The sequence below is a fragment of the Acomys russatus genome, chromosome 28 (genome assembly GCF_903995435.1).
Source record: "Acomys russatus chromosome 28, mAcoRus1.1, whole genome shotgun sequence".
Lineage (NCBI taxonomy): Eukaryota > Metazoa > Chordata > Mammalia > Rodentia > Muridae > Acomys > Acomys russatus.
In genome coordinates this window covers 36,611,639-36,735,947 of record NC_067164.1, presented here as the reverse complement: position 1 = coordinate 36,735,947, position 124,309 = coordinate 36,611,639, and the positions used below count along the sequence as shown (strand labels likewise).

General features: G+C 51.7%; 7 protein-coding genes, 1 long non-coding RNA gene and 1 other non-coding gene across 18 annotated transcripts; 5 read left to right on the top strand and 4 right to left on the bottom strand.

Annotated features, from left to right (window-relative positions):
- Positions 1–8,970: 8,970 nt before the first annotated feature.
- Myl6b (myosin light chain 6B) lies at positions 8,971–13,840 on the top strand. The gene is made up of 7 exons (XM_051170680.1): positions 8,971–9,193; positions 10,413–10,630; positions 11,156–11,183; positions 11,396–11,539; positions 12,997–13,170; positions 13,433–13,510; positions 13,606–13,840. The coding sequence occupies exons 2-7, from the start codon at positions 10,415–10,417 to the stop codon at positions 13,632–13,634; spliced, it is 669 nt and encodes a 222-aa protein (XP_051026637.1). The 5' UTR covers positions 8,971–9,193; positions 10,413–10,414; the 3' UTR covers positions 13,635–13,840.
- Positions 12,590–13,709, bottom strand: LOC127210909 (uncharacterized). Its single transcript, XR_007833341.1, has 3 exons — positions 13,563–13,709; positions 12,979–13,188; positions 12,590–12,883 (listed from the first exon to the last, which is right to left on the bottom strand). It is a non-coding gene; the product is annotated as an uncharacterized LOC127210909 (long non-coding RNA).
- A 211-nt stretch (positions 13,841–14,051) lies between the features above and the next one.
- Myl6 (myosin light chain 6) lies at positions 14,052–17,034 on the top strand. 2 transcript variants are annotated; one of them, XM_051170684.1, is made up of 6 exons: positions 14,052–14,190; positions 14,432–14,459; positions 15,233–15,376; positions 15,622–15,873; positions 16,150–16,194; positions 16,872–17,034. In XM_051170684.1, exons 1-5 carry the CDS (start codon positions 14,188–14,190, stop codon positions 16,176–16,178), a joined length of 456 nt encoding a protein of 151 aa, XP_051026641.1. In that variant the 5' UTR covers positions 14,052–14,187; the 3' UTR covers positions 16,179–16,194; positions 16,872–17,034. The 2 variants fall into 2 exon arrangements, with proteins under 2 accessions (XP_051026641.1, XP_051026642.1); XM_051170685.1 differs by lacking the exon at positions 16,150–16,194.
- A 1,537-nt stretch (positions 17,035–18,571) lies between these two features.
- Smarcc2 (SWI/SNF related, matrix associated, actin dependent regulator of chromatin subfamily c member 2) lies at positions 18,572–51,507 on the bottom strand. 6 transcript variants are annotated; one of them, XM_051170660.1, is made up of 30 exons: positions 51,349–51,497; positions 49,397–49,516; positions 47,978–48,063; positions 47,111–47,192; positions 46,927–47,019; positions 45,515–45,584; positions 45,231–45,300; positions 39,885–39,960; positions 39,610–39,741; positions 39,396–39,511; positions 38,967–39,091; positions 33,502–33,561; positions 33,326–33,363; positions 32,964–33,094; positions 32,534–32,605; positions 27,251–27,364; positions 26,806–26,959; positions 26,049–26,141; positions 25,482–25,601; positions 25,330–25,392; positions 24,722–24,980; positions 24,331–24,492; positions 24,015–24,079; positions 23,256–23,391; positions 23,011–23,174; positions 22,100–22,234; positions 20,372–20,762; positions 19,996–20,079; positions 19,654–19,719; positions 18,572–19,145 (listed from the first exon to the last, which is right to left on the bottom strand). In XM_051170660.1, exons 1-30 carry the CDS (start codon positions 51,457–51,459, stop codon positions 19,069–19,071), a joined length of 3,465 nt encoding a protein of 1,154 aa, XP_051026617.1. In that variant the 5' UTR covers positions 51,460–51,497; the 3' UTR covers positions 18,572–19,068. The 6 variants fall into 6 exon arrangements, with proteins under 6 accessions (XP_051026617.1, XP_051026615.1, XP_051026619.1 ...); XM_051170658.1 differs by having other exon boundaries at positions 19,654–20,079; positions 51,349–51,507; XM_051170662.1 differs by lacking the exon at positions 19,654–19,719 and having other exon boundaries at positions 51,349–51,507.
- Positions 51,508–52,245: 738 nt separating this feature from the next.
- On the top strand, positions 52,246–52,327 carry Trnas-cga (transfer RNA serine (anticodon CGA)). Its single transcript has one exon. It is a non-coding gene; the product is annotated as a tRNA-Ser (tRNA).
- Positions 52,328–68,250: 15,923 nt separating this feature from the next.
- Positions 68,251–87,694, bottom strand: Rnf41 (ring finger protein 41). Of its 2 annotated transcripts, none has more exons than XM_051170410.1 (7): positions 87,612–87,694; positions 82,703–82,884; positions 74,268–74,380; positions 70,565–70,836; positions 69,567–69,702; positions 69,183–69,286; positions 68,251–68,631 (listed from the first exon to the last, which is right to left on the bottom strand). In XM_051170410.1, the coding sequence occupies exons 3-7, from the start codon at positions 74,355–74,357 to the stop codon at positions 68,280–68,282; spliced, it is 954 nt and encodes a 317-aa protein (XP_051026367.1). In that variant the 5' UTR covers positions 74,358–74,380; positions 82,703–82,884; positions 87,612–87,694; the 3' UTR covers positions 68,251–68,279. The 2 variants fall into 2 exon arrangements, with proteins under 2 accessions (XP_051026367.1, XP_051026366.1); XM_051170409.1 differs by lacking the exon at positions 87,612–87,694 and adding an exon at positions 86,634–86,772.
- A 1,121-nt stretch (positions 87,695–88,815) lies between these two features.
- Positions 88,816–97,841, top strand: Nabp2 (nucleic acid binding protein 2). The gene is made up of 7 exons (XM_051170405.1): positions 88,816–89,069; positions 89,246–89,347; positions 89,757–89,895; positions 89,998–90,069; positions 90,206–90,287; positions 90,377–90,440; positions 97,427–97,841. Exons 2-7 carry the CDS (start codon positions 89,269–89,271, stop codon positions 97,624–97,626), a joined length of 636 nt encoding a protein of 211 aa, XP_051026362.1. The 5' UTR covers positions 88,816–89,069; positions 89,246–89,268; the 3' UTR covers positions 97,627–97,841.
- Positions 97,842–98,062: 221 nt separating this feature from the next.
- Slc39a5 (solute carrier family 39 member 5) lies at positions 98,063–103,500 on the top strand. 3 transcript variants are annotated; one of them, XM_051170401.1, is made up of 12 exons: positions 98,090–98,164; positions 98,800–98,890; positions 99,163–99,509; positions 99,846–100,029; positions 100,754–100,916; positions 101,042–101,211; positions 101,449–101,589; positions 101,957–102,050; positions 102,223–102,381; positions 102,510–102,590; positions 102,722–102,912; positions 103,242–103,500. In XM_051170401.1, the coding sequence occupies exons 3-12, from the start codon at positions 99,226–99,228 to the stop codon at positions 103,383–103,385; spliced, it is 1,611 nt and encodes a 536-aa protein (XP_051026358.1). In that variant the 5' UTR covers positions 98,090–98,164; positions 98,800–98,890; positions 99,163–99,225; the 3' UTR covers positions 103,386–103,500. The 3 variants fall into 3 exon arrangements, with proteins under 3 accessions (XP_051026359.1, XP_051026358.1, XP_051026360.1); XM_051170402.1 differs by lacking the exon at positions 98,800–98,890 and having other exon boundaries at positions 98,063–98,164; XM_051170403.1 differs by lacking the exon at positions 98,090–98,164 and having other exon boundaries at positions 98,821–98,855.
- Positions 103,501–107,414: 3,914 nt separating this feature from the next.
- On the bottom strand, positions 107,415–121,619 carry Ankrd52 (ankyrin repeat domain 52). Its single transcript, XM_051170422.1, has 28 exons — positions 121,535–121,619; positions 121,131–121,214; positions 120,639–120,717; positions 120,368–120,438; positions 119,053–119,253; positions 118,161–118,248; positions 117,571–117,713; positions 117,115–117,327; positions 116,873–116,951; positions 116,525–116,639; positions 116,286–116,368; positions 116,093–116,210; positions 115,873–115,941; positions 115,296–115,436; positions 115,137–115,217; positions 112,902–113,013; positions 112,654–112,725; positions 112,035–112,236; positions 111,765–111,852; positions 111,523–111,640; positions 110,579–110,798; positions 110,354–110,441; positions 110,168–110,251; positions 109,945–110,090; positions 109,695–109,777; positions 109,429–109,511; positions 109,155–109,246; positions 107,415–108,930 (listed from the first exon to the last, which is right to left on the bottom strand). Exons 1-28 carry the CDS (start codon positions 121,559–121,561, stop codon positions 108,680–108,682), a joined length of 3,231 nt encoding a protein of 1,076 aa, XP_051026379.1. The 5' UTR covers positions 121,562–121,619; the 3' UTR covers positions 107,415–108,679.
- Between the last annotated feature and the right edge of the window lie 2,690 nt (positions 121,620–124,309).

Sequence of the window (124,309 nt, the reverse complement as noted above, 5' to 3'; positions counted from 1 at the left end):
AGGACAGCCGGGGCTGTGCAGAGAGACCCTTACAGAAGAGCCAGGTTTGGTTTGCTTTCCAGCACCTACCCGGTGGCTCACAACAGTCTAACTCCAGTTCCAAGGGTAACATACATGCAGGCTTACATAAAGTAAACCTAAAAATAAACAACCATCATTAAACAGCACATGGGAGGCCAGGCATGGTGGTGCACAGAGAAATCCTGTCTCAAAAAAACCAAATAAACAAAAAAGCATACACGGGCCGGAGCCGCACACTTGTGGTAGCTCACACTCGGGATCTGACAACCTCTGCTGGCCTGAGGGCGGCGGGCACACAAGCAGGGCAAGGCAACGGGTAAAGGCACTTGCCACACAGTCTTTTTTTTTTTTTTTTTTTTTTTTGCCACACAGTCTTGATGGCTCGAGTTTAATCCCTTGTCTTATATAAAGACAAAGAAGTTATGACCTCCGCTCACATACCAACACAAAGGTCACGCTCACACACACATCATGTGCATACACAAACAATTTGGGGGGAGGGCTTTTTTTTGAAACAGGGTCTCCTGGCTGGCCTGGAATTCACAGGGATCCACTTCAGAAGGTCCCTGAGGAGCTCCAGCCAGAGGCCAGCCAAGGCTATACAGTGGGCCCCTGTCGCAAAAACCCAATTAAGGAAAAAAACAAAAAAGAGCTGAGGCAGAGGCAGGCGAATCACTGTGAGTTCGAGGCCAGCCTGGTCTACAGAGCGAGTTCCAGGACAGCCAGAGCTGTTACACAGAGAAACCTTGTCTTATAAAAAACAAAACAAAAAACCCCAAAAAGGCATTTATGAATTATCTGGAGCCCAGCGAACCATTCCTTTCTCTCACAACACCTACTTAGATCTTTACCGTTTCTATAGAGGGCTCTATCTCCTGCTCTTCTTTAGCAAGTCAACTCCCCTCACCAGTTTCAGGGTGAAAACGTAGCTTAATGCATGGCAGTGCTTGCATCCCTCAGGCCTCTGTGTCCCTCCCTGATGACACTAGTTGTAGTGTCATATCCGTCCTTGACTTGGCCAGGTATCCATTCATTCTACAACCATTTCAGGACCTCCTGTGACCAGGTGACCTGGCTCTGCTTGGTGCTGGATAGTGAGTGAGTGTGCGTGAGTGTGCATGTGTGCATGTGTGAGTGTGAATGAGTGTGTGTGAGAGTGTGTATGTGTGTGAGGTGAGTGTGTGAGTGTGTACGAATGTGTGAGTGAGTGTGTGTACGTGTGGGTGGGTGTGAATGTGTGTGAGGGTGAGTTGTGAGTGAGTGTGTGTTGGAAGAGGGCATAAAAGACAAATCTGCAGGCTTTGGGCGTGGCTGTACAGAAACGTGCGCAGTACAGGAAGTAAGTGTTTGAAGCAGGGCTGCGCTCCCTTTGTGGGCTGCTGGAAGGAATGTGTCTCCTAAGGCAGTGTGCTGGGCCAGAGCTCGGTCTCCGGTCTCTACCCACCACCTATCTTTATCAAAGCACACGAAAGCTTAAAAACTGGGCATGGGGCTCACGCGGTGACTCAGCACTCGGGGGCTAAGGCACAGGACTGTCACACTGTGAGTACAGAGGGGGCTGCACAGGGAGTTCCAGGACAGCCTCGGGTACAGAGTAAGATCTTGACCCTCAAAACCAGCCAACCAACAAAAAGCCTGGTGTGGTGGCAAAGACTGTGACCTCGCACTTGGGAGGTGAAGGCAGGAAGATCAGCAGTTCAAGGTCATCCTGATATACATAGCCAGTTCCAAGCCAGCCATGTCTGAGATCAAAACAAACATAAAATACTTGCAGGCTAAATTCAGAATATGGAAGGATTTCAAACAGGGAGATGACATAAGGAGAAGTTCGTTTTGGTGTGGGTGGCAAATGGCTCATCCATTAAAGCGACTTGCCAGCAAGCTTGACAACCTGATTTGAGACCCAGAATCGACATGGCAGAAAGAGGTCACAAGTTGCCTTTTGACCTTAGCACCCACTCACCTACACACACACACACACAACACACACACCCCTACACACACCCCAGTCTGAAATGATTACTATTTATTAAAGCCCAGACTACCTCTGTGTGGTACTTTGTGCTGTGATTTCCAGTGGGTTAAAAAAAACTGCAATATCTCCAAGCTCTAGCACTAACCTGGAGCAGCAAACTGTAAGTTTGCTGGCACACAAGGATCCTAGGGGATTTTTTTTTTTTTTTTTTAATGGAAGAACAGCTCATTCTTTGTAGAAAGAAAACTACAAAGAGGAAGCAAGCTTTACTTATTAAAACCAACTTTTCTATTTATATCTTGCATCACACACAGGTCTATAAAAATGACCTAGGAAATACGGGTTCTTCAGTATCCCTTTCGTTAACTTTTTTTTTTTTTTTTTTGAGACAGGGTTTCTCTGTGAAGCCTTAGCTGTCCTCGACTCACTTTGTAGAGCAGGCTGGCCTCGAACTCACAGCAATCCGTCTGCCTCTGCCTCCCAAGTGCTGGGATTAAAGGCATGCGCCACCACTGCCTGGCCAACTCTTTTTTTTTTTTTTTGGTTTTTCGAGACAGGGTTTCTCTGTGTAGCCTTGGCTGTCCTGGACTCACTCTGTAGACCAGGCTGGCCTTGAACTCACAGCGATCCACCTGCCTCTGCCTCCGGAGTGCTGGGATGAAAGGCGTGCGCCACCACGCCCGGCCAGCCTGGCCAACTCTTAAAAAAGAAAAAGGTGTATTCATTTATTTATTAATTTATTATGTGTAGTGCTCTGCCTGCATGTACACCTGCAAGCCAGAAGAGGGCATCAGATCACATTACAGATGGTTGTGAGCCACCATGTGGTTGCTGGGAATTGAACTCAGGACCTCTGGAAGAGCAGCCAGTGCTCTTAACTGCTGATCCATCTCTCTAGCAGCCACCCCATCCCCCACATTTTTTTTCTTTTTTTCAGTTTTTTTTTTGAGAAAGGGTTTCTCTGTGTAGCCTTGACTGTCCTGGACTCGCTTTGTAGATCAGGCTGGCTTCGAAGTCACAGCAATTCACCTGCCTCTGCCTCCCAAGCGCTGGAATTAAAGGCGTGCGCCACCATGCCCGACTTATTAACCCTTTTTATTGTTGGTTACCTGTTTATTGTCTTAGGGTTTTTATTGCTGTGACAACAGCCCAAAGCAAGTTGGGAGGGAAATGGTTTACTTTGCTTATACTTCCAGGTAGTGTCCACTGAGGGAAGTCAGGACAGGAACTCAAGCAGGAGAGGAAGCAGAAAGCGGGAGCTGATGCAGAGGCCATGGAGGGTGCTGCTAACAGCTGGCTCAGCATGCTTGCTTATAGCACCCAGGAGCACCAATCCAGGGGTGGCAACATCTTCCGTATGCTGGGCCCTCCAACCTCAATCACTAAGAAAATGTTCAACAGCCAGGTCTCACAGGGAGGCATTTTCTCAGTTGAGGTTGCCATTTCTTGCTTTCTTTTAAAAATTTTTATTTCTTTATATTTCATGTGCATTGGTGTTTTGCCTGCATGTTTGTCTGTGTGAGGGTATCACATCTCTTGGAACTGGAGTTACAGACAATTGTGAGCTGCCATGTGGGGGCTGGGACTTGAGCCCAGGGCCTTTGGACGAGCAGCTAGTGTTCTTAACGACTGAGCCATCTCTCCAGCCCATGGGTGGCCATTTTTCAAATGACTCTAGCCTGTGTTACGGTGACATCAGACTACCAAGGATAACTGACCCCTTGTCACCTTGACACACAAACACATCACTATTAAGCCACAACCTTTCCCTTCTTGTTCATTCTCAAGACACACCAATATCAACAATACAATATAAAACACTCTACAATTTAAAAGTCCAACAGACTTTAAAAATTCATACAATAGGGCTGGAGAGAAGGCTCAGTGGTTAAGAGCATTGGATAGAGCTGGGTGTGGTGGCGCACACCTTTAATCCCAGCACTTGGGAGGCAGAGGCAGGTGGATCTCTATGAGTTTGAGGCCAGCCTGGTCTACAAAGTGAGTACAGGACAGCCAGGGCTACACACAGAAACCCTGTCTTTAAAAAAAAAATCAGAGGCTGGGCGTGGTGGCGCATGCCTTTAATCCCAGCACTCGGGAGGCAGAGGCAGGCAGATCTCTGTGAGTTCGAGGCCAGCCTGGTCTACAAAGGGAGTCTAAGACAGCCAAGGCTACACAGAGAAACCCTGTCTCAAAAAAACAAACAAACAAACAAAGAACGGTTTTTTGGGCTGGAGAGATGGCTCAGTGGTTAAGAGCACTGCCTGCTCTTCCGAAGGACCCGGGTTCAATTCCCAGCACCCACATGGCAACTCATAACTGTCTGTAACTCCAAGATCTGACACCCTCACACCAATGTACATAGATTAAAGTTAAATAAAATATATTTAAAAAAAAACATCAAACAGTAAAAGTCCAAAGTCTCTTTAAAATATCAAAATCGCTCAACTGTGGTCTCAGGTAAAATAAAAACTGTTACTTTCTTACCTCAAGAGTAAAGAACCAGGTCACAGTTGTAATCTGAATAAAGCAAAACCACACTGCAAATGTGTAAGCAACGCAGCATCCAGAGTCTGGGACGCTCTCATGATCTTCTGGGCTCCTCCAAAGGGCCTGGGGTCACTCGCCCAGCTCTGCCCTCCGCAGTGCATTCAGCTTGGCTTCACTCCACCGTTGCTGTTCTTGGTGAGCATGCCTGGTCCTGGCATCTCCACGTGCTGGCGTCTCATGCTGCATCTGCGCTGCACTTTCACCACTAGCCTCCCCTGGTCTCTTTCAGGGGCCTCCAGCCTGCCACAGAGTCAAGCCTTGACTCTTTCGTAAGCATTATCAGCTGGGTCGCTCTGACACCAGCTGCTGCTGGAGGCGTGAGGTTCCGCCTTGGCTGCCTCTGGACAGAGTTCCTAAGAAATGCTTCCCAGGAGACTTCGCCTCAAGGAATCACAGCTGATTCTTTAGTCAGGCCCAGCTGGTCAGCATCCATGTCCCAGAAAAGCAAAGGTTTTACCTCAGTGGCTCTGTTAACCACAGCAGATTCCTCAGCTCCAGCTGAGCAGACACCAGGTTCCTCACACAAAAGGCATGGCTGAGTCTTTGCTTCCCTCAGACACTTCACACGTCAGGCCTCTGGGGTCTGCATGGCTCTCACTTCTGTATCTTCCAAGCTCCCACGGAACAGGACACTGAGCTCTCAACACTCGGAGCTTTGCCAGCCCAGAGATCAAATACCGCCACAATCCTCAACAAACAGACAGCAAAGCGCATGGTCGGTCAGGGCTGCTACAGCACAGCCCCTCAGTCAGTGAGAAGCCAGACCAGGAGCCTGGCAGCCCCTCCATGACAAGGGCAGAGGCCAAGGAGGGGGTGCTGCTTACTGGCTTGTTCCCATGGCTGGCTCAGCCTGGTTTCTTATAGTCCAGGGATGGCCCCACCCACAGAGGGCTGGGCCCTTCTCCATCAACCACTAATTAAGAAAATGTCCTACAGGCTTGCCTGCAGCCCTAGCTCATAGAAGGCATTTTCTCAATGTTCCCTCCTCTCAGATGACTCTAGCTTGTGTCAAGTCGACATAAAAACTAACCAGAGCTTGTATGTTATAGCCGAGTAGCTTGGTGTTTTATGGAAATCCTAACATTGGGACCAGGGGCTGGTCCTCTTTTGCCTACTTTGGGACCCTTTTCCTCCTACTGGACTGCCTCGGTCAGCCTTGATATGGTAGTGTGTGCCTAGTCTTACCGTAACTTGGTTTTGGCTTTTGGCTTTTTTGTTTTTCATTTTTTGTTTTTGAGACAAGGTTTCTCATGTGTTAGCTTTGGCTTTCTTGGACTCATTTTGTAGACCAGGCTGGCCTCGAACTCACAGCGATCCACTTGCCTCTGCCTCCCAAGTGCTGGGATTAAAGGCTGTGCCACCGCGCCCACCTTACTGTAACTTGTTTTTCTGTGTTTGGTTGATGTCCCTGGGGAGCCTGCTCCTTTCTGAGGTGAGGGGGGTGGATCTGGAGGACAAGGGATGTGTGGGGGATAGACTGGTAGGAGGGGATTGTTGACTCTGTTTCTTAGCAATTAAACTTTATTATGCAACTCAACTAGCTTAGAAGGAGATGGACGGGAAACTGCTGTTGGGATATAATATATGAGACAATTTAAAAAAAGAAAGAAAGTAGCCGGGCGTGGTGGCTCATGCCTATAATCCCAGCACTTGGAGGCAGAGGCAGGTGGATCGCTGTGAGTTCGAGGCCAGCCTGGTCTACAAAGCGGGTCCAGGACAGCCAAGGCTACACAGAGAGACCCTGTCTCGAAAAACCAAAAAAAAAAAAAAAAAAAAAAAGTAAAACAACAACAATGGAAGAAAAAAAAAATCTTAGCCAGCACACTTTGGTAACAATTATTTTGTTGACTTAGAAAATAAGTGTTCTGGTGCTGGAGGGATGGATCAAAGGCTAAGGGCGCCACCTGCTTTTCCAGAGATCCTGAGTTCAATTCCCAGCAACCACATGGTGGCTCACAATCATCTACGATGTTATCTGGTGCCCTCTTTTGCAGATAAAGCACTCATATACAATAAATAAAATAATCTTTAAAAAATTAAAATAAATAAATAAATCTTAAAAACAAAAAGCAAACAAACAAAAAATGAGTGTTCTCTCTACCTAAGCTCTTGTCCATCTCCACACATGAGCTAGTGTTTAAAAAACTAGTTGTAGACTGGGCAGTAGTGGTGCAAGCCTTTAGTCCCAGCACTTGACAGGTAGAAGCAGGTGGGTCTCTGAGTTTGAGGCCAGCATAGTCTACAGAGGGAGCTAAGCCTATGCAGAGAAAACCTGTGTCAAAAATAAGTAAAATAGGGCTGGAGAGATGGTTAAGAGCACTGGCTGCTCTTTCGGAGGACCTGGGTTCAATTCCCAGCACCCAGATGGCTGCTCAGAGCCATCTGTAACTCCAGTTCCAGGGGATCCAGCACCCACACACTGACATACAAGCAGTCCACATAAAATGAAATGAAAAGCAAAACAACAAAAAGTCACACTGGCTGGGCGGTGGTGGTGCACACCTTTAATCCCAGCACTCGGGAGGCAGAGGCAGGTGGAACGCTGTGAGTTTGAGGCCAGCCTGGTCTACAAAGCAAGTCCAGGACAGCCAGGACTACAGAGAGACCCTGCCTTGAAAAAGCCAAAACCAACCAACCAACCAACTAAAGCAAACCAAACCAAAGAATCACAGACAGACACACGTGCGTGTGAGCGCGCGCACACACACACACACACACACACACACACACACACACACACCAGGAAGCTAACTGTCCTGGACATGTTTGCGGCACTTACCCTCTGTTCTGCTTTACAAATGTTAACCTGTCTAACATGGGGGAGGAGGCTCAGCGGTCAACAGGACTAGGGTTCAGTTCCCAAAACCCACATGGCCATGTACAACCTTCTATAACTCCAGTTCCAAGGGATCCAGTGCAATCTGTCACCACCCCAAGCATCAGGCATGCACATGGTACGTACACAAACATGCAGGCAAACATTCACAGAAAAATAAAACCTTGGGCTGGGGATGGTGGTGCTAGCTTTTAATCCCCACATTTGGGGGCAGAGGCAGGTGGATCTCTGTGAGTTCCAGGCCAGCCTGATCTCAATAGTGAGTTCCAGGACAATCAGGGCTTTGTAGAGAGACCCTGACTCAATAAACAAACAAACAAACAAAAATCAAGCCTTAAAAACTGTTAATATGGTGGGAATGGGAAGATACAAGTGAGGGGAGTACAACTGGAATGTAATCTGAATAAATTATAATAAATTTAAATTTTTAAATGTTTATATAAGCTGGGTATGTGGTGCACACCTTTAATCCCAGCACTTGGGGAAGCAGAGGCAGGTGGATCTCTGCGAGTTTGAGGCCAACCTGGTCTACAAAGTGAGTCCAGGACAGCCAGGGCTACACAGAGAAACCCTGTCTCAGAAAAAAAAAAAAATGTTAATATGAGCTGGGCCTAGTGGCACACGCCTGTAATCCCAGCAGTCGGGGAGGCAGAGGCAGGCTGATCTCGTGAGTTCAAGACCAACCTGGTCTACACAGAGAAACCCTGTCTCGAAAAACAACAACAGTTCATATGTCTAATAATGACAGTTATTTTACTGGAGGACCAAATGAGAGCACAGGCAGGTCTGAGCCCAGACTCTTCTATCTCCTCCACAGAGAGGCCTGTCACTCCCTTTATCAGTGTCAGGAGCAGAGCCTCCAGGACGTTTCCTATTCATGTTATTCCTTTTCTTTCTGCTTTGAGACTGGGTCTCACGTAGCCGGGCTAGCCTTAATGAACTGCCTACGTGGCCAACGACATCGGATTCTTCCCACCTCCTTGGCAGGCAAGCATTGTACAACTGAGCTACATCCCCAGCACCTGGACAGACCTTTTTAGTCTTGGGGGGGGGGGGCGTTTCTGGCCACAAAGTTAGCTTGGGCTCCATTCTTCCTATGGTGCCGTCGGAAGTTTTCTACCCTGGGCTATTTCTGATCCGCTTGCTTGCACAAGCTCTAGTACGAGGCACTTGGCCAGAGCTATTTATTCCTTTGGTCCGGGACCCTTTGGTAAAGGCCAGGCAGCGAGGGCGAAAGCTCTGGCTGGGCCACGGTGCCTGAAAGGGCAGGGCTGCATTTCGAGGTGGGGAGGGGGCGGGGACCGCGGTGCGTGCACAGGCGCCCTCAGCAGAGCGGGGACCTGGGGCATACGACTAGGAGGAACTGTAAATCGTACCATTTACTTCAGTCGCCCGCTTCTAGGTCTGTCAGCTGAGATCAAATGTGAAAAAAAAAATTAAAAACTTTGCAGGTTACTGCTTCAAGCCACACAATTCTGCGAGCTCGGACCTTCGCTGCCAGAGGCAGCCCCGCCCCCAAGTACCAGGCCCTACCCCAGACCACGTCCCCTGCCCTGCGGGAGTCCGTGGGTCGGCAGCCGCATGGTCACGAGTGGGGACAGCTCAAGCCCTTTCCATTCCGGAACCGCCCCACACTTCAGAGCCTGACTCACTCACGGCCACCACGGACCGGAAGTCACCGTCGGAGAAAGGTTTTTCGTGAGCCAGAGGGCGAGCGCGGACTACGACTCCCAGAATACTCCGCAGTTAACTCTTTAGGGTCCGGAGCTGCCCTGAGGCCCCCAGGCCCCCTCTTTCTCTGACCCGGCAAGGTGAGTTTTGCAGGGCTGGGAGGGCTTTTTTCCTCTCTAGGGCTTAGGGGATGACAGAAACAAGTGTATTGTTTGCGGAAGGACTCCTTATCCGCCCCCCCAAAAAGGGGAAATTTTGTAATAAAAAGGTTCTGATGCGTTTTTACAAATGGGACACTGCATCATCATCCGCGAACCCCAGGGCCTAAGTGGAATGACCAGTCTCTCGGAATGCCACCTAAGTCTTCTTTCTCCAAGAGCGGAACCTCCTTCTAGCTCCCAAACATCACCCCTTCCCTTTGCCAGCGCTACCAGCAAGATTTGTCACTCAAAGTCAAATGAGGATTTTTCATTGTCCTCTCGGTTGGGGTGTGGGATGTGCGGACCTATGAACCCTGAAGGAGATCCTGTAACCTTTTGGATGATTGGAAGGCTCATTGTCTTCCAGAGCCGTGTGTGTGTGTGTGTGTGTGTGTGTGTGTGTGTGTGTGTGTGTGTGTGTGTGTGTGTGTCCCCAAGCTCATTAGACATCCTAGCCTTTTGTCTGACTTGAGTAACACTGCTTGTTGAAAAACATTCCTTCTTTGGACCTATGTGTGGCAGCTGTTAAAGCTAAACCTTTGTCTACACCCGAGCCCCTAATCAGCCCCACGTGTAGGGGGCAGCAGGCAAAGCTGTGTATGCTCCGGTTGCTGTGTATAGTTCCAGGTTGGGGGTCGGTAGTGGCTCAAGGACTGCATGTTCTATGTATAGAGGAGTGGGCAGAAGGCAATAGAGACCTCCGGCCCTCCCTTTTACAGTTTCCAGAACTGGTTTTAAAATTTCCCACTCGACACACTAGGCTCCTATCCTGGCCAGCCCCCGGCCATACCCCCGTGCCTTTCTATAGCTTGTACCTTCTACAGTCTATAGCTAATGCAGGTTTTTGTTTATTTTAGCTTCTTCCCTCTTCCCTTACCTTCTATCTCAAACGTCCTATCGTCACCCTGAAGGTTAACAGCCCCTATTCTGAGAAGCCCCTTGTGTCCCCCACCCTTAAAGGAAACAGTCCTATCCATCTTTAGGGGAGGAGTGACAGAGGGAAGAAAACTTTGAGGCAGGAGTTCTGGATCACAGGCGGCCAGGGGAGTGAGGGCAGATAGGCAGAACTCTCCCTCACTCTTGTCACAGCCAACTGGCTCCCTGCCCCTGCCCTTGCCCCCGCCCCTTGACATCCCAGACTCCCTGCCTATTTAAACAGAGATGGGTGCCCCCACCGGCACACTGTCCTCTGGCCCACCTGACATCATGCCTCCCAAGAAGGATGTTCCTGTGAAGAAACCAGCCGGGCCCTCCATCTCTAAGCCTGCTGCCAAGTCCACCACAGGAACCCCTCCAGCCAAGACCAAGGCTGAGCCAGCTGCCCCCCAGGCCCCTGCAAAATCCCAGGAGCCCCCTGTGGATCTCTCCAAAGTGGTGGTGAGTCCTGGGGACGTGCGAGGTTGGAAGGGGTCACTCAAGGATGCGATGCAGGCTTGGGGGGTCTGGGAATACCCGGAAAAGGTAGGGAATGAGTGAACAATGGAAGGTAGTTAGGGTTCCTAGGCAGAGTCCATTTCAAGGTGAAGGGAGAGAGCTGCTGTCTGTCCCCGGTTCCATGTTCAACTCAAAAGGCCACATCCCTGAACCCCAGGAGGGGAGACTTGTTAGACAATCACAGCTGGGGGCAGGGGTAAATTTAGCCTTTGTTCAGCCCCCAGTTATGTGAGGGATGCAGGACTGGGGTAGTGGAGGGAAGGGAACAGGTGGCTTGGGATTAGCCCTGTTCCCAGGAAACCCTCCCCCTGTAATTCCTCCTGGGATTCTCCCAAGGCCCAGCGCTGGGAAGGGGAGGCTGGGCTCCCAGCCTCATGCCTTTGGGCCCCTCCCCAGAAGAGGCTGCCAGTTGGTTGGTAGCTAGAGAACTCTGCCGTGTCTGCTCACCTGCTTTTTTCCCTTCTACAGATCGAGTTTAACAAGGACCAGCTGGAGGGTGAGAAGCCCATTTCCTAAGCCCTATTGTCCAATATCTTGGTCAGATTCTCTGTCCCAGCTACAGCCTTGACCTTGATGCCTCCCACGCACGCGCGTCCGTTTCCCTCCCTTTTCTGCCCAGCTCTAGCAGATTAATTCCCGAACTCCACCTCCCGTCCTTCTGAAGGCGATGGGGGTCCTTCATCACGTGGCCTCCTCTTTACACCTCAGAATTCAGAGAGGCCTTTGAGCTGTTTGACAGAGTGGGTGACGGCAAGATCCTGTACAGCCAGTGTGGGGACCTGATGAGGGCCCTGGGCCAGAACCCCACCAACGCCGAAGTGCTCAAGGTCCTGGGGAACCCCAAGAGCGAAGGTGAGAGATTACCCTGGGATGTGTGGCTTTTCTGTTTTCTTTTTCTTGGTGTTGGGAGGTTGAATACAGCTTTCTCTTTGTTTTTTTTTTTTTTTTGTTGTTGTTGTTTTTGAGACAGGGTTTCAGTATGCCAGCCACGGGTTGACATTGGATGCTGATCCTCTTTCCTCAGCCTCCTGTCTACTGCCCACTGCAGTGGTGGGATTACTCCAGTTTATGTGGTGCTACGGCCGAATCCAGGGCCTAGGGCAACATAGGCAAACACTTTATAACAGAGCAACTCTTTGTACCTTTTAAAACAGGTTCTCACCAGGTTACTCAGGTTGGCCTGGAGGCCACAATGCTATCCCACCAGCCGTAGCCCCCAGCTTCCTTTCTCTTTTTTAATTAGTTGATTGGTATTATTTTTAGATAGGGTTGTCTTCATCATCTTTTAGATAGGGTCTCTCTACATAGTCCTGGCTGGCCTGGAACTCACTAGAGAGACCAAGCTGGTCTCAAACTCATAGATCTCCCTTCCTCTGCCCCTGAGTACTGGGACTGAGGTGTGAGGCACCACACATGGGTTACCAGTTTCCTCTGTTTTGAGTGTGTCCTTCCACTGCACTCTATGCCCAGCCCTCCTCTCCTGCTCCCCCCCCCCCCCCATACAATGTCGAAGTTGCTCTGCCTGGCCTTGAATTTTTGTGGTAGCTGTGGTTACAAAACAGCACCACCATGCTGGGCGTGGTGGCATACTCCTTTAATCCCAGCACTCGGGAGGCAGAGGCAGGTGATCGCTGTGAGTTCAAGGCCAGCCTGGTCTACAAAGCAAGTCCAGGACAGCCAAGGCTACACAGAGAAACCAAAAAACAAAACAAAACAAACAAACAAAAACCCAAAAAGAAACAAAACCGCACCACCCCAGGCCCAGCAACAGTATCAGTTTTCTTTCTTTCTTTCTTTTGACACAGGGTTTCTCTGTGTAGCCTTGACTGTCCTGGACTCGCTTTGTAGAACAGGCTGGCCTTGAACTCACAGCGATCCACCTGCTTCTGCCTCTCGAGTGCTGGGATTAAAGGCGTGCGCCACCACACTAGGCCAGTATCACTTTTTCTTTTCTGTTTTTAAAATATTTTATTTAAATTTTAATTTATGTGCATTGGTGTGAGGGTGTCAGATCTTAGAGTTACAGACAGACGTGAGCTGCCATGTGGGTGCTGGGAATTGAACCCGGGTCCTCTGGAAGAGCAGGCAGTGCTCTTAACCACTGAGACATCTCTCCAGCCCCCAGTATCCGTTTTCAATGATAGAATATTGGTAAGGTGAGAGAGGACGCTGGGCTGGATCTCAGGACTTCAAAAACTGTCAAATAGAGAGCAGAAGAGCACGCTGAATGCTCAAAGGGATGAAAGCGACCACACTAGGGATGGATGCGACCTCAGCGGCCCCTCTCTCACCTCCTTTCCCATCTCTAGAGCTGAAGTCCCGACGTGTAGACTTTGAGACCTTCCTGCCCATGCTACAGGCGGTGGCCAAGAACAGGGACCAAGGCACATATGAGGACTACCTAGAGGGGCTTCGTGTGTTTGACAAAGAGGGAAACGGCAAAGTCATGGGAGCGGAGCTCAGACACGTGCTTACCACTCTCGGTGAGGCAGGGACCAGAACTGTGGGATGGAGAAGGGGGCGGACTGGAAGGAGGCTATGGCCGTGCAGTCATAGGCAGGAAAGGAACCAGGTGGGAGCCTCGCGCACCTCTCTGCAAGCCACCCCAGTTCCAAGGCATTGTTGCCGCCTGCGGGCCACGTGGGAAGAAGAGGGCAGGGTGAGAGAGAACGAACCACTTTGACAGTGGCTTGGGCGAGCGGGCGGGGCAGGGAAGGCAGGAGCTCTCTCTGTGTTTGGGTTCAGGAGAGAAGATGACCGAAGAAGAGGTAGAGACTGTCCTGGCAGGCCACGAGGACATCAACGGCTGCATCAACTATGAGGGTGAGGGGGCAGGAGCGAAGAGGGGTGGGTGGGTGGGTGCAACCTCAGTTACCCGACGGCCAGCTTCTGAAGTCCTCTCGCCTCCTCTTGCGCAGCCTTCCTGAAGCACATCCTAAGCCTCTGAGCTCCACAGGTGGTGCTCAGCCCCTTGTGTCGTCCTGAGAGGCAAGGCTCCGCGATCCACCAGACAGAAGCGCTGTCAGCGCGTCCTCTCGGTTTCCCAAGCTGGGTCCCGCCGGGTAGCAAACCAGCCCCACCTCCCCTGCGGCTAGCTGCGCGTTCCTGCCACTAGGCGGCACTTACAGTTTTGAAATAAAAAATGGTTCCTGGTCTGGTCTGCTAGCTGTTTTCTTTTGAGGAAGAGGGAGGACAGGAACGGGTAGTCCTCTCTTCTGGCGAAAACCCAAATTCCCTGCTCTTCGTGCAGCTCAGAACAGAAGCTTCCAAGAGTCGCACCCCAGCCCCCGGGGCTGCGTTTCTGAGCCAAGGTAGGGCGCACCCAACCCCCACCGTTACCAATGTAGTGATGTCATCTGTATGAGCCCGGACTGGCTTTCCTATTGGACGAAACTGCAGAGAGTGACGTTATGTGCTGTGGGACGTCCTAAGGCTAGGGTTGTGCCCGGCGTCGGAGCCATTACTGCCGGGAAAAGGTCTCGCAGAGCTGAGCAGCCAAGATGGTGGGCCCCGGGAATCGGGAGATTAGGGGGACTAGGGGCAAGGAGGGGGCCTCGGGTCGGGGGAGAGAAAGCCGTGGACGTGGGCAAACCTAGGTTTCCGAAGGTTGGACGTGGGGTTGGAAGGTCTGGGGCTCTGCCTTGGTAAGCGAGTCCTCAACTCCCGACCGGAGTTTGTGCCGGCGGGATGGACGCTTGCGGGGCTGGACTTCAGGTACTGACCAATCCCTTCTTCTCCGAGCAGTGTGACTTCACCGAGGACCAGACCGCAGGTAGGCATGTCTCTGACCTCCCGACTGAGGTCAGCCTTACCGAGGGGGACTCCATCCTCTATTTCTAATCCCAGCCTGTCATGTCTCCAGCACGCCCAGGGTTTCCTTCTCCTCCTGGCTCTCGGCCCTCCATTTTCTTTTCTCATTCTTTCTTCTTCCCCTTCCACTATAGATCTGAGCCCCGGGCACTGGGTGAGTTTTAGGTGGTGTGGGCTTGTGAAACTGCCTGTTGTGTGTCCCGGCTCTACTGTGCTGCTTCTAATCAGCCAGCCACTTTTCGCCTCTGCTGTGATAACTGTCCCCTCCTTACGCTTGGGTTGCGAGAACTGTAGAGTGACTTCGTAATTCGTGAAGATGGGGCCTGTTGGGTTTGCTAAGGATGTGACTTAGCGTCACCCCCTGGAAGATCTTTGTAGGGGAAGGGTGGGAAGTGGGAGGGTAGAGTGACCCTAGGGCCTGAGGCCACTGCTCCACTTCCTTATAAGGACAGGACCCAGCGGGGCGGTGGCAGATTCCTGCCTACTTGTGTAGTAGTGGTGGAGAGTCAAGCCTGCTGCTGCTCAGGGGGTGTGTAAACAGAGACCAGTAGTACCGCAAGCTAAGGGAAGAAGGCAGTGTCTTTACGTGGGACGTTTGAGTTGGTAGAACTAGATCCCCATGACCAGTCTCGGGTGTACAGGAGGTGGTTTCTGGTTCCTGCAGCACGGCTAGAGATGGGTTGGCAGCAGGGTACTGTAACAAGGATTAGGTTGATTGTTCGTCCTAACCCTCAGAATTCAAGGAGGCTTTCCAGCTGTTTGACCGAACAGGGGATGGCAAGATCCTGTACAGCCAATGTGGGGACGTGATGAGGGCCCTGGGCCAGAACCCCACCAACGCCGAGGTTCTCAAGGTCCTGGGGAACCCCAAGAGTGATGGTGAGCATCTCAAGAACTTAAGTGTGCCAGTTGGTTCATGGTTGTTCAGCTAAAACCGTCCCTTCAGCTTCATGGGTCCCCAACACGAGCAAGTTCTATCTCAAATAGCCAGTCCCACAGGTCTTCCTGCTTCAGCCAGTCATCAGCTCAGCCACGTTCCCTACGGCCGTGTTCTGAGGACTTGTGTGGCCTCATGCCTGACACTGCCACCTTCCATCCCCACCCCCAACCCCCACCCCCGGCAGAGATGAACGTGAAGGCGCTGGACTTTGAGCACTTCCTGCCCATGCTGCAGACCGTGGCCAAGAACAAGGACCAGGGAACGTACGAGGATTATGTCGAGGGCCTTCGCGTGTTTGACAAGGAAGGGAATGGAACAGTGATGGGCGCCGAGATCCGCCATGTCCTTGTCACTCTGGGCGAGAAGATGACAGAAGAGGAAGTAGAGATGCTGGTGGCGGGCCACGAGGACAGCAATGGTTGTATTAACTATGAAGGTGAGGGGCAAACTGAACTGGGGCCTTTGAGGAGATGGTCACGTGGGGCATGTTAAGGACAGCACCTCGGTTCCGAAAGGGAGCCAGGTGTCAAGGGGCAAGGCTCAGTCCGTCCTGGGAAGAAGCTGTTGGGGACAGAACAGTAAAGGAAGGGGGTGATGGAGTATGATGGGGGGGTCAAGAACGGGAGGTAAACAGTGTGTTCCCCCACTGCCTGATCCCTTCACCCCGTGTCTGTGTCTTGTCTTCACCATTAATGTCTCTTCCTTCCTGCAGCATTTGTGAGGCACATCCTGTCGGGGTGACGGGCCCATGGGGCGGGTACGGCTCCTCCCAGCCTCTGTAGTTACCTCCCTGGTGTTTCTCTTTCTTCCCGACCTATGCGCTCTAACCCCTGCCCATACCCTACTAGCCTCTGGCTCCCTCCTGGCATGACCCTGCATGGGGCTGGCTTGGGAGGAAAGCAGTTTGGGGGTGTGGTGCCTCCTTACTTCTCTCCTAGAATGCTCGCCGAGGTTTGACTTTCAGGGTTCTTGGTGCTGGTGTCTGGAACTCTCACCAGCTTGTAGAGAAGGCTTGCCTTATGGGGACTCTCTGGCCCTGGAGCATGGAGAGTTGGCAGAGGGGTGTGGGTGGGCTGCTTGCTGCTTAACAGAACAGCCCTTTCTCCATGCCTCTGCTGGACAGCCTGGAGGTACCCTAACCCAAACCTGTCCTCCCCTCCCGCCAGCGGCTGGCAGTAGCTATAGGGTAGCTGAGACTTTTTCTGCCTTTGCTATGTTCTTGCTACTGAGTGGGGTGGGGGGGACAGCTGGTGGGAGGGGAGCCAGGGACAGAGAGAACTGGTCACTCCGAGTGGCCCTTTTGCAGACTAACCCCAAGGTTGGTTGCTATGGGCACGTTCCCTCATACCACCTTCATGGTCTTGTAGTCTCCTGGCCCATGGCGTCCCCTTCCCCAGCCCTCTCCTGGGCTCACTCCACCTCTCCTCTCCACAGAGCTTGTCCGCATGGTGCTGAATGGCTGAGGACATCTCCATACCCCAAGCCCGTGCCTTGCCCAGTGTGGCCCATAGGCTCCCTGATCACAGCACCTGCCCATCTGGGCCCTTTGGGATGATTGATGTTTGCCTTCACCCAATAAAAGCTGCCCTCTGCCCTATTCTGGCTCTTTCTTTCCTGAGAAGGCGAAGGGAGGAAGAGGTGAGACGGAAATGATTCTGTGTGAGACAAAGCTCGACGCTGTGGGCAGGGTTAGGGAAAATGGACTAGTGCTTGTAGTAACCATGGCCTCGTTAATGAAAGATGGCAAATGAGAGTTATAAGGGCCTGCAGGGTCAGAGGCAGCTATATGGTTTTGTTTTTTTGTTTTTCTGTGAGGTACCCTTTTGTTCTATTCCATGTCAGCTTAAATTTCTTGACCTTAAGGCTTCTTGGAACCAGGCCCTCACCTTCCCAAGTACCAGACACCTTTTGTGGGAAAGCCTGTGAACGTTTCCTGGAGATACAAATGCCAGGACATATTAGTAGTGCTGGAGCCGTCCTGTCACTCTGCAGGGTTGGGGGACAATAGCAACAGAAGCAGGAGCTGCCTTCTCCCTAATAAGGAAGGGAATGCAGCCACTGTCTAAAGACTCAGGCCCACGCGGCAGCGGTGTGCTTCAAATTGCTATTTTCAGAGTAGATGAGGCCAGCGCTGGGTTGCCTCGGCCTCTGGCAAGAGGCTGACATCTGTGGGCCCGCCCCCGCCGGTTCTGCCCCCTGCTCAGCAGCCAAAGGTAAAAACACAGGCATCCACAAGATGGAACTGAAAGCAAATTAATTTATAAAAAAAAGAAAGAAAGAAAAGAACAAAGAAGAAAAGAAATTTTTACAGAAAACTCTGAACAGAGGAAAGGTGCCAAGATGCAGAGGAAGAAAACCACCGTGACAGGAAGAGCAAAGCCTGGTAGGAGGGACCAAGCATTGGTGCAGCCTGGAGTTCTGTCTGCCTCCCTGTGGAGGCGAGGAGGAAGTGGAGAGGCACTGAAGTCCAGGAGCAGAGCCATGCTGCGCTGCTCCCAAATCTTTGTCCTCATTGGGGGACTCCTAGCTATCAGTGAGGTTCTGTCAGGCTTGGTGGGAGAGGGCAGAAGTTAGCTGCTGTCCTACTGTCAAAAGTAGGCGCTTAAGTGCTTTTCAAAACTTCAGGGTTTGCAAACTCCCTGCCCTCTTAAAGGCCCTTTTCCCCAAGCCTTTTGGCCTCACAGATGGAACCAGGGGCAGCAGGAAGACCGGCCCCGGGCTCTTCAGTCCTCATCCTTGCCTACCTGCCACAGACTCCCGCAAAGCACATTTTCCCACCAAATACACATACGCTGACATCAACTAAGCAGGTGACTTTTAACAAAAACACAGAGCTGACACTGAGGGAGGTCACTGGCTGAGCTGGGGTGGCCTAAAAACAGCAGCAACGAGGAAGCATCTGGAGGGATTAGTATGAACAAACTGGATGGGGTGAGGGGGGCTGACTCAACACTGCCAAGGGGCTGGGGAGACAGGCTCGGCGCCCTGCTCCACCCCACAGCTTTAATCCCTCTTAAAACCTGCCCTTTTCCCTTAAAAAAAAAAAATATTTTTTTGCGGGTTCCAATGGGTCTTTTAAAACCTTCTCTTTTTTGTTTGTTTGTTTGTTTGTTTTTTGAGACAGGGTATCTCTGTGTGGCCCTGGCTGTTTTGGTCTCACTTTGTAGACCAGGCTGGCCTCGAACTCACAGAGATCCACCTGCCTCTGCCTCCCGAGTGCTGGGATTAAAGGTGTGCACCACCACGCCTGGCCAAAACCTCCCTTTTAAAGGGCTTACTTTTTCATTTTCATGTTATCTACCTCAAAATGCAGTAACTCTGAAGGGGTCCACCCTCAGAAGCAGCTAGTAGAACCTGTATAAACATCTTTCCCTAACCTTCCTGTGAGGGCACAGTCCCCTTCTCTCTCCCAGGCATAAGGAACATCTTTTGGTTAGAAGTCCATGGGTAATAACTGGATATAAAACTGCACACCTCTGCGGGGTGTGCGGGGCGGTGGAGGGACAGGAGCTTTCCTTACGTAGTGATGAACTCTCCAGGCTGAGAGAGCGTCCCAGTAGTGGGGGAGGGCTGTTCCTGGAACTGTGATCTCCTCAGGGAGTGAGGGGGGAAGAGATGGCTGGCTGGTTCCTCACTGTGGAGGTGGCACAGGGGTAACTGTGCCTGGGCTTGGAGCTGTGGGGTCTGGAGGCAGGGGGGTGCCTGGGTCTGTGGAGAAAAGGAAGAGAAATGAGCTGTAGCAAGCTGAGGGGTGGATCCAGTCCCAGGCCCCACAAAGACAGAACCAGGACGGCATGTAATGAGCAGGGAGATGAATGAGATACCCACTCTGTCCTTTTTCCCAGAACCTGACAACACTGGAAAAGTCTTCTTATGCCCAACTGTCCTATCCCCAAGGACTCTAAGAGGGGCATCTGAGTGTGGTGGGAGCAAGCACAGGAATGCTGTCATCATGCAAATGGGCAGCTGGTTTCCAGGGTTACAGGTGAAGCCCTCTGTGCCAGTGGACTCCTCCATGACCCAGCAGTGGGAGGTGGCAGCTGCCACGTGGGTAATGGAGGGCACCCAGAGAGGCCTTCCTCTTGTACCCTCGCTTTACCAGAGCACTGGAAAAGGGTTGTGGAAACTCTACGATCTCACCCTTTCCCTACTTGCCTGCCCTCCCATCATGTGAACCCTCTCCCTCGCCCCCTTTCCCCTCCTGGCCCCTTCTCACCTGGCAGCGGGCTGGCACTGGGCAGGAGGTTGCCCTGAACAGCTGCCACAATGGCAGGGCTCTGGGCTGCGGCGGATCCGAGCCCCGGCCCGAGAGGCAAGGAAGATGGCATGGTGGTGGTCGCCGGCAGGTTAGGATGTAGAGGGTTCGCCATGGACACAGGCAGGTTAGGTGGGGGGATAGTGCCCGGGGCAAACGGGACATGGTGGTGATGTCCATGCAGGTTAGGAGGAGGGGGGAGGTTAATACTAATGGACTCAGCTAAACTACCGAATGGGATGACGGATGGAGCAGCAGGAGGAGGAGGCGGCATGCCAAAAGGCAAACCCAAAGGAGCATTACCCGCCACGCCTGGGTGCCCGCTGCCCGGCACTGCCCCTGGCATCATTGAGGGAGGAGTTTGTTGGTTAGGGAACGGTGAGGGGCCTAGAAAAACAGAGACAAAGAGGTGAGAACAGGAAAATGCTGCACACCAGCTTGAGCTTCAGCAGCCATGTGCTGGGGCCATCTCTCCTTCAGCCGACACTAGGATAGCCAGCGGTGAGTCCCTGTGTCTGGGGAAACGCTCCTGCTTGTCGGAGGCACGTTACAAATGGAGCCTACCCTCTGGAACCAGTCTTTATATCCGAGCCCATCAGGTACTCCGTGCTCAAAGGAACCAGAGCATTTGCCTGGATCTCTACAATGAACAAACATTCCTACCGGGACCCACACTCACCATGGGGTCCAGGGGGCGGTACCCCTGGTGGGACTGCCCCAGGCTGGGGCGCTCCAGCTGGTTGCGGCTGCTGTGGCCCTGCAGTTGTCCCTGCCTGCCCAATCTGTTCAGAAGGGCCCAAGCTTCCGGGAGGGGCTCCACTGCCCGCAGGCGCAGGGGCCACAGCGGCTGGAGCCACAGCTAGTCCATGGACTGTGGGTGGCCCGGTGGCGGCGGCGGCTCCTGTGGGAGGGATGGGCTGGGAGCCTGGCGGCAGGGTTGGTGGCTGCTGCTGCTGCTGCTGGTGCATCTGTTGGAAGTGCTGCTGCCGGGCCCTCATCTCTGCGTACTTGAGCTGCTCCATGTGGAAGGCTTGTCGGTCGGCCAGGAGCTGCTGCCTCTGGTACTCTAGCTGCCAGGGCCGAGAGAGTGATGTTTCGAGGTCCAGAGGACCCTTGGGCAGATGCTTTGCTTCCTACTTTCTCTCATGCTAGTGTTTCCCCAAGACTCAGCCCTGTGCTCCCTTTGTCCTCCTGCCGTGCCTCCTGGCTACTCACATACTCCTCACTGTGCTGGGTCAATCTGGTTCTGGCTCATTTAAGTTCTGACTGAGCTTGCTGTGACTCTGCTTTGAAAATGCTTCAGTTCCCGTCAACTCAAGCTCTCTTCTTCCTTCACAGACTTTATATTCTTAGGGAGCCGTTTCAGATGGATTCACTGGCCTCTGCATTTTGTCCTTTATTCTGAATCTCCCAGCACTTAATTTTATTTTTATGTATTTGTTTACTGGTTTTTTGAGACAGTTTCTCTGTGTAGCCTTGGCTGTCCTGAACTCACTTTGTAGACCAGGCTGGCCTGGAACTCACAGAGATCCGCCTGCCTCTGCCTCCTGAGTGCTGGGATTAAAGGTGTGTGCCGCCACACAGGGTTTAAAAAGTTATTTTTGCATGGTGGTGGTGGTGCATGCCTTTAATCCCAGCACCCGGAAGGCAGAGGCAGGTGGATCTCTCTGAGTTTGAAGCCAGCCTGGTGTACAAAGTTAGTTCAGGACAGCCAAGGCTACACAGAGAAACCTTGTCTCAACAAACAAACAAATAAATAGAAAGTTATTTTTGCCGGGCATGGAATCCCAGCACTCAGGAGAGACAGGCAATCACTGTGAGTTCGAGGCCAGCCTAGTCTACAAAGCGAGTCTAGGATAGCCAAGGCTACACAGAGAAACCTTGTCTGCAAAAACCAGGAAAAAAAAAAGTTATTTTTGCATGTAAGTGTGAGAGCCTGTGAAAGGACACTGGGGGTAGACACGGGTTTTCTGGAAGAGTGGTCTGTTCTCAACTGCCAAGCCCCTCCAGCCCCTAGAAAGTGTCTGAATTTGAATTTTCTGTGTGATTTACACATTGTTAACTGTTTCTGATGTCACCATATTGTATATTTGATATCTCCAAAGAGCAGAGTCCCCATCTTCTATTTCTCTTTAAGTCCTCTCAAAGAAACTGAATAAATCGACACTGTCCCATAACTCCCCAAATTTACCTCCCTAGTCTTATTCTGTCTTAATCCGTTCAGTCGCTTGGATCTGAGACTTAGTGAGAGGTGAGCTCTGTTGTAGGACCTAGAGATGTGGTAGTGAGACCCTGACTGTGGGCCTCGACCTCTTGGCTCCCTTGCCCTCTCCCCTGCGGTGTCCAGTCGGCCTCGGGCGCCCAAGCCTAGCCTTCTGGTGGGCTCCAGGCTGCATGCTCTACTCACTGCTTCTCGCTCCCGGTCCATGATCGTCTCCAGCTCCTCAAAATGGCGGAGTTTGATCTCCAGTTTCTTCATCTGGGTCTCCACCAGCAGCGCCACCAAAGACTTGATCTTTCTCTCCTCCACAGCAGCCAAGTGCTAGGCAGAGAGTGAGACAGGGTCAGACAGTCCAGGGAGAAAGCAGGGCAGAGGCTGGCAGGCTAAGGAGGTAGCTATGATCACAGCTCAGAATAGTGTAACTGGAGCCGGGCATGGTGGCGCACGCCTTTAATCCCAGCACTCGGGAGGCAGAGGCAGGCGGATCGCTGTGAGTTCCGAGGCCAGCCTGGTCTACAAAGCGACTCCAGGATGACCAAGGCTACACAGAGAAACCCTGTCTGGAAAAACAAAACAAAACAAAAAAAAGAATAGTGTAACTGCAATATATATATGTATGTGCATATATCATGAAATATATATCCATAAATATATAGTATATATTATGAAGAAAAGAATAGCAAGAGATAAGACAAGTAAAATAAATTAAAAGGCTGGGATCAGCTAATGGTAAGAGATTTTAAAAGTTTAGGCCAGGCAGTGGTGGTGCTGCATGCCTTTAATCCCAGCACTCCAGAGGCAGAGGCAGGTGAATCAATGTGAGTCCGAGGCTATCCTGGTCTACAAAGCGAGTCCAGGACAGCCAAGGCTACACAGAGAAAACGTCTCAAAAAACAAACAAACAAACAAACAAACAAACAAAACAACAACAAAATAACAAAAAACCCACAAAAGTTTAAAGAGATGACTAACTCACTCAGGATAAAAATAAAAAGGAAACGGGCCAACATTATTTAAGGAGTAAGACAGGAGACATTTCCTCTAAGGGTCGTGAGAGGACAGAAGTGGGCAGCTTCTTCTCTGAGGACTGCCCTCACCTTGGCCTTGACGGCTGCAGCAGCCAGGGCGGCAGCGGCAGCTGTGGACAGGTTGCCTTCACCGATGTCTCGCTCTACCTTCGTCTTCCTCTCCCCCTCTGACTCCACTTCCTTCAGCACTTCCTCCTGTCCTTCTTTTGGCTCCTTGTCCTTCTCAGGATCAACTGTGTCAGCAGAGGCTGAATTAGCCTTTAACCATCTCATCTCCCGCCCGTGTGCACTCAGCATCCGGGTGGACGGCTCACCCACTGGGTCGCCATCACTCTTCTCCGACTCCTTCTCACTGTCGCCTTCTTTCCCTTTCTCCTCATCCTTCTTGGAAGCCTCACTTGTCTCCTCCTTCGCCTCTTCCTCTGCAGCGCCCCCTCCTTCCCGAGCTTCCTGCAGTTGCAGAAGACAGGGAGACATCAGCGGATTTGGCTCTCACAGGGGCACAAGTTGGAGAATGACTTGGGCTCTTTTGCTTGTGTATGCACACTCTGGTACACCCACGTGCATGGGTGTGTAAGCCTATGTGTGTACGTGCCAAAGCCAGAGCAGGACATTGGGTATTTTACTGCCTGGAGACAGGTTCGCCCTCCAATGATGGAGTCCCACAATGGTGGCGTTACAGGCACATAAAATGATGCCAAACTTTTTAGGTGGGTACTAGGGGTTCTACTTTATGTTTTCAGGCTTGTAAAACAAACACGCTTTTTTCCCCCCTTGAGACATGGTTTCTCTATGTAGCCTTGGCTGTCCTAGACTTGATTTGTAGACCAGGCTGGCCTTGAATTTACAGCGATCTGCCTGCCTCTGCCTCCCAAGTGCTGGCATTAAAGGCGAGCGCCACCATGCCCAGACTGTAACAAGTACTCTTTCCCAAAGACCCATCTCTTCAGCCCCAACTTCACCCCTTACCCAGGGGTGATCTAGCTCCAGGAGAATGTCCCTGCCATTGGACTCCTTGTTACCACAGGGCTGTACCCAGAAGCCTCTTCCAGACCTGCTCGTTGCCTCTATACCTTAGGCTCCTTCTTCTCATCGGCTGCCTGGCCCTCCGCCCGTGCCTCCTCAGTGCCGCTTTCCTCTGGGCCCATGGAGAAGAGAAAGGAAGGAGAGATGACTGGTGAGTCTCCATTGTGTACACTTTCCCAGTAGCTGAAACCTCAGGGACAGGACCAGGAAATTCCCCCATAGTGATACCCTGAAGGAAAATAAAGCCCGAGAGATTCTCGCTCCCGTGTGTGCTGTGACTGGTGTCAACACAGGTAAGAATGCGGTGGGGACGGCTCTCGCTCCCGGTGAACAGGAAGAAATCGGAGGAAAGCTGGAGCTCACCAATACGCTCAGGCTCGTCAGAGGTGGTCCCCGCAATGCCGCTGCTTTCCAGACCAAAGGCGGGATCTGCCTTGCCCGTAGCCTTGGCAGCTTCCTCTACTTTGCGCACATGGGCTTCCACCAAGGCCGTGGGCACCTCTTCCTTCATTTTGGAGAACTCTTCTGGAAGAGCCAGGGGGAGGGGGCTGGGATGAAGCGGGGCACAGTCCTGACTGTCCCCGTCACGCTGTCTCACAAGCCCACCTCTTCCTCTAAGACCAAAATGGAGCCTGAGCCAAGTCAGCAATGAACAGGGCCAACAGGGCAGCCAGGCTCGAGAGGTTTCAACTTGAGGATCCAGCCCCACGAAAGCAAACTGAGAAGGCCGACCCCACGTCCACTCCCGAATTACCTAGGGCTGACTTCGCAGCAGCAGAAGCAACTCGGGGGTCCACGACCGAGGCCAGGAAGGCAACGGTGCTCATAACAGGGTTGCCCGACTGGCTGAAGGGGATGGGCTGGTAGGCCAGGGGCCCTAGAGAGGCCTCTGAGTCCTCCAGGTACGGGTCTTCAATGGGAAGGCGGAGAAAATGCAAGATGCACTCATCCTGCGTGCGGCTTCCCACGTGCTCAGACACTTTGTTCCAGTCGTCCTTGTACATTTCCAGAGCCTGGTGGTAGTGGTGGGGACACAACTCTACTTACTTAGACACTTTTCTCAGAGGTCTGCTTCCCCCCCCCCCATCCTACTAAGGGCAGCTGGCTTCAAAGCTCTCTGTGTTCTGGATCCAAGGGGGTCTCCAAGTAGCACTAAGAAAGGATATGGAATTACAGAAGGGCCTAAATCCCTGATTGTCCCTGGGACAGGTATGACACAAAGGGGGTGCCACTGAGGCGAGATCACACGATCACGCTCTGCTCAACACCAGCCTGCATGAGCGCTCCCACTCACAGAGCAGCCGCGCCCCACCACTTCTGTGCTTACCGTGGCAGTCGGTCCCCTGGCTTTGCCCCACTCACCTCCAGGAGCAGCAGCGTCTCCTGCTCCGTCCACTCCCGAGTGGCACTAGCTGCAGCTTTGCTCTGTGGGGAAACCGGGGTGAGTAGGCACAGGGAAGTCTGAGCTCTATGGGGTTAAGGTGTCTCTGCCCCGGGGTGGCTGCACCTCTTACCTTGGCAGGGACCGTCTTCTTTGTGTACATATCTGTGCGCAGCCCGAAGTTCTGCATGTCCGTGGGCTTTTCTTTGCCCTTGTCAGGGAAGTTGAGCATTTGTTGGGAAGCAGAGCTCTGCTGTTTGTAGAAGGGGAAAGAAAAAAAAAAAAAGGGGCTGGAGAGATGGCTCAGTGGTTAAGAGCACTGCCTGCTCTTCCAAAGGACCCGGGTTCAATTCCCAGCACCCACATGGCAGCTCACAACTGTCCGTAACTCCAAGATCTGACACTTTCACACCAATGCACATAGATTAAACCTAAATAAAATATTTAAAAAAAAAAAAAAAAAAGAGGTGAGTATAATTGGCCATAGGGAGCCAGAGGCAGAGACAGAGACCAGAGACAGAGAGAGACAGAGACAGGGTAAACAGACAGAGGAGCTTCCTTCCGGAAGCCAGGAATGCCCTGGGCGGGACTTCCTCCCTCACTGCTGCAGCTCCTCTGCTTTCTTGTCTCTTCTTCCCGGGCAGGGGCCCCCCAGTGAAGGGGCAAATAAACAGCCCAGCGGGGTCTGCACCCCACCTACCAGCTCTGGTTTGCCCTTAGCCGCCTCTGGCACCAGGTCATCCAGCTCTTTGCCCTTCCGCCCAGCCTTGGTATCAGCATCAACCTGGCGGCCCTGGGGGACAGAGCTTGGCGTCATGGAAGCTGGGTAGGAAATGGGCAGACCGAGGCCTTGGAGGCCTGAAGACCAAATGCTGGGCAGCCCACAGCTCTGGGAACACGCATGCCACTGGTCCATGGGGCCTCCATGAGTAACTAGACATGTAGTTGGCATGACAGACATCTGTGCTCACATGGGTCTCCACAGACTCTCTTAAGGAGCAGGACAACTGACCCTCGTCCAAGGTCAGTCAGCAGCTTTGTATGAGCCACATAATAATATTTTCTTCTCTTCTTAAGTAATGTATGAAATGGAAATGGGGGAAAAATGAAGGTGGGAATAATTATGAGGCAAAAATGAAAAAAATATGGGAAACACGACAAAGTATAAAAATTTCGTACAAGTCCTCGTAAGCCGTTCTCTCTGTCGGCTCTATCGCCTACATTAGACTGAGGATAAGCACCAACTTCTCTCTGTCAGCTGCTTACAGCTTAGGTGTCAGGGCGGAGAGAAGGTTGGGAAGACATGTGCCCTCTCCAACTTCCGGTAAAGGAAGAAACCCTACAACTCTCCTGAACCAATACCCTGAAAACATAAAAGTGAAAAGTAAACAGAAAAGGAAAAGTCTGAAGGAGCCCAGTCCTGCCCACCCAGCCTTGTCCTGAGCCCCTCACCCTACCTGTGGGGGCTTGGGCTGAAGAGGGACCAGCCCCGAAGGCGTGTCCGCCAGGACGTGGAAGTGAGAGGTGGGAGGAGGCCCCATTGGGGTTGGTCGGCTCTCAGCATCCACCTGGTAGTTAATAAGACCCCACTGCTCCAGGAAGGCGTGGACCCTGTGAGAGAAAAGGAAGCTGGGCCACATGGATACCACCTCAGCACCAGAGCATCCCACGCGGCCTGGGCCTCCAGCCATGCCATGGCCACACCCCATGACCCTCTCTTCCTATGGAGGCTGCAGCCCTCTGCCCTCCTTTACAAGTTTCCTGTCCCCTAAGTCACTTGCTCACTCCTCCTTGCAGGTTTCTCTCCTGCGTATTCCCTATTTTTCTTGAAGGCATCCGTAGTGCTGCCGAGACTACACACAGAGATCCTCGCCACTCTTTTTCCTTTCAAGAGAGACCCACCTCATGATAGCGCAGACATCACCCGCCAAGTTCCTCCGACAGGCAGTGGATGTTAGATACTCCTGGGGGTTCAGCCGGTAAGTGTCAATCATGAAGTTCCGATATGCCAGGTAGCTGAGAGGAGTCAGAGAGTTAAGCAGGAGGAAGAGAGTTACTGTTTGTTAAGGCCCAAGGAGAGGAAAAATGATAAAAGCGCTAATGATCTCTCCTGTGTGACAAGAATGGAAAAGAATAGAGTATGTGACTCAATCTTAGCGGGGCACCGAGCATGCACTAGCGGCACAGTACTCAAGTGTTCCTTGCTTGGAGCTGAAGAGGTAGCCCAGTGGTTAGAGCACTTGCCGTTCTTGTAGAAGACCCAGGTCCAGTTCCCAGCACCCACATGGTGGCTCACAACTGTTCATTAACTCCAGTTCCAGGGGATCAGATGTCTCTTCTGAACCCCACAGTCACCAGGCACACATGTGGTACACACGCATACATACAGGCCAAACTCTCAGACACAAAATAAGGAAATCTAAAAAAAGAAACTTTTTCTATATTTCCTGATGGCTTTTTTGATTAAATAAACTATCACCTCCAGTTTACCTGGGAATCTCGGCTGATATTACAGGGCTACAGCATCATGCTCATCTTACCCAATTTTTGAAAAAAAAAAAAAAATTCCAAAAAGTAAGAAAAAACTGTACCAGGCGGTGGTGGTGGCGCACACCTTTAATCCCAGCACTTGGGAGGCAGAGGCAGGTGGATCTCTGTGAGTTCAAGACCAGCCTGGTCTACAAAGTGAGTCCAGGACAGCCAAGGCTACACAGAGAAACCCTGTCTCAAAAAACAAAACAACAACAAAAAACAAAGCAAAAAAGAAAGAAAAAAGAAAAAGAAAAAGCTCATGTTTCCCAATTCAGAAAAAGAAACTGAGAGATTGCTTTTTTTAGCCGGCATGGTGGCACACATCTGTAATCTCAGCACTCGGGAGGTAGAGGCAGGCAGATGCTGTGGAGTTCAGGGACAGCCTGGCAGCTTGGTCTACAAAGCCAAGGACAACTGAGGCTACACAGAGAAACCCTGTCTTGAAAACACCAAAAGAAAATGTTTTGGTTTTGTAACTTTGTATGTGCATGGGTGTTTTGCCTACACACACACCTGTGTCCGTCGTGCATGTCTGGTGCCCAAGGGTGCCTGCCATTGGAGGTGCAGACGGCTGTGACTCACCACGTGGGTGCTGGGAGTCAAAGCTGGGTCTTCCGAAAGAGCAGCCAATGGTTTTGTGAGGTACAGGCTGGCCTTCACCTTCATCTACAGTGCAGCTGCACACTTCAGATGCACAGATTATATACCACCCCCTGGCTTGTCACTGTTTATTTACTTTGAGTCAGGGTCTCACGTAGCCCAAGCAGGCGTAAATCATCTAGTTAAGGGCAGTGTTGACTCTCAATCCTCCTGCCTCTGCCTTTCCAGTGCTAAGACTACAGACGTGTAGCAGTGCTTTTTTTTTTTTTTTTTTGAGACAGGGTCTCTCTGTGTAGCCTTGGCTGTCCTGGTCTCACTTTATAGACCAGGGTGGCCTCGAACTCACAGGGAGCCACCTGCCTCTGCCTCCCAAGTGCTGGGACTAAAGGCGTGCACCACCATGCCCGGCCCGTAGCAGTACATTTTTTTTTTAAAGATTTATTTATTTATACAGTATTCTGCCCACATGAGTGCCTGCTCACCACAAGAAGACACCAGATCTCATTACAGGTGGTTGTGAGCCACTGTGTGGTTGCTGGGAATTGAACTCGGGACCTTCGGAAGAGCAGACGGTGCTCTTAACCTCTGAGCCATCTCTCCAGCCCCGTAGCAGTACATTTTTAAGGTTCATTTTTACATAATAGTTTTGTGGATTACTTATCCTATGTGTGTAGGCATGTGTAGTCTACAGCACACATGCAGCGGTGAGACGATAGCTTTCAGGAGATGGTTCTCTCCATGTGGGCTCCAGGAACCCAACTCAGGCCGTCAGATTAGCGCCTTTATGTGCTGAGCGGTTCCACACACGCTCTCGCACTCTTTCGGTACTGTGTATGTGCTGAGATGAGCACCATGACACGCATGCGGCCTGTCGGGCTTGGCGGCAGAGGCATCCACACGTGTGTGCTGAGCACCGTGACGCGCATGTGGCCTGTCAGGCTTGGCGGCAGAGGCGTCCACACGTGTGTGCTGAGCACCGTGACACGCATGCGGCCTGTCGGGCTTGGCGGCAGAGGCGTCCACACGTGTGTGCTGAGCACCGTGACACGCATGCGGCCTGTCGGGCTTGGCGGCAGAGGCGTCCACACGTGTGTGCTGAGCACCGTGACACGCATGCGGCCTGTCGGGCTTGGCGGCAGAGGCGTCCACACGTGTGTGCTGAGCACGGTGACATGCATGTGGCCTGTCGGCTTTCACACACCAGCCACCTAGCTGACTCTTTTTCTTTATCCGATTAATTTTTTATTATTTTTTTTTAGCTAATTGATTACGTATGTGTGGACTCCAATACATGTGTGTGGAGGCCAGAGGACAACTTATGAGTCCATCTTCTCCTTCTAACTTATGGGGTCCGAGGACCAAACACGGTTCGTCAGCCTTGCTGGCAAGTTCCCTTACCCAAGAGCCATCTCAGACACATTTTAGCTTGGAAAAAAAAAAAAGATTTATTTTATTTGGGGGGCTGGAGAGATGGCTCAGTAGTAAAGATCACTTGTTCTTGCAGAGGACCCTGGTTCAGTCTGTGGCACCTGCATGGTGGTGGCTCACAACCACCTCTGAGTCCAGGTCTAGGGGACCTGACATCCTCTTCTGACCTCCAACGGCACCAGGTGCACACATGGTGCACAGACACACATGGAGGAAAACCTCTGGTACACGTAAGTGAATCTAGAACAGTTCTATGTGGGCATGTGTATTGGCATGCACATGCCCACTACGAGACTGTCAGGCCCTCCAGAGGCTCAGCTGTAAGCAGCCAAAAGTCACTTAGTGTGTGTGATGGGAGCTGAAGTCAAGGCACACTCTTTTTTTTTTTTTTTCTTTCAAGACAGGGTTTCTCTGTGTAGCCATGGCTGTTCTGGACTCACTTTGTAGACCAGGCTAGCCCAGAACTCATAGAGCTCCGCCTGCCTCTGCTGGGGATTTTACTTTGTAGTCCAGGCTAGTCTGGAACTTACGTTGTAACAGGCTGAAGAAGAACCTGTGACTCTGCCTCAGCCTCTCGCGTGCTGTGACTACAGATGTAACTTATATTCTAAGTTAGAAAGGTCTAAAGCCAGGTGCCAGTCTTTTCATGATGATGCTGTCAAGCTATCTGAAACTAGACTCCTCCTGTGTCACACAGGGCGTTTTCAGCTGGAGCAGACGCCAGCACCTGTACGGGGCCACTCACGACAGCCTGCAACTCCAGCTCCAAGAGATCCAACACCCTTTCCTGGCACCTGTGGGCACGGCACTCCTATGCACATACCCACATACATAAGATAATGTGAAAAATAAAAGACATCTGAATATTTAAAAATAAATTAAATTATAAAGTATATAATTAATTAAAAATTATTGTAAGGTGTAAAATGTGAGGCTATGAGTCCAACTGAAGGATCTAGTTGTGTGACCTCTCACTCATCTGTCGCTCCCACCAGTGCCCTCATCTATAAACTAGCCATGACCTATGCATCAGCCTCGCTGAGACTGGTTAGCCAGTGCGTGGTGGAGACAAGAGCTGGTGCTGGGAGGTGACACTTATGTACTTTTCCCTCACAGCGTACCACACAATCATGCCATCTGGAAACTTCTTTTCCTTCCTGTCACAAGCCCTGCTCCCCTCAGAGGAAGAGACCCAAGCCAAGCTACAGAGAATGAAACAAGAGGAGCAAAGATGATCCCACAGAGGGGAGCCTGAGCATCAGGTACAGAGACAGCCTCCCCATTTTCAGTCTCACCCACTTTCCCATGTCCTCACCCTGAGGCACCCTCACCACACAAGATCTTCAAACAATGCAAGCCTGGAGAGCGAGGGAAGCTGAGACTCAAAGCAATTCCTTTTTGTTTGACAGGGTCTTACTTGGTCGCTAAGATGGCCCTGAACTCAAACCCTCCCTCAGCTTCACAGGGCTGGCACTGTAAGTCGGCATGCGCCAGGCACCTTCACAGAGTCAAAGAGATGAACAAGAAGTTTGCACAGCCTGTAATCCCAGCACTCAGGAAGGCAGAGGCAGGCGGATCGCTGTGAGTTCGAGGCCAGCCTGGTCTACAAAGTGAGACCAGAACAGCCAAGGCTACACAGAGAAATCCTGTGTTGAAAAAAGAAAACAAAACAAAACAAAAAAAGAAGTTTTCTGGGGGCTCAAGGCGGGAGGATATTAGAGAGGAGTGGGTCCATCATGACACATGGAAAATGCAATTATCGGATTCAACAAACACTAACTCGTCAGCCCTAATCTATGATTTTATTACTTATTTTCAAGATCAGGTCTCCTACATAGCCCTGGCTGGTCTCCATCTATGTAGATAAGACTCACACTCAGAGACCTGCCTGCCTCTGCCTCCAGCACACACAGTAGTGCACGAGGCAAGCATGCAGCTGCCTCAGTGCTACCCCCTCCAGCCCTACTCCTCGCTCTATTGGCTACTCCTCCAGAATGCAGACTCGACCTCAGAATCCTCAGAGCTGGACCTTTTAGTTCCTCCTTCTCTTTGAGAATGTCTAGCTAGGAATTTGAGTTCTTGCCTCCCCGCCTCTCAAGTGCTAGGACTATAGACATGTGCCACCAGGCTTGGTCTTATCTTGTTTTTTGTTTGTTTTGTTTGTTTGAAACAGGGTTTCTCTTTGTAGCTCTGGCTTTCCTGGAACTTGCTCTATAGACCAGGCTAGCCTCGACCTCAGAGATCTGCCTGCCTCTTCCTGGGATTAAAGGCGTGTACCACCACTCCCCAGTTTATCTTGTTTTTCTAACAAAATTTCAGCCAATAGCATTTACATTTTTAGTTATAGTTGCTGCATGCACTAGGAGTTTGCGCATTTCAGGTAACATATCAACTGTGGACAGAAATTCTCTGCACGTGTGAGAAACACTGGCGCAGCAAATGGGAGCTCTACTGTGACATCCTCAGGGAACCCCAAGAGCATGCTCTAGCGTTTAGGGCGTGGCTGCCTGGCAGCATCTATCCTGACTCTGTAAGCCTAACAGAGCACCTGGCTGGATGTGGCTAGATGTGGAAGGCTGAATGCAGAAAAGGACAGCAAAAGAAAACCGTAAGCCGAAATCTTACATCTCTGGAGTCTTGGACTTGTTCTTGCCGTTGAAGAACTCAGGGAGAGCCCTCCGTTCAATGGCGTGAACACTGCAAGATAAATCACAACAGAAGCAGGAGAAGGGTGTGTGTGTGTGTTTTAGGAGCCCGAAGGGAGAAAGGCTTGTAAGGTGGGGCTGATAAGCAGCTGCAGGATAAATCACAACAGAATCAGCAGAAGGTTGGGGGGGGGCAGATAGGAGCCTGAAGGGAGAGAGGCTTGTAAGATGGGGTCAATAATCAGCTCCAAACTGTAGAGGGGAACTCTAAAACTCCTAAAGACCTGGAGCCCCTCTAGAAGGAAGTGCGCCCTGTGAGTGTCACTGAGGCAGAAAAGCCTTGTTTGGAGGAACCAGGGCAAACAGCGCACTGACTGGGAAGAGAGACCAGGGACTAGCCGCGGTGATACCTGTTGTAGTCAAACCAGGCGGCGTAGCTGGGGATGATGATGTGGTGGGTCTGCTCGGTCACGTTGTCCTCGTGCAGGTCTGGATTCTTGGTCTGCTCGCCCTTGTTGCCCGTGCTGCTCTCGTCCTCATCCTATGAGTGCGGAGGCTGCTGGACACTCAGCATTCCCGCCCCTGCCCTAGCCCAGCACCCCCCAGTTTCTCCTACACCCAGGAGCATGGACACTAACAACAGGGGGTTGAGGATGAGCCCCATGGGCTCGGGGACACTACATGGGCTGGAGCAGGGCAACAGCTATGATTAATGTGTGCTGGGAAAACCCTGGGCAGAAGGGACGGCACAGCCTCTCTAAGCTGGCTCCACCTTGCCAGTGGTCTCCATGCTCTCGTCGTCCTGTTCGTCTGGAAGGGAAGGGAAACGTGACATAAGGCTTGAGCCTCCAGAGGAGCAGGGGAGTCTGACAGGAAAGCTGGAGGGCCAGGGGAGGTGAGCTGAGCGCTCCTAGGCCTCAAGCATGGCCTGCGGTAATGCCGCCTTACCCAGGTCAGTCACGGTGCCTCCTCTGACGGGAGCAGACTCGGACTCCTTCTTAGTGTTGACTGCCGGAGAAAGAGCCGCTGTGTTACATGTTGTTGGCCAAGCCCAAGCCCTCACTTCTCAGCTAACAGTTTTATGTAACTCGCTTTCTCAAAAACCTTTGCAACTCACTTGCTATTTCACTTACCCAGCCAGTGACTTCATCTGGCTTCCTCATCCGTGTTATAAACACCGATGTTTTCTCTAGCCTCAGCCTCAGCACCCTGAGGACCAGTCTAGCCTCTGACTGGTCCTTGCTTCCTTATTTGTTTTCCCTTTTTATAATCTTTTAATGGACTGAATTTGATCTAGATCATTCTGTAGATAAGTAGTTAAACACCACCCCTGATGTGCGGGCAGCTGAACTCAGAGCCGCAGGCATATGTGCATGTGTTCTACTGGAGTCGCAGTCCTGGCCACAAGCCTTTTTGGTTTTTTGAGACGGAGTCTCGTTGTTCCAGGCCTCCAACTTGCTAAGTAACAAAGACTGACCTCGTCTTGGGCACTGAGGTCACAGGTATGCACCACTGCCAAGCCCAGTTCCTCAGCACTCTTTTTCTTTTTCCCTTAAGTTTTGTATTTTGGTTTTGGTTTTTTGAAACAGACTTAGGCTGGAGAGATGGCTCTGCAGTTAAGAGCACTGGCTGCTCTTCCAGAAGTCATGGGTTCAATTCCTAGCAACTACACAGTGGTTTACAACCATCTATAATTGTAGTCCCATGGAATCCCATGCCCTTTTCTGGTGTGCAAATTGTATGTGCAAACACCCATATACGTGAAATAAAAAATATATATACATAAATTTAAAATTTTTTATTTTTTAAAGAAAGAGACACAGACTCAAGCAGTTCAGGCTAGTTTTGAATTCAGTATGTAGCTAAGACTGGCTCTGAACTCCTGAACAAGCTGCATTTGCCTGCCAAGTGGTAGGATTACGCTTAGCTTTCCTTTTATTTTGAGATAGTCTCATTAAGTTGCCCAGGTTGGCTTTTGGGAATCATTCTGCAGCCCAGGCAGGCTTTGAACTACTTACACCTCCTGTCTCAGCCTTGTAAGTAACTGGGATTATAAACCTGTGCTATGCCTCCAGATCTAGTTGAATGACTAGATCTCCCCCCCCCCACCTGGTTTTTTAAGACAGGGTCTCTCTGTGTAGCCTTGGCTGTCATAGACTCATTTTTGTAGACCAGGCTGGCCTCAAACTCACAATGATCCACCTGCCTCTGCCTCCCAAGTGCTGGGATTATAGGTGTGCGCCACCACGCCTGTCGAATGATTAGATCTTAATTAATTAATATTGTTGGTTTGTTTTTTTTCCCCCCAAGACATGTGCTACCATGCCCAGTGAGATATTAGTTAATATTAGTTACTTTTTGGAGACAGGGTATCTATGAAATCTGGCTGTCCTGGGACTTGTAGACCAGGCTGGCCTCCAACTTACAGAGCTCCCCCTGCCTTTGCCTCCCACGTGCAGGGATTTAAAATCATGTGCCGCCAGCACCTGGGAGGCAGAGGCAGGTGGATCCCTGTGAGTTCGAAGCTAGCTGGGTTTACAAAGCAAGTCCAGGAGAGCAAAGGCTACACAGAGAAACTCTGTCTTGAAAAACCAAAAAATAAATAAACACATAAATAAAATAAAATCATGTGCCATACACGTAGCTTAAATAAAGATTTTTTAACTGTCTGCAGTGCTGGGGGTGGGGTGCGGGACGCTGTACCTGCGAGGCAGTGCTCCACCATAACCTGCACCCTCCCCCAACCTAACTTAAACACTTTAAAGCAGAGTGACTGACTTTCTTCAGGTGAGCGCTCAGGAGAAACAGCTTCCCAAGCCTCGCCCTGAAATGCACCTCTTGAGCACTTCGGGCTCGTGGGCGGAGACGGACTGCAATCCAGTACTGTCCGGCAGCCTCCACAGTGGGACCCTCACACAGGACTCACACATGACAGAGCACAGCAGAGACTCAGTTTCTCCTGAAAACTGCTCCTACCACCTTTTACAGCTTTCTTTTCTTTCTTTCTTCTCTCTTTTGTTTTTGTTTTTTGTTGGTTTTGTTTTCAAGACAGGGTAGCCCTGGCTGTTCTGGACTCACTCTGTAGACCAGGCTGGCCTCTAACTCATAGAGATCTGCCTGCCTCTGCCTCCTGAGTGCTGGGATTACAGGCACGCACCACCACACCTGACTACTTTTTTTTTTTTTTTTTTTTTTTTTGTTTTTTTGAGACCGGGTTTCTCTGTGTAGCCTTGGCCATCCTGGACTCACTTTGTAGACCAGGCTGGCCTCGAACTCACAGCGATCTGCCTGCCTCTGCCTCCCAAGTGCTGGGATTAAAGGCGTGCGCCACCACGCCCAGCTCCTGGCTACATTTTTATTCCTCTAATTTACTCTATGAGTATATGAATATGTGTGTGGGCATGTGTAAAGGTGCCCATGGGAGCCAGAAGAGGGCACTGGGTCTGCTGGAAGCTTTCTCCTAGAGTAAGCCATCTGATGTGGGGCAGGAATGCCAGGTCCTCTGCAAGAGCAGTATTTTTCTTTTTAAAAATTCAAGTCTAGGGCTGGAGAGATGGCTCAGCAGTTAAGAGTACTGCCTGCTCTTCCAGAGGTCCTGAGTTCAATTCCCAGCGACCACATGGTGGCTCATAGCCATCTATAATGTGATCTGAAGCCCGCTTTGGGCGTACAGGTGCACATGAAAATAGAGCATTGAAATACATTAAATAAATAAATAAATCCTTTTTTTAAACTTCAAGCCTATTATGTGCGTGTGGGTGTGTTTCTGTGGTGCTGTGAGGTCTGCACTCCGTTATCCTTATCACTTTCCTGTTTGAGTTCCTCACTGTGCTTGGAGCTCACTAATTCAGCTAGACTGGGCACTGCCCTCAGGGCTTCATGTGCGCTGGAGAAGCACTTGACCAACCAGCACCCAGGACATGCGCTTAAGTGTGAGCCTTGCTGCACGTGTGGAAGACAGAGGCTAACTTCTGAGAAGTCAGTTCTCCATTTCCACACTATTCTGAGGTAAAGTCCCTCTGTTGTTACTCACATATCATCTTGTGTGGGAGTGTTAGGACTACAGACACAAGCTACTGAATCTGGCTGTGGGTTCTAGGGTTCAAATTCAGGTCCCCAAGCTTGTGTGGCAAGCACTGTCATCCACTGAGCTGTCACACTGGTCCCAATTCCAGTACTTTTCATTTATGTATAGCTGTGTGTGTCTGTGAGAATGTGTGCCGTGTGTGCAGGTGTCCACAGAGGCCATGTGTGTGCAGGTGTCCACAGAGACCATGTGTGTGCAGGTGTCCACAGAGGCCGTATGTGTGCAGGTGTCCACAGAGGCTGTGTGTCTGTGATAACGTGTGTTGTGTGTGTGCAGGTGTCCACAGAGGCCGTGTGTGTGTGTACAGGTGTCCACAGAGGCCGTGTGTGTGCAGGTGTCCACAGAGGCTGTGTGTCTGTGATAACGTGTGTTGTGTGTGTGCAGGTGTCCACAGAGGCCATGTATGTGCAGGTGTCCACAGAGGCTGTGTGTCTGTGATAACGTGTGTTGTGTGTGTGCAGGTGTCCACAGAGGCCATGTGTGTGCAGATGTCCACAGAGGCTGTGTGTCTGTGATAACGTGTGTTGTGTGTGTGCAGGTGTCCACAGAGGCTATGTGTCTGTGATAACGTGTGTTGTGTGTGTGCAGGTGTCCACAGAGGCCATGTGTGTGCAGGTGTCCACAGAGGCTGTGTGTCTGTGATAACGTGTGTTGTGTGTGTGCAGGTGTCCACAGAGGCTGTGTGTCTGTGATAACATGTGTTGTGTGTGTGCAGGTGCCCACAGAGGCCAAAAGAGGCACTAGATTCTCTGGAACTGGAGCTATAGGCAGTTGTGAGCTGCCTGACCTGGGTGCTGAAAAGCAAACATGGGTACTTGGCAACAGCAAGCGCTCGCACTTGATGGACCAGCTCATCAGTTTCCCAAGTCTGTTTAAAATGGTTTTTAAGATTTTTATTATTTGTTTGTTTGAGACAAGGTTTCTCTGTGTAACTGCAGCTGTCCTAGAACTTTCACTGTAGACCAGGCTGGCATCGAACTCACAGAGATCCACTTGCCTCTGCCTCCCAAGTGCTGGGATTACAGGCATATGCCACCTCCACCTGGCTAGATTTTTATTATTTCTTTTAAATTTTTTTTGAGATTTATTTTTATATGTATGAGTGCTTTCCTAAATGTATATCTATGTACCATCTGGCCTGTGGAAGCCAGAAGAGGGGGTTGGACCCAATGGTACTGGAATTTAGACAGTTGTGAACCACCACTGTGGGGGCTGCGTATCAAGGCTGGGTCCTCCAAAAGAGCAAGAATTGCTCTTAACTAGTAAGCCAACAGTCCAGTCCCCACCTCATTTTAAATAATAATGTTTGCATATGTTTTCTCTTTTTTTGGGTTTTTGTTTTTTTTTTGTTTTGTTTTGCTTTTCAAGACATGGTCTCACTGTGTAGCCTTGGCTGTCCTGAACTCACTTTGTAGACCAGGCTGGCCTTGAACTCACAGTGATGCACCTGCCTCTGCCTCCCGAGTTCTGGGATTAAAGGCATACACCACCTTGCCTGGCTAGCAAATGTTTTCAAAATGGTCCTAAGGTAAAGATTTGGAAGCATAGTTCGCCTTGAAATCATCTTGTTGGTGTGAGTGCATAATCAAGAAGCAGCTAGGGTAGAGACAGCTCAGCCGGCAAAGCCCTTGCTGCCCGGGCCTGGTCAATCCTCAGGACCCATGTGAAAGGCCAAGTACAGTGGCACAGAACTGTAGTCACACCGCTGGGAAGCAGAGACCAGCATCCCTGAGGCTTACTAGCAAGGCCAACTAGCCTCACCCTGAAGTCCCAGGTCTGAAAGCACAAGGTGGAGGTTGGCAAGACGGTGCAGTGGATAAAAGTGCTTGTTGCCAACCCCTGGAAGCCACATGGAAGGAGAGAACCAGTTCCTACAAGCTGTCCTCTGACCTCACCATATGCACTGTGGCAAGTTCACACAGGCACACATGCACGCACGCGCGCGCACACACACGGACACACGCATGTTAAAAATACAAGGTACAGGCTCCTGAAGCATGATACTGGAAGTTGACCACTGGCCAGCACATGCAAATACAGACAAAAGGGTTTGGAGGGCTGTGGGGTGTAGCTCAGTGGTAGAGCGTTTGCTAGAACACAGGAGGTGCCCGGGTTGATCTTCAACACAGAAAAAGCAGAGTTTTCAGACAACTGCTCTGAGTTGTAAGGCAGGGCCACATGACACATGGATATAAGGCACAGAAGTTCAAAACTAATGATAATTTCACTAAAAAATCAGAAGGGAAGGGTACGTTAGGTCTGGAAAAGCGGCCCTTTAAGGAGCTGGGCACAGCAGGGGTGGGAAAGGGTAGGGGTTGGCCCATACCTGTTTTGGGGAGTGTCACCTCTTCTACATTTGGGACTGGAGAGGGCTCGTCCATATCTTTTGTCAGGTCTTCCTGTTCCTCTTCCCTGTGACCTCGCTTTGACTTAGTGTAAGGCGTTGAGGGTCTGGGAAGGAAATGAGACAGCTGAGGCAGTTAGAAGGTTTTAAAGGAAAGTGAGAGAGAACCACCACGGCCGAGCTGGGTGGGACAGAAACCGGCACATGCAGAGTACCAGGTTTCCTATCAGGTGGCTAAGCTTTCCTTTGGTTCAATGCCTGGGAGTACAAGCATCGAGCAGGCACAGGAAGATCCCCTCACCCTCTTCTCAGACACCAGCTAGAGGCCAGTGACGTCGAGAAATATTTGTGTTTCCTTTGACATCAGGCGGACAGGACAGTGCTTGTAGGCCCTGGCCAGAGGCTGCGTACCCTTTCTTAGCGTTCTTCTTCTTAGCTTCGGGGGTTGGCGAAGGAGAGGGAGAGCGTTTCCTCTTCTTATAGTTGCCCCCCTTCTTGTCCCGTCTGTCTGAATCTGGGCTATTTACCTGCGCAGCAGAGAACGGGGTGAGTACCAGCCTCCTGTGCCCAGAGAGGCTCCTCTCAGGCTTAAGATGAGAGCGCTAAGAGAAAGGAGAATTTTCACCTCATCTGTCAACGTCTTGGCTGAAATCTTCTTTCGGCGGGAAACAGGGCTTTTGTCGTCACTGACTTCGTAGTCTTCCTCATTCATCCACTCATTGAACGTGTCTGTGTCCAGGATCCACTTCGCGTGGACCTGAAGCGCAGAGGCAGGTCACGTTAGTTGCCGGAAGGCACGGCTCTGACTAGAAAGACCAAGTGGACAGAGTGCCTGCTCCCACGCCAGGGAGGTCTAGTCCTCGCTGATCTTTCGGGGATGGAGGTGCCAGAGGAGCTCACCTTCCTAGGCTTCTCCGGCGTGGGAGCGTCCTCCACGGGTGCTTCAACTTCGCTAGCTGGGATCCATGTATCGTAGCTGCCGGAAGAGATTCAGCGTGAAGCAGACAACGGACATCGTGCTGGGATGAGACGCAGCCCTGCGCTCTTCTTGCACTGCATCGCCATGGACCGCGGGCCTAGCATGTACTAGCAAGCTCTACTGCTGAATTATATACCAGCCCTGTCATGTTACACTCACACAAAAATATCAGCTGTTGATCTGTCCAGTTGAATTGGGATTCTTCTTACCACAAAGCAATAAAAGCATATTATAAAACATTTCAAGCTGCTGGGTGTGGCGACTTGTGTCTATAATCTCCACACTAAAGGTTGAAAAAATCCATGCAAGTTCAAGAGCAGCCTAAACTATAGAGAGAATTTAAGGACAGCCTGGTCAGTGTAGTAAGAACTTGTCCCATAATAAATAGGTGAATGAGGCTAGAGGTAGCTCCGTGGTAGAACACGTGATGAGCACAGGCCAACAACAAACAGGAACAAAAACCACTAAAGCCAGCTTTGGTGATGCAAAGCCCTGTAATCACAGGGCTCTGGAGCCTGAAGCAGGAAGATCTGATGTCTGACACAACCTGAGCAGCACAGTAAGATGGTCTCAAAAATCAAGACAGCCAACCAACCAACCAACAAATAAAAACAGATAAAGGTAAAGACAATCAGGTCGGTGTGGTGGTGCAGGCCTTTAATCCCAGCACTCAGGAAGGCAGAGGCAGGTGGATCATTGTGAGTTCAAGGCCAGCCTGGTATACAAAGTGAATCCAGGACAGCCAAGGCTATACAGAGAAACCCTGTCTCGAAGGGGGGAAAAGAACAGAACAAAACAAGAAAGCCAACCAACCAAGAAGTAAAACATATAAGGAGAAAAAAAAAAGGTTTAAAAGTATAAAAATAATCTAGTATAGGTGACCATGGGACACTGAGACAGAATCCCTTGAGTCCAGTCAGCCTGGGTCACAGAGTGAGTCCTGGGCACCTGTGTCAGCTCAAAGCACTGCTTCAAAAAGAATTACAATTATAATACACTTGTCTAGTATGTTTTCTTTGGTAACTTTTTTCTTAAAGATTTGTTTATTTATTATTATGAATACAGTGCTCTGTCTACATGTCCAACCGAAGGCCAGAAGAGGGCATCAGATCACATTGTAGATGGTTGTGAGACACCTTGAGCTGAGGACCTCTGGAGGAGCCGCCAGTACCCTTAACTTCTGAGCCATCTCTCCGATCCCTTGGGTAACATTTTAAAACCTGAAAGGAGCCAGGCGCGCTGGCACAAGCCTTTATACCAGCCCTCTAGGAGGCAGAAGTGGTGGATCTCTGTGAGTTCGAGGCCAGCGTGGTCTACAAAATGAGTCCAGGACAGCCAGGGCTACACAGAGAAACCCTGTCTCAAAAAACAAAAAACCCTAAAAGGGAAGTCATATCATGTCTCTCAGAAGAACTCAGAAAGAAGCCCTAGGCTCAAGGGACCTCTTGTCTCTAGCTTCTGGGTAGCTAAAACTACACATGCTCACCACACTTCTCACTCTCACAGGTGCTCACCACACTTCTCACTCTCACAGGTGCTCACCACACTTCTCACTCTCACGGGTGCTCACCACACTTCTCACTCTCACAGGTGCTCACACTTCTCACTCACAGGTGCTCACCACACTTCTCACTCTCACAGGTGCTCACCACACTTCTCACTCACAGGTGCTCACCACACTTCTCACTCTCACAGGTGCTCACCACACTTCTCACTCACAGGTGCTCACCACACTTCTCACTCTCACGGGTGCTCACCACACTTCTCACTCTCACAGGTGCTCACCACACTTCTCACTCTCACGGGTGCTCACCACACTTCTCACTCTCACAGGTGCTCACCACACTTCTCACTCTCACGGGTGCTCACCACACTTCTCACTCTCACGGGTGCTCACCACACTTCTCACTCTCACGGGTGCTCACCACACTTCTCACTCTCACAGGTGCTCACCACACTTCTCACTCTCACGGGTGCTCACCACACTTCTCACTCTCACGGGTGCTCACCACACTTCTCACTCTCACAGGTGCTCACCACACTTCTCACTCTCACGGGTGCTCACCACACTTCTCACTCTCACAGGTGCTCACCACACTTCTCACTCTCACGGGTGCTCACCACACTTCTCACTCTCACGGGTGCTCACCACACTTCTCACTCTCACAGGTGCTCACCACACTTCTCACTCTCACGGGTGCTCACCACACTTCTCACTCTCACAGGTGCTCACCACACTTCTCACTCTCACGGGTGCTCACCACACTTCTCACTCTCACAGGTGCTCACCACACTTCTCACTCTCACGGGTGCTCACCACACTTCTCACTCACAGGTGCTCACCACACTTCTCACTCACAGGTGCTCACCACACTTCTCACTCTCACGGGTGCTCACCACACTTCTCACTCTCACGGGTGCTCACCACACTTCTCACTCACGGGTGCTCACCACACTTCTCACTCACAGGTGCTCACCACACTTCTCACTCACAGTCTCCTAAAAGCTTTTCATGTTCTATCACTTTAAAGGCTGCATGATCGCCCAGGGGAATTATATGAATTTGAGGAAACACTTTCTTACTACTACAGTTTAAACTTTTGTTTTGAGACATGACTTCACTTCACTTAGGCTGGCCCTAAACCTCCCAAAAAACTGAGAATGACTTTAATTCCTGATCCTCTTTTATTGATTTCTAAAGTGTTGAGGTTACAGATGTGTCATACCATGCTTGCCTGTTTTGGCACTTATAGAAAGTTATGAACATGGGCCAGCGATGGCTCCGTGGGTAGGAGTGCTTGCACAAGCCTGAGGACTGCAGCTAGATCTCTGGAACTCAAAGGGGGAGGAAAGTATGAGCTCCCAATCCTGTACACGCACACTCGCACAGAGATACACACACACACACAAATGCAGAGATAAACATATACACACGCGCGCACACACACACACACACACACACATAGAGATACACACACACATGCACTCACAGATATACATATACACACGCACATAAACATATACACACATATACACACATGCAAGCACACAAGCACACACACACACTCCACACACACATATACACATTCCACACACACATACACCCACAGTCACATACATATACACACACTCACACACAGAAACACAGACACACACACACACACAAGAAAAAAAAAGGCCGGGTATGGCAGAGCAATCTTTTAATCCCAGCATTTAGGAGGGAGAGGCTGATGTATCTTTGTGAGTTCAAGGCTAGTTTGGACTACAGAGCAAGTCAGGCTAGCCACAGCTATAAGTAAGACTTTGGTTTTTTTTTTTTTTTGTTTTGTTTTTGTCTTTTTGAGACAGGGTCTCCCTGTGTAGCCTTGGCTGTCCTGGACTCATTTTGTAGAGCAGGCTGGCCTCGAACTCACAGAGATCCACCTGCCTCTGCCTCCTGAGTGCTGGGATTAAAGGTGTGCGCCACCACACCCGGCAGTAACACCTTGTCTTAAACAAGTATGTATGTATGTATCTATGATAAAAAGGAAAATACACCAGGGAATGACCCAGTCAGTAAGGACAAGGATCTGAGTTCTATCCCCAGAACCTATATAAACATAAAAATGCTGGGCATGGGCGGAAGAGATGGCAGCTGTTGCTCCGGCGGAGGACCTGGGGTCAATTTGCAGCACCACATACAACCACCTATAAGGATCTATAACTCCAGCTCAAGAGCGTGTGCAGGCACCAGGCGCACATATGGTGTGCATACGAAAATGCAGGTAAACACTCATACACATGAAGTTAAACAAACAGTGGTTTTTTTGTTTTTGTTTTTTGTTTTTTTTTTTTTGAGACAGGGTTTCTCTATGTAGCCTTGGCTGTCCTGGACTCGCTTTGTAGACTAGGCTGGCCTCGAACTCACAGCGATCCACCTGCCTCTGCCTCCCGAGTGCTGGGATTAAAGGCGTGCGCCACCACGCTCGGCTAACAAACAGTGTTTTATGCTTGTGGTGGCTCACGCTTGCAACCCGGTGCATCAAAGGTACAGACAGTAGGATCCCCAAGGCTCTCTGGCCATCCAGTCCAGCCTAACTGGTGAGTTCCAGGCTAGCGAGACCCTGTCTTAAAGGAAGGGGACAGCATTCCTGAGAGGTGAACTTGAGATTATCCTATCCCTCCTGTCTGTCGTCTGTCCATCTGTCCCTCTCTCTGTCTTACAGACACACACACACACACACACACACACACACACACACACACACCAGTAGACACAGACATTAAAAGACGAAAAATTATTCTAAGCAGCAGGAGTGATGGCACACACCTTTAATCCCAGAACTCTGGAGGCAGAAGCAAGCAGATTTCTGTTGAGTTCAAGGCCAGCCTGGTCTACACAGTGAGTTCAAGTTTGGTTGAAATTACATCGTGAGACCTTGTCTCAAAACAAAACAAACCAGACATGTTTGTGCACATGTTTAATGCCAGCACTCGGGAGGAATAGGCAGGAGGATCTCTGTGAGTTTTGAAGCCAGTCTAGAGTAAAATGCGAGTCCAGGACAGCCAAGGATACCCAGAGAAACCCTGTCTTGAAAAACCAAGAAAACAAGCCCTGGGAATTGAGCACTGAGCATGGTGATCCTCAGTAACAGAAGCCCTGAGGAAGCACTGGCAGTTGTTCCAGATCAGCTCGGTGTTAAGATTTGGTCTCAAAACAAAGAAATAAAAACCAAAAGCCAAAAACCAAACAAAAAACAAAAAACAAGGCCTAGAGGCACTCTAGTTCCAGGTGCATATACACACATGCAGGCAAAACATTCATATACATAAAATAAAAATAAACTTAAGAAACAAAAACAAGAAAAAGGGAACAGACATACACACAGAGCCAGAGGGGCGGCTCATGCCTTCAATGCCAGCATTCAGGAGACTGAGGTAGGAGGACTACTCCATGTTTGAGGCCAGCCTGATCTACATAGCAAGTTCTACGCCAGCCTGGATTACATAGCAAAATTCTGTATCCAAACAACAAACAAGGTGCTAGACAGATGGCTCAGAGGTTAAGAGCACTGTCTGCTCTTCCAAAGGACCTGGGTTCAATTCCCAGCAACCACATGGTGGCTCACAACTGTCTAAAACTCCAAGATCTGACACCCTCACACGAATGCACATAAATTAAAATTAAAAATATTTAAAAACAAACAAGTAAACAAACAACCCGATACAGTGCCTTCTCGCTCTGCCAGACGGGCTTCTGTGTCTGGCTCCTGAGAACCCATCCTCACCTGTCAGGATAGTAGCCCCAGTGCAGAAGAACCTGTTTATCTCTCTTCATGACAGGCCGTACCCATTCCTCTGAGGATAGAGACAGAGGAGAGAGAGATAAACTGAAGGGAAGCACGAAAAATGACTAGACGAAGGCTCTAGCTGAGCACTCTCCTGCTGTAGCGGGAGGCGGAGGACTCAGGGTAGCAAGGCTGGGAACCTTGGTGCTATATGGTGATGTAAGTGGTCCTCCATCCACCGGCCCGAGCCATCCCTGCCGAGACCAAGGAAACGCAAGACTCACCTTCTTCTAGGTTCCCAGGCACAGGATACACAACGTGGGAGGCGTTGCTCTTATCCTCAGAGACGGTTCCCTGGAGAACACAGGGAAAAGCACATGAATCTGCTTCCTCGTAAATAAAACAATCAAAACGAAACCACAGAACTGCCTTCCAAACTAAATCTTTCTTTTCTTTTTTTTTTTCTTTTTTGGATTTTCGAGACAGGGTTTCTCTGTGTAGCCTTGGTCATCCTGGACTCACTTTGTAGACCAGGCTGGCCTCGAACTCACAGCGATCCGCCTGCCTCTGCCTCCCGAGTGCTGGGATTAAAGGCGTGCGCCACCACGCCCGGCTGCACTAAATCTTTCTTAAAGTGGTATTACAATTAGTTTGTCTCCAGGCAGTGGTGGCACTCGCCTTTAATCCCAGCACTCGGGAGGCAGAGGCAGGTGGATCTCTGTGAGTTCGAGGCCAGCCTGGTCTACAGAGGGAGTTCCAGGACAGCCAAGGCTACACAGAGAAACCGTGTCTCCAAAAACTAAAGAGAAATTTAAAAAAGAAAAAAAAAAATTGTATTTTCTAACACCACCACCTAAGTGTCAAAGAAACACAGGATTAGTGGTGTGTTAGCACTGGAGAGAAGCTGGAAAACTAACTGTCCCTCTGCACAGCTATGCTACACACTGGAAATGTGTGTGTGGTGCCCTGCCTGTGCATGTGGGCGTGCAAATGTCCTTTCTTACTCTCCACTTTGTTTTCGGACAGTGACCGGGGAGCTTGACATTTCAGTTAGACTGGCTGGATAAGGAGCTCCCAGAATCCTCCTGTCTCTACCTCCCAGCACTGGTGTTACATAGATGAACCACAGCTCCCAGGGATCTGTACGGTCTGGGCATCCGGACTCGGGTCCTCATGCCTGCAGAACAAGCTCTTACTTCTCCTATTGACCCTTCTCCTCCGCCCTACCCGTGGGAAATTTAAAGTGGACTATATGCACCTACCCATAATATCTGCTTCTTATTAATGCGTAGTTCCAAAGAAGAGAGATTTCATTGTGGTTGTTTTTAACAGTATTGCTCTTCAGTCCAGGCAGGTCTGACTACACAATGTAGCCAAGTCCCCAGTGCTAGGGTACACACCGCTACACCTGGCTGCAAGGTCGCTCTTGCCTGAGATCAGGGATCCCCAGCCCAGAGGAAGAAGCTCTTTCTCCCTCCCGGGCCAGTGCAGTGCAAGGAGCAGTGACAAATCTATCAAGCCTGGCGAGCAGAGCAAGCAAACACTGCTGCTCTGGTTCTCTGCTAAGCAGAAAGGGGCACAGCACAGTAGAAAATGTAGCACGGCATCATCACGGAGAAACAGTACCAACAACCGCAACAATGTATAGCCCAGCCACCTGGCTCAGCAACCTCTGCCACACTCTCCCTCCACTCACCTGGTGCCTCTTAACAATGTCTTTTAATTTCCCGAGAAGTTTGGGCTCAATGTCTGGGCACAGGAAAATGTTAGGTCGGGACAGGCAATTATTCTGTGAAAGGAAGAGGCGGGTGACATGAGGAAAGGCTATTCTGTATTCTTCCTGAGGGAGGGAGGTGATGGGGGATGCGCCTGAACAGAACCTGCACGAGGGACTTCTCAATGGTCATGAACATCTCCACATTGCGGTCCATGCGCGACGGGTTCTGGAAATCGTAACGCCGCCTTGTAAAGGGACAATAAATCTGGTAAGTAACAAGCCTGCGACTGGGGGAAAAGGTGTTTTGCCTGCCTGTATGTCTGTGTACCATGGCGTGCAGTGCCTGTGGAGGGCAGAAGAGGTCATGGGAATCCCTGGGACTGGAGTTACACAGGTTTGTGAGCAGCCACGTGGCTGCTGGGAATGGGACCGTGTCCTCTGGAAGAACAACCAGAGCTCTTAACCACTGGCCTCTTCAGCCCCAAGAGTACATAACATCCTTTTACTTATTTATTGTATGCATATAGTGCTCTGTCTGCACGTACACCTGCAGGCCAGAGGAGGGCACCAGATCTCTGTATGGATGGTTGGGAGCCACCATGTGGGTGCTGGGAATTGAACTCAGGACCCCTGGAAGAGCACACAGTGCTTTTAACTGCTGAGCCATCTTGACAGTCCCAAGTACATAACTTCTTAACAGGGGAAATTAGGAGGTAATCTTGTCGCAAATTTTGCCCAAATCACAGAGAACCCAGGTGTCCTGGTCTTAAATGCATGGGTCACTCTACACGTAATCCAAATGGACAAAGGCTGAGATGCCAACCTAAAAATTCCCCTTGCAGAAGAGTTCATTCCCAGTTCACTCATGCTTGGAGATGATTTTGGCCATGACATCTTTTTTTCCTCATGTACCAAAATAAGAGACACATAGAATTTCTAGATGGGTTCTCTCACTCCAGAAGGACCCCAGGAAATAATGCAGAGCTCCTTCTAAGCTAAATTTGAAAAGCAGAGAAGGAAAGCATCTCACCATCCCTGGTCACTCTTGAATTTGTAGGCAGCTGCAAGAATGTGGCACAAGGATCCGCCTGCTTTGAAATCTAGGAAACATTTGATCTACAAAATTGAGACAGGGAAGAAGTTATGTGAAAGTTACACTATAACTTTCGTTTTGTTTTGTTAGTTGGTTACATAAAAATCCCACTCTGGACTCATTTCCCTCTTAAAATTAGAAATGTCTGTTTTATTTGCTTTTTAAGACAGTGTCTCACTGGGCATAGTGGTATATGCCTTTAATCCCAGCAGCTGGGGGGCAGAGGCAGGTGGATCTCTGTGAGTTCGAGGCCAGCCTGGTCTACAAAGTGAGTCCAGGACAGCCAGGGCTACACAGAGAAACTCTGTCTGGAAAAAAACAAAAAACAAACTAACAAAAATCTCACTGGCCCCCCCTTTTTTTTTGGTTTTTCGAGACAAGGTTTCTCTGTGTAGCCTTGGCCATCCTGGACTCACTTTGTAGACCAGGCTGGCCTCGAACTCACAGCGATCCGCCTGCCTCTGCCTCCCGAGTGCTGGGATTAAAGGCGTGCACCACCACACCTGGCATCACTGCCCCTTTTAAGGAATTACATTTACTCACTTATTTAGAATCTCTGGGTCTGTATGTGTATGAGCACCTGTGTGTGTGAGTGTGTGAGTGTGTGTGTGTGAGTGTGTGTGTGTGTACATACGTGGACTACTAGATATCACAGGATATCAGTTCTCTCCTTCCAGCAGGTCAAGGGACCAGGTAGCCACACTTAATCCACTAGGCCGTCCCTTCCTCTGTGATACTGAAGAGAGAGTCCAGGGCTTCTCACAGACGACACAAGCCCTCTCTACCAAGGATATAGCTCCAGCTCCAACCGCTTTCCTAAATGCTTAAGATAGGCTGTTGCTAAGCTCCCAACGCTGGCTTGAGCCTTGAAGCCTTCTTGACTCAGGGTTCCAAACAGTGGTGTGTCAGGTGTGTGTTCATAACTGACCTCAAACCCCACTCTTTCATCTTACCCTCTTACACTTATTTATGCAAATGAGTGTTTGCCTGCTTGTGCTTCATGTGAATGCCCACGGATGTTTGTGAGCCACCATGTGGGCACAAAGAATGGAACCCAGGACCTCTGCAAGAGAACAATGAGACATCTCTTCAGCCCCTAAATTCCATACCCTTTTAATTTATTTTATTTTTATATTTAGTTTTTCAAGACAGGGTTTCTCTGTGTAGTCTTGGCTGGCCTGGAGTCACTTTGTCAACCAGGCTAGCCTTGAACTCACAGCGATCCACCTGCCTCTGCCTCCCTAATTCTCCGATTATAGGCACAGTAGGGAAAAAATAAAATAAAATAAAGAGCAAAACAAAACAGTCTCCAGTTTGGAGGATTTGCCCACCCCCACCCCCCACCCCCGAACTCACCGGCAGTTTAGTAAGTGGTGCGTTGCTGACATGTTTGCCAAAAACCTCTTCCTGAAACTGCAGCAACTGCACCACCAGGCTAGACAGGGACTTGTTGGTTGGTGGCTCTGCTTGGATGTACTGGGGAAGGGAGGGAAAGGAAGAGAAACAGATCCCAGATAAATTCTCCACCACCTGAAAGAGACACAGTTGTGCCTTTCTCCTCCACGTGTCCAGTCTATAAGAGGAGGGCTCCTGGATCCTGTGGGCTGCAGCCCAGCTTGCCAGCACTGGGGACTGGCAGCCGGGGAAGGGTTATACTCTTCCTTAGCTGCACCCTGACAGTGGACTTTCAGGACACCCCGTTAATCTGGGCACCTCATCTCCAACTAGCAGTAACATTTTTGAAAGTTTAGGGAGTTCAAGCCAGGGAACAACCAGAAATCCCTCTGAGGCTCTAAGTGATGCAACAATGTATTTCTTGGGGGGGACACGATCAAAGACCGGGCTTCCGCCCTCAATGGTGTCTGAAGAGAGCAAGGAGGGTGAGGCAGGGACAAGCCGACTTGAAAACTAAGCCTGTGCGGTTTGCTTCCACTGAAAGTGGGCACTGGTTGTCATTGTAAGGGTCTCTTCTCTGGCGAGGCGCGCAGCCCACCCACCCAGCTTGATAGTAAGTAGGAAGATAAAAATCTATCTATCCTTTTTCCGAGGAAACAATGGCCTCAAACGCTTCCGTGCTACCTGGAATCCAACTTTCTGTTCCGCTCACTGAGCCAGGAAGCTAACTTTCTCTTTACCTTTTGACCCCTATTTCCTCTCTCTAATCAGAGTCAGCACCTCTCGGTGGGAGGTGTAAAGAGATCTGAGCAGTGAGACGCAAGTGACAGAGTTAAGTACTTGAAAGCCGAACCAGGTCACAGCTGGCAATGCCCTCGGGGCTTCAGACTAAGACCCTAGACTGATCTCCCTTCAAAAGGTCAAAGACAGAAGCCCGGGATCCAGAGTCTCACGCTGAGGGCACACACAAGCCGCAGACCCAACAGCTGTTTGTCAAGAATCCGACACCCACAGAGACCCCAAACTCAAACCAGGATTAGCGGTTGAGTTCTGAAGGTGCCTACCAACCAGACGCTGACAGGCTGCAAAGCTGGGGTAGGGAGAGTTGGGGGGGTGTAAAACAAAGCTAGAAAAAGGAAGCCTTAGCTGGGGGGCGGGGGGTAGTGAGGAAGCAGGCCATATCCAGGGGGAGAAAAAGAAAAAATGCCTAAAGACCATGAAAACACAAGAATGAGATTTAGTTAAAAAAAAAAAAAAAAAAAAAGACAGGTAGGGCTCCCTGAACCCTTTTGTTCACCACCCTTATTATTTCCAGTTATGGGGTGGGGGTGGGGACTGGCGATACGAAGCTCATCCTAGGCTCTGGACCTCACACCCAAAGCGATGGGAGGCTGGCTTGCAGAGCGAGCGACTTCATTGTGAAAGGCATGCGAAAGGGGCCAGGGGCCCGCCGGGGAGGCAGGTGATCCCCCAGGTAGAGACCCCTCCGACGACCCGCTCGGTGCCGGGTTACGGTCCCGCTCTCCCGTCTGGCTCTCAACACACACAAAGCATCGAGGAGGCCTGGGCCGCGCCGGTACCTGGCTCGGCGGGGAGCACGGGCGGGCGCCGCGGCCGGCACGCACACCGGAGCGGCGGAGTCGCGCGGGGGGCCCCCGGGTCCGGGCCTGGGCCGTTCAGCCTGGAGGACCAGGGCCACCGGGCCGCCGCCCCGAGCCGCGGGGGTGCACCGGGGCAGAGGGCACGGTGGGGGCGGGGTGGGGGAGGGGCGGCGCGGGGAGGCCGCGGGGAGGGGCGCGGCGGCCGGCGGGTGGGCCGGCCCCGGGGGTGGGTGGGTGGCTTGGGTGAGTCGGGGGAGCCGCCGCGGCCCTTTGTCCCGGCCGGCCCCGGTGCGAGCCTGCCCGCGCGCGTACCTTCTTGTAGTTCTTGCCGAGCCAGAGCCTCACGTTGTCGAACTGGGTCACGGTGTCCGCGGCCTCGTAGTACTTCACGTTGGGGCCGCCGTCCTTCTTCCGCACCGCCATCTTCTCGGGCTCGGGCCCCGCCGCCGCCGCCCGCCCCGCTCAGCTCAGCTCCCGCCTCCTCCTCCGCCCGCCTCCCGCCGCCACGGCCGCCGCCTCCCGCCGCCTGGGCCCCGACCGGCGGAGCGCCCCCTGCTGGCGGCCCAGCGCGGCGGACCCGGGCGCAATCGGGGGGCTCCCGGTGACGGCGGCGACAGGACCCGGGCGCGCTCGGGGGGCTCCCCGGCGGCAGGACCCGGGCGCACTCGGGGGCTCCCCGCGGCAGGACCTGGGGACGCTCGGGGTGCTCCCCGGCGGCAGGACCCGGGCGCGATCTGGGGTGCTTCCCGGCGGCAGGACCCGTGCGCGCTCGGGGGGGTCCCCGGTGGCGGCGGCGGCGGCCTCGCCGCTTTCTCGGGGTCTGGCGGAGCGCAGCTGTCCCGCGGCGGAGCCCTCCACCACTTCGTCTCGCAGCGCAGCAGGAGTGGGTTTACTCTTCCACCCCACTGGGAAGCCGGTCTCCGGGAGCCCCGCCCAGTAACTTCGAGTGGTCCCCATCATGCGCGTTCCTGTGGAACCTCGTCCGTTCCCATTCCCCTTCCAACCCCACGCGTGTCCGCGACGCTCCTCGCCCCGGTGCACCCAGCACGCCCTGGTCCTTCGGGGTGAGCGCCGTGGCGGAGAGGTGCAAGGCCAGACCGGCCAAGGTGTGCGCCTCGGGGCCACGACCCCACGCTGGGGTAGCTCGCACACTCCGCGGTCGCCCTGCGGACCCTTTCTGTAAGCGCGCGGCCAACCATAGTTTTGGGAGTCACGGTGGCCGAGTGGTTAAGGCGTTGGACTCGAAATCCAATGGGGTTTCCCCGCACAGGTTCGAATCCTGTTCGTGACGGAATTCTACCATCTTTTTTTTCCTCCCCTCCCGGAGCAAGTCTGAGGGAACTCTAGCCTTCACAAGAGTCTTCTAGCTCTATGAGGAAGAGGAAAGGTTGCACCACTTCTCTGGGCTAGATTGGGATAGAGTACAAACTGCCGAGTGCACTTGTACTTGCTGTTACAATACCTGGTATTTTGACGCTTCTGTAACGTTTCATGTTTGGGAATGTGAGTGACTTTTTTCTTTTCTTTTTTTGTTTTTTGTTTATTGAGACAGGGTCCGCTATGTTAGCCTTGGCTGCCCTGGACTTGCTGTGTAGACCAGGCTGGCCTCAAACTCACAGCGATGGCCTGCCTCTGCCTCTGCCTCCCGAGTGCTGGGATTACAGGCTTGCACCACCACGCCCGGCAAAACCTGGAATTTCTAAGGAGGGTGTCTTTGGAACTTGTGACCAGAAGTCACACCTTGAAGTCTGATGACACTCGAGACCCAAGAAATAAGCAATCTCTCATTTGGATTTTTCTTTTTAAATTTTAGGCAGGACCTCGTGTATCCAGGCTGCCCTTGAATTTGCCAAGTATGGAAGGGTGACCATGAACTTCGGATCCTCCTGCCTCTATTTCCCCCAAGAGCGTGTGCACACCAGGTTCATGTGGTTCAAATGTATGCAAGGCATCCGTTCTGTTGAGCCATATTCCTTAGCCTTCATTTAAATATTCCTGAGATAACAACGTCAGGTAACTTGGTACTGAGTGCGTGCTAGGTACCAGGTACCGGTTAAGACTGCTGTGTATATTAACCAAGCCAAGGAACCTATAGCCTTCTCACAGTGCCCAGTTCTTTCTTCTTTTTTTTTTTCCGAGACAGTGCAGGCTGGCCTCGAACTCGCTTCGACCCGCTTGCCTCTGCCTCCCAGTGCAGGGACTACAGGCGTGCGCCACCGCGCCCGGCGGTGCCCAGTTCTTGATGGGCATTGTCGTTCTTTTATGTTTCATGCTTGCATAGCAAGGTCTTCTCCACGAAGGGTCTCCGAGAATTCTGTGTATGTTGCCATAGTTTCACAGCTTCTGCAGCATCCCTCCTACCGCTCTGTAGCCACCAGCACTCTCCTTAATGCACCCCAGCTGGAACCTGTCACCCTTCCACCACCACTCAGTGAACTGCACACATGAAATATTTTCTTTGTTTTCTTTTTTTTCAATGTAGCCCAGGGTAGCCTGCTGTGACGTCCCCTGAGTGCTGAAATCACACATATGACACAGGGTTTCTCTGTGTGGCCCTGGCTGTTCTGGACTCACTATGTAGACCAGGCTGGCCTTGAACTCACAGAGATCTACCTGCCTCTACCTCCTGAGTGCTGGGATTACAGGCATGCACCACCATGCCAGGCTACCTTCTATGTTTTAAACCATACCCGTTTCCTCAGGGATGAGTGTATAGTGAGCATACCACTTTCCAAAGCCTTTATTTGAAAAGTTGTCCCAGCACTTGAGAGGCAGAAACAGGTGGATCACTCTGAGTTCGAGGTTGGCCTGTCTGACAGAGTTTTTTTTTGTGTAGCCCTGGCTGTCCCAAACTCACTTTGTAGACCAGGCTGGCCTCGAACTCACAGCGATCCACCTGCCTCTGACTCCCGAGTGCTGGGATTAAAGGCGTGCACCACAACTCCCGGCTGCCCTGACTCCTCTTAGCCACTTTTCTTTCCAAGGTTTTACTCAATGCCATCACCTGGTTTTCTGCTCTGTGGTTGACGCCGTCTCCATATGAACGTTGGCTGCATGCCCTGCAGCCTGTCTACAACCCCAGCACTTGGGAAGCTGCAGCAAGGAGCCTGCTGTTAGTTCAAGTCTGAGCTGCATCAACACCGTCTTTGCGAAAGCACTGGAGATGCAGTTCAGTTGCTGGCGTACTAGTGTATGTGAAACCGTGGGTTCGATCCCCACAACTGAGTGTGATGGCTGCTTATCTGTAATCCCAGCAGGAGGAGTGGAAATTTTTTTTTTTTTTTTTTTGGTTTTTCGAAACAGGGTCTCTCTGTGTAGCCTTGGCCATCCTGGACTCACTTTGTAGACCAGGGCTGGCCTTGAACTCACAGCGATCCGCCTGCCTCTGCCTCCCGAGTGCTGGGATTAAAGGCATGCGCCACCACGCCCAGCGAGGAGTGGAAATTTAAACCATCCTGCGCTACATAGCAAGTGTGAGGCTATCCTGCGCTACCTGAGACCCTGCCTACAAAGACAAAACCCTACCTGATCACCTGTTGCTCTCCCATCCTGCACCCTAATCTCACGGAAAGTCATTCTTCACGCAGACACGCCACTCAATTCTTTCACTATGTGAATATAAGTGTTTTCATCTTCATTCAAACTGGACTGTGAGTGTCCGGAGAGGCCTGGTGGTTTTGTTGCTGGTGTCTTTTCAACAAAGCTTTAAACAGTGTTGTTTACATGCACACGCACGCACACAACTTGACCAGCAGAGGGCAGTCAACAACCATGTAGTGATGGGAAGAGCGCCCCCCCCCCAAGTTTACAAAATGGAGGCTGCAGGTGGGGGCGCCCCAGCAAGCTTGGAGTGCTTCATCACTCAGAACGTGTAGGGGAGACACCTGCATAGAATTTGCATTTCTAGTCAGGCCCACTGGCACATCCTGACAAGGCTGAGGCAGGAGGATCATAAGCTGGAGGTCAACTTGGGCTACATATGGAGCTCAAGGCCCATGTGGGCTGCAATGAGCCTGTCTCAAAAGCAATTTAAAATCTTACCATTCTAGGCTTCCTCCTTGCTTTCTCACCCTGTCTCCCACCGCGGCAGACTGCACCTGTCCTTTTGACGTTGCATGAACTGTTTCTCCCATCCCACTCAGTGCTTTGGTTCTTGCTCTGGTGTCTGGCCTTGCTCATCTTCCCTGGTTTACCTTCACTGAGGTTTACAATCCTCCTCGTTCCGGCTTCCTCTGTAATCTTCCATAACATCGTTGTTTTAGTCAGGGTTACTATTGCTGTGGTGAAACCGCAAGTCCAGGAGGAAAGGGTTTGTTCAGCTTACACTTCCATATTGTAGTCCAGCTTGAAGGGGGCCAGGACAGAAACCCAGACAGGGCAGGAACCTGGAAGCCAGAGCTCATACAGTTTTTGTTTTTGGAGACAGTGTGGTGGTGGCTGACCTAGAACTGTATACCAGGCTAGCTAGACAGGATCTTACTAGGTAGCCCAGGATAGACTAGAATTGGCTGTGTAACCCTGGCTAGTTAAACCTATTTTCTTTTTTCAGCATCTTCACTGCTGGAATTATAAGCAAGTTCTACCTTTCCTAAATACTTTATTTATTTATTTTTCCAAGATGGGTTTCTCTGTGTAGCCCTGGCTGTCCTGGACTTATCTATGTAAACAATGCTGGCCTTGAACTTAAGAGAACCACCGCCTCTATCTCCTGAGCACTGATTAAATTAAAGTTAAGCACTACCAAGCGTAGCCTGCTTTGGCTTACGGGGCCTCACTATAGAGTCCAGGCTGGCCTAGAACTGGCTGAGTAGTTTAAGAGAACCTCCAACTGCAGCCCCCTCTTAGTGCTGGGGATTGAACCTGGGACCCTGGCATGCAAGTCCACTGACGTCCATCATTAGCCTGGACTTGACTTCTCAGGGTTCCTGCTTCAGTCTCATACAACCCGGAGCACAGAGGGCTAACTCTGCCACATCCTTGCACAGCCCCAGGGACAGACCTGACTGGGGTGTTCAGGGAATGAAGAAATGACAAACACACAGACAGAAACACAGACACAGAGCAGTGTTGGACAGGGTGGACAGGCAAACCATCCCACTCCAGAAGCTCAGTCTATTCAGGTGAACAGAGAGGTGAGAGACCGGTGGTTTCACACAGCTGAACAAGGACGTAGGGTCAGCGGATCTCTGTAGAAGTCACGGTAGAGGGGCACTCCTCAGGCCGTAAATCTCAGGGAGGAGGAAGCAAGCTCTGCTGGGCATGTTCTGCTCACACTACTGTAGGCTCAAATTTCTTAATTATATTTTATTATGAACTTATAAACCGAGGACCACCTCCCTTATAACCCAACTAGCATAAACCTGAGGAAAAGAAGATTAAAGAGCACAAAAAAAATGGAACCTTCTGGGTATCAGTTCCCAGGAACGACTCTCCTGGCGCTGTCCACAGGATTTCTTCTGCTGCAACCTGGAGCAACTGGAACCTGAACCTCAGCCGGGGTGGCCCCGGAAGCCTTCACTGGAGCAGTTCTCTTTAGGAGAGTCTTGAAAGCCAGCAATAAACAACCACGCAATTCCAACTCTCCAAAGACCACGCCTCCTGTTTTGGGCTCACATTTATATCTCCTCTCAGAATTTGTTCAAGGGTGTTTTTCAGCTGGGAACAGCCAAGCTCCCCCACAAAGTGGTTCAACTTCTAAAGGAATAAACATCACCCGCTCTATCACAAGTCTGTTCCTCATTACACATTTGGTACCTAAACAAAAAACATCTTTCCCTCTCCTTCACACTACCAACCTGAGCACGTGGATAAGGGGATGGCTCTGCCATCTTTCTGAGCCTCATGGGGGTGGGGACTTTGCAGCTTCCCCATGGGTTATGGTACCTGACGTGGCTGTGCTGTGGAGGTGAGGGGAAAGCCATCAGGAGTCTTTCCCACATGTGGACTGACTCGGGTCAGACGCATGTCCAGGGCTGCCGGCCGCGCCTTTCCTTGTTGAACTATTTCACTGCCACTGCTTTTTATTTTTGTCTTTCCAAATAAAATGTTTGTTTTGCTGGGCACGGTGGTGCACACCTGTAATCCCAGGGGGTGCGTGGGGTGGGTGGGTGGTGGCGCAGAGGCAGGAGGATTGCTGTGAGTTCAAGGCCAGCCTGGTCTACAAAGGGAGTCCACGATAGATAGCCAGGGCTACACAGAGAAACCCTGCCTCTAAAAACAAAAACAAACAAACAAAAAATTAGAAAGCAGAGCCAGGCGTGGTGGTGCACACATCCTTAATCCCAGCACTCAGGAGGCAGAGGCAGGCGGATCGCTGTGAGTTCGAGGCCAGCCTGGTCTACCAAGTGAGTCCAGGATGGCCAAGGCTACACAGAGAAACCCTGTCTCAAAAGAGAAAAAAAAAAAATAGAAAGCAGAATGAAATATTTGAGAACAGTGGGGGGTGGGGGGGGGGGCTGGAGAGATGGCTCAGTGGTTAAGAGCACTGTCTGCTCTTCCAGAGGTCCTGAGTTTAATTCCCAGCAACCACATGGTGGTTAATGAGATCTGGCGCCCCCTTCTGTCATGCAGGAGTACAGGCAGGCAGAACACTGTATATGTAAAACAACAAACAACAACCCAGCTTAGGCCACATGAAACATTGTGTCCAAAAGAGAAAGAAAAAAGAAAAGATGAGGCTTGTGAGATGACTTAGTGCAGAGGCAATGCCTGAAGCCTGAAGACTTCAGTCAAGCACACTCCCCACAAGCTGTCCATCAATCAGGCTGCATGTGGGGAAAAAGCTCACGGACCAAATACAATCAAAGGCTCTTTTGGGAATCCTAATGAGGAAGGTAGAAGCAGTAACAATGCAATCTTGGGTTGAATCCAATTTTACATAAAAATTAGCCAGAAGATACACACACACACACACACACACACACACACACACACACACACACACACACACACACCTGCCCCTGTGCACAGACCCCCACACAGATATGCGCACACACACAGATACTTGCCCCTGTGCACAACCCCCCCACACACACCTGCCCCTGTGCACAAACACACAGATACCTGCCCCTATGTGCGCATGGGGCACACAGACACACACACACAAACATCTGCCCTTCCACACAGACCTACACACACACACATCTGCCCTTCCGCACAGACACACACACAGACATCTGCCTCTGTGTACAGACACACACCTGCCCCTGTGCAGACCCACATAGACTGACACACAGACACCTGCCCCTGTGCACAGACCCCCACACAGACACTGGCCTCTGTGCAGACATACACTTGCCCCTGTGGAGACCCACACACAGATCCCTGCCCTTCCACAACAGACACACACACACACACACACACACACACACACACAGACACCACCTGCCTCTGTGCACAGACCCAGACACAGACACCTGCCCTTCTGCACAGATACACACACACAGACACCTGCCTCTGTGCACAGACATACACCTGCCCCTGTGCAGACCCACACACACAGACCTACACACAGACACCTGCCTCTGTGCACAGGCCCACACAGACACCTGCCCTTATGCGTGTGCGCACAGATACACAGACACACACACAGACACCTGTCCCTGTGCACAGACCCCCCCCACACACACCTGCCTCTGTGCACACACACCTGACCCTATGCAGACCCACAGACACCTGCCCCTCTGCACAGACCCCCACACAGATACATGCACACAAATCCCTTTTTATTTTTATTTTTTTCTGAGACAGGGCTTCTCTGTGTAGCCTTGGCTGTCCAGGCTGGCCTTGAACTCACAGTGATCCACCTGCCTCTGCCTCCCGAGTGCTGGGATTAGAGGTGTGCACCACCATCCTCTCAGCCACAAATCCCTTTTTAAAAAGTATTTTCTTGGGCTGGGTGTGGTAGCCCACACTTTTAATCCCAGCACTAGGGAGGCAGAGGCAGGCAGATTGCTCTGAGTTGGAGGCCAGCCTGGTCTACAAAAAGTGAGTCCAGAACAGCCAGGGCTACACAGAGAAACCCTGTCTTGACGTTCCTAATTCCCAGAGCCCAGGGCTTTAGCATCCTTTATCTTCTGCTAGATCTTAGCACGTTATCTTTTATTGCAATATCTACTAAGTCAGGTACCATCGACACATGAATCTTCCCTCATCCTACTGAGTCCTTTTTAATGAGCATTTGTCCCATCCCCCAACTGTCCCAAAAATCTGGGGACATCTGCAGTTGATGGAATATTGCCTATCATACAGGGGTGGTTCCCGCAGCTCTGAATAAACCAGGTGTTGGCTCACACCGGAAATCTCAGGCCTCAGGTGGAGGGCAGGACCACCAGAAATCCAAAGTCATCCATTGATTAAGGGAGAGGGAATTAAAAAAAAAAAAAAAAAAAGACTTATTTATTTATTGTACAATATTTTGCTTGCATGTGAGCCTGCAGGCCAGAAGAGGGCACCAGATCTATGTTTGTGAGCCATCATGTAGTTGCTGGGAATTGAACCCAGTACCTTTGTTTGGAAGAGCAGACAGTGTTCTTAACCTCTGAGCCATTTCTCCAGCCCTGAGAGGGGATTTTTTTAAAAACTAAGATTCATATATGTGAAGGGAGGTGGTGCACACCTTTAATCCCACACTTGGGAGGTAGACAGATCTCTGTGAGTTCGAGGCTACCCTGTTCTACAAAGTGAGTCCAGGACAGCCAAGGCTGCAAAGAAACCCTGTCTCAAAACAAAAAAACTCAACCAGAGATTTGTGTCTGTATATGTGTGTATGTGTATATATTTGTGTATGTATCTGTGTGTCTGTGTGTCTATGTATATGTGTGCATCTGTGTGTGTGTGTATATATTTGTGTATGTATCTGTGTGTATATGCATATGTATATGTGTGTGTCTGTATGTGTGTACCCACAGAGACCAGAAGGGGTATTAGAGCTTATGAAGCTGTTGTTACAGGCGTTTGTGACCTGCCTGATCGTGATGCTGGGAACTCTAGTCTTCCAAAAGCACAGCCTGAGCTGTCTCCAGCTTACACAGCAATGAGGCCAGGATGGAGATCAGACCTGTGATGGCCGTCATGGTTGTCAACTTGCCTAGATCTGTAATTAACTAAAACTAAAGAGGCTGGGTACACTTTTGAGAGGTTTTAATTAAATAATTTGGAATGGGAAGAGTCACCTTTGATCCAGACCTTTGTTGTTTTGAGACAGGGTCTCTCTGTGTAGCCTTGGTTGTCCTGGACTCCCTTTGTAGACCAGGCTGTCCTTGAACTCACAGCAATCTGCCTGCCTCTGCCTCCCGAGTGCTGGGATTAAAGACGTGCGCCATCACCTTGCACCAGGCTTTTCCACTTTACCAAGACCCACAACTACTGGAGCCTCTCCTGTGGGCCTGGTGAGGACTGAAGGAGAGGAATGCTTTTGGTTATTCAGAATGACCAACTGTGAGAGGCAACAGATTTGGTGACTCTATATTATAAACACAAAACCAAAAAAAGAAATTTTTTTTAATTTTGTGGAAAAATAAAAGATTCTGATTGGTTGCTACTAGCATTTCTGGATAAACTGACAAAAGAAAAAATGCAGTCATAAAAAACTGACCAACTTTAAATACCTCAGAACAAAGCAAAGAACGATGAGACTAGTGATAAAAGTGGCCAACTCCAGGTACGCAGCAACAGTCTAGAGGGTTCTAAGTGTGCCCTGGAAGAGAAGCTTCTCCCCAGCAGCTGCTGCAGAGCTCAGGGTGCAGCAAGTCAAAGGGAGTACCCATTGTGAGACTGGCTGAACTACAAAGGAAAGGCAGGCTGAGGCCACAGGGCATTGGCAGTTAAGGGCCTGTAGCTTGGATGGAGTTGTGTGGGAGGGCCCTACCAAGGCTGAGAACTTTGAACCCTCAGATTCCCAAGGGTTTATCTCACCTGAGGAGGAACTTTCCCGCTCAGCTACCCCCATCACCCCAAACAGCCTCTCCAAATGGATGAAGGGTGGACGTTAAGATACTTCTCTCTTAAGCCGGGCGTGGTGGCGCACGCCTTTAATCCCAGCACTCGGGAGGCAGAGGCAGGCGGATCGCTGTGAGTTTGAGGCCAGCCTGGTCTACAAAGTGAGTCCAGGATGGCCAAAGCTACACAGAAAAAAACCCTGTCTCGAAAAAACCAAAAAAAAAAAAAAAAAAAAAAAAAGATACTTCTGTCTTGAGAAAACAAACCAAAGCGGTGACTTTCAATTAGGGAATAATCTGTCCTGGGGGCAGGCATCTCTGTCTGTCCAGTAGGCATATGAAGGAAGTGGCCCTGGTGGTAGAGAGGGAGAGGCTATGTATGGATCCCACCCCCCAATCTGACCCAGTTACAGCTGTGACCTGGCTGACTACAAGGGACTACTTTCTCATGGAGAGGACAAGGTTTGGTCCTTAGTGGATATTCATTCTGGTGATGGATTTGCTTTTCCTGCTTGTCATGCCTTTGCCAGAACTACCATCCATGGACTTACAGAATGTCTTATCTGTGATGCCATTCCACAGCATTGCTTCGGAGATCACTTCACAGCTGGAGAAGGGTGACAGTGGGCTATCCTGGACAACTCAGGTCTTACCATGTACCTTACAGCTGGAGAAGGGTGACAGTGGGCTATTCTGGACAACTCAGGTCTTACCATGTACCTTACAGCTGGAGAAGGGTGACAGTGGGCTATTCTGGACAACTCGGGTCTTACCATGTACCCTACAGCTGGAGAAGGGTGACAGTGGGCTATCCTGGACAACTCAGATCTTACCATGTACCCTACAGCTGGAGAAGGGTGACAGTGGGCTATCCTGGACAACTCGGGTCTTACCATGTACCTTACAGCTGGAGAAGGGTGACAGTGGGCTATCTGGACAACTCGGGTCTTACCATGTACCCCCCATCCCGATCAGCCAGTCTGACAGAAAAACGGCCTTTTGAAGACATGGCTACAGTAGTTGCCCAGAAGGCAGTGTATGTTTCAATTAGCATCCAATATATGGCAGAGCTTCTCCTACAGCCAGGGCTTGCTGGTCCAGGGATCAAGAAGTGGAAAAAGGAACAGTTCCACCATCACTCTCGGTGACCCACTAAGAAAATTTTTACTTCCTGTTCCTGCACCATTAAGTTCTGCTGGCCTACAGTTCTGGCTTCTGATGCCTTTGAGCCATTAGGCTAAGAGCGTTAGGAGGGATGGCTGATCCAGATTGCCAAGAGGAGACTGGATTGCTTCTCCACGATGGAGGTTATGAGAAAGATTACCTCTGGAGTGCAGGAGTTGCTTTAGGGCGTCCTGTGATTAGAGCTCAACAGGAAACCACAGCAGCCTAATCCAGGCAGGACAACAAAGACCCCTCAGGAATAAAGGGATGGGTCAGTGCTCCAGGAAGAGCGCTCACTTAGGGTAAAGGAGATAGGGGTGGGTAGTGAAGGCAGGTAGTAATAAACAGCATTGGCAGCTACACGACCAGCTGCAGGAACAAGGAATATAATCGACAGGTTTCTGAAATGTGGTGGCACATGCCTTTAATCCCAGTGCTTGGGAGCAGAGGCAGGCAGATCGCTGAGTTCAAGGCCAGCCTGGTCTACAAAGTGAGTCCAGGACAGCCAAGGCTACACAGAGAAACCCTGTTGGGGGCAGGGAGAGGAAGGATTGAGCTATAGGCAAGCTCATAGGGCACTTTATCTTAGTGACTGATGTGGGAAGGTCAAGCCTGTTGTGGGTGGGGCCACCTCTGGGTTCTTTAAAAGAGCAGGCTGAGCAAGCCAATAAACTAGCACCCCTCTATGGCCTCTGCTGTCTCCAGGTTCCTGTCCTGACTTCCTTTGATATGAAGTGTAAGCCAAATAAACCCTTTTTCTCAAGTTGCCTTAGTCATGCTGTTTCATCCTAACAGTAGCCATAACTAAGACAATGCGTTTGTATAGGTATTTGTGTTTTGTGTTTTTTCTTTTTCGTTTCTCTGTGTAGCCCAGGCTGTTCTGAAACTAAGTCTTGAGAGAAGGCTGGCTTTTTTTCTTTTTAAAGATTTATTTATTTATTATGTATACAGCATTCTGCCTGCAGGCTAGAAGAGAGTACCAGATTTCGTTATAAGTGGTTTTGAGCCACCATGTGGTTGCTGGGAATTGAACTCATGACCTTTACAGGAGCAGTCAGTGATCTTAACCTCTGAGCCATCTCTCTCTAGCCCGAGAAGGCTGGCTTTGAATCAGAGATTTCCCTGCCTCTCCAAGTACTGGGATTAAGGGTGTGTGCCACCTCACAGGTTTGCTTTTATCATGTAATGTAGCATCAATTAAGAGAGTATCAGTGGGGCTGGAGACATGGCTCTGTGGTTAAGAGCACTGTCTGTTCTTCCAAAGGCCCTGAGTTCAATTTTCAGCACCCACAGGGTGGTTCACAACCATCTATATGGTACCTTCTTCTGGTGTCCAGGTGTAGAGGTGGGCAGAGTACTGTGTAAATAATAATTCAGAGAGAGAGAGAGAGAGAGAGAGAGAGAGAGAGAGAGAGAGAGAGAGAGAGGGAGAGAGAATATCTTAACGGTCCTATTTGAGTTACCAAAAGAGATGTACATCAAGGAACACTGCCCTCAAAGGACCCCGGACCTGTTCTAGGCTTTGTTTGCAGTTGTATGGGAAATAAGTTACATCATTCATACTGGGCGTAATGTTAACTATGCACTGGGTATTGTTTTTATTTAGAAATTGAGCAGGACATATGAGGCGTGTGCCACCAGTGGCCAGCCCTAGCATGGACTTTTGAGGTGTAAAGATAAACCTTTAATGTGGGCCACATCGTCTAGTGGCAGCCCGTTTAAGGACATACAGAAGCCTTGCTGGCACGTCCCTTCCTTCACTACTTCTTCAGGGTTCCAGCATGTGCAGAAGACTGGCTGAGACATCAGCCTCACGGACTGACAACTGCTGGATTATCTGACCTTCTATTGGTGGACAGCCATTGCTGGATTTGCTGACCACAGCCTGTAAGCCACTCTAACAAATCCTGTCTGTCTGTCTCTCCATCCATCCATCCATCCATCCATCCACTCTACAAGATGTGCCCCTATAGAGAACCCGACTCATAATAAACCTTTTTCTCAAAAACAAAATAAAAACAAACAAACAAAAAAACCTATGGGATCCGTGTGGTGGCAGTTGGATGACAGAGATAGGGGGATCTCCATGAGTTCCAGGCTAGCCAGCCAAGGCTACACAGTGAGACTCTGTGTACCATTCATGACATTCGAAATGAACTGCTGGGGATGGAAAGATGGCTCAGTGGTCAGAGCACTGGCTCCTTTTCTGGACGCCACGTGTTCAATCCCCAGCACTCACATGGTAAGTCACAACCCTTTATAATCCCAGTCCTTAGAGATCAAATGCCCTCTTCTGCTCTCCTTAAGACACCAGGCATGAGCTGGATATAGGATGCACATACCTTAATCCCAGCACTCAGAAGGCAGAGGCAGGTGGATCGCTGTGAGTTTGAGGCCAGCCTGGTCTACAAAGGGAGTCCAGGACAGCCAAGGCTACACAGAGAAACCCTGTCTTGAAAAAAAAAAAAAAAAAACCCAGGAAAAAAGACGCCAGGCATGCATGTGTTACACAAGCACACACATTTAAAAACAAAATGAAACAACTGCTTCAAGGGACAAGGAAAGGTTGTAGTATTCCTGACAGAGGCATGAAAGTCACTTCTCAATGCTCCACAGTGTGACTGTCCCCCGCAACCCCTGAGTTTCAGTGTGAAGCCCAGGCTGCCCTGAACCTCACCATGTGGAACAAATGACTTCTGACTTGACAGTCCTGCTTTAACCCCGAGTGCTAGGCCTACAGGTGTGCACCGCAGCAGCAGGCCCACACTGCCCATCAGCGTCTGTGCGAGGGCAGTGCCCTTTCCCCAACCTGCGTCAGGAGCTCCATTTGACTACCTAAGGTGCAGGATAAAGGGTCAGCGAGCTCACTGACAACTGGGGCTGTAGACTGGCTCAGTGGCGAGCACTGGCTGCTCTTCCACAGCACCGCTCACATCCAGCTAACTCCCTTCTGTGACTAGTTCTAGATCCATGCCCTTTTCTGGACTCTATGGACAACCATGCATGTGGGGCACAGACACATACAGGCAAAACACTCATGGGCATGTCTCATCTACACACACACACACACACACACACACACACACACACACACACACACACACACACGTGGCTTTTCACGGCAGGGATAAGGCAGTAACAAGTGTGTAGGGGAGCACACGTTTGGCATGTATGTGCACACTCACACTTTCAGGGGTAAGAGGGTGCTACCTATCCCATTTTATTACTTTGCCTTCGTCCTTTAAACACGTTTTTTTGTTTTGTTTTTTGAGGCAGTCTCACTATATAGCTCTGACTTTTAACTCACTATGTAGACCAGGCTTGGCCCCAGATTCACTGAGACTTGCCTGCTGTCTCCCAGGTGCTGGGATTAAAGGCGCGTTCCACTACACCAGGCTGCCTCACTCCTGTTAGTTACTGTCACTTGACTTGGAGCTAGGATAGGAACCAGCAAGCACCAGTGAGCCTCCTACCTCTGGCCCAGTGAGGGAGTTACATTTTTTAGTTTTTCCTTTTCTTTTCTTTTCTTTTTTTTTTTTTTTAAGATAGGGTTTCTCTGTGTAGCATTGGCTGTCCTGGACTCACTTTGTAGACCTGGTTGGCCTCCAACTCACAGTGATCCTCCTGCCTCTGCTCCCGAGTACTGGGATTACAGGCGTGCGTGCGCTGGGAGTTGCATTCTTTACCATGCTCAGTTCTTTTATGCAGAGACTTGGAATTTGAACTTAGATGTTCACATAAGTGCATCAAGAATTCTTACCCCAGAGCTAGCCCCCTAAGCCAGGGGCGTCCTTGCCATGGACTTTTGTTTGAAGACAGCAGGAGAGGTGCTAGCAAGTCTTCTGTAGTAGGAAAACACAATTCGAGCTAAAGGCATACTCTGAAGAGAATACAGTTTAAGCTCACTAAGGCAGGAGCGACAGACACTTTTTTTTTTTTTTTTGGTTTTTCGAGACAGGGTTTCTCTGTGTAGCCTTGGCCATCCTGGACTCACTTTGTAGACCAGGCTGGCCTCGAACTCACAGCGATCCGCCTGCCTCTGCCTCCCGAGTGCTGGGACTAAAGGCGTGCACCACCACGCCCGGCTAGGACAGACACTTTTAAGGCAGACATCAGTCTAAGGTACATTACCAAGCAAGGAAGACGGACAGTTAAGATGAGTGGTCAAAGCAAGAAAGAATCCTTTGTAAGAGAAATGATTAAGAATTTAGCATCCAAGGATAGGGATGGCACAATCACAGAAGTGCAGACACTACTGCCAAAAGCTGGAAGCCGCAGCCTCCTTGCTCATCTGAGTAGGATGGGGCAGTGTGGGCCTGGGCAATGCAGGAAGGAGCAAAGAGGAAAGAAGAGATGCAGTAACCCGACTAAGCAGCGCTTTCCACGGTTCTGAGCACAGCGCCCTGGAGCTGGAGCACCCAACTTTCCCTTATGGTCCTCAAACTATATCATGCTACCCAAATCCCAAAAGAGCTGCAAGCTGGCCCGAACGGAGGTCCCTGAGAGGCCAGCATAGAAAGGGACGCCCTCTGACCCCTCCAGTGTCACTCCCACTGGTGCTTCTGAAATAACCACACCTGCTCTTCCTTCCTGCTCACTCCACCAGCCACCCCAGGGGACACAAGGACTGAAGAGCCTCCCTTAGGAGGAGTTGGCTAGGTGGAGTATTTATCTAACTGGTATGCCATGTCTCTGGTAAAGGTTAGAAACCAGGTAAACGGGAAGTTTCCTCAGGAAGCATGAGAAGAGTTGCCTTCAAAATGTACATGCCGTGGCTGCGTGTGGTGGCGCACACCTTTAATCCCAGCACTCGGGAGGCAGAGGTAGGTGGATCGCTGTGAGTTCAATGCCAGACTGGTCTACAGAGTGAGTTCCAAGACAGCCAAGGCTACACAGAGAAACCCTGTCTCAAAAACAAAACAGAACAAAAAAAAGTACATGCCAACTAATTCTAGGACTTCACAAGGAGACTGCGAGAGGGTGGGGAGTGAGTTTCTCCGACGCTGGAATGCTACAGCCAAAGTGCCTGTCTCAGACATAGTGATGGAGGGAGGGTCGGAGCAGGCATCAGAGCAAAGATCCTGCCGAAAAGGAAACATAAGCCAGATCCTACCCAGCCCAACCCTACCCAGAACCCCCACAATAGGAACAGCAAAAGAAAGGTTTTAAGTTTTTTGTTTTTTTTCTTTTCTCCTTTCTTAAAAAAAAAAAAAGTAAATAAATTAAATTGCCAACAATGTGGCTGGGCTGGAGAGGAGGGTAGGCACAACCAGGCCATTCTATGAAAACAAGACCAGGTAACAGATGAGATTTGTGACTCGGAAATATAAACAAACAACACCGAAAGAAATCAAACCAAATACAATCATAGAGCTGAAGAGGGGTCTATGGAGGCACTATGGATATACCACAAGCGGCAGTGCCCATCCCAGATCAGCAGAGACAGCAGCTTCCTGCTCAATGTAGGAACCCCAATGGTCTCACTCCCACCCCAGCCCTGCCCTTCCGTAATTATGAGAAAGTGTGGGCAAGAATAGTTCAAACGGACATTTCAGCACCCCACGCTGTGCACCCAGCAAGGCCTGCCCCTTCAAGGTGGGCTGCCCAGGGATGTGCTGGGCACGATGCTCTTCCCCAAGTGCTGTGGGTGACAACCATCAGGTCCTGGCCTCACTCGTTACTGAGAGTTTGGTCACAGCCCTAGCCCTTCTGCTGGGTGCCTGCTCCTTAGAGCTGCACTCTCCGTGAATGGAGTCAGCAAGCCTGCCTGCTAGGTTTCCCTGGCTTTGGAAGAGAGGGACAATTAGAGAGTCCTCAATCTACCTTGATCCTCTAGGGAAAACAAATTTCTTTGTGCTTTCTGAAAATATTTGGGAACCAGGAATCTTAGGCAGGAAAAAAGTGGGGATTTCCCCAGGAGACTGAAAATGTACACTGTGGGGGAAGGAATATGGCCAAAGGCAGGAATTTGGGTTCCCGGCTGCAAGGCTGAGCAAAGTGCCCCAAGGTCCTTTGTGCCAGAAGCGCGGGGAGCATGTGGCTCAGTCACGAGCTGCGGCGTAAGGACCGTGGAGTGCTCAGGACCCAGCTGCTGGAGCGTGGGCTGCCCAGCTCTTCCTCTCCTGACTGCCAGATTCATGATCATATCTCCTCCACGCCATGCGCAAATATCATGACCAGCCCTGGCTCCTGCACCATGTCGTCACCCATGTGCTGGTTGTCGCAGGCCATCACCACCACGGCCTGCTTGCCAGGGATGCGCTTGGCCACGTAGTTCTCATAGTAGCGCCGGTTCATCTGTCTCGTCTCCAGCGTGGCCAGGCCCTGGGGCCAGCTACGTTCGTGGGCATTTTCAATCAGCTCGTTGACAATAGAGGCCGGGCAGCCACTCTCCACCAAGGAGCGCTTGATTACAGCCTGGAGCACAGCATCGGGAGTGGAGATCATCCCTCCCCAGCGCGTCACTCTTGCTGGCTGCAGGGAGTTCACCCACCTGTATAGAGGGGTTGGGACAGTCACTCCAGCTCCCTGCCTTTCTCCTAACAGAAGTGACCATTCACCTGCAGGCCACTTGACTTTCTTTCTTCCTAGCACAGGCCCAGAAAATACAAATCTTTCCCTAGTTGGGCCTGGCCACGTCACAGCACTTACCACGTCCAATTCCACGTTTGCTCTCTCCTCCACACTCCGTGTGCTCTACCAGATACATAGGCCTCCCCAGCTGGAGGATCTTACATTTCCCTTGCTCACTGCTGCCTTTTGCTCCGTCTCAGGTCCTTTCCCTGGACAGACTCTGCCCCTGCCCTTCTGCGTGATAAGTTACCCATTTGGTCCTGAGTACCACAAAGCTCTTGATGCAGGGTCTGGACATGGTGACACTCTCAGGCAGGGTGCCCCTGCATCCGACCCCGCGAGCTAAGCCTGCCCACCTCTGGCTCCACGCCCGAGCCCCCGCGAGCTAAGCCTGCCCACCTCTGGCTCCACACCCGAGCCCCCGCGAGCTAAGCCTGCCCACCTCTGGCTCCACGCCCGAGCCACACTCACTCGAGGATCTCGTTGTACTCGATCGTCTCCTCCAGGTTCTGAAGGTTGGGGTTGACACTGCGGATCGCTCGCATATACGCCTTCAGCAGCTGAATGTCCCGCTTCTGTTGGGTGGAGGGGGAACCAGAGAGGACAGCTCAGCCAAACAGCAGGTCTGAGGAGAGCTTGGGTGAGCTGAGGTACAGGATATGTACCACAGGCTTCCTCAGAAGACCGGGACAGGACTTAGCAAAGTCACTTCATGAAGAAGGTGCCTCTCACGTGTCAGACGACTGAGTGGATGGGATGAAGGGAAGCGAGGACACAAGGCTGTGGGGTTCAGGGTGGTGCTTGTGAGCGGAAGAGGGTTTACAGAGGTGGGAGTGCTCCCCTCACTGGGCCCACCTGCTCTGCCAGCTGGTGCTTGTGCTCAGCGGACGTCTTCTCCAGCTCTGCGATGCGCGTTTGCTGCTGCTGCACCACGGAGCGCAGGTGCTTAATGCAGTTGTGGTTTGGCAGCTCATCTTTGGGCATCTCCAGGCTGTAGTCCAGAGTGGGACAAGAGCAGAACAGGTGATTCAATGGGACATGTAGGCTATCAGCTTACTCTGTGACAGAAAACTACGACTTTCTGCTCCTCACACTTCTCTTTACTTCCTTTTCCCAAACAAGCTCCTTGCCTTTACACAGAGTTTTACCTCAAGACCTAGCATTGTGGAGGAGCTCACCAACAACACCTGGAGACAAGGCCTCACATAGCCCGGACTGGCCTCCAATTTGTGCCAAGGATGACTTTGACTTTCTGTGCTCCTGCCTCCACCTCCCAGTGCTGGGAGTGTGGGTGTGACCACAGCTAGGGACAGAGCCAGCTGTGTGTACTAGGAAAGCACTTCAACAACTGAGCTAGCAGCTCACCCTGCCCTCTTTCCATTTGATTGCTTTCTTTTTTCTTTTTTCAAGACAGGGGTTCTCTGTGATTGCCTTCTAGTGCTCTTAAGAGGCAGCTCATTCTTAGGAGCCGTCCTAAATTAAGACAGAAATTGCTGTGTGTCGTGCCAGGCCACTCTGTTGCAGTCTACCTGCACACACATCCCTTCTGAGGAGCCCTAGACTGCTGCTCCAGGTATCGGTGATGAATTAAGTACTTCCCACCTCACAAAGACAGAAAACAGGGCACGAGGGAACACGAGAGCAGAAATTGGAGCAGGCAGCCCAACTGACAATACACTGGACTGGAGAGAAAAGAAAGCGCTTTGACCTTCAGTGTTCCCACAGTCCCTGGACTCCTGTCCTCTTTCTTTTAACAATGTGAAAACAAAGTGATCATAGTTGAAGTGGAGCTCTGTGGGCAGGAGTGCAGCTGGGGAGGCCCTGGTCTGAGCGGGGTGGAGGAGAAGTCTCACCCACAGCCCTGCTCACAGGTCACAGGCCGCTTCGGGTTGTGCTCACAGTCACTGAGGTGGGACATGAGGTTGTCAAGCCTGACGACAGCACTGCAGCCAAACACAGCGTTGTCACAGGCGATCTGCAGCTTGGACAGCATGTTCCGCATGATCCGAGGTACTGGGCGCAGGTGGGCAACCGTGACAACGCTACGGTCTACCGGACACGTCTGCTGCTGGGAGAACCATTGGGTGATGCAGGCGTTGCAGAAAGCATGCTCACAATGAGGTGCCTAAAAGGGACACAAGGAAATTAGCAGGAGCGGACAACCTGGATCAGGTACCTCTGAGGCTACTCCTGGTTGCTGACAGGTCTGTTTGGGGCAGGGCATTTTCAGGCCAGGCTTGCTTCCTGTGCTCAAGAGTACAGATGCGTTGTGAGACAAGATAAACAAGCAAAAGGTTATGTAACAGTGAGAGACATAAATAACACTCCAGGGCAACAGGCACTGACACAAGGCAGCCGGTTACTAACTGCTGACAGGATTGCATACACAAGAACTGCCAAGTAAGGCCAGAGGAAGGTGAGGTCTTTTCAGGCAAGGTCAACCAGAGCCCGGCGGAGAGGGCAGTTTTATACACAGGTCTTGAAGGATGACTCAGACGCAGCGGAGGGGAGGGCAGAGTCTCGCTAACCACAGCAGTAAGAAGAGGGTAAAAAGGCTGCTTGTGGCAGTGTGTGTTGGTGATCCCAGTGGGCCGAGGCAGAAGTCTCATGAGTGCCTGGCCCAGATGGCAAGGCCTTGCCTCAGAAAACAAATGGAGCCGGGCATGGTGGCGCACGCCTTTAATCCCAGCACTTGGGAGGCAGAGGCAGGCGGATTGCTGTCAGTTCGAGGCCAGCCTGGTCTACAAAGTAAGTCTAGGACAGCCAAGGCTACACAGAGAAACCCTGTCAGGAAAAACAAAACAAAACAACAAATGGAGCTGATGAGATGACTCAACAGACAAAAGTGTTTGCCACCAAACCCGATCAGCTGAGTGTGAGCCATAGGACCCACATGGTGATGGGAGAGAACCGTCTCCTGCAGACTCACACGCACAGTAACCAAGCCAATGTAAGAGGAGACCCAGAGCCGGGCGTGGTGGCGCACGCCTTTGATCCCAGCACTTGGGAGGCAGAGGCAGGCGGATTGCTGTGAGTTCGAGGCCAGCCTGGTCTACAAAGTGAGTCCAGGACAGTCAAGACTACACAGAGAAACCCTGTCTCGAAAAACCGAAAAAGAAAACAAAACAAAACAAAAAAGAGGAGACCCAGGTGTGGCGGTACATGTCCAACCCCAAGCACTGGGGAGGCAGAGGCAGGCAGATGTCTGTTAAGTACCATCCAGCATGGTCTACACAGTGAGACCTTGTCTCAACAAACTGTCCCTCCAAACCCTGAAACACACACATAAACAGGGTATGGAGAGATGGCTCAGCAGTTCACAGCACTTGCTAGTGTTCCGCAAGTTCAGTTCCCAGCACCCACACGGCACCTCGCGACAGCCTCTAACTTCAGGAACCTTCACACGTGTGGCATTCTCCTTTTGCCCCACCCCCACCCCCACCTCTCACACACACACACACAAAAATAAAAATTCTAAAAACAAGCAAAAGACCAACAACAAAGCAAGTAGAAGTCAGGGAAGCTCTTGAGAGGTTAAGTGGCTTCTCTTTGTGGACTCAGGTCTTGTCCTATGAGCCTTGCGATGACCTTTCAATGAGGTATCGCCCTAGTCACAAATGCTACACCTGGGCTCCTAAACCGGACTGCCTCCCTCCCCACTCCCCCCACCCCCGACAGCGTTTCTATGTGTACCCCTGGCTGTCCTGGACTCTCTTTGTAGACCAGGCTGGCCTTGAACTCACAGAGATCCCTGGCCTCTGCCTCCTGAGTGCTGGGATTACAGCATGTGCCACCGCCCCTGGCCTCCCCACTAGCTGTCACAGTAAGCTCTCCTGTCCTTGAAGCGGCTGTGCAGGGAGGCTTACCTGGGCACTTGGGTCATCTTGTCTTAAAGTCTAAACATACTAAGAAAAATAAGAAACTAAGGGAAAAAAAAACTCCTGAATCTGCCTACTTTTCTCCATCTCTACTGCCTGTAACCCAGTTCAAGCTCCTACCAGACTGTCTCTTACTTGAATTATCAAGTATGCCTTCCAACTGGTTTGCCTTGCCTCTTATTACCAGTCAGAATGATTGATTCACAGTGAAAAGCAGGGCAGGGGCCATAGGTCAGTGGTAGAGAACCTGCCTAGCAAGAGAAGGCCCTGGGCTCCATTTCTAGCACGTGCGCGAGCGCACTAAAGCCTTTCCTCCCCTCTGCACACTGGCTTCTTCTGTTAAGACAGAGTAGAGAGGCCCAGCTGAGAGGTCTGAGGATGGGGTGCTTGCTGCTGTGCTCATGGCCCGAACTCAATACTCAGGAGCCAGTACATGTACACAAGTGTAGGTGCCTGGGGAGGCCGGAGGTTTGGAATCCCCTTAAAGCTGGAGTTACACACAATCGAGAGCTGCGAATTAACCGTGAGTTCTCTGGAACATCAGGAAGTGCTCTTAACCACTAAGCCATCTCCAGCTGCAGCTTATTTCGTAATCATTTCAACATATTACCCATTCATAAATAAGTAAACAGCTCAGTGGTCGGACAAGAGTGCACAGGCCCTTGGGAATACGCCAACTATCACAAAGCCACCTGCCTACGCCCTGAGGAGGCAAACGCTGGAGATGGGTGGCTGGTTTCTGACATGTGCTCACTAACAGCCACTCATCTCTCCACAAGTAACTCTCATTAAATCAGTGGCAGAAAGCTGACAGCACCCTGACGAGGCAGGAGGAACAGGACCCACCCTACGACCTCTTGACACCAACAGACAGTTGTGTCACATCCATCTACTACGCCTTTAACAGAGACAGACTACAAAGTCGAATGACAGTGCAGGCTGAACTTGATTCTACTCACATCTCTGCTCCTTTTGGTGGCTCAAAACTGGAGAGAAAGAATCCTAGTCTCAAAGGAAGCCCCGTGAGTTGTCTATAAACGAGTTGACTTCAACTGGCGTCCAGATTTGTGAGACCATAGTATCTCAACTGGCGATAATGCTCAAGTGAGGTGACATCCCAAGAACATCACGGCCAGGGATGTACCTTACACCTTGCCTGGCTGTCCAGAGCTTCTCAAACTTGTCTCAGGAAATGAGGGTGGCTCTGGGCCTCTCCAATTGGTAGAGGAAATGGCCTATTGATCTGGACATTGAAATGCAAAGTGCAGCTCCACAGACCCTTTCAGTAGATCCCAGGACGAAAGCAGAGTATTAGACTTGAGGCAGGCAAGGGAGACACCGCTGATTACACCAGCACCTCACTGTCCAAGTGCAAGGAGAATTCATCAAGAAAGTCTAGAAGGTCAGTCATGGACAAAACAGACCTTAGAGCCCCTACAGAAGAAAAGCAACTACCAGGGCACTGTGGGAAGAAGCAGCTGACTGCTGAACACCAAACCCCACCAGTGATCTCAGGACATCTGAACCCAACTCACTCAGTGTCCACTGTGACAAAGGTCTACTGGGCGTAGGAACGGGAGTAGAACGCGGGGACTTTCCCAGAGTCCGTTCCTCAGGAGTTTTTGGCAGTGCTATCTATCGCCATCTACCCCACAAACCTGCCCTCAGGCCCACTCACCTGTACTGGCTCCTCCAAGACTCCACTGCAAATAGGGCAGATAAGGTCCTCGTCAACATCCCCCTGGAAACGGGTTACATCATACCCCATGTCTCATCACTGAAACCCAGGTCCTGAAAGGAGTTGTAGGAAAAAGAGGTCACTTCAGAAAAAGCCACATCTATGTGGTCAAACCCTGGGCTCACCACCAGAACCCACTCCTTTACCCAGCACACACACAAATCACACTGCAAGCTTCTGTGGAGGCTTACAAGGTGAGGACTCCCTACCCAGGTGAAAGAGCTAGCTAACTAGCTGGAGAACTAGGACGGAGCACTAGACCAGAAAGGCTCAGAAAAAGGCTGGCCTGAGGGGAACAAGGAACTATTAAGACACAAGTCTGAACAGGCAAGCAGGGACTGGGCACGCCTGTAATCCCAGTACTCAGGAGGCAGAGGCAGGTAGATCACTGGGACTTTGAGGCCAGCCTAGTTTACAAAGCAAATCCAGGACAGCCAGGGCTACACAGAGAAACCCCGTCTTGAAAACAAAAACAAAAACAAAAACAAAACAAAACAAAAAAAGAATCCTATACAGAATTTGGACTTGTCCCTGATTTCTCTTTTAAGATCACTGGGGCTAGAGAGACGGCTCAGAGGTTAGGAGCACTGTCTGCTCTTCCAAAGGACCTGGGTTCAATCCCCAGCACCTACATGGCAGCTCACAACTGTCTGTAACTCCTCAGAGGGATCTGACATCTACAAACCAACATACATAAATTAAAGTTAAAAAAAAAAATCTATATCTACATCTATCACTATGTTCTAGGCTCGGTTGCATGCCTGTAATCCCAGCACTCAGGCAGATCTCTGAGTTTGAGGCCAGCCTAGTCTATACAGTGACTTGCAGGACAGCCAGAGCTGTGTGTGTTGTGCCCCCTGCCCCCACGTCAACAGAGAAGAGACTGGAGACAAGAATTCTACCCTAACTGTGGCAGGACAGATAGTAAGACTCTGAACTGACTGTGATAGAGACAGATGCAGGAGAACAGCTGCCATGGCCGACTCTCAACTGCCAAAGGTCAAACCCAAGGAAGCCAGTGACCCACGCCTGAGGCCTCTCTGGATTCATCCGCTGGTTTCCCAACTGATCAAGAGCCCTTGTTATTGAACAGCCAATCCCCCAACCTGTGACACAGTCAGTTAGTTCTCAGGAACTTACAATCAGACCACCAAATATTACTTTTCTTTCATTTTTAAAAAAAGATTTATTTATTTATCATTTATATGCAGTGTTTTCACTGCATGTACACCTGCAGGCCAGAAGAGGGCACCAGATCACATTACAGATGGTTGTGAGCCACCATGTGGTTGCTGGGACTGGAACTCAGGACCTTTTAAAGAGTAACCAGTGCTACTAACTGCTGAGCCATCTCTCCAGCTCATAATATTACTTTTCTTAATAATTTATTATTGTGTGCTGATGGGGGCATGCACACCACAGTATATACATGGAGGTTCATAGTGCTTTGAATGAGCAATGTGCCCTGTAGATTCAGGTATTTGAACACTTGGTCCCCTGCTGATGTTCTTCAGGGATGCTATAGTCCCACCCCATTTCCTGTTGTTTGGTCCCCTCATCTGTTTCTCTGAGTGATGATATAACCAGCCACCTGCCTGCTCCTCCTGCCCGCATTATGGACTCCAGTCCTCTGCAACCTTAGGCTAAATAATCCCGTCCTTAGTCGTTCTCAGTTGTGGTGTTTCATCACAGCAACAGAGAAGTGAGTAGACAGTTACGTCTTAGTAGTTCACGTGCTTCTGAACTTTAAAAAAGAGGCAACAGAATAGAAGCACAGGGAACAGCTCTGCATCACCTAGGAAGTCTGTAAGGGGAGAGTGAACTAGTGTTGCAAGGCCCTGCACTACACACCTGCAGTCACAGCACTCAGGAAACAGAGGCAGGAGGTCACAAGGTCACCTGCTCCATAGAGTTCCTAGCCACCTAGTAAGACTCTGTCTCAAGCAAGCAAACAAATAAAAACAACAACAAACAAATAAGCCAAGAGGCTGGGGAGACGGCTCACTAGGATTGGAGGCCTACTGGCTAGCCAATCTCCCCAAATCAATGAGCTTCAATCTCAGTGAGAGATCCTGTCTCAAAAATAAGGAAGGGAACAGCTGGTCACACCACTGAGCACTGGCCTCTAGTCTCTTCACACATGCTCACATGCACGCACAGAGTCAGCAGTAGTGCTTGTTGGGCACCCATGTGGTTGTTCAATGTTCAGCATCACACACACACAATGAAAATCTGTCTAGCTAGTGTAGGGACACATGCCTTTATTCCTAGCACTAGATAAGCTGACACAGGTGGCTTGCCACAAGTTCAAGGCCATCTGACTATACAGTGAGTTCTAGTCTAACCAGGGCTACAATGAGACTGCATTTCAAAAAAGAACAAAAAACCACCTTCTTAACTTATAGTATACACACAGTGAATTTTTCCCTGGGCACCATCTACACATCAGAAGTCACTGACAAGTCAACATAGGAGGAAGGAGCATAGATGCCTTTCTCAGTCTCAGCAACACAGTGATTTGTACCTACAGATGCTTTTTGTGGTGACTGCCTTGTGCACTACTGAATGTTAAGCACTTGTGATCTCTCCCCAGGATAAGTCTATCTCAGTCCCTAAGCTGTGACACCCAAATACCTTTCCAGATCCTGAGTGGAAAAAAATCCCTGGTTGAGGACCGCTGGTCTAGGAAAATGAAGTCGGCATTAAGGATCGTGACACAGACCTTCAGGCATATGTAAAAGGGCAAGAAACAAAACACACAGCAATCTGCACTGGGACATAGCTCAGTGACAGAGTGCTTGCCCAGCAGGCAGCAGGCCCTGGGTTCAATTCCCAGTACTGCTCAAAATAACAAAACAGCAAGAAATCAAAACCAGCTTAGTGTTGCATGCTATGTACAATGGTGAGACAAAGGCAGGTGGATTATGAGTTTGAGGCCAGTCTGCGCATCACTGTTAGAGAAACCCTATTTCAAAAAACAAAAAAAGCAAGCTATGCTCAGTGGCACACCCCTTCAATCCCAGCACTGGGTGGGGGGTGGGGGTGGGGGTAGGGGTAGGGGGCTCGGCACGGCAGAGGCAGGCGGATCTCTGTGAGTTGGAGGGGCCAGCCTGGTCTACAAAGTGAGTCCTAGACAGCCAAGTCTACACAGAGAAACCCTGCCTCAGAGGGGAAAAAACTCAAACCTCCCCACCCCCAAAATAAAAGCATGCTTGGCGGTAGCAGCACTGTCTTTAATCATAGCCTCTCCAAGTTCAAGGCCAGCCTAGTTTACAGGTAGGCCAGGGTTACACCGAGAAACTGTCTCAAAAAACCAAAAATAAATAAGTAAAATATATTAAAAGAAAAGAAAAATCAAAACCCAAGCTATCAGCACATGTTTGTGTAGAGTGTGCTGGAAGAAAAGTGCACGAGTGTGGGGTGAGAGCCGGGGACCCAGCTCTGTGCGAGCTAGAACTAAGCCAAGGCTTTGGTGTCCACAGAGGGACTTCCTTTATCAAAATAAAGTTGTGTTTTAACTTTTTACTTTGATGATTCAGACTTATATCTTTCATCCCAATTCTTCAAATGCTTTTAAATATAATTTTACCTATGGGTATGGGTGCTTTGCCTGCAGATATGTATGCGTGCCTGGTGCCCATGGAGGCCAGAAGGGGGCGCTGGATCCTTTGGAACTAGAGCTATAGCTGACTGAGTGGTGCAGGGAAACAAGCCTGGCTTCTCTACAAGAGCAGCTAGTGCTCTTACCTGCTGTGTCACTTCTCCAGTTACAACCTTCAAATTGTTATCACACTTACAAGATTCTCTATATAAACACGTAAGTGGATATATTCGAGTTGAGCACCTCACACATCGGCATGGTGCACAGAACACATGCAGGCAAAACATCCATACACAAAAACTCAAATTATCTCTAGAAGAAAAATTCTGTGAGTGACTTTTAAGCTGACTTTTTTTTTTTAAGTAAATTTTGTTCTTTCACAATTTCTTAGCATACAAACAAATCTTTTTTAGGGGCAGATGCAGGTTCCAAGGGACCAGACGCCCTCTTCTGCCCTCCTTGAGTACCAGGCTCACATGATACACAAACATACACACAACACAGGCCAGGCCGGCCTCTAAATCACAGAGACCTACCTGCCTCTGCTCAGGACTAAGGGTATACACTACCATACCCAGTTAAAATAATAAACAAAACCCAAGAACAAGCCAGGTGGTATGGCACATACTTTTCATCCCAGCACTCGGGAGGCAGAGGCCGGCAGACAGATCTCTGTGAGTTCAAGGCCAGCCTGGTCTATATAGTAAACTCCAGGAGAGCTCAGGCTACACAGAAACTCTCTTTCAAAAAAACAAAAACCAAAACAAAAACCTAAACATTTAAAATAAATTAAAAAAATTTTTTTTACTGGTGTGTGAAGGCTCAGCAGTTAAGAGCACTGGCTGTTCTTGCAGAGGACCCAGGTTCCATTCCCAGCACCCACACAGTGGCTCACAGACACCGGGAAATCCGATGTCCCCTTCTGACTTTCACTGGCACTGTAAGCACATAGTGCACACACACAAAAAGTCCAAACACATAACATTAAATAATTCTTTAATATGTATTTCATATATACACATAATAATAAATTTAAATGTTTAAAAAATTAACATTCAAATCTCAGCACTATAAGGCAAGCCCAGGACAGCCAGGGCAACAGAGAAGCCCTATCTGGAAAAGAAAAAAGAAAACCTTTACTGATATATTGTTTTACTTTTTTCCCCTACCTTTTCCTATGGGGAGCATATTGTTTCTGGAGGGAGGGGAAGGGTCTCAGAGATCAAATACAGACTGGTCATGCTTTATTTACATTGATAGATGATGAAGCCGGTAGATACTGAACTTGGCTGTGCTTGTCATGACTTTAAGCATCCTAGCCTATTAACTCAGCCTCCAACAACTCTGTCCTTACTCACATTTTACTGATGAGTAACAGAGGCACAAACGTACTAGTGGTCAGGCCAGACTCAACCAAACCCAGGCAGCCTGGCTCCAGAGCCCAACCTTTAACCACCATGCCATAGCCAGCCGTGGTGGCGCACATCTTTAATCTCAGCACTAGGGAGGCAGAGTCAGGCAGATCGCTGTGAGTTCAAGGCCAGCCTGGTCTACAAAGAGTCCAGACCAACCAAAGTCACACATAGAAACCCTGTATCGGGGGGAGGGGGGGTTGCGGGGGGGGAACTAACATAAAAGAAATCTAGATGTTAGAATTACGTTTTAGCTCAAGTGTTATATATTTGTCAAATTTACGTACTTAACTATTATCTTCTTGGTCTTGTTCTTTCCTCCATGTATGTCTGTATTTGTTATGTCCATGTATGTGTGCATGTGTGCAAGAGGAGCACACGTGCCTATGTGTGTGTGCATGTGTGCAAGACGAGCACACATGGACTGGCTGGAGCAGAGGAGACTCAAGGTTGACTCCAGAGTCTGCCGTGGCCAAAGCCCATTCTCACAGTCGCCGCTTGCCCCTCAAGTGGTTTAAACACCGCACTACCTTCCCCATGACCTCTTTTTTAAGTGAGGACACAGGTGACAGCTCATGCCTGGAATACTAGCACTTGAGAGGTAGAGAAGCAGAGAGATCCCAAGTTTAAGCTAACAGGCTACATAAGAAATTCCAATTCCAGACTGCACATTATGAACCCCTCTCCACAATTCAAGGCCAGCCTAGCCTACAAAGCGAGTCCAGCATAGTCAAGGCTACACAGAGAAACCCTGTCTCTAAAACAAACAAACAAACAAAAACAAAAGACCCCCCCCCCCCCCGACCCAAGCTGGGCATGGTGGCACAGGCCTTTAATCCCAGCACTCAGGAGGCAGAGGCAGAGGCAGGCAGATTTCTTCTGAGTTCGAGGCCAGCCTGGTCTACAAAGTGAGTCTAGCATAGTCAGGACTACACAGAGAAACCCTGTCTCGAAAACCTCCAACCCCCCAAAAAAAAACCTGGGCGTGTTGGCGCACACCTCTAATCCCAGCACTCAGGAGGCAGAGGCAGGCAGATCTCTGAGTTCGAGGACAGCCTGGTCTACAAAGTCAGTCTAGGACAGCCAGGGCTACACAAAGAAACCCCGGAGAGCGGCGGGGCGGGGGGGAGAACCCCGCCCCCCAATAAAAACAAGCACACCTGTAGGGCATTTTCTTAATTACTGATTGATGGGGAGGGCCCAGCCCATTGTGGGTGGTGCCATCCCTGGGCTGGTGGTCCTGGGTTCTATAAGAAAGCAGGCTGAACAAGCCATGAGGAGCAAGCCAGTAAGCAGCGCCCTCCATGGCCTCTGCACCAGCTCCTGCCTCCGGGTCCCTGCCCTGCTGGAGTTCCTGTCCGGATCGTCTTCATTGGCGAACAGTGCTGTGGCAGTCTAAGCTGAATAAGCCCTTTACTCCCGTCATGGTGTTACATCTCAGCAATAGTAACCCTAGCCAAGACTGAAACAGGTACCAGGACTGTGAGGGATTCGACCATGTTGTTTTTGGAGGATTGCGGATGGACTTTGGGCTAGAAAAGCTATCCCATGTTCAAAGTGTGGTGAGCTGTTCTATGGGAGCTTCGAAGTGTTGAGAGCCCTGGCGTGAGAAGTTCCATAGGAAGATTTGAGGGTCCCTTGAAGACTATCAGGGTCACTGGGTATTTGGAGTTAGGAATCTGTGGTTCTGGTCAGCTGGAACTAAGGACAGCCATGGTTCACGGGGCCCAGCACCATGGATGACACCTTTGCTCTGCTGAGACACTTAGGCTGGTCAGCGAGAGCTGAGACCTCAGCAGTGACTAATAAGACAGCAGCATCACTTGAGGGGAAGTAGATCTGGCTGCCCTTGAACTCAGAGATCTGCCTGCCTTTGCCTCTTAAGTGCTGGGATTAAAGGTGTGTGTGCCACCAAGCCCAACTATTTAGGGGTTCTGGACTCTATGTGCACAAGTAGGTAAAGCATGCACGTTTACTCATAGTTTGTATTTAAGGAGAATGGGCATGCTGCCATCAGTCCTGACAAGTGCATAAGGGCAAGTCAGGGTAAGTAATGTGGTCGCTCTTCTCTACACCCCTACACAGGCCAGGCTCAATTACTGCAGAAGCACCAGACACACAGGCAAATGGCTCTAAAACCTGCCCCCACCTAGAAGACAGACAACTGCTAGGACGGGCAACCCGGTAAGAATCAGCTGGTGACACACCTCACAGGTGTCCCCACAGCATGGCATCTTGTTCCCCACCCCCACCCGTCTCCTAGGGAACAGATCCAGGAAACAGAAGTGACTGACAGTCCCCGCATTAGTCCTCACATACAAGGAGTTTGAATTAATGCATCACCTCATCACTTTAAAATAACATCTGCATTTCACTTGTTTTCTTCAGTTTCTCAAAGCCTCGTGTATTTTATTACATGAGCCTCTTGTCTTCATGTATGCCAGAAGAGAGCAGCGATCCCACTGTGGGTGGCTAGGAGCCACCATGTGGGTGCTGGGAACTGAACTCAGGTCCTCTGGAAGAGCAGCCAAGTGCTCTTAACCGCTGAGCCAAACTGCTGTGCTCAGCCACCAGAACTAACTCTCCTTTTATGCAATGAGGAAGCCTGATTGGAGAACAGGAAATAAAGCCCCCCAGGGCTGGAGATGTGGCTCCGTGAAGGTGCCTGCCCAGCGCACCATGTTTAATCTTCACCACTGAGTTTAAGATGGGACTGATGAGAGGGCTCGTGTAAAGGCCTGTGCACAACACCTGGCTCGGAGGAGCTTTAAGATTCCGTTTCTTCAGTATGGTTAATTTTAAGTTTTCTTTCTTTCTCTTTTGTGTGTGTGTGCGTGCGTGCATGTGTGTGTGCGTGTAGGTATAATGTAGTGTGCAGGCACAGGGTACAGGGTACGGTGCTGGTGTCACTCTGGAGGCTGCCTGCCTTTCAATCTCAAGCTTCCTTTACCAACTGTGACATGGCTGACGTGGGTCTGAACTCAGGTCTTCTTGCTTTCACAGTTCTTATGTACCGAACCCTCTTTTCAGCCCTAAATTCAAACACCTTTAATCCCAGCACTGGGGAGGCAGAGGCAGGTGGATCACTGTGAGTTGGAGGCCAGCCTGGTCTACAAAGTGAGTCCAAGACAGTCACAGCTACACAGAGAAACCCTGTCTTAAAAACCCGATAGATAGATAGATAGATAGACAGATAGATAGATAGATAACAAATAGAACTTGCTTTCAGCAAGACGGAACACGCACAGGAAAGCACCTGGTAACAGTAGAAAGTGTCAGGGCACCAGGTTTTCGAGGTCAAAGGGACCCTGGCCAGAGAAAGAGGCGAGTCTGGAATGAGACTGCAAATGGAGGCTCTTTACCTTCTAGGTGGTGGGGGCAGGTTCCCTGTTTACAAGGTTCCAACCCCCTGATGCCTCCTCTCAGTGCCGCTCAGGAGATGCTCCAAGTGTCCCATCTTGTTGGCTACTCTCCAACTGAGTTCCTCTTCCTAGTGACAATGTTCATGGCCAAGGGGTGGTGTGATGTCACAATCAGGAGCACTCTATTAACAGGAACAGGGAAGAAAAAGACTAAGTCAGGGCAACCACCTCCATTGGGCAGTGACACTGGGCAGACTTGGATCTGGTGGGTGGGGCATCCAGGTGGAGGACAAGCACTTCTTTGAGGAGCGCAGGTTTCTGCACTACTCTACACACGGGAGGGTGTTCCGTCCAGTAGAGTCAAACACAGCTGGGGGGGGGGGGGGAAGGCAAAGGAGGAGAAGGAGAAACCGCCGGAGACAAGATCTGTTAGGCAGACACAGAAAAGGAGAAAGAGCCGAGGCTGCGGCTCCGGGCACAGTACTTGCCCAGCACTCATCTTAGCGCCACAGAACCTAGCATGGTCCTGAGCCACGCCTATAATCTTAGTGGCACAGAGAGAGAGGCAAGAGGATCAAAGTTCATGGCCAGCATTGGGTGCATGGGACCCTGTTTCAAAAAATGTGTGCTATATATGCACACATTAATAGTTTTCAAAATTATTTCTATCTCATTTTATGCATGAGGGTGTACTGCCTCCATGTCTGTGCACCACATTTGTGCCTAGTGCACGAGGAGGCTAGAAGTGGATTTCCTGGTACTGGAGTTACAGACAGTTGAAAAATGCCTTATGGGTGTCTGGAATCAAACCCCAGTCCTCTGAAAGGGCAGTAAGTGCTCTACACCACTGAGCCATTCCCTGCAGCCCTTGTAAATGTATCTTTCTTTCTTTCTTTTCTCTCTCTTTTTTTCTTTTTCTTTTTTTCTTTTTTTGTTTTTTGAAACAGGGTTTCTCTGTGTAGCCTTGGCTGTCCTAGACTCACTCTGTAGACCAAGCTGGCCTCGAACTCACAAAGATCTGCCTGCCTCTGCCTCCCGAGTGCTGGGATGAAAGGCGTGTGCCACCATATGTGGCTGTAAATATATTTCTTTATTCAGCATATAGAACTATAAAAATACATCAAAAATTCCAAATTGACGTGGTGGCACATGCCGCTTCATCCCAGCACTCGGGAGGCAGAGGCAGGCCGACTACTGTGAGTTTGAGGCCTGCCTCGTCTACAAAGTGAGTCCAGGACAGCCAAGGCTACGCAGAGAAACCCTGTTTCAAAAAACAAAAAAACCCACAAAAACTCCAAATTGATGGCTACACAATATATGAATCCATACTATGTTCCCTGTACCACCCTTCAAGGTTTACATTATTTCATGTAAAAAGAATTCTGGAGGCCAGACATGCCTGTAATTCCAGCACTAAGCAGAAGTAGGAGAGTTCTGAGTTCAAGGCCAGCTTGGGCTATGTAGCAAGTTCCAAACCTTGTCAGGGGATGCCGCTGAGCAACAGAGTGCCCACAAGGCGCTGGGACCCAATCCTCAGCACCACACACGATGGTGCATGCCTGTACTGCCAGGATGTGAGTCAGAAGACAGTGAGTTCGAAGCCAGCCTGGACTACACAGAGAGACCCTGTTTCAATATGTCATTAAGAAAACCCCCAAACACCCAGGCCCCACTTTCTACGTGGAAAACATTACTTCACACAGAGACTAAGGACGTTGCGATAGGCGCCAACTGGGCGGTGCCCCTGAAGGGAATAAGGCTTTTAAAAGAGAGAAGAGGGCAGTGGGGGCTGAGACAGTAGGTGGCACTCACGAACAGAAAAGTAAAATGTCAGGTATGGCAGCTCATACCTGTAATCTCAACTCCTGGGAGGTTGAAACAGGGGGATGACTGCAAATTCAAGGTCGGCAAGGGCTACAGTGTGAGACAGACCCTTTCTCAAACAACGGGAAGGGAGGAAAAAGAGGTAGTGTTGTTCCAGAGTGCGCAACATGGTAGGCTAGAAAGCAGTAAAGCTGGGCTGGCTAGGCCCATGCCTGCCAAGACAGAACTAAGATCAAGTCCCAGGGCCCTGAGAATCCGCATCAGTGACATACAGGACACTAATCAAACTCCTCGCCTCACTGTCGTGTGTGTATCAACAGTTCAAGTGCCACATTGGCAAAGTAGCTTAATGATGGTTTCTATGCAGAATACAAAGGCCAGCTCATCTTCCCAGTCTGGGGCAGTTCCGGTCAGTTTACTGGGCTCACCACCTATCTCCAAGGAATGAGAGACGAAGGTGTTAAACCTGGCTTTTCTATTTATTGTGGGCCAGAGAGGAGTGAGAGAGTTGGACACACATACACACACACACACACACACACACACACACACACAAATACAGAAGGAACACTTCTTTCCTTTGAACAATACCCCATTTCCCAACAATCTGGCACACACACTTGAGCCTAAAAAAAAAAGCTTTCAGGAGCAGATACTATGGGCCATGCTTGGTCTCCTAGAGCAGGTACTGTTGGCCATACTTGATCTCCTAGGGACAAGTGTCAGACACAGAAACCAAAAAGCTTCCCAAACTGGGAAAACTAACCCCTCAGAAAACAGACTAGCCAAGCATAGAGAGGGGTCTGGGATTCCAGTCCTAGTTCTGCCACCCACCAACAAGACACCTTCAAACAAATCGCGTAACCTTTCTGAACTTTCCAGTTTCTCCAACTGGCAAATAGAGAGGATGACACTTGCCTTATCTTACATATCCTCCTGCAAATCAATATGTAAGCATCTAGACTGTTCTTATTCACTGTAGCAACAGAACGACAAAACAAATTCACAGTGAGAGCCAAAGGAAATGTTGGAAAATGCTTGTCCCCTCTTTTGAGTTACTGGGAAGAAGGCCCTGCCACAAAGTCTTCTGGAGACACAGAGTAACACCACTATTGTGGCCCCTCACCTTCCCTTGTCACTATCTGATGCGGTCTTTCTTGGGAGAAGACTAGCAGCCAGCAACCCTGTTATTAGCTAAAACTATTGTATAAGAAGTACCTCAAGCTGGGCATGGTGGCGCACGCCTTTAATCCCAGCACTTGGGAAGCAGAGGCAGGCGGATCGTTGTGAGTTTGAGGCCAGCCTGGTCTACAAAAGCGTGTCCAGGGCAGTCAAGGCTATGCAGAGAAACCCTGTCTCAAAAAGCAAAAAAAAAAAAAAAAAAAAAAAAGTACCTTAAGACTCGCAGGTCAGTCTCCTAGAACAGTGGCCTCGGTGGCTGCCACATCTACTTCCAGTGAAAACAAGTTAGTTTCTTTCTTAATATGCAAAGTGCGCCCATCCAAAACACCCTCATCCATCTTCTTCGGGTCTCTCCTGGGCCCTAGCTCTCTACCCCGCGCTGGGGTGGGTTTTCCAGGGTATAAAGTGAGCGGACGGATTGTGCGTGCGACAAAACAGGGCTGCAAATCATTCAGGGGCAAGGATGTAAGGAATGTCAGAGTCCTCCACGGAGGGGTGGGAGGGGAGTGTGGAGCGGCGAAGGAATGAAAAGAGAAAAGACAAGGCACGGGAAAGAAGCCAAGCTATGGCGCTTGGAGGGCGGAAGTTTGGGTTTCGCGGCCCCTGCCCAGCTAGCCCCCAGAACCTTCCCCTACTCGCCCCCGGACCCGTCAATCACTGCCATTTAAACTCCGTGTTGTCCCCTAACCCGCCCGGTCAGCTCCTCCTTGGTTTTCGGGGCCGGCCGGCCCATGGCCACTCCCGCCCTTCCCAAGGCTTCCCCGCTCCACAGCCCCCAGCTCACCTCCAGCCTCCTCCCAGCGGAGCTCCTATCCTCCATCTTCCTCCTCCCCACCCTTCCTCTCGACCCCCAGCCCCTCCGACCCAGGCGCCACTCCACCGGGACCTCGCCCCCTCCCTTCCCTCCCTCCCTCTCCTCCCTCACCCTCCGGTGGAAGCTCGCTCAGGAGCACTGCGCACCGCCCAGACGCGGTCTGGGTTCTCCGGACGCGGCGCCTGGCTGGACCTGAGGCCACGGCAGCCGCGGGGGATAGCCTGGATGCCGGGTCTCTGCCTTTTTCCCCCCGCAGGGGAAGGGGAAGGGAAGGATGCGGAGGAAGGTTCCGACCACTCCTCGCTGCCTCGCACTAACCCTTTGTCACGCCCACCGCTGCTACGCAACGGGGCGGAAACGCGTCACCAAGACCCGCCCCCTTGTCCCCAACCCACCCACCCCCAGACCTACGGACAGCAGCGAGGCCTCCGTTCCCGGCCGGAAGCTGCCTAGGACAGGCCCCAGCTGGGACTTTGTGGCCATTTGGGAGGGAGGACACTGTAGTCTCCAGGTGTGGAGACCCGGGGCGACCTCGGGTGTCCTGCCCCGCCAAGGCACTTCGTGTTCCATAGTGCTGGAGCCGATGGAGGCGCCGGGGCCTGCCGTCCTCCCCAGCCCCTCATTTTCCAGAGCTGTGGTTAGCATCCCGGAGCCTCCGGGCCTTGTGACTCACAGTCATGGGAATGGATACTGCAGTTAACTTAGGAGGCCGCGGGGTGGGGAGGGAGGGAGTGTCCCAACCGCGAGGCTTTGATCTAGGGCGCTCCAGGGGTCCTCCGCCTCCTAGCCGCACTCTCCAGCAGTGTCCGCGATGGCCTTGGGAACACACACACTCGCACACGCAGAAGGGCTTGATGTCCTAATGCTGCAACGCTGTGATTGGGGTAGCGTGGGTGAGAGAGAGCCTGGGCCCCGAGGAAAGTCGTGGAGGGGCTTAAAGAACTCCAGTAGGTAAGCGGTGAAGCAAGACAAAAAAGCGCATGCATTAAATTTGCCTCTTAGGCTGTTTGATATAGTCTCTTTTTTAAAGGGCCTTTCACACCAGTAGGTGTGTAACTGGTTTATTCGTAAGAATACAGAGCTAGCTACCTTTGAAGACAGTCTGACAGGGTTCTCGGTTTCATGCTCGAGAGGGACTCAGATGCAGTGAAATAAGGGAATTGGAACCGGACGTGCCTTGTGAACCAAAGTAGACTTCCTCTTCCCCGCCCCCCAACACAGGCAGGTTTTCTCTGTGTTCCCTGTCCTGGGCGTCTCTGTTAGACCAGGCCCGTCATCTTGAACTCAGAGGTCCACTTGCCTCTGATTAAAGGCATGCACCGCGAGACTTGCTTTTTATGTCCTGGGTTCAATTTCTTCCAAAGGGGCTCAGTCTGCCTCATGTCTTTCTTTTTTTTTTTTTTTTTTTTTGAGACAGGGTTTCTCTGTGTAGCGTTGGCCATCCTGGACTCACTTTGTAGACCAGGCTGGCCTCGAACTCACATCGATCCGCCTGCCTCTGCCTCCCGAGTGCTGGGATTAAAGGCGTGCGCCACCACGCCCGGCTGTGCCTCACGTCTTTCTATAGCGTAAGTGCCACTTGTCCCAAGCACCTGGGCCAAACTGTTTAGTGTATTAAAGATGAAGACTCCCTTCCCAGGTTAATCCCAGCACTCGGGGAGGCAGAGGCAGGTGGATCGCCGTGAGTTCGAGGCCACCCTAATCTACAAAGCGAGTCCAGGACCGACAAGGCTACACAGAGGGACCCTGTCTTGAAAAAACATAAATACAAAATAAAATAAAATGAAGACTCGTATGTGCAAGTCCATATCCTAGGCATCAGTTTTTACCCAACTTTCCATTTTCATGTATAAAATGGAATTATATGTTTAAGAATTGCCAAGAAAGGAAGGCGAAGAGATGGGCTGGAATTCAAACTTTTGTCCGCTACATTCCAAAGCCCTTGGACCTTTTTTCCATTGTGCCTCTACTTGAAGAGAGGGGTGGAAAAAATCCTAAACTCCTGCTTTCTCCCAGCGGAAGGAAGCCTGGTGGCCGGGGCGCCCCCTGGCGGCCTGTCCCATCTTCTCCGGCAGCCAGCTCGTCCGCGAGGCTCCTTTAAAACCTAGGACCGCCCCCTCCGCTGCGAGCGAACGCACAGCCTGATTGGACGGGCGGCGGCTGGGGGCAGGGCGTCCCGGGCGGCAGGCCGGTCCCTATTGGCTGGCGGAGGGGGACGTTTCCGCGTTCCCCTCCGCAGCATCCGGCGCGGGGCGGGCAGGCCGGCAGCCCCCTGGCTCCCCCTGCGGGCGGCTCCGCGGCGTGCAGGGTCCTGCGGGCCGGCTAGCTGGCTGGGTAGTGGGCTGCGGCTGGGGGAGGGGACGGGCCGAGCTCGGGGCCGTGGGGATGAGGGCTCCCGGAGACCTGCGGAGTCGTCAGAGTCTGTTCCCTGGCGCCGTCTCCTGAATCCAGCGCGCCCGCTTCGGAGCGCGAGGCGGAGAGCATCCTGACCGAGGGCCGCGCAGCCCCTGAGCCTCTATACCGAGATCGCCAACTTCGGATCTTCAAGTACGAGCCCCGACCCCCTCCCCTCCCCAGGGAAGTTCGTTTCTAACCTCCCAGAAGGGCTAGAGATGGACAGAGGCCGCCAGATGCCCCCGCCTGGCGTGGTGGATAGGCCTGGCGGGAGCATGGGGGGCAGAGGCTCCCGGGCTCGATCCTTCACCCCCCGTTTCCGCTTCCAGCGGGGTGCCGCGGCTCGGAAAGCATGACGACCGAGACCTTCGTGAAGGATATCAAGCCCGGGCTCAAGAACCTCAACCTCATCTTCATTGTACTGGAGACAGGTGGCTATGCGTGCGCAGTGGACTCGCGGGAGGGAAAGGGGTGGAGCATGCAGAGTGGGGGCGCACGGGACCACCGCCTGCCTTCTTAACTTGTTGCCGGGACCAGGAGGAGGCTCCCCAAAGCTCTGATCGTTCTAATCTCTCTTAGACCGCTGGCACGGGAAAATGCCGGCGGGTATAAAGTAGATAAAACTCTAAATAAACCAGTGCTTCACAGGCCACGCGGGCCCTTTTTCCTCCCCCCACTCAGGGCTCTCTCCATGGTGCTGGACCCTCCACTAGCATCCCACACACCCACTCATAACCTTCTACACTCGCGGCTTTGCTTCTACTCTTTTACCCAGAGTCTCACGATCACTATCCACTTGTATGACTCTATCTCCACTGCCATGTATTTCTTCCCTTAAAGGCCGAGTGACCAAGACAAAGGACGGGCACGAGGTTCGGACCTGTAAAGTGGCAGACAAAACGGGCAGCATCAATATCTCTGTGTGGGACGATGTGGGCAACCTAATCCAGCCTGGCGACATTATCCGACTCACCAAAGGGTAAGGCAGGGGTTACCAGTAGCAGCAGCAGTTGGGTGTGGCTAAAAGGCGCCACAACTTTCCTGAAGACTGAAACTGGCTTGCCCTCCCTCTGTCCCACAGGTACGCTTCAGTGTTCAAAGGTTGTCTGACGCTGTACACTGGCCGCGGGGGCGACCTGCAGAAGATTGGGGAGTAAGTTGTCCTGGGGCTAGAGGAAAGCACCAGCAGCCCAAAGTGGGGAGCCACACATGCCTGTGCAGCCACACCATGGCTGGAGTTGTGTGTGGCCCAAAGGACGGGTCCGAGGCATTGGCTTCTTTCATTGCAGATTCTGTATGGTTTATTCTGAAGTTCCTAATTTCAGCGAGCCCAACCCAGAGTATAGCAGTCAGCAGGCACCCAACAAATCGGTGAGTCCATGGGCCTGAGTGGAGACAGTGGCACACAGACCAGGCCAAGCAGCTCCCATTGAGGGTCTGAGTGTCTAATCTGCCCTCAGGTGCAGAATGACAGCAGCCCCACTGCGCCCCCAGCGACCACAGGACCCCCTGCCTCCTCTCCAGGTGAGTTGAGTCCATGTCTTTTCTTCCGCTGGCCCCTTTAGGGCCCCATTCTCCATGGCCAGGGAAGATGCATTTCCCTTGTCCTCTTTCCAAGTGTCTCTTCTGTCGAATGTTCCCCTCCACCCCGACTTCCCTGTACCTTTATTTTTATACCTTCTGCAAGTCTCAATGGTCAAAAGATCTGGAGACCTGTTGCAGCCACTGACGGAGCTGGAGTGCGCTTTCCTTCCCTTACTCTAAAGGGAAGAGTTTCTCCACATGTGGCGGGCAACAGTTAAGAGCAAACAGAATTGCGTATGCCATATTTAAAGTATTACTGTAAACCCCTTGCAATAAGACCATTTAGATACACATATACACACACACATATAAATACACATACATACATATATATGCTGCATATATATACTGCATACACACACACACACACACACACACACACACACACACTTATATACATGAATCACTAAGTGAGGGGCTGGAGAGATGGCTCAGTGTTGAGCACTAGTTTTTTTCTAAAGGACCCAGCACCCACATGGCAGCTCATAACTCTAGTTCCAGGTGATCTGACACCCTCACACCAATGCACATGAAGTAAAATTAAATATAACTTATTTAAAAGTAAACCGGGCACAGTGATCCTAGCACTCTGGGAAGCAGAGGCAGGGGGAATCACTGTGAGTTCAAGGCCAGCCTGGTCTACCAAGTGAGTCCTGGACAGCCAGGCCTACACAGAGAAACCCTGTCTCCAAAAAAAAAAAAAAAAGCTGGGTGGTGGTGGTACATGCCTTTAATCCTAGCACTTGGGAGGCAGAGGCAGGTGGATCTCTGTGAGTTCGAGGCCAGCCTGGTCTACAGAGTGAGTTCCAGGACAGCCAGGGTTATACAGAGAAACCTTGTCTCAAAAACAACAGCAGAAAAGCTAGACCTTGTCTCAAACAAACAAGACCAAACCAAAATTTTATTTCCTTTTTTATTTATTTGTTTATTACAGTGTTCTGTCTGCATGTACACCTGCGCGCCAGAAGAGGGCACCAAATCTCACTCTAGATGGTTGTAAGCCATCATGTGGTGTCTGGGAATTGAACTCAGGACCTCTGGTAGAGCAGCCAGTGCTCTTAACCTCTGAGCTATCTCTCCAGCCCCATGATTTCCTTTTTTTTTTTTTTTTTTTTTTTTAAAGACCTATACTCTGAAATACTAATAGCAAATATAATATAGCAGGGTGTACCGGCATACATTCCAGTACTGGGGAGGTAAAGGCAAGAGAATCACTAAATTATTTATTTATTTATTTATTTTTGAGACAGAGTTTCTTTGTGTAACCTTGGCTGTTCTGGACTCATTTTGTAGACCAGGTTGGCCTTGAACTCAAAGAGATCCACCTGCCTCTGCCTTTCCATTGCTGGGATTACAGCATGCACCACCACATCCAGTGAGAACCACTAAATTTGAGCACAGCATGGTCTAAGTAGCAAATTCGAGGCCAGATTCATAGCAAAACATTTTCTCAAAAAACACAAAGAAAGGGCTGGAGAGATGCCTCAGAGGTTAAGAGCACCACCTGTTCTTCCAAAGGTCCTGAGTTCAATTCCCAGCAACCACGTGGTGGCTCAATCATCTAAGATGAGATCTGGTGCCCTCTTCTGGCCTGCAGGTGCACATGCAGGCAGAGCACTGTACACATAATAATAGATAAATAAATCTTTAAAAACCACAGACATACAAAGAAATAACTGGAAATACTTAAGCTAGTAATATATAATCACATGTTCATTTATTGTAGGTTGATATATATTACATAATTGTGTGCCATACCTTTTTAAGGCTCACAGCTCTGAAGGTTGTTTTACACCGCCATGGCAACAAACACATGAGTGTTGCGTTGCACTGCAAGCACAGTGGCTGCAGTGTCAGTACACAACACAATGGCTGCAGTGTCAGTACACAACACAGTGGCTGCAGTGTCAGTACACAGCACAGTGGCTGCAGTGTCAGTACACAGCACAGTGGCTGCAGTGTCAGTACACAGCACAGTGGCTGCAGTGTCACTACACAGCACAGTGGCTGCAGTGTCACTACACAGCACAGTGGCTGCAGTGTCACTACACAGCACAGTGGCTGCAGTGTCAGTACACAGCACAGTGGCTGCAGTGTCACTACACAGCACAGTGGCTGCAGTGTCACTACACAGCACAGTGGCTGCAGTGTCACTACACTGCACAGTGGCTGCAGTGTCACTACATAACACAGTGGCTGCAGTGTCGGTACACAATGGGGAGGTTTTTTTTATTTGTTGTAGTCAATTAAAAACAATTGGTTTTAAGTTTTCTCTATTTTTACATTATATGAATGTTCTGCCTTCATGTATGACTGCACCACACGTGTACAGCACCCCAGGACCCAGAAAAGGGTAGCAGATTCTCCTGCTCCAGAACTGGAGCTACAGATGGTTGTTCCTGCACTGTGGGTTCTGGGAGCCAAACCTGGGCTAGTTAGAAGAGCAGCTAGTGCTTCTAAGCACTGAGCCATCACCCCAAGCCCTTTGTCTGTTGACTGACAGCACTGCAGGGCCTCTGTCCACACCATGTCCACAGGCACCAGCAAAGGGACAAATTCTTTTTTTATTTTTTATTTATTTTTTTTAATTTAATTAAAAAAAATTTTTTTTTGGTTTTTCGAGACAGGGTTTCTCTGTGTATCCTTGGTTGTCCTGGACTCACTTTGTAGACCAGGCTGGCCTCAAACTCACAGCGATCAACCTGCCTCTGTGTCTACCTCCCAAAAAGGAACAAATCCATGGCTGCTTACATGCTCAATTGCTTGCCGCCATCTTCATTTCTCCACTCTTAGAAAATGCCACCCAAGCCTGGCACAGCAAAGCTTCCCTCTGATTCCAGTACTTAGGAATCATTGACAGGAGGGTCTCTGTGAATGCCACCCAAGCCTGGCACAGCAAAGCACCCCTCTGATTCCAGTACTTAGGAGTCATTGACAGGAGGGTCTCTGTGAGTTGGAGGACATCCTGGTCCAGGACAGCCACAGATAGACTCAGTTTCAAAACAAAACTAAACAACAGAATTGGCCACCCACAGTGGGCTGGGGTTTCCCACATAATTAATTTAATCACAGTTCCCCAGAGACATGCCCACAGGCCAACCAATGCATACAGTCCCTCATACATGATACATGACTGTATATACCCTGCAGGGGTTGGCTCTGTGGAAAGACTCCAGTGACACAATTGAAGTTGATACCATTCAATTCCACCGTTGATCTTAGCAGGCACTTTAGGCTGAACATGACGTAAGGGCTGGAGACATGGTTTGGCAGTTAAGAGCAGTGGCTGGTCTAGGATCCTGGCATTTCCAGGGGATCCAGTGTCCACTTCGTGCAGTGTGGGCCCATGCGTGTGTGTGTGTGTATGCAAAATACCGTTATGTGTAAAATTAAATAAGTCTAAAGAAGGAATAGAAAAGAAACATGACTTAATGCTGGGTAGGAAGCCTCATGGCTATAATCCACACTTAGGTGGCTAAAGCAGACTAGAGGATCACTCCATGCTGGTGGCTACCCTGAAGTCTCAGGCCAGTCAGGGAGGCCCTGCCCCTCTCTTCTCTCTCACTCTCCCTCTCCCCCCCCCCCCATCTCTCTCTCTCAGAAAGATGTAGCTGGGCTCGGTGGTGCATGCTTTTAACCTCAACATTCAGGGAGGCAGAAGAAGGTAGATCTTTGTGAGTTCAAGGCCAGCCTGGTCTAAAAAGTGAGTCCAGCCAAAGCTACACAGAGAAACTCTGTCTCAAAAACCCAAAACCAAAAAAGCAAAACAAGTGCTGGACTATAGGTGTGTTACCATCATGTCTAGCTGCAAAAAAAAATTTTTTTTTCAGGATGAGGTTTCTATGTATAGCCTTTCTGGCCTTGAACTCACATTGATCAGCCTGCCTCTGCCTCCTGAGTGCTGGGGTTAAAGGTGTGTGTTATCATACCTGGCCAAAATATATATATATATATATATATATATATATTTATTTATTTATTTATTTATTTATTTATTTTTTTTTTTTTTAAGACAAGGTTTCTCTGTGTAACATCCCTGGCTGACCTGGACTTGCTTTGTAAACTAGGCTGGCCTAGAACTCACAGCAATCCACCTGCCTCTGCCTCCCAAGTGCTGGGATAAAAAGTGTGGGCCACCACACTTGGCTGCAAAGATTTCTAATAAGGTACATCCAAGAGCCAGGCATAGTTGCTGTCTAGCACTTAAGCAGCAGAGGCAAGGAGGGTTATTGCAAGTTCTGAGGGCTTTTGTTTTGTTTCTTGAGACGGTTTCTCTGTGTAGCCCTGGCTGTCCTGGACTCACTGTGCAGACGAGTCTGACCTCATACTCACAGCGATCCGCCTGCCTCTGCCTCCCGAGTGCTGGGAAGTTCTGAGGACATTCTAAGCTCCACAGAATGCTTTCCAGGCCAGCTTGATCCCCACATCAAGGCCCTGTCTCAAAAACAAAAACAACATGGCGGCACACGCCTGTAATCCCAGCACTCAAAAGGCAAAGGCAAGCGGATCTCTGAGTTCAAGACCAACCCGGTCTACAGAGCAAGGTCCAGAACAACCAGGGCCACACAGAGAAATCCTGGCTCAAAACAAACAAACAAAAAAAGAAAAGCTGCACCTACACGCAAGACCATGTGCTCCTAAAATTCCGTTTGCCAAATGTTCATTCAGCTTGCTATCTGCTAATAGAAATGAGAAATGTTTTTCTTGGTGTTCTTTTGGTTTGTATTTTTTTTTCTCTATATTTATTTTGGGAGGAAGCATTCGTGTGGCACAATGGGCATGTGGCACAGTGGGCATGTGGCACAATTTGTGGATGTCAGATGTCCTTCCACCGTACAAGTTCTAAGGATCAAATTCAAGTCATCAGGCTTGGCAGAAAGTGCCGTAACCTTGGAGCCATCTTGCCAGCCCACGTGAGAGTGTTGTTGAGTGGTGATGGTGGCCGTTCTAAGACAGGCCTCACATAGCTCAGGCTGACCTAGAGCTCCCAGTCTTACCGCCTCCAGTTCTCTACCGCCAGGATCGCTAAGAATCAGCCCGGGCCTTGTGTGTGCCTTCTTAAGTTATCCTGACAGCAAGCAGTGCTGGGGAGGAAGGGTTCCAGGCCACATGGAGTCCGTCACTGTGGTAGACAGAGCTAAGGACGCGGGTCACACCGTGGTGCTCAGAAGCACAGAAGCATGCTCGCCTGTGTGCAGCTCAGGCTCCCCACTCTGAGGGTGGCACTGCCCACAGTGTAATTGATTTAAGGACAACGCCATAGACAGCCCACAGCCCACTTGCAGTCCTTGCCTCTGCCACGAGGGTCTACGTTGTGTCAAGTCGACAGGTAATGCAGAAATCACACAAGGGTTAGGGCACTCTAGTACAATTCTCCAGCCCACAGTTACAAAAGCTTTTTTTGTTCATTTTTGTTCTTCGAGACAGGGTTTCTCTGTGTAGTCCTGGCTGTCCTGGATTCGCTTTGTAAACTGGGCTGCCCTGAAACTCACAGAGATCTAAATGCCTCTGCCTCTTAAGTGCTGGGATTAAAGGCGTGTACTACCACCCCACACAAAAGCTTCATTTTAAAAAAAGATTTCTTTTTTTAATGTGTGGGCGTCTTGCTTATATGCATGTCTGTCCACCATGAATGTCCCTGGAAGCATAAAGGCCAGAAGAGGGTGCTGGGAACTGAACCTGGATCCTCAGCAAGAGCAGCCACTGCTTCTCACCGCTGAACCATCTGCCCAGTCCCCAAAGTTGTTTAATATATAGCATGAAATCTTTTTTTATTTTGTTTTTCTCTTCTCTCTATTTTTTAAAAGATTTATTTATTTATTATGTATACAAATCTCATTATAGATGGTTGTGAGCCAACATCTGGTTGCTGGGAACTGAACTCATGACCTTTTGAAGAGCAATCAGTGCTCTTAACCTCTGAACCATCTCTCCAGCCCTTATTTTGTTTTTCAAGACAGCATTTCTCTGTGTAGTCTTTTTTTTTTTTTTGGTTTTTTTGAGACAAGGTTTCTCTGTGTAGCCTTGACTATCCTGGACTCACTCTGTAGACCAGGCTGGCCTCGAACTCACAGCAATCCTGCCTCTGCCTCCCGAGTGCTGGGATTAAAGGTGTGCACCACCACCGGCCAGCGTATTTTTTATTTTAATTTACTTCTGGGTATCTAACCCAAGCACTAACCTCCCACATGATAGGCCAAGCCCCATCTTCTCATTTAAACAGAAACTTACAGCCCTTCTTGCTGTGATCTCCGGTTTACAGTCACCTTAGGCCAAAGGACAGTTTTTTCAAAGCTGGGAATGGTGGCACATGCCTTTAATCCCAGCACTCAGGAGACAGAGACGGGCAGATCACTGTGAGTTCAAGGCCAGCCATGTCTACAAAGTGAGTCTAGGACAGCAAAAAAAAAAAAAAAAAGAAAGAAAGAAAAGAAAAGAAAAACAAAAACAAAGGCCCCTAAGTCTTGAACTAAACAGCTAACTCTAGATCTGATTTCCAATGACACGGAACTGGCTATAATTATATATTATATATAGGGTTCATGCAGCAAGAGGTCCCATTCACACTTGTAGCCCATGACTCTCTGTACTCTATTCAGTACTACCTGCCTAGGGAATGGCTGCCCACAAGGCTGGGTCTTCCCATGAAATTAAGTTAATGACAATCCCCTATAGACACAGGCAACCAATGTAGACGGTCCTTCACTGACTTTTCCCAGGAGACCCTAGGTTGTGTGCAATTGACAGTTAAAATTGTCAAGGCTAGGCCTCATGCATATCTCAGCCCATAGTCTTGTTATACTTGGTCAGCGTTCATGCAGTTGTGCATGGTGAAGACTCAGCCGTCACTGGGGCGGGGAGGTGGGCGGGGGTGGACGCTTTCTTATCCTAACCATCTCATTCTGTTACTCCCCTCCTCCAACCAGCTTCTGAGAGCCAGAACGGGAACGGGCTGAGCACCCAAGCGGGTCCTGTCGGTGGCCCCCATCCCTCTCACACCCCTTCACACACCCCCAGCACGCGAATCACGCGAAGCCAGCCCAACCACACACCTTCTGGCCCTCCTGGCCCCTCCAGCAACCCTGTCAGCAACGGCAAAGAAACCCGCAGAAGCAGCAAGAGATAGCAAGAAGTGAGTCCTCACCTCCACCACGGCCATGACCCAGGTGTCTGCCCAGAACAAGCCAGTCTTCTCCTGGGCTGTGGAACTGGAGGGAGGAGTAGCTGCATTTTAGCCACTAGACTTCCCTGGAGGGGTGGTGAGCAGTGAGCGCCCTTATCCACCTCAAACTCATGCCCTCCTTGTCCTGCTGCCACTGCCTGTCCCCTGGGATCAGGGCCCTCTGTCTGTGCGCTTCCTCTGAAAGAAGACAGTCTGGTGTTTGTGTGGGACATGAGGGCCTAATTGAAACCCCTCCTCCTAATAAATGTTCCTGCCCTGTCCTGGACTCCTCTGTTTTTCATAGGAAAAGAGTTAACAGGTGTGCACCTAGGGAGCCTAGTGCCCAGGCAAGGAGGCCTTGGGCAAAGCAAGCCTGCCCCTTTAAGGTAGTGTCCCTCCCCTACCCCCTCCCTGCAGGTGACCCTTGTCCAGCCTGCCTGCCACAAGAAGGCTGGGTCCCCCTTCCTCTGGGTGTCCTTGGTGTCTCCTGTCCTGCTGTCAGGTAATGCCAACCCCAACCCCCTGGACCGATCATGTTAATCAGACTTTGATCCCCTGATCTTAAGCTAGGTCAGATGTCAGAGGGGAGCCCCGTCCTGGCTTCTCTTCCTCAACAGGGCTTCCCCTTTCTTGTTCATTGATTACAGAGCTGGCGGTGCTGACAGTCAGTGCTCGGTGGAATGGAGAATTGCAGCTCTTCCACTTCTCAGGGTGGGGGTTGCTAAGAATAGTTTCTTTCCTGAATGCATCTGGGCCAGCAATTTACCTGCCTCTTACCCTACCTCCCAGTTTAGGGATACCTTGGTTCAACTTCCCCAGGGAATGTGGGGATGGGGTTAGACACAGACGAAGCTCAGTAGCAGGCGTGAGGTACGTGGGAAGGGTACATTCAGAAGGCTTGGATGGTACTAAATGGGTTATAGGTTGTGAAATATTTAAGAGGAAAAACTGAGCACAGGTTCTTAGCCATGTGGCTTCCTCAGGGCAGAGGGTGGCCCCTCCCCAGTCAAGGCCCAGCAGAGACTGACTTTTGACCCCCCCGTCCCAGAGACCAGTGAACCATTAACTCCTATATGAACCTTTCCACAGTCGCCCCGCCCCAAAACAGGTGGGTTAAGGGAAACCTATCCATTTCAGCCCTCTGTGTGACTTGGCTGCATCTGAAGGCTGACCTCCCTGGCTCGGGAATCTCAGTAAGGTCCACAGTGAGGCCTCCCAGGGACCCGGGGTGACAGCTCTCACATTGCCAGGAGGGGTGAGGCCCTGCAAATTGAAGGGGAGTATGGATGTGGAGCAAGCCAGAACAGTGGGTCTGGGGGATCTGAGACGTGGGTCAGTTCTGGACCTCTGGGTCAGGAGGTTGCTCAGAAGGCAGGGGAGGGACAGAGGAAGCCCGAGGCTGCTGATGGCCTCAGATGAAGCAGCGGCAAAGTGTGCATGCCCCCCCCCCCAGATCTGAGCTGAAGAACAGAACTCATCTGCCCCTCCTCCTCGTTCTAGGGTACAATCCTCAAGATGGTCCAAAGGAAATAGAAGTCAGATCCACAGCCTCCAACCCTGGTGATGGGCCCCCCAGTGCATCGCCTGTTGGCTGGCCTGTGCGTGGGGGCGGTCTTGGGCTGGGTAGGAGGCTCAGTCCCCAACCTGGGCCCAGCTGAACAGGAACAGAGCCACTACCTGGCCCAGCTGTTTGGCCAGTACGGAGAGAATGGGACACTGACTGCAGGGGGCCTGGCTCGGCTTCTCCACAGCCTAGGGCTGGGCAGAGTTCAGGGGCTTCGCCTGGGACACCATGAGCCTCCAACTGGGCGGGCTGCACCCCCGAGTGGTGACAATCTCACACACAGGTATTAATCTCTCTCCCAATCCCAAAATGTGATGCCTCCCAGCTCCACTCGGTGTTTTACTTACGCTCCAGTTGCCCAGTGCTGGCTTCTGGGACGTCCTCCAGCTTGGTACCTTAAAGGTCTTGCTTACCTCTACTGCCTTGAACTCTCCAGACCCTTAAAGTCCTCGCTCTTGGTGTTCAGGATCTCTAGGCTGACTTGGCTCTCGGTGTGGGGTCCCCCCACCCCCTCTAGGCCCACAGCTACTCATGCTAGGCTCTCCTATCTTCCTGGGACTGAGGAGATGTGGTGTTAGGGAACTTGACTGAATCTGAATCATTAATCCATCTAATCTAGGCTACAAGGACCGGAGCTGAGTGTGGGTGTCTGGACAGGAATGCCTCTGGCTCCTTCAGGTTGGGGTGACCTGGAAAAGTCAAATGCCCCTGACCTGCCCCATGGGCCAGGGCCCTCGGGCCTAGACCTCTTTCACAGGCTGCTGCTGCTGGACCATTCGTTGGCTGACCATTTGAATGAGGATGTGAGTCTGATGGTCTTTAGAGGGAAAAGGAGCTATGGGACTGGGGGCGGGGCGCTGACGTGTTGGAAGTCAGTAACTGAATGGCTGCTCGACATTAGGATGTTATTCTAATGGTGACCTTCGTGCAGTCAGACCATACTCAAGAGGCCACACTTAGCAAACACACAACCCAGAGAAACATCTCAGGGTTAGGCTGAGGGACTGGTTATTTGGAGAAGCGTCCTTGAGATGACGCTGTGTCTGTCTAGAAAAAAAGAAAAGAAAACAATTTGTTCCTTGTTCCATATACAACGCGGCCAGACCCTGAGATCAGTTGGTGTGCCCCCTCAAAAGCAGCACTCCAGCTTAGGTTACGGCCAACACATGACAAGGTGTTGACCAGAGATGGATGGCATGTCAGATTCTTCCTCGTCTAGGATTCTGGCATGGAGGACTCTGGTCTGGTTGCCAAAGCAGCCACATCACTAAAAACAAGTGAATTACCAGGGTGTAAGAGGGGGCGACAGCAGTGGTCACTGGGAAATTGAGGAACCTTGGGTTGAGTACTCCTCACCAGTGATTAGCACACATTATTAAGTTCCCTTGTCCCCTGTCTCTGATGCATGTGACAGTGTGAGCTGAAGGGGGTCCTGAGAGAGAACCGGGACTCTGTGGAAGAACAGATGTCAAGATTGGGCTGTGTGGCTCACTGTGGCTCCCTAACACCCAGTCCTCTCAAACTCAGTGTCTGAACGGTTCCCAGCTGCTGGTCAATTTTGGCCTGAGCCCTGCTGCTCCCCTGACTCCTCGCCAGTTTGCTCTCCTGTGCCCAGCTCTGCTTTACCAGATTGACAGCCGTGTTTGCATCAAATCCCCAGCTCCAACAGCTCCAGGGGACGTACTGTCTGGTCAGTGAGGGAGGAGGGTGGACAGAAGGAGGCTCATGGGAAGCATCGGGGGGGCGGTGTCCAACCTCCCTTTAGTGTACCTCTGGGCCAGCCTTGACCATAACGTTAGTTCCACTTCTTGTCAGCCCTGCTTCATAGTGCCCTGGCGGTCCTGCTGCTCAGCCTCCCTGCTCCCCTCTCCCTGCTGCTGCTGCGGCTCCTGGGACCTCACCTACTGCAGCCTGTGCTAGGCTTCCTAGGGGCCCTGGCCGTGGGCACGCTCTGTGGGGATGCACTGCTCCACCTGCTGCCACACGTATGTGAAACTCCATCTTTATACTCTGACCCCGGGGCAGCTGATGATGGATCCATGCATCCCTACCCACAGGACCACCCCACCCCACCCCCAGCCGTCCCTTTCTGTCAGCTCCCACATCCTAACTCCTCACCCCTGGCTTTAGCCACAGCTGTCTTCTGGGGTGTATGAGTGGGAGAAGGGGATGCTATTGGGTGTAGGGGTTTCCTGGGCCTGCCCTGATCTACTTCCTGGCAGGCACGAGGAGGGCTGCACACAGGACCTGGCGAGCATTCAGAAGGGGATCTGGGCCCAGGGCTGTCAGTGCTCGGAGGCCTCTTCCTGCTCTTCGTTCTAGAGAACGTGCTAGGAGTTGTGCGGCACAGAGGGCCCAGGCCAGTGAGTGACTTTGCCCTTTTCTTCTCCTGTCAAAGCCAGAGTCCTAGCCAAGCCAGGGGGTGAGGGGCAGCATGTGCTTCTGGGCCTTGGCTGCTTGGCCACTTGGATAGGACCTGTCCACCTCTGAGTGGGTATAGGCCTCTTGGCACAGACCCGGGACTTTTGGCCAAATGGCTTCTTCTCTGCAGCTCATATCAACATTAAACAGAGAGGGAAGCCAACCTGGGAAAAGGGTGTCGGGTTAAAAAACATTCTCCAGGTGCAGGCAGTGGAATCAGGTGTTCGTGTTCTCAGCGGCTGGCCTGGTCTCCCCTTAGCCCCTGGCCCTGCTACCTCCTCCACCAGGAGGGATACCCTCCCATTTCAGAGAGCCTGCATGAGCCAAAGGGATCGTGGAGAACCAAACCCTGACCCAGAGGATGGTGGTGGGACGGCCCTCCAACCCCTTCAGGCAGCTTCAGGTGACTAGAAGAGAAAATGAGCACAATACCAGCCTGCAGTGCTTCCCACCTGCAGTCCCCACCTGTCCCCACCTGCGGTCCCCAGGGTCCCACCTGCAGTCCCCATCTGCAGTCCCCACTTGCGTTTCCCACTTGCGGTCCCCACCACCTGACCTGGTCCTCCTTCCCACAGAGCCAGAGGTTCAGGGCCAGAGGGAGAACAGGCAGGCGCCTTCGGCTCCGGCCCTTCCTGGGCACCAAGGCCACAGTCATGAGCACCAGGGTGGCAGTATCGCATGGATGGTCCTCCTGGGAGACGGCCTGCACAACCTCACTGATGGGCTTGCATTAGGTTTGAGGCCACAGAAGCAGGGGTGGGAGGCAGGGCTGAACCAGCAGGGGCAGGAGAGCCAGCAGGAAGGCGGGAGAGCTCGGATACAGCACCTGACTTTCTCCACCCTTTGACCCCGCTGCCGCCAGGTGCTGCCTTCTCTGACGGCTTCTCCAGCGGCCTCAGCACCACCCTAGCAGTCTTCTGTCACGAGCTGCCCCATGAACTGGGTAGGAATGTGGGGTAGGTGGGCTTCAGAAAGGAGAGACCCTCTGAGGAGCGGAACTCAAGAGGCTGGTAGGTGACAAAATGGAGGGGAAGCTCTTGACGCCCCCAACCCCACCCTATGCTCTCCCAACAGGTGACTTTGCGATGCTGCTTCAGGCAGGGCTGTCCTTCCGCAGGCTGCTGCTGCTGAGCCTCGTTTCTGGAGCCCTGGGACTGGGGGGTGCAGCCCTGGGGGTGGGGCTCAGCTTGGGCCCTGTCCCCCTCACTCCCTGGGTCTTTGGGGTCACGGCTGGGGTCTTCCTCTATGTGGCCCTTGTGGATATGGTGAGAGATGTGGGGTAGAACAGACAACTCAAGGACAGTGGGCAGGTGGGTGTGGAGAGGGGAGCCCAGCCGGGAGAGGCCTGGCCCATGAGGAAAAAGTACCCAAAGGTGGGGGCTGCTGATACTGCAAGACGAGGCAGACGTGGGCAGGGTTGGTGGTGTACACCGTTAATCCCCCCACTCAGGAGCGTGAGTTCGAGGTCAGCCTGGTCTGCAGTGTTGCAGGCCAGCAGGGCTAGACAGTGAGATCTTGCCTCAGAAGTAGACAAAGCATGTGAGTGAGTAGGTCTTAGCGGGGGACAGGGTCCTGACATCTTGTCTCCTTCCAGCTGCCAGCCCTGCTTCGTCCTCCTGAGCCCCAACCTGTGCTCCACGTGGTTCTGCAAGGGCTGGGGCTGCTGCTTGGGGGCAGCCTCATGTTTACTATAGCCCTGCTGGAGGAACAGCTGCTGCCCATGGCTTCTGACGGCTGATGGGGGGACTGTGGCAAAGGATTCAGGTTGCCCTTCCTCCCTCCCCCCAGGAATGGAAGCGGGACACAGGGCCAGTAGGAGCAAGAGGACTTTAATAAACAGAACCCATCCCAAAGCCATGACTACGACAGTTGTACTTGCACCAAAACAGCATAGAAAACCAGGGTATAGTGGGAGGGCTCAAAGCAGGTTTGTGGAGGACAAGCATGGGGGCCCGGGGGACGTGGGACGCATCAGTCTTCAGGGAGAGCATTGTGCTTTAGCCCAGGTAGGAGGGGGAGGGGCAGGGCAAATGCACCAAGGTCCCCATTTTTTTTTCTGCTGCCCTCAGCACCCTGGGGATGCAGGTATCTGGGCTTTATTGCTGCCCACCAGCGTTAAACACCCCTGACCCCAACACTAGCACCGCAGGTGGATCCAGGACAGGGAGACGGGCAGGAATGGGAAAATTGCTTAGAGAAAGATTCAACTAGAATCCAGTGAATTGTGCTCAGTTCTCTTTACTTCCTACAACCGAGTACATGGGTCACAGGGTGGAGGGTGCGACAGGACATGGGCATGCCCCTCCGTGCCCCCAACACACCTGCACACAGGATGGTGGTGTCTGCAGCATCACAGGTCATGCAGGGCATGGGGAAGGGGAGGTTCACACACACATAGATGCCCACAGCGGGTACCAGACAGAGAACACCCCCTGAATATACACAGCTGTACATGGGGACCCCAGGTCCCCACCCAACCCTCTCCCCTGTCTTGCTGTTTCCCGGTAGGGGAACTGTATTGCTTTGAGAGAGCCGCCTGGGGCTGCTCTGCCAGGCACCCCCCCTCCCACCCACCCCTATTTTGGCACATCTGCAGGACACGCGGCAGCAAGAGTAGGCACCCTCCCTCTCAGGCTTCTGTGGCTTGGGGTTGGGGAAGGGGGCAGGAGACACCATCCTCCATCTTTCCCCCAGCCCTTCCCAAACCCCTGAGAGACCCACTGCAGCCAAACCCACCCCACCCCCACAACACACACGCGCACACGCACACACGCACACAGCTGAGCTATCCAGGAATATGAATGAACAAGATTGTCCAGGATGGGGGCGCAGGCGTAGGAAGGACTGGAAGCAGAGGCCCCACCCTGGCATGGGTAAAGACTGGCACAACAGCTACTTTAGTGCAACTGGAGGGGCGCCCAGAGTGAGGGTAGGGACAGGGCCTAACAGGAGTGAGCGAGGGCCAAGGGTGGGTCCTCTCGTCACCCGCCACCCTCTGCCCTCCCAAATGCAGTGACAGTGCCCCTCACACCCACGTGGGCAACAGCAGCCTCAGAGTCAGTACCTTCAAGTAATTCAAAGAGCAGACCCGCGCGCCCCAACTCCCTCCTATTTCTGGGAATTTGGTCACTTCTTTATAGGGTTTGGGTTGGAAGGAGGGAGTCCCCCAAATCAGACCCTTCTTTCTCTACCTCCCTCTTGCCAGACCACTGGGCTTGGTCCTCAAAGATTCCTCAGCTCTGTCCTTGCCCAGAGGGCTGGAGCCACCAGAGGGAAGAGGCTGCGCCGCCCCTGCCCCTCCTCAAAAGGTAGGGTTCAAACTTGGCAGGCGGGATGGGGCCACACTGGCTTGCCCCAGGAGTAGGGTTTCTGGGCTAGGGTCTGTAAGGCTATTTTCCTTTGCGGTGGGAAGGGGAGGCAGGAAATGAACACTGGGTGTGGGGAGAAGGTGAGAAACGGCTGAGTGGGAAGGAGGAAGGGTCTCTCCGCTGGAGCAGTGACTGGCGTCATTTCAACAAAGAAACACTCATGTGCATACGGTACACAGTGCGTACGCCCCGCCCGGCAGCCTGGCCCCACCCTGCCTCTCGGGACCCCTTCCAAGACCACAGAGAGGATTTTGGGGGTACAGTTGTAGAAGCATTCACTCAGGTCCCACCATCCCCACCCCAGCCTCTTCTCCCCTTCTGGTCCAGGGAGGAGGAAGGGGCTCGGGTGGGCAGACAGCGGTGGAAACAGTATTGAGTTTTCCTTTGGTTACATATTGAAGGCAAAGGTGAGCTGGACTTAAGTCAGGACGGTAGGGTGAGGAAGGACTAGGGGCCACGGCTGGGGTTAGAGAGGGAAGGAGGGAGGGAGGGAGGGAGGGAAGCGGCCCTCCTCAGCCCCTCCACCCCAAGGAACACATGTCTATGTGGGGTGGCAGTCCCTCAGTTTCCTGTCTCCCACCCCCCCACAGCACCAAACAAAAGGAGAGGCCCCTCCCCCAGGGGCTGCTTCCCCCCCCAACCCTGGGCGGCACATTCAGTGGTTTCAGCAGTCCTATGGCTCAGGGGGCCACGGGTGGGGGAGGTAGCCCATCAGTCTCAGAGTCTCAGTTGGATAGTGGCAGTGACCCAGGTCTGTTGGTCCATTGTGGGACCCACAGTTTGTGCCATTTGTTTTTCTGAAGTACACAACCCTACCAAAGCCACCACCCAATCAGAAACATCCCCCCCAAAATCAGAAACTAAAAACTGGCTCTTTCATGTCGCCCTCAGATTCACATGTCTGTTTCCCTGTCTCCTATGTAGCCCTCGCTCTGTGTCCTTTGCTGGGACCTCGGGCTGCTCCCGGGTCCTCACTTGAAATAGGCCTTTCCACAAAGTGCTTATAACTTGAGGCAAGTGCTTTAGAGCTGCGGTGGGGAGAGGGGAGGGGGAGCTAAGGGAGGGAGAAGGAGATGTTCCCTCCCCACCCAATGCCCTTAAGATTGGGGGGCATTCTGCCTGTTTTACTTCTCCACACCCGTTTAAGTCAAAGAGGTTTTAAAAAAAAAAAAAAGTAACATTAAAATAAATATGCAGCGGCCATGAGAATGGTCAAGATGCTTCAAAACACACCAGGGGCTGAGAGCCCAGGGTGCGGTGGGGGGGGGGGGGGGGGGGGGGGGGGGTTCCTTTGGCATAAGGAGAGGAGGCTGCTTGCCCTCCAGACCTCCTCACAGCCACATGAGGAGCGACAGAGGACCCCCTGCCATGCTCCCAGCACGCTGACAGTGTGCCCAGGACAGCAGGGAACAGACAGCCACCAGAAATCTCATCTAGCAAAACAAAACAACGGGGCTCCTGACAAATACCCAGATTCCTCTGTCATCGCCAAGCATTGATAAAGGAGAACACGACTGACACCCCAGTCACCCCAGGGACCATCTCCCTGCCCCCATGCCCCCCACCACCTAATTCCCAGCACCAAGATGAGAGGGAGGAAGTGAAATGGGAAGATTTTAGGAGAGAGAATTGAAGTTAGGGGGCAAGCTTTGCAGAACCAGCAGGGTGGGGGTGGGGTGGGGGCGGCAGCCCTTAAGAGAGGTCACATTGATTGTCGTATAGGGAAGAAGGGGATGAAAGGGGTGGGCAAGAGGGGCATTGCAAGGCCCTTTGGCTTTGAAACAAAAGTAAAAATTAAAAGCTGCACAGTCCTTCTCACAAGAACGGTCATCTGGAAGCCTTGAAATGGTTTAGGATCTGAAGGGTGGGGGCATCAAGACAGAGAGACAGGGACCATGACAGGGAACGGTCCAGACAAACACCCCAGGCTTCAGGGAACTAGCATGAGGTATGGTGCAGGGTCCCTGCCGGGAGGAAGGGCTCCCTGGGGTGGCCCCTCTCCCCTCAGCTCACCCCTGGCAAGGGTGGCAAGACATTCAAGGGACACAACTGAACATGGGTAAGAATGTGAGTAAAGCAAGCTTGGGTAGGGAAGGGGTGAGGGGGTCCCCAAGAGACCCCTGTACTGTGTAAACGAAGCCCATCCAGTCCTCGGTTCTCAGGGGGCAGCCAAACTGGGCAAGGATGCACTGTGGGGTGGAGGGCAGGGCCTCTATTCAAGTTCTGTGTCTTGGCCCCTGGCTGAGGTATTGCGCATGAGGAAGGGACACTGGGATCCGGGCCTGGGTCACCGAGGAGCTGGATGGAGGGCGTCTGCCGGGACCAGGGCCAGGTGCTACATTTAAGGAGAACACTGCCCTCCTCGTTCCGCCCAGCTCGGCTTCTCAGGTACATTCCAGGAGCCTTATCAGTGCAGCTTTGTCTCCTCAACCCATCTCTCCCGTGCTGGGAAGGCAGGGACCGAGCTGAGTGAGCCTCAGTGTCCATCTGCTGCTGCCTTGAGCAGCAAGTGCTCGCCCTCCCACTGGAGGAGGCCTGCTTCCCTAGCGGGAGATCCCCACACTGCCCCTGCCTTTCCCACCATCTTTGGCTTCATATCAGGAGTGACTGGGGCAGTGGGGACTCTCAAACACGACAGAAGGTGGAGACAGACTGGGGGGACAGGGCATGGAGGAAGTCTGGGATTGGGGGACACAGGAGGAAGAACATGGTCCCTACCTCCACTCACATGCAAACACATGCCTGAAACAAAGGACAAACGAGGGCTGTAGTTTTGAAATGGGCAGGATATTGACTTATTTCTCCCCTAAAGAATAAAATGCTTACTTAGAAGTTCATGACAAGGCTCAAAGTTCAGGGAGAAGAGAACAACAGAGGGATGGCCACAGGCTCTCTCCCCAAAAGAAATGAAAAGAAATAAGCAAGGTTAAAGTGCGTGGTTAGGGGGCCAGGTCAGAAGCGGGGACAGGAGCAGACTGTGGGGGCAGAAGCAGCCCTTGGTTTGCACATGAGGAGCCGGGAGAGCGCAGGATCCGGGCCAGGTTCAGTAGTTGCTGCTTCAAGTGTTTGCATTTGAATTTTAGGGGTGATAGGATATGGGGGGAGCTCTAGGCCCCAGTGCTAAATACCCTCCCCCTCATCCTCTAGCTGCCCCTGAAGGGAGGGGGAACACCCCCAGAGTGCTCACACAGTACCAGAAATTAAGGCTTCTCACTGCTGCAGGGATGGAGGGGCCAAGCAGGGAGGCAGTGATGGGTATGGAAGAAGAGGAGGGGGCCTGCCTGGCAGCAGAGGTATGGGAGGGGGGACACAGAGAGGAAAGTCAGAAGGAAGAGTTGGGGGGAGCTGGCAGCAATCAGGGGAAACTGAGAGATGGAGTCAAAGAGGGGGGAGCCAGGCATTTAGCAATCATTTTGGGACACTTGGCAGAAGGGGTTGCCCTGGGGCTACCAAGAGCCTGGGGTGCTCCCTGTGGGTCCCAGACCTCTGCCAGGCCAGGACGGTGTGGCAAGGGGTGAGCAGCTGCTCCCCAGTGCCTCCTCCCTGCTCTGCCCCACCACCCAGTCGTGTTCTCCTTTAAAGTGCCCTAAATGTTTAGACGTTTTTTCTAAATAAATAGAATAAGATATCAAGCCGCCGGCAGGGAGAGGGACACTGGAGGGGGCTACTCGGAGTAGCAGCCATCTAGCCCAATGGCGCCATGCCGCTCCTGGCTGTAGGGACAGGAGGCCCCGTGAGGCAGAGCGCCACAGCCACCCACCGTCTTGGCGGCTGCGATGCCGCAGTTCTTGAGCAGGCTGAAGCTGAAGGGGCTGACGGCGTCCTTGGGTGGGAAAGGCTTCATGGTGGAGAGGATCAAGGCCAGACAATCGGCCACATCTTTGTTGGGGGCGCAGGCCAGGGCTGGGGTGTGACCTGTGGGGCCAAGGGGAGAACTGAGGCCCGGGGTCCCCACCTACCTGCCCAGGCCCTGAGCTCTCTAGGCTGTGCAGTGGAACCAAGAAAGGCCCATGGGAAATTTTGAGTGCAAGGTACAGGATAGAACACAGGACCCAGCACACGGGATGGCAGACTGCGGTGTGGGAGATGCTCCTGACCCTGCCAGATCCACCTAGGTCTATCAGCCTCCCCTGACCCACCTTCTTCATCCACAGCCAGCACTGTGGCCCCACGACTCAGCAGGGCCTGCACCACAGAAGCTAGGCCGTTCCGGGCAGCGATGTGGAGTGGCCTTAGGAGAAAAGGTAAAGTAGGAACATTGAGTAGGATGCCAGGAGCCCCTGCCCCGCGCCCCCCACACCCCTGCCCCGCACCCCGCACCCCTCCAGGAGCCCCTGCCTCGCACCCCCACCCCCCCAGGCGCCCCTGCCCCGCGTCCCCCACCCCCCAGGAGCTCCTGCCCCAGACACTCACATCTGCAGCGCACTGTTGGTGGCATTGATAAGGCCAAGGTCTTGGGTTTCTGCCAGGATCATGAGGGCACATTTCTCATGGCCCTGAGGAAGAGGGACAGAAAGTGGACAGGAGAGAGAGGTGACACATGTGCCACCTCACCAATCAGATAGGCTGGTTAGCCCCGGTTTCTGCTGCAGTCTATCCTGTAACCAAGAGCACCCACAGCAGCAGTGGTCCCAGCACCCAAGTCCTCGCCTTCTCAGGTGCCCGGCTTGAGGCAGTACCTTGCTACAAGCCAAGTGAAGGGCAGTGTTCTTGTTCTCATCCAGCACGGTCAGGTCTGCCTTCCCTCGGTACAGCAGGAATTCTAGGAAGGAGACAGGACAGACTCAACTGCTCCTCTTCAGAGTCACCATCCCACTCAGCACCCTCCTGCCAGCACTGTAAGGCCCAGGCCCCCATACACCCTGTAGGCAGGGCTGGCCCACCCCACTAACAGCCAGGGGCTCTCTGCCGTGGCCGACCCCTACACACCTACAGCAGCAGTCTGTCCGTTCTCAGCTGCTGTCATAAGCGCAGTGCGGCCAGTGTGGTCAGTGGCATTCACTTCAGCTTGATGCTGCAACAGCATCCGGAGCCCAGAGACATTGTCCGCGAAGGCAGCGGCGTGAAGGGGGGTCCTGGAGGGCCAGAGGAGAATGAAACAGGGGACACTCTGCATGGGCAGAAACCAAAGCCAGAAGATCTTGTCACTCACCGTCCTTTGGCGTCTCGGCTGTTCACAATCTTGGCACCCAGAGCTCCCAGCAGCATCTCTGTGGTGCTGTCCTGGTTATTAATTCTGGGTGGGAGAGGAAGGATCACCAGAAGCCGGAAGTGAGAGGCCTCCCTACCCTCTGCCCGGGCCACCACACCCTGCCATGCTGATGCAGAAGGCACTTACACTGCACAGTGCAAAGGAGTGAAGGGATTTCCCTCCAAGTATGAGAATGGGCTGAGTTCAAGTAACAGCTCCAGACAATCTTCATGTCCTGGGTACAGGGAGGGACAGCATGGTGAGGGCGAGAAAGCCCTGCATCTGCTCTGTCCTGTCCCTGGCCCTCAGATCTGCACCCAGATCCCCTCCTACGGCACACATCTCCGTGCCTGTCAAAGGCCCCACCAGTACCAGTGTAGGAGGCCCAGTGCATGGGCGAGTATCCGCTGTAATCAACACCAGCATCCAGGGGGTCTGTGGAAAGGGCAGCCTGCAGCAGAGTCCGCAGCACTGCAGTGTGGCCACAGGCTGAGGCCAGGTGAATGGGTGTGCGGCCTTTAAAGTCTCGGCACAGCACAAATGCATCGTGGTCAAGCAGGGCAGCCAGGCAGTCCTCACAGCCAGTCACTGCCTGCGGGGCAGAGGTGAAAGTGGTAAAAGGCCACTCTTTGTCCAGTAGCTAGCTGCTGGGGGCTGGCCCAGGAGCTAGAACTAGAGATAAGGAATCTATCCTTTTCTCTACACTAGTCTACTGTTAGGGATCAGCAGCTACGTTCCTGACAGAATAGCCAGTCATTCCTGAGACTCTCAGAACAAAACACCGGCTGGAGGGTTAGAAGACTGAGGAATGGAAACCCTGTGGGTCTGAACACCAAGCACACCTATAGTCTTGGCTGCTCAGGAGGCTAAGGCTGGAGGATCGCCTGAGACCTGGAGTGGAGGACCAGCCGGGGTGATAGAGTGAGGCCCTCAAAACAGAGAGAACTGCCAGGCAGGTGCTGCAGCACACCTTTAATCCCAGCACTTGGAAACTCTGAGCTTGAAGCCAGCTTGGCCTACACAAGAGAGTTCGGGCCTGGCAGGACTCCATAGTGAGATCCTGCCTATAAAAGAAGAAAGGAAGGAAGGAAGGAAGAAAAACAAATAAGCCCTGGTCAGGTACCAACAGGATATACAGGTAAAAAGTACTGCCTGATGGCATGAGCAAATGAGAGAAAGATAAGGTCACCAGGAGGGGATGGGAACAAGTGCAGGCCCAGTTAAACCCAGAAACTGGATGGCATTCTTGCTGCCCTGCTGGTGGTGGGTCCTGACTCCCAACCCGAGGCCTGTCTTATTCCCAGCAGCCCACTCACCCCACGGTGCAGGGCAGTGCGGCCCCGGAGGTCAGCAGCATCGGCCGTGGATCCTTTGTCTAGCAGCAGGTGCACACAGTCCACGTGACCATTCATAATGGCCAGCATCAGCGGGGTTCTACAGAGCAGGCAGGAGAAAGGGTGAGGCCCATCACTTCTCTCCTGTGTGCTGAGGACCAAGTGGAGAAAGGGCGAGGGTCTGGCAGAGGGGAAAATGTAGTCCATTCCTGGCCCACACTCACTGTCCATAGGCGTCCATGACATCTGTGATGTCAGCACGCTCCCCACTGTCAATCAGCAAGTGCAGGGAATCAGTGTGGCCAGAGGCAGCTGAAAGAAAAGGGAGCCTTTGTCAGGACAGTGCCGGAGGGAAGGGGGCAGGTTCTGTGAAGGCCTAGGGCAAGGGGAAAGCGTTAGGTAGGAAGCTGAGTGGAGGCTTGATGTTTGCGTCCTTGCTAAGCCCACTCCCAGACCCAGCTGTTCACGGGGATCTGGACATAGGGGACACCTACCAGCAGCATGTAAGGGTGTCCACTTGCGCTTCCGCTCCTTGATGAGGGCAGAGGCGCCGTGGGCCGTAAGCACCTCCACACACTCTGTGGAGCCTCGCTCAGTGGCCAGGAAGAGCGCGGTCCGGCCCTTGTGGTCCCTTACATCCAGATTCACCAGCGTCTCAGCCAGTGTCTTCAGGGCTTCACAGTGACCATTGTAGGCCTGCGGGCAACCAATAGGCACACACAGCTAAGGGCATCCCTCTGCCTACCCTGCTGTGGGGACCTGAGGGGAAGCTCCAGGACCCACAAGTTCCTTGGGCTCTTTCCAGACAACCTGTTGCCACATCCCAGGAGAACGCAGAAACAGGGCTGGCAAAGTGGCTCAGTGGTTGAAGTGACCATCTGAGCTCCGTCCCTGGAAGCCACATAAAGGTGGACAGGGATCCAGTCCATGAGACCACCCTCAGATCTACACACACACACACACACACACACACACACACACACCATGTGTACACACAAATGTAAGCTCTTCTTTTAGAAGACTGAAGGTGGCAAGGACAGGGTCACAGGGCTAGCATGCCTGTGGAGGGCCAGGTCACAACAAGAAGGCAACAGGAAACGCTGCGGAACTCACAGCTAAGTGCAAAGGGCTGACTGGAACTGTGCTCTCCACATCCTCCAGGCAGTTGAAGGACATTTCTAAGAGCTGCAAGGAACAAGAAAGTACATGCTGAGGTTTTGGGACTTCCAAGATGTGGCCCCTGCCATATTCACAATCCCTTAAACTCCCAATTCAACTGTAGCGGACTTTGTGATCACAAAGCTGAAGGCAGACTAGACCCTGTTCCTGCCGGTTCTCCTGGGCCAGGTCCCCAAACATACCAGTTCGAGGTTCTGTCTGTTGCCGTAGGCGGCTGCATAGTGCACAGCTGTGTAGCCCTGCTTGTCCCGCAGGGAGGGGTCTGCACCATTATCCAGTAAGAACTCCAGACAGCTGTGGAGGCAGACAGACTGTGAGGCAGGGTGAGCCAAGCAAGGAGGAGCAGAGACCAGGGGCAAGGGAGCCCCGTGGGCCACCGTCCTGCCCAGCCGTTCTTTAGCCCTAGCTCTGGCTACAGCTGAGCCACCAGCTCCAACACTGTCTTTATTCTCCATGTTCCAGAGAATACGGACATATGCTTGGCTCCCCACCTTGCTGGTGCGTGCATATGCTCCTCCTGCCTCCAACCACACCAAGCCTCACCTAGCAGGCCTGTCTGCTTCTCCCCAGATGGCTGGGGAAGCCATACTCAGACCGTGCGGCTCTCCTCTCTGGGGCCTCCTGACCATCCATACCTGTCTGCTCTCTTCTCTGCATTTCTATGTGTAGCCCTCAGTCACCGCTCTGACAGTGCCGGCACCTAGCACTTCCTACGTATCCAACGCTGTGTGGTGAGCATCTCCATGACCCATTAACTACTATAGTTACTCTCAGAGCTAGAGTTGAGAAAGCTGAAGCAGACGGGACAAAGATCCTTTCCATAGTCAGAGAGCTGAGCCTCGTCAGTGCGTTTTCTGTCTTTCATTCTTTTCTTTTCTTTTCTTTCGAGGTCTCTCTGGGTAGCCCTGGCACTCAGGGCTCAAACTCAGAGATCCATCTGGCTCCTGGCTCTGCACCCTGAGTGCTGGGATTAAAAGCATGAGCCACCACGCCCAGGAGGCAAGGTCTCTCTGTGTAGCCTTGGCTGCCCTAGACTCGCTCTGTAGACCAGGCTGGCCTCGAACTCACAGCGATCCACCTGCCTCTGCCTCCCTGAGTGCTGGGATTACAGGCGTGCACCACCACAACCAGCAAAAAATAAATTTAATCACACACACAAATCAGGGTTGAGACTACTTCCCTACGTCTCACACTCAGTCCGCCCCACTACCAACCTCTTACATCAGTGAGTGTGAAGGTTCTTGTACCTACTTGTTCGTGTGGTGTGTATGTATGTATAGGGTGTGTGTGTGTGTGTGTGTGTGTGTGTGTGTGTGTGTGTGTGTTTGTGTGTCTTTTTTCAGCAGTCGGGTCTCTCCTTCCACCACATGGGCCCCAGGGGTCTGGAACTCAGATCACCAGGCTTTGGAGTGAGCGTCCATGCCCTTGGAGCTATCTGGAAGGCCATGTGGCTGGTTTTTTAGAAAGAAAACAATTCATTGTAATTCATTTTGACGTTGCTATGTAGTCCAGGCAGCTTCCTAACTCAGCTGGTGGTGGGCTCTATGATTTTCAGGTGGGCTTTCTGACAGCTGAGACAGAATCTGCCCACCTCTCCTGCTTCAGACTCTCGGGTGCTAGAGACGACAGGCTAAGTCAGCACACCCAGCTACTTATTTTATTATTTTCTTTTGAAAGGGTCTCACGTAGCTCAGGCTGGCCTCCAATTCTATGGCAGAAGCCTGTCCTTGGATCCTGATCTCTCCTTAATCCTTTAAACTCGCCTCCTAAAGGCCAGACTCACAGATGTGTGCTGCCAACCCCACCCAGCTGGTGTTTCAGATTTTTAAAAATGAAGTTTACTGAAATAAATTTCACCCATTCATTTATGTCAGTGGTGATCTAGGCCAATGTCATGTTTTGATGTTGGGAACTGTTTGAACATTGCACTCTCCTGCCAAAGCTCTGAGGTAATTCATCTGTTCTGTTTCCTTCTGAGAGACAGGGTCTGGCTGGATAACCCTGGCTGACTTGTGCCTCACTGTGTAGCCTCCCCAGCGCTAGAATAAGTTGAGCTCCATGGCACCCGGGTCAATTCCTCTTTCATTCTCAGTACCAGCCAGGAGGTGGCTCAGTCCCCAGCACCCCAGCAGCTAGAGCAACACTTGGGACATGAAGTGTAGCTGCTTAGCTAAAGCGTCCTGTGTGTGCAGCTTTCCAAGCCTTCCCCTAAAGAGAGGAGCTGTGTCTCTATTTGTCTTTCTCTCTACACAGAATGCCCTGCACACTCCTCACACCAGTGGCTAAATGACTGACAAGGCAGCACTGGCAGAGATTCAAATGGGTGGGAGAATGGAGGGCCAGGGGTGGCACCGCGGGGAGGCGACCCCAACAGGTCGCACTGTGGGACGGTGACCCCGACAGCCTCTTTAACTCACAAGAAGGCCTCCTTCCTGCGGGACTCCTTCAGCAGCTCATCCTCGTCAGCATCGTGGCTGGAGGCAGTATGGGATTCCGCTCTGGTATAACAGAGGAAAAGAGGTCAGGGCAGCTCAGGGAGGTGTGAGGGGTTGAGAAGAAACAGATGTGAGCCTCACCTCCGGTAGGTATCGGAGGCAGCAGCGTAGTGCAGGGGAGAACAGCCTTTACAGTCAGCCTCATTGACGCCCGCCCCAGCGGTCACCAGTGTCACTGCGCACTGGTAGCTACCATTAGCAGCTGCATAGTGCAGTGGGGTCCTGGAAAGCATATTAGGGACAGGTGAGAAACTCAGGGACAACACCTGATGTGCAGTAAAAGGTGCACACGGCATCCTTGCTTTTTTTTTTTTTTTTTTTTTTTTTTTTCTCTCTCCTTGGTTTCTCAAGACAGGATCTCTCTGTGTAGCCTTGGCTGTCCTGGACTAGCTTTGTAGATCAGGCTGGCCTTGAACTCACAGCAATTTGCTTGCCTCTGCTTCCCAAGTACTGGGACTAAAGGCATGCGCCACCACTGTCCGGCTGCTTTTTTTTTTTTTCCTGAGATAGGGTTTCTCTGTATAGCCCCAGCTATCCTGGACTTTCTTTGTAGACCAGGTTGGCCTCTGCCTCCCGAGTGCTGGGATCACAGGCGTGCAACACCACGCCCGGCTTCACCTCCCTCCCCCCGCCACCCCACCCCAGCATATTAACCCACCTTCCAAATTTGTCTCTCCTTCTCAGGTCAGCTCCACTGCTCAACAGCAAATTAAGACATTCCACATTCCTAACAGGAAGACCACGGGAAGTGTGAGAGCCTTGAAGCACAGCCCCCAACCCAGGGAGGTACTGAGAGGTCAGGACTGAACGGTCTCTACTGTGATGGCAGACAGTGGGCACCCACACCCTCGCCCAGATCACCAGGCCCAGGAACGCACCCTCCAGAAGCAGCAGCATGAAGGCAGGTGCGGCCAAGGCTGTCAGGTGTGTTGATGTCAAACCCAGCGGAAAGCACATGCTCATTGCTGAGTGAAGACACGATGCTATACAGCTGACCTGGAGGAGCACACCAGGCAGATTGTATCCAGGAGCCCTGAGCCACCTCCCCATCACCCACCAGCTAGCACATACCTGAGGAGAGAAGCTTCCGGCAACAGTCAGAGAATCCAAAGAGAACAGCTAAGTGCAGGGGAAACATGTCATGGATGCCGCGCCTGGGAAGAGGGTCATGGACTCAGCCCTTGAGGAGGGACTGGTCACAGAGCTCTTTCCTGTGGCCCACCACCACCCTAGGAGCCAGATTCCCTTCAGTGAGCATCTTTGATGTGAACAGTATGTACAGACCTGATGTGGTCCAGAACCTGACTCACCGGGCGGTATCCGCGCCATTGGTCATGAGAGTGCTGATGAGCAGCTCGTGTCCGTAGCGAGCAGCCACGTGGAGTGGCGTGTTCCCGAATTTGTCAGCACAATCAATCTCACTACCTGAGACAAGGACACACACACAACCCACGCAGGCCTCAGCTAGTGACCATTCAAGTGCTATTGCACGTGGGATGAACTGAGCATTCTTCCCCGTGCACTATCCCCCGAGGAAGGCTTAGACTGGGAAAGGCAGAGCTCCAGATGCCTATTCTGAGGGGAAGGTGGGGCAAGCGGAAGGGGTTCTAGGGATGAGCGCTCTGGAGGGAGAGCGCACAGAGGCTCCCATTGCATACCATTCTGAATAAGGATCTGGGAACGTGTGAAACGGCCATGGATGGCAGCCATGTGCAGAGGGCTCTTCCCTTCTTTGCTCTGTGGGAACAGGGAGGTGGTCATTAGATGCTAAGCACTGTCTTGTTCCCCCTTTGAAGGACACATCAACAAGGACAGTAATGTTGTACGGACACTGAAGTCCTTAATCACCCCAGAAGACCAATGGGCGACTGCCCCGCAGTGGGGCTGAGGCCTGAGGTACCTGGTAGTTGACATCAGCGCCATTATTGACCAGGAGCTCCAAGCAGAGTGCGCCATTGGTGGAGACAGCCGCCACGTGCAGGGGTGTGAAGCCCTTGTCATTGGGCTGGTTCACATTGGCTCCTGCATTCACCAGCTCAACAGCCACAGCGTCCTGGCCCAGGTAGCAAGCGATGTGCAAAGCTGTGTTTCCAAAAGCGTTGAGCTCGTCGATCTGCATTCCCAGGAGTGAGGGTACAGATTATCAGTATAAACAAAGTTGGAAGAAGCCAACTAAACCCAGGACCCTAAAAGTCCTGCTGCCTCAGCCCCTTCAGTGTTCTGATCAAAGAGTGCTAGAGCAGCTATGTAACCTGAGCCTTAGTCAGACCCTTTCACCCTCCTGAAGCCACACCCACAGCCCCAGCACTCCCCGCCTCCATCCTGAGCCCCCAGACCCAGTATTTACTGCTCTGACCTCGGCCCCCATCCGGAGCAAGTACTTCACCACTTCAATCTGGCCACTGGCTGCAGCTGTGTGGAGCAGCCCGTATCCCTTCCGGTCTTTACAGCCCAGGTCAGCTCCGCGTGCCACTAGCAGTTTCAGGACCTCTAAATGGCCTATGAAGAAAGGAAAAAGAAAGGTGGACAGGGCCGGGGGTGGTGACGCACACCTTTAATCCCAGCACTTGGGAGGCAGAGGCAGGCAGATCGCTGTGAGTTCGAGGCCAGCCTGGTCTACAAAGTAAGTCCAGGACAGTCAAGGCTACACAGAGAAACCCTGTCTTGAAAAACAAAACAAAACAAAACGAAAACAAACAAAAAGAACAGATACCGGCCAGGTGGTGATGGTACATGCTTGTAGCCACACACTTGGGAGGCAGAGAAAGGTGGACAGTGACCAGAAATGCCCCAGGCTCCTCCGTCAAAGGCCCCAAGCTCCTCCTTCAAAAGTGCCAAGCTCCTCCCCTAAAGGCCCCAGACTCCTCCCCCAAAGGCTACAACTCCTTATCCCAGCCCTGGGGATCATAACAGTCAAATTCCTCCTTTTCCTACAGTGTCTCTCACCTAGGAAAGCCGCCCAGTGCAGTGGCTGCCGCTCCTTTTTATCGCAGACATTCAGGCTGGCTCCCTTGTTTAGGAGCAGGTTCACCGTCTGTTCGAGGATATAAAAGACACAATGACAGGTCACACTCTCGACCCAGGGAAGGGCAGAGGCCCCTGATCTCCTGAAAGGGGAGGGCAGGTTGGCATCCTGCTTCGTGTCTGCAGTGAGTGCCTCTGCTGCTGAACACAACACGCAGGAGAACAAGTGGGAAAAGTGGGACCAGGCACAAGGAGATGCACTGGGTAATGGAAAGTCGAGGGTTGCCTCAGGAGCTCTGCTGGCTCTCAAAGTCTTCTGAGTCTCTGGAAACATGCTGGACCATATCAACTTTCTCTTTATAAAAAGGTACCTAGGGCCAGGCATGGCAGGGCGCACGCCTTAAATCCCAGCACTCGGGAGGCAGAGGCAGGCGGATCGCTGTGAGTTCAAGGCCATCCTGGTTTACAAAGCCAGTCCAGGACAGCCAAGGCTACACAGAGAAACCTTGTCTCGAAACCTCCCCCTCCCCAAAAAGAAAAGCACCTGTAGAGCCCAGTTTGGTGGAGCACAGCTCTAATCCCAGCAGTGGGGGGGATGGAGGGCGGGGCACAGAGGTGGGTAGATCACTGAGTTTGAGGCTAGCCTGGTCTACAAAGTTAGTCCAGGACAGCCAAGGGCTACACAGAGAGACCCTGTCTCGAAAAACCAACCAACAGTCCAAAACAAAAAACCACACAAAACCTAATGCAATCAAACGCAACCATTTGTGGGGTGCTCAAGCCCCAGTATCTGTGTAACTGTCTGAGCGACTCCTCCCCGAGCAGGCCCAGAAGCACATCACGGGTGAGAGGGAAGGGAGGGAAAGGCTCTCACCTCAAGATGCCCACTGTGGACCGCGTGGTGCAGAGCGCTGCGTCCGCTCCTGTCAGCCACATTGAGGCTGCTCAACAGGGGCGCCAGGGCCTCGGCACACTTAGTGGCCCGGTTGGCAGCGGCCACATGCAGTGGTGTCTGCCACAGCTTGTCCCGGGCATTCACATCAGCTGAATGTGCCAGCAGCAGCCCCAGCACCTTCTGTGGAGGACCAAGGGACAAGAGAAGACAAGAGGGGGCAGAAGGCAGGCGTTGGCATGGCATATACCGCCCTTCCTCCTAGCAGTCTCTGTTTTTCCTTTACACACCTTGTCTCTCCAAACCTTAGAGCTTAAACTTCTTTGCTTTGCTGAGGAGAGCAAAGATCTCTTCCTCAAGCCACTTGGCATCTATCTAGTCTCCAACCCAGCTCCTGAAAATCTTCACTCACACTTACATCCACCCTAGGCAAATTCACACATCCCAAGCCCTACTTCCAGGAAAAACACATGCTCCCACTACGTTAATGGCAAACACACTCTCTCCTTAGCCTCTTCCATAGGAACCAAAATCATATCTATTACTCTAATAAACAAACATACAGGCTAAAAATCCATCCTGAAACGCCCCTCTTAAACATATCCCACACAGCTGGGCGTGATGGCGCACGCCTTTAATCCCAGCACTTGGGAGGCAGAGGCAGGTGGATCACTGTGAGTTCGAGGCCAGCCTGGTCTACAAAGTGAGTCCAGGGCAGCCAAGGTTACACAGAGAAACCCTGTCTCGAAGAAAACAAAACAAAACACCCAAACAAACAAACAAAAACACGTCCCATATCATCCCTATTGGCCTCAAGCTCTCCCTAGTGGCTGAAGCCAAGGAAGTGGTGTAGGAGCCAAAAAGAGGTCTTTTCCTCCTTCTTTCTTGTTGAAGGCATCATAGTCAGCCCCTTACACACTCAACTTAAATGTTGCTAGGGAGAGGGGGGGCGCGGACGGACACAAGAATCACTACCCAGCACCCCATCACAAGGAGAGAAATCTCAGTGCCCAGAGGGGCATCATCAGCCTTAAGGTGGCCCCCAGGGAGGGATGACTCACTCAGGCCTGGCAGCAGGGCCCCCGCAGTCTGCCAGCCCAGTGTTAAGCTCTCCCTGACGTCACATCAGCTGGCAGCACTCAGCCCCCCCTCACCAGCCAGTTCTAGGGGCAGGAAGGAGGGGCCAATCCCTGGTCTCCTCCCTGCATGGGGCAGAAACCGTCTGCAGGATAGAGGACTGAGTTTCTGCGGCCCTTCATTTTTTTTGGGAGGGTGAGATGAGGTGAGGGGTCTGTACCTCGTTTCGGGAGGCTGCAGCTCGGTGGAGAGGGGTCAGCCACAGTGTGTCCTTAGCGTTGACATTAGCACCTGTGTGGACACAATATTTCCTACTTTGTTGAGATTTGAGAGGGTGAGGGTGGGAAACCAGTGATCAGAGTGGGAAACACCTGAACGGACGGACAGACAGACAGACATTCCTGGACCAAGCACCAGCAATCAACCCTCTAAGGATATGAAGAGGCCTCTACCCTCCCTAGGTGCGGCACTTTCCAGCTCCCCGCTTTCACCTGACATCAGTAGCAACTGGAGGATGGGGACATCGCCTACGTAGGCAGCAGCATGCAATGGGGTTCGCCTCTCTTGGTCCTGGAAAAGCAAAAAAGAGAAGCATCTGTAGGAAGAAATGATCCCGGATGCCGGTTCGAGGGTTCTGCAGGGGCTTAAATCCTAGCATCCTGGGAGGGTGGAGTCAGGGCCACCGACCGAGCAGCCTACTCCTTCTTCCAGGAGGGGTGGGGGCGCTGCAGACCCCGATGGTTGAGGAGAGAACACCGTTCTTTCTGGGTATCCCCAGAACCCGCGGTCCGCGCTCCATCCCTGACCAGCCTCAAATGCGGAGCAGGCTCCCGTTTCTGGGAGCCTGCAGTTTCATCCGGAGGAGCGGGGAGGGGGGGGGAGACGCCGGGGGGAGGACGGAGCCGCCCCACTAGTGAGGAGGGGTCCCGAACACCGGAGGCCCGGGTCCCGGCTCGCCATCCTACTCCCCGCTCCCAACTCACCAGTACATTGATGTTCTCCTTCTGCGAGAGGAGGGAACGCACTTCCTCCACATCTCGGCTAAAGATGGCCTGGACCAGGGGCGGCTGCAGGGAGAACCGGCCGTCAGGGAGCGGGCCCGGGCCAGAGCGGAACCGGGAGGTGGGGGAGCGCTCAGGCTGGAGGGGGGCGTCGCTGGAGGAGCTCGCCTGCGGGGGGAGGTGGTCCCGGCTGCAGCGGATCCCCGCCGCGCCCCCCATGGCTCGCCCGGTCCCCAAGGACACCCCGGCTCCGCGGCGGGGAGCGCGGCGGGAGCCCCGGGAACCCCGGGCTCGGGCCCAGTCTAGGCCGCACATCCCCGGGCTCGCGTGGCGACGGCGGCGCCGGGCCCTGGGAGGAGGAAGTGGGGAAGGGCGGTAGGGCCGACCTGGTCCGTGATGCTGAGGATCCCCATGGCCCGGCCCAGGCTCCGTCCGCATCGAGCTCGCGGCGGCGGCGGCGGCAGCGGCGGCGGCGGCGGCTCCACCGGGGACACGGGGCGGCCCAGGCGGCGGCTGCGGCGGCGGCGGCGGCGGCTGCGGGGAGAGGGCGGCCCCGCCTACCGGGGGGCGGGCGAGCGGGAGCCTGCAGCGCTCCCTGGCGGCGAGCCTGGGCCGGGCCTCAGGGCGCTCCGGTCCTCTGCCCAGCGCCACGGCGGCCACGGCGGCCTCGGGCGAGCGGTTCGCGGCGGCGGCGCGCGAGATGCTCTCTCTCCCTCCATGCAGCCCGGCGGCCCCCGGGGTCCCCCGCAGGGACATGGCGCGAACGACTCCGGGTTTGTTTCCTCCCCGCCACGTGACCCCCAAACTCAGGACCAAACTGGAATTCAACCCCCAACCCACCACGCTCCGGAAGAGCGGACGCCACCGGACCGCACTGTCATGCCCAAGGCACCCAGGGATGGTGGCAAACTCCGAGTGTGACGACCTGAGGCTCACATATGGCCCCCGGAACGAGTCTTCACTGGGTACAGGGAAAACAGCGAGATTGCTAAATTGCGGAGAAATCCCAAGGAAGACTCCCGCTTCTGGAGACCTCCACGGAGGACAGGACAAGCACCAGCTTCCGTAACTACCCCTGCCAGCTTAGGGCAGCAGCGAAAGTGCTGTAGCTGGGGAGCTCCCCCTCGCCCACCAGGGACTACTGGACGGAGGGAAATGGAGAAAAGTGGAGACTGATAGACTGGTACAACTTATAAAAAGATGATTTAGAGCCAGGCATGAATCGTGCCTAAAAGTCCTGCCCGCTGGACGCTGAGGCAGGAGGATTGTGTGTCCGAGAGCCGTCTGGGCTACATAATCCTAGTTTCTTTTCTGTTGCTATGATAAACACTGACCAAAACAACTAAAGGAAGGAAAGGGTTTACTTCACCTCACATTTCCAGGGCACAATCCATCTTTGAGGAAAGTCCTGGGCCACCTGCCTAGGGATGGTGCTGCCGCCCACGGTGGGCTGCGCCCTCCTCTATCAGACAATGAGACCCTGTTGGGGCTGGAGAAACGGTTCTGCTAGTTAAGGAGCACTGAGCATCCTTTCAAAGGGCCCAGATTCAAGCCCCGAAATCCACAGAGCAACTCATAGCGATTTGTAACACCAATTCCAGAGGATTTGGTAGGTAAAACATCCATACACATGAGATAATAAAGTAAGCCGACCTTGGTGTTGGGTCTCTTGAGTTCAAGGCCAGCCTGGTCTACAAAGAGAGTCCAGAGCCGGCTGGTGGTGGTGCAGGCCTTTAATCCCAGTACTGGGGAGGCAGAGGCAAGCGGGTCTCTGTGAGTTTGAGACCAGCCTGTTCTATAGAGTCCAGGACATCCAGGGCTACTCAGAAAAACAAAGAAATGTCCCCAGTCCCCACATAAAAGTCAGGCATGGCAGTTCAAATCTGTAACCCCAGTGCTGGGAGGTGGCAGAGATAGGCGAGGCTTCTGAGATCACTAGCCAGTTTAGTGAAGTTAGTGAGACTCTGCCTTTCAAAAAGAGTAAGGTGGGGCTGGAGAGATGGCTCAGTGGTTAAGAGCACTGCTTGCTCTTCCGAAGGACCCTGGTTCAATTCCCAGCAGTTGCAGGTGATCTGACACCCTCACACATAAAATAAAATTAAAGAAATTATTTAAAAAAAAAAAAAAAGAGTAAGGAGGAGGCTTAACAAGACAACTCAACAAGTAAAGATGCTTGCTGCCAAGCCTTATGACCTGAGTTCAATTCCCAAGGTGCACATGGTGGAAGGAGAAAACCGATTCCTACAAGTTCTCCTTTGACTTCCACACATGCATGATGGCATGAACACTGTCCCCTCCACACATGCATGTGCGCGCACACACACACACACGTGCACACACTTGCACACATGCACACATATACACACGTGCCCATACACACATACACACACACTAATTGAATAAATATAATTTTTAAAGCTAAGGTGAGCTAGGCATAGTAACACACGTCTTTAATCCCAGTGCTTTAGATAAAGAAACAGGCAGAGCCGGACATGGTGGCGCACACCTATGATCCCAGCACTCAGGAGGCAGAAGCTGGAGGATCTCTGTGAGGCCAGCCTGGTCTACAAAATGAGTCCAGGACAGTCAAGGCTACACAGAGAAACCCTGTCTCAAAACACCAAAATAAATACATAATAAAAAACTGGAGCTCTTCCCACCACTCAGGGTTGTGTCACGTGAACAATAAAAGCAACAGAGCTATAGGAGCTAATTGTTTGTTTGTTTTTTGAGACAGGATTTCTCTGTGTAGCCTCGGCTGTCCTGGACTCGATTTGTAGATCAGGCTGGCCTCGAACGCACAGCAATCCACCTGCCTCTTCATAACTGAGTTTTTAAAAACACCAAAAATTTCCACTACATAGCACTCTGTCTATAAGTAAATAAATAAGTAAGCAATACTCTCCGGTGACAGTGCTCCATCCCCTAGACAAACCCCGGAGATCTAAGGGTAGCAGTATAGCCCTGTATTCCCAGCACTTTTGAGGCTGGTGTGGTGAGTTCAAGCTCAGCCTGGGCTACCTAGCAACACTCTGTCTCAACCCCACCTCATATTCAGCAGCGGCAGCACCACCATCATCATCATCATCATTTGGGAACGGAGGCTGAAGAAATAGCTCAGCATTTAAGAGTGCTTGCTGCTGGCTGTTTCTACAGAGGAC

Bases quoted from the DNA above. Each gene is read 5' to 3' on its own strand.
- Ankrd52 (XM_051170422.1), bottom strand. From the start codon at position 121,561: ATGGGGATCCTCAGCATCACGGACCAG. The intron at 117,714-118,160 runs GTGAGAGACACT...CTTTCTTCATAG, and splicing joins GCACTGGGCGGCTTTCCTAG to GCCATTTAGAGGTCCTGAAA. The intron at 116,369-116,524 runs GTGAGTCAGGTT...CCCTCTTCCCAG, and splicing joins AATGGCGCGGATACCGCCCG to GCGCGGCATCCATGACATGT.
- Myl6b (XM_051170680.1), top strand. From the start codon at position 10,415: ATGGGTGCCCCCACCGGCACACTGTCCTCTGGCCCACCTGACATCATG. The intron at 10,631-11,155 runs GTGAGTCCTGGG...TCCCTTCTACAG, and splicing joins TGGATCTCTCCAAAGTGGTG to ATCGAGTTTAACAAGGACCA. The intron at 13,511-13,605 runs GTGAGGGGGCAG...CCTCTTGCGCAG, and splicing joins CGGCTGCATCAACTATGAGG to CCTTCCTGAAGCACATCCTA.
- Myl6 (XM_051170685.1), top strand. The intron at 15,377-15,621 runs GTGAGCATCTCA...CACCCCCGGCAG, and splicing joins GGGGAACCCCAAGAGTGATG to AGATGAACGTGAAGGCGCTG. The intron at 15,874-16,871 runs GTGAGGGGCAAA...TCCTCTCCACAG, and splicing joins TGGTTGTATTAACTATGAAG to AGCTTGTCCGCATGGTGCTG.
- Slc39a5 (XM_051170402.1), top strand. From the start codon at position 99,226: ATGGGCCCCCCAGTGCATCGCCTGTTGGCTGGCCTGTGCGTGGGGGCG. The intron at 99,510-99,845 runs GTATTAATCTCT...CATCTAATCTAG, and splicing joins GGTGACAATCTCACACACAG to GCTACAAGGACCGGAGCTGA. The intron at 100,917-101,041 runs GTCAGTGAGGGA...ACTTCTTGTCAG, and splicing joins TCCAGGGGACGTACTGTCTG to CCCTGCTTCATAGTGCCCTG.
- Nabp2 (XM_051170405.1), top strand. From the start codon at position 89,269: ATGACGACCGAGACCTTCGTGAAGGATATCAAGCCCGGGCTCAAGAAC. The intron at 89,348-89,756 runs GTGGCTATGCGT...CTTCCCTTAAAG, and splicing joins CTTCATTGTACTGGAGACAG to GCCGAGTGACCAAGACAAAG. The intron at 89,896-89,997 runs GTAAGGCAGGGG...TCTGTCCCACAG, and splicing joins ATTATCCGACTCACCAAAGG to GTACGCTTCAGTGTTCAAAG.
- Smarcc2 (XM_051170658.1), bottom strand. From the start codon at position 51,459: ATGGCGGTGCGGAAGAAGGACGGCGGCCCCAACGTGAAGTACTACGAG. The intron at 39,092-39,395 runs GTACGCAGCCTC...TTTCCTTCCCAG, and splicing joins AAGAAGAACGCTAAGAAAGG to ACCCTCAACGCCTTACACTA. The intron at 24,981-25,329 runs GTGAGTGGGGCA...CACTACCACCAG, and splicing joins AGACGCTGCTGCTCCTGGAG to GCTCTGGAAATGTACAAGGA.
- Rnf41 (XM_051170410.1), bottom strand. From the start codon at position 74,357: ATGGGGTATGATGTAACCCGTTTCCAGGGGGATGTTGACGAGGACCTT. The intron at 70,837-74,267 runs GTGAGTGGGCCT...TGTCCCTTTTAG, and splicing joins TCTTGGAGGAGCCAGTACAG to GCACCTCATTGTGAGCATGC. The intron at 69,703-70,564 runs GTGAGACTTCTC...TCTGGACTACAG, and splicing joins ACCTGTGAGCAGGGCTGTGG to CCTGGAGATGCCCAAAGATG.